Source organism: Rhea pennata, chromosome 17, assembly GCF_028389875.1.
Source record: "Rhea pennata isolate bPtePen1 chromosome 17, bPtePen1.pri, whole genome shotgun sequence".
NCBI lineage: Eukaryota > Metazoa > Chordata > Aves > Rheiformes > Rheidae > Rhea > Rhea pennata.
Window position 1 is genome coordinate 11,464,800 of NC_084679.1, and position 121,896 is coordinate 11,586,695.

Sequence of the window (121,896 nt, forward strand, 5' to 3'; positions counted from 1 at the left end):
TTGTCCACAGTTTCAAAATGTTAGAGCCGGTCCCTGAAGCCACAGATTAGTGGACAGAGGCTAGGAGTAGCAGAGTTGCCTGCAAATGCTGTCCACAATGATTGTGCAATTTAACCCAGCTAACATTAAGATGGATGAATGTAGCGTGCACATGTATTGCTGCCTGCATCAAGCAATGGCTAAAATTGAGCAGAGGGGAAAGATGATATACTGCAATTTGCAAATAATTAGTATGACAGTGGCCTTTCTTCACCTTTCCATCTCCTTATGCATTAGACACAATATTCATGTCCCAGGCAATAAAACCCTTCCCAGTATAGAATTCCTTATCCCACTCTTCTCCTGTCTTTGATTTGCCTATGATTCAGCTTCCCTCACCCATGTACGGTTGACCTATAAATATGTCCTCACATACTTTAATACCACCCCCCCAAAAAAAAAATCTCTAAAATAACTACCATTCTGTCTCTGAACTGTCTGCTCAAAACTCACAGCTTCCATACAGTCTAGATGAACTCAGACACATGATCAGATGAAACTTGAAGGTTTCTTTTATTCTGGGCTTCCTCATCTTATTTCTATATCTGATTTTTTACGTTATATTCTGCTTTGGTTTGTTCAGTGAGTATAGCTGCTAGCAAAGTGAGGGCCAAATTTGCAGCAAAAGAAATATTTAATAAGATTATTTCCCTTTTTATACACAAAGAGCTCAGTTTAACCAGCAGAGAACCTCTCTCTGAAGGTTCAGCATCAACCAGAGACAGCAAGCACCAAGGCTGCTGCTATTCTTGGGTCTTTCCAGAGAACAAGAGCACAATGTTTTCCATTCAGCCTATGGACTGTTCTTCCATATCACCTCACTGTCTGATCCATGACAGATGAGACAAAGGTGTTGAAAACCACCTGAGGCCAGACATCTTAGGGTGATTTGTCCCGTATAACAATAAGCCCTTTGGGTTCATTGAGACTTTGCATCCCATGCATATTGGGACATGTTAGCAGTTAAGTGAAGAAAAATAGCATTTTCATGAGCTGCTGGGCCAGTGAATAGTCAAAGCAAGACAGTCCTTACTCCTGACCAGAAAGTTACTCACCCTTAAGGAGCACCAGGCTGAAATACCTGAACCAAGATTATGTTACAACTGAGAAACATAGAAACATCTTCCCGAGCCCAATTCCAAAGTGTGGTCATGGAGAGAGAAGGAGAAGGGGGAAAAATGGAAAGCAAACAATGGGGAAGACCCTCCAAAAGCAAAAGGAGGCCTCATAAACGTGAAGTAAGAGACCACCCAGGCCTGCCCTAGGCCAAAGAGAGGAATTGCCACTCACGCTGCTATGAGCACTCCGGCAAGGCACTTTTCTGTTCAGCTAGCCAGAATATTGTCCGAGCTACATATAGAACAAATAAGGACCTGAGCTGGGAACCTTCATAAGCCCAAGATTCAGAGTGAAACAGGTCCAATTATTTGGAGACACTTTCATTCTTAAGTTACTTAGTTGCCCCATTCCCTTCCCACTTGACTTCTTAGCAGTTCACCAAGGCACTTAGGCTTGATGCTGAGCCAAGTAGTGTCACTGCAGGAAGGGGCAGTCTGGTTAAGACAACCAAGTCTCTGTTATTGCCTCATTTAAATGTGGGGAAACCTGCCTGAAGTAAATGACTCAAAAAATCAGCAGAAAAAGCACCTAGGCTTTTTACATAAAATTGAGCAGGAGGACCTTACTTCATCCAGCCTCCCACTGGAAGAAATATCACAGCTATCGCCTAGTCAGGATGAACCTCTTGAATGAGTTCCCCCCATCCCAGTGGGGATCCCTCCTCTGCTGCATACCAAAGATGCAACTTCAATGCTTTCCTAATTAGGTGTTTCAGTGGAATCCAAGCCTGAAACCCTGCTCACATACAGGCTGCTGCCACAGTGCCGCTGAAACCAACGGAGCCCGTCCCAGGATGATTTAAGACCCAATGGGTCAAGGCCCTGCATAGCAAAAGAAATAATTGCGTTTCATATGGGTCCTTTAAAATGACATCTATAGGCTGATTGGCTTCCCATGTCATCTCCACCATGGCAAAACATTTAAATCTAGAGCTGAGTTGGACTGCACATTTTCAAAGCTCTGTGCACATTAGATAACTATCAGATCCTTCATTTGCAGTTTTGTTGCCTCGGAAGACACTGTCACTGCTTCACTTACTCCTTTTGATTTGCTTGCAGCTCATGTATTCTGCATTAATGGAAATAGCTGGGAACTTGAAAGCCCACGGACAGCAGAGGGAGCTCTCAGTGCTCTTTGTCCTCCTGCTCAAACATCAGCCTTAAACCTGTAGGAGTTGGCTTCTCCTGCCAACTAAAAATAAGAATAAAAATGATCCTTGGTTGTGATCAAGAGGAACGGAGAGAGGACTATATGCAGTAGCACGAATGCGCTGAATTCTTACACATGATGAGATACACAAACCCAGGGTTAAAAGGGGCTGTATTTAGAAGGTTATTTCCCCCACTATACCAGGAGCACTAAGTATCTCAGACAGAAGGAGGAAACACAGCTATCAAAACACAAGTTTCATCCAGAATATGAACTAAATCTAGAATTTTACTGGCATTGTGGAGACAGGAGGGAGGCCTAGATTGCTCCACTGAAGCCTCCAGTTTTGGTCCCACCATTTCTGCTATGTTCCTGGATAATGCAGACGAAGACTCCTGTCCACCCCTGCCTGGTGACAGTCTCTCCTCCCTTCAATGTCCCCTCTGTTAGTGGGACGTTGAGCTCCTCTATAAAGTGCTCAGAGACCTACTCATGGAAATCACTACAGAAGAGAGAGGTATTCTGTGAGCTGATTCCATTTAAGTTAGTAGTTGAAAAAGTTTTGTAAATACCTAACATTCAGGGACTAACAAGAAAAGAGTCAGGGTGAAATGTCAGTTTATGCTGTTGAAATGCAAGGCAGATGCTTCCTAGTCTGTTTACCATGACATCACCAGTGGTCTGGATGTCTGCAGTTATGGTACTCATGGTTTTCTAGATCTGTGAGGAAGAACCCAAGTATCTAGGCTCCAGAAGATACCTTTTCTCCACCATGTGCAGCGGCCTGCCCAACATGCATGCACAGTGACTACCCGAACTTTGTAAATCCACAGTCTGGCTCAGAAAAAACAAGCCCTTTGGACATCCCTTTTCTTCTCCCAGGCAAGCAGGAGGAAATGCTACACATAAGTGGAAAGGCTCAGGGCTGCTGCTATTTCCTGACTCCAACACCAAATGAGAGCACAGGACCTTGTGATCTAGGAGAATAATCCCAAAGAAAACCATTGTAGCAGTGAAGCCGCAGGCCTTCCCTTTGCTTCAGCAACAATGCTGCCTCCTCCCTTGGCTAAAGAAAGCTGCATGCATAAATGAAAAGTGAGTGTACTGGAGATTTAAGTTGTGGTAGCACCTGGAGATCCTCCAGGACGCAGCCATCTTCTGAGCACTGTGACGGTCAGAGTAACACTTGGGAACAAGAATCAATTGATGCTGGCATGTGCCGATGGGCCAGACACAGCTGCGTCTGCAAACAGCTGGAGGGGAGCACTGAGAGGACAGCTGAAGAGAGTCTGGGGGATGCACGGGAGAAAGGCACCGAGCCGGTGCGGGGATGCCATGGCAAGGGGAACCTGTCAACAAGAGCTGACAAGCACTTTATAGCTGGTAGCTGAGTAGATCTTTTAGGTGTAATTCTTGGGTGAAAGGTAAGAAAGAAAGTGACAAGAAGGCAAAGATTTCAAAGCTTTTACTTCGCTGAAACTGAAAAGTGCAGAAAGAGGAAGGGATGGAATTGAAAGCAGACCTGCCAAAGCAGTGAAAGGAGGCAGAGTGCTGGGAGAGTTCAGGCCCTGGACTGTAGATACCACTGCTGCGATTCCTGCACAAGCATTAGGAGCAAGAAGTTTAGTTCCTCCCCCACCCCTCCACTGGCAGCCTCCATCCCCTCGGCCCCTCCACCATATCAGTGCAAGAGCAGTTATATCTCAGGTTCACGGCATAAGTGCCTACAAAACATGCCACACTTTCTGCATGGAAAACTCCTCTAGTACAAAGAAAAAGACAGTGTCTGAGTTACAAAGTGAGACTACCACAGCAGCACTTAAGAAGTACCAAGCACAAAGAGGCCCTCAAAACCCACCAAAAGAGCAGTCGTCTCCACAGTCAGGCATTCAACAGCCCCTTGGAAATTTCTGATCAAAAAGACCCTGTCTGCCTGCAACATCCCTTTCACCAGCTTCTCATTTCCCTCAGTCTTGGATATAATTTCTTTCTTCTGATGGCTTTATTCTCCTCTCCCTCTTCCCTTGTTGCTCCTATACGGCCCCCTCAAAGGAGCAGCAAGGAATCCACTAGAGATATGGCCAGCAGAGATATGGCAAGCCCCAGGGCCTCTGCCTCACATACCACAGCAAGCTGCGTTCCCGGAAGCAGGAGAATATCGGGGACAGGAAAACAAATCAGTAAAAAGAAGTGAAAAGCAAAAACAAGACAGCAACAGAATTGATATATGAAATGAAATGAAATATTTACCAAAAAAAAAAAAAAAAAAAAAAGTGAGAGGCAATGGAGAGCGCAGCCATCTTGAAGACTCACCACAAATAGAAGGTGAGGAGACAGGAATTGTGGAAAAACACAATAACCTGAAGATTCATGGAAACAAAATTTTTCTTCTTTTCCTCCTATGATCTTTGCTAGCAGTCTTGCCCTGTCTCCCCATCACCCATGCAACTTCACCTTTAATAACCTCAGGAACGTTCATTACAGGAAGATACCCTGAAAGTATCAAATTAGAGCATTATGAAAGCCCATTCAGGAAACATCCACGTGATCCTTGTTCAGTTAGCAAAAGGGGATGGAGTGGGGATGCCAAGAGAGAAGTGGCGGAGGGGACTGTATGCAAGCACATGCATCCAGGACTGACAGGCTGGCAGTGCTTTGCCTCCATACTTCGGAGGGACCACCCTGCCTGCTCTGTGCTAAGCACTGATACAGCCTCATGTTCCTTTTGTGGACCATAATCTTTGTATTTTAAAGTTTAAAATTATTAAGACCACATGGAAAGCACTGGAATGAACAACCGAGCAGGAGGGACTACCCAGAGAGGATATCCCATTTTCATTCCCATGCTGCAGAACAAGTGACTAGGTTCACTCAGCCTCAGATCTCCTTGAAGGCTGCTTAAACCACAGATCTTGACTATGGACATAAGGCACTGGAACAAGCAGGCAAAATCATTTGAAGCAATAGCAAAGATCATCAAACTTCAAACCATTACCCCTGTAGGTGGGGTTGGGGAAAGGTGAGATCTTTACGTGCACTACTTAGCGATCTCAATTGCTGCAAAATGTACTAATCAAGTAGTTGAAAACTACATCTATGATACACTGGATCCATCCTGGCAGCCAGTGTCTTTAGCATATTTCCTTAGGTGCTGTATAGAGCTCTCAACCGGAGGACACAGCTACAAACACCTCTGCTTTTTTAGGCAGGCTAAAGCAGAGTTCAGGAACACAGTGTCTCAGAAATGCACCACTCTCCTGTTTGTGTTGCCCCAGGGAAATAGGACGTAACATGTTCCCAGCAGCTGTGAGCAAACAGTATCGGCCCCACAGCAGCTGTAGGGTGAATAGGACTAAACAGAGAGAAATTCCTATCTCTGACAATAGCTGATGGGCTCCAAGCAGACTAGCAGCTGCAAAGCACCCAGTCCTCTGCTCTGCTTCAGCTGACCAGGCACCTCTGGGACTGTATTTTGAGCCGGTGAAGACAAGGGACAGAACATGTCTGCTTCTATCTATTTTTATATTGCAGATCCATCTGCTCCTCTCCACAGCTGGCAAGGCCTGGAGCTCAACTTATATCCTCACAACAAAAGCCTCTTTATGGGGCATGGGAACCCCCCACAGTTATAAACACCATTTGGTTTGGATTGCCCAGGCAAGGACTATTTTTGGCAGCACAGGTGGCTTCTCCATCTCCTTGCTGAGCAGAAGGATGGAGCCAGCAGATGCCTTGCCACCAGAATACCCAGCCATACTGTCAAGGATAAAGTCTGAGCAATGTAGAGGCTCTGATCCCACAGGATCTAGGGGGACAGGACAGAAAGCAGATGCCAACAGGAGTTCAAGGAATGGGTTTCACGAGTGAGAAAGAATGGAGTTTTCACCTGCACAGAGGACCTCAAAACTGCCTTTGAGACAGAAGTGACATCCATGTAGAGCAGAGCTAAATAGGGAGTCTCTGTCCTGAGGAAGGCACTAACTAACCCTGCACCTAGACCTGAGATCTTCACTCTACAGACCCTCTACCATAGAGAGAAGCTGCTACTTCGTCTGACTAAAGCAGAAACCTTTTCTTTCCCTTCATCTCTGTTACTGTCCAAGCAGTAACCCTGTCCTTCATGTTAAGATTTGACATCTTCTTCCTCCTATTATAGAGAGCTCCAAGCTCTCTGTAACCGCCCCCCCCACCACACACGCAGAGTAGAAAGCTCTCCCAGCCCCTTGTTTCTCTGTTATCTTATTGCATGGATGCTATTTCCTGTGTTTATTTTTCTTGTCTAGCTAGCTAGCCTGGAGGGTCTCACCTGCTGGAAAACTGCCATTACTTTTCCATCTGCAGCACTGACCAAAGCTTAGCGAAAAACAGCCTTAGGTCACTTCTAGCTTCCTTAGGATGCCTGACTACCAGGAGAGGCCAAAGGCCACTGAGAGAGCAGGTTCCTGTGCATCTTACCTGGAAGCTGACAGCAGCAGATGCATCTCTTTAGGAAGCAGAACAGGGACGGGTATTTTACAGCACTGAGATACATCCAGCATAGAGAGAATACAGCCCCCTGGAAAACACCAAATACATTGCTACGTGCACCAGGATCTCCCTTCAGAGGGAGTATAAACGTGTAGTGCACAGCCTCTTCCAAGACCGGATTCACACACAGGCATCAGCAGTCAGTATCATCCACATGTCACTGACATCCTGACTCCAGCACACAGACTCGTGTGTAGATGGGAAGAGAGCATTAAACTCTCACTGGGAGGACTGTGTGTTCAACACAGTGCTTCCAGATCAAATGTTGATTGAGAGATCCTCCTGAGAGGGAATCAAACAGAGACTGCTGTTAGGATGCAGAGAGCACATCCCTCCCGCAAGCTGCACAGTAAAAATTTACAGGAATGTTGTTGGTGTTCTTTTAAAAGACCAGGTGTTGCTGAAACACTGGAAGGGATGGACAGCCTCAGCATCTTGGAAAAACATGTTGTGCTGCCCAGTCTCACGTACCGTAGCAAAGGTGGTGTATGGGATCACTTGCAAATGTAGAATTTCAGACAGGTGGAAACTTGCATGGGAAGCAGGTGGTTATAGCCAGCAAGCAGTAAAGATTTCTGATTAAAACCCTTGATTGCCAAGGGTTGACTCAATCGATAAGGAACAGAGGATCTTGGGTTTAATTTATTTGCAGATGAATGTTACATGGGTTAGTGCTGCAGACTGAAAGGCCTCAGTGCAAGTTAAGGATATTACTGTATGTTTCCTCTGGAAGGAAATCAGAATGCTATTTCTCATGAATTCAGAAAGGACGCAGCTGTGGAACAAACAGCTGACTCTCAGCTTTGGTTATGGCATTGAGTTACCAGTGGTGGGAGAGAAGACTCTTTCTGTTTTTCTAATGCAACCTTTAGCATTTTGATCCTTTTGGAATTAGAGGATGATCCTGAGGAGGGTCTGAGATTTTTTGTCTCCACCCCATTCTGTTAGTGCTTTTGGCCTGACTATAAAGAAAGGCAGAAAACACTTGGAATACTGAATGACTCCCAGATGGCAGACACCTAGAAACTGGCAATCAGTTGTCCTTTCCTTTAAGGTGCTGAGTGTGCATGTGGCCCAGCACCCTGATGCTCATGCTGGGTGCTCCCCTCATGAGGCTTTAAATCAGCCATAATCTTCGTGAACTGACTGCAGCTCCAGCTCTCCTCCTGTGGTCCCTCTGGGTTGGGTTCTCCTCACCTCAGTGTTTTTGGCTCTGCAGAGTAACTTCATAATCTGATGTGTTACCATCACAGAATGGCTTTAATTTAACAGCGCATGATCCCCAGTTGTCTCCGAAGGAGCTCTATTTATCACAGCCCCTGCTACCACAGCTAGCTCAGAAAACTAGAGTGAGATTGCTCTCAGTGATGGTTAACAGAAGAGACGGTGTGGCAAAGATTCACCCAGCAACAGGCAAGTCTCAGAGCTACCATTTCTGTCACCTGCAAAATTGGCCACATCCTCTGGGTCATGGAATTGTTTAATATCACAGGATCCACTGTGCCTGGTAGGGCTGCTTCAAAGACATTATTGCAGGAAGCAATACTGCTCAGTGTTGACTGAAATGCTCGAAGAACGGTTATGCAGTAATATGAGAGAATGGAAGTCCTCCTTGCCCCAAGATTCACACCATTTCAAGCAACATTATCAGCCTGCAAGAGCTTTCTTTTCTTTTTATGGCACAGCTGCAAGAGGTTGTATCAGCATGGATTCAAAGTGACTTTACTCCGGCCTGGATCAGCAGGGTCAGAGACACCAAGTCCAATGCACCTGCCTTACAGAAGGCTTCAGCATCTGCCACTGCTCAGCCCTTCAGCACACCTCCAAAATAGGAACTTGGCAAACAAAGCTAATGGAGTGCATTGCTAAGCAGAACATTCTGCTGAGTCCCGACACCAGGACTGCATGTTATAGGGCACTTGCCAATTCCTGAGTCAACTTTATTTATTATACACTAGAAAGGTCATGACAAATCTCAAAAGATAAAATCTGTGTCTGTCAAGCCGCCTTCCTTATTTTCATTGGCCCAGACCCTCATGTTCCACACCAACAATAACAGGACATGGGTTCAAGAGGCACCATGAGTGCAGCTTACCCTGAGATGGCCCAGCCTTGTTTTGCATTCTTTGTAAAACTGATCCAGGCTGCTCAATTCTCTCTTTATTAGGAGCTTTTGTTTTTGCCCCTGGATAAAATCACCACACTGCTGTTGCACCCCTTGAAACTTCAAATGCAAGACAGTCACAGCCCAGATAACGCCAAATGCCCCAACTGCAGGTTTTCCAGCAACAGGCAGCATTCAACTGAGATATGCCTAACTCCCTTTAGAAGACACATTCTGAATTCATACTAGCCCAGAGACATCCCCCTGCCATCACCAACAGCTGAGGCGGCAAGATACCCCACACACACAGGTTTTCTTCACTATCATTCTGAGCTGTGATCTAATCTCCTTGCCTTAAGGCAAAAAAGGCAGAACTTGCCCATGCCTTTTTTGCCTATGCCTTTACTTGCGTAAGGCAAAAAGGCAGAACTGCCTACGCCTTTGCGTAAATCCTCGGCAACCAGAGCCTGAGCAACTGCAGCCCCTGTGCTGCCCATGTCCAAGCTGTCAGGTTTAAAGCCTGCCCAGGGCTCTGCAGAAGTTGCGGTTACCTATCTGGATTGCAGTTTGGGTGCTTCCAAGAGCCACAGTTCTAGCTATGGAGTTTAGAGCAACCTGCTCCGACCACTCAGTATAGACTGGCACTCCAACTCTTTACACAGTGTATTCTGCACGTGCAGACTGAGAATTCTGTTCCTATTCCTTGCCTTTTATTTGCTGAAAAATCTTGGTATTCTCAGCCCCAAACTTTCCTTAGATCATTTTCTATGATGCGTCGCAAGAACTCCACTTCATGAAATGAATTTCTGATTCTCTGAGATTTGAGTACTTACCTGTCAGTCTGCATGATCTGAGCAGTGACTAGATCTGGTCACCCAGGAGAGAAATGATGCTGCTTGTAAGAACAGTGTGTCATACAGCCAAAGATCCTCTGACAGTCTCATCCACTAGATCATTTTTGAGGCAGCATCTGCACTGCCCAGATGTGCCCCTTTTGTTCTCAGAGCAGAAGAAGAGACTAGGAGGGCAGGGAGAAATACAGTTCCACTCACAGTCCACATACAGACTCCAAATAGCAGGGAATCGCATCATCTAAATTCAATCATTTACCTGAGGGACCAGAGAGGTAGACTCCTCGCAGGATCACTCAGAGCTGACAGGAGTCTCTGTCCTTCTCGCTCTCCTGTGAAAGTATACTCTGAGGTCCAAAGTACCTCAAAAGATACCCGGACCTTTTAATTCCCCCAAATAACTCCTTGAGACTCGTGATGGCTAAGAGCACTGCAGGATAGCACAGCGGTCCCTATTTGGGGGCAGAAGTGGGAAGAAGGACCCTGCTGCTTTAAATGCTCAAAAAAGTTTTTTTTTTAATCGTTAACATTTTTGTTCATCCCTTAGCAGGGAGAATGCCATCCTCCACTGCCCCATCCTACCTCATCATTTAGAAATGTCACCAGTTTCCCAGCACGGCAGTAAATATTACACTACTGAGCTACAGTATCCTCAGGCAGATCTCAGTCTACAGCGAAAGCCCTGCAAAGTCTGGTTTCTCTGGATGACTAAGCCAAGGTGTAGATCTCTTGAGTTGAGATTTCCAGATCAGGCCAATTGTGTTGTTAAACTGGGAGCTCTCTTTGTTCTTTCCAGTCCGGGGCTTTCTTCCTGGGGCCGGCAGGGCCATTGTTCCCGCGCTGCTGCAGACTCCCTTTGTTCCCCCAGCTCCTGGCCTTTGATGCTGTGGAACAAAACGCACAGTGTTTGTGAAAGGAGGGAAAAATAAAAAGCTTTTCAATTACACAGTTGGTTGAACAGTTCAGGCACAGCTGGCCACAGAGTACCAGGGTGCCAGCCTCACCACCACCCGGGGCCTTCCAGTCCTGCTGAAAAGTGCACTGGAGAGGGAACGGCCAGCAGTTGAGGGTTATCTGGAGAACTTGCACTTCCTCACCCCTTCCCACTTCAAAATGCTTCTGGATTATACAGACTCGTGCTAATCTCCCCTGGTTAGCACACCTAGTAGCTGCCACCTGGAAATGATTCCCACTGCATGTTGTTGACACTGCTCAGAATTGGCCTGAGAGGCACCACAGCAGCATCTTAATGCACCATCTCCACTTCCAGACAAATTTGGCTGACCTCAGGCTGGGTTAGCTGAGGTTGAAGGGCACTGGCAGAACCGAACAGAGGGCTGAAACAGCAATGATGTTACAGGGAGCCCTGAGGGGCACCAACAGGGTTGTGTGGAGGGAGAGCCAGGAGGCTGGGATGCTTGTCACAGCTGGCAAGGTTGTGTAGTTGTGTGGGTATCTCCTCCAGGCCTGGCTATGCAATTCTGCTCCTGATGCTGCAGGCCTTTGGGCAATTACTGTGCTCTGCCCTGTGTTCAGGACTCAACTGTAAACATTATTTTCTCTTATTGCCAAGACGACAGATTGCAGGATGTCAGAGATGTGAGGGTGCTTCTAGTATATCTGGGGCTGTCACCTCAGTCCATGTTAACATCCTCAGCAAAAGAACAGGTAGCGCCAGGAACAGAGCTCTCTGGAAGGATTAGCCTATGGAAAAAGCTAATAAAATAAGACATTTGCACAAAAAATGGCCAGCTACTAGATCTTCCAGCCCTGGGACAAAGGCACTCACACTTTCTTTTATAAATATATTTTATTATTTTAATGCTTATTAAGAAATGTAACCAAGACAGACTCAGCAGCACCAGCGGCTCCTCACTGCCCAGCAGTCTGATGACTTCACAGCTATGAAAACTTCACAGATTCAAAAAACAAAAAACAAAAAAACAAAACAAAAACTTTGGTCAATGCACTTTAAATACATTTGCATGCACAGATTCTCCCACCCCCTTCCCCTCCCCTCCCACTGGTAACTGACAGAGGGAAACAACAACTATTTTCATAAAACATTTAAATTAAAAGAGTGTTTTATAGTGACAGCATGTGCAGCAGGGTGTTCATAGTGTCCTGGCTCACAGACGGCTGAGAGAGAACCACTCCACAGAGCAGAGGGAAGGAACACCAGCTCCTTAGACGGGGAAAGCAAAAGATATTCACAGATCAACAGGTTCCAGGCTTGATCTCAACACATGCTTGTGTGAACTTTCCCAGTAAACAAAAAAAAAAAGGGGGGGGGGAGTTATTACACAGAATAGACATCGTCCTAATTTGAGGACTCTCAGTCTGTCTGGTTCAGTTGACTTCTCACCCAAGGGAGGAACTGGTATGATTTTAGTTATTCTTGATGTGTTTTACTGTAAAGAAGGCCAAAAGTTCAGGGCTGGAAAAAGCTCCCTGGTCTGACTCAGTGCAGTTTGATGCCCAAAACAAAAGTGGGGAGAGAGCTGATTATTAGGCAGCCACACTTAAAAAAACACCACTAGAGCGTATCCAGTTTTAATCCATCACAGCACTATTACAGTAAGTTCATCCTTCCCACAAAACATGGCTGGATTGGCTTATTTTTTAGAGAGAACTCATGTTTGTGGTAGAAGGGCTTTTGCTCCACCTGGATATGCTCATGAAATGAGACAAAGCACCCAGAAAGGAGATAACTGAGAAGTCTACTCTTTCTCAGTCACATACAGGCCACATGAAGCCAACCTTCTGCATACACCAGAGCAAGGTTTCCTCTAAGCAACGACCCTAGAAAAGCCATGTCACTCCGTATATATCTCTTCCAGAGTCCCTTCTCAGTGAGTCATACTTCAGTTTCATGCCAGCCCCACTCCCCTGTGCATTCCTGCTCTCCTGAAATCCTCCTGAACACGTACCCTACAAATCGTCCTTCCCTACCACAATTTTCCACCTAACCCAAGCACTCCAATCTACACCTACACCTCAGAGACTTTCTTACATCCTCCAGTATCCCCTAGAGCCTCTTTTCAAATGATCAAAAGGTTCAAACTACTCCTTGAAACCCACAAGTCCATCTGCACCCTAAGTTTGCTATGACTAGCTGGAATCAGTGGCAAACCCTTTCTGTCTACAGTAACCCCAACTGTTCCACCACGCCAGTTCGCTAGCATCCTCTGTCAAACCAGTGTCAGCCTTACGACATTTCTTTCTCCTCTCACTTAGCTCTGAGCAAGAGTTACAGTTCAGGCTAATCTACAAGAAACTCTACAAAGCTGAAGTGCATAGTGACAAACAAAGAGCAGTGCCCTATTGAGGAGAGGGCCCTAAGAAGAACACTTGATAAAATTAATCCTGGCAACTGACCAGAACTTTACTTTCTCCAAAACCCTATAAAGCAAATAAAACCTGGAGCATACGAGTCTCCAGGGAATGGTGAAATTCCTGAAACTCCCTCACCCAAAATGAGGCACTACATCTCTCTGTGGGTCTCAAGTCATTTTTAGTAAGATGTTCTAGTTCAATTAAATGAGTCTCTTCTTACACAGCTCTTACTCTCTGGACCCACTGTGCCTTAGTTCCCAAAGAGATATTGTCCAGCCTCCCCTAATGGTCACCTCATTTTTACCTTCGTCTTGGTACCATCTTTATTTATCTAGAACAGCTATATTTCATCAACTAAACATTCTCCAGCTGGAAAAAAAATGGGGTATGAGTGGGTAGGTTAGGAAAAATTATCTAATTTTCACTTTTTAAATGATCCTCATTCTAGGATCTAGTTTGGAAGATAGGTATTTTTCTCAAGAATGGAGAGCACCAAAAGGAGGAGAAAGGAAGCAAACACTTCATTCATGTGACCCCCAAAGCTTCTTCTTCAAAAAAAAAGGAATGAAGTCTCAGAATCACGATCCCTAGAAAACAAGGTATAAGAAGTCCAAAATTCTGCCCAAAAGAAGCTCATGCTTCCCCCAGCAATCAATTTGGAAACACTTTCTGAAGATCCATCTCAGACGTAAGTTTTCCAGAAGGCACACAGCATATGGTGCAGTTGGCCATCCCTTCCTTCCTGTGACTACAGTCTTCTAATTCCATATAAACCCACTTACACCTACTACACTCCCTCCTATACACATCCCATGGGCTCTTCATCTGGATCACTAATATTGAAAGGGACTGGACAAACTTGGGGGCACTTCAAACAGCCACAGAAAACCTAATTTCAAGACATTCCGAACTCAGCAAACTTGTATGGCAGTCCAGTTGAGTTGAAGAGCTTTTCAGAGGAACTATCCCAAGTTTGTCTCATCAACACAAATCAGTTCTACTCTTGTGGCAGCCAAGCAACAAGCTGCCACAATTGAGCATGAAGCAGCTCAGGAAACAACTGAAAGCAACCAATTCGCATCAACTGTTGAAAATCTGATGCAAAGTAGCATAAAATATCCTCTTATAGTGGCAACTAAAGCTGAGTAAGAGACACTTTTGCAACTTGTGTGTGTTCTAGCACATGAACGATGCTGGTATTTTCCCACACTTCCTTCCCTGCTCTGTTTCTTTGTGGACCTAATTGTTATTGACATGAATACCGGATGTAATCTAGTGTTATTCTTAGAAGCATTTTGGCTTCCAGCTGAGGCCCGATGAGATCAGACTCCATTTTCCTGACTGAAATCTGTTGCTGTTACAGGAGGTCAGAGGAGAGATCCCTCAAACAACCTACGGAAACATTCCATCAAGAAAGATCAAGAGCAACAAGATCCCAACTCATCCTACAGAGGAACTACCTACGACATCAGTTACAGGGAAATGGCTCAGTGTGTGTTAATGGTGCTGGAGTGATAATCCACTCCTCTGACGTTAGACTACGTGGAAGAGTCAAGCCAAGAAAGCAGCAATTCAATTAAACTGTGAAGTCTATTGTTCTATGTTCTTACGTTCCTGCCTCTCTTTCTGCTAAAGATATTGTGGTGGTGACCTCATCTTTTTATCCATCTCAAAATAAGCTCTGCACTAGCCTGGGGCCATTCCATACTTATGCTCAGCAGTTACAAACCACTTCCCACCTTCATGCAGAGATACTGGCAAAAATAAGATTATTTTCATTTTAATAGTTTGCAATATTTAAAATAAATGTGGAAGGAGAACACACAAACCTAATCTTCTGATATTCCTGAAATATTAAAACCCAGTTCCCCTCTTCTTTCTGAAAATGACTCTAATTTGAGTTCTGAAATGTTTAGTGGACACACACCAGGAAGACTCAGTGTTGAGGGCTGATACCTCTGATTTTTTAAGCTAGGGAAGAATCTCCAGTTCTCTGGAACTACTAGACTTCGAGCTTTCCAGTAAGACTATTACTGCCTGTCTCCAGTCCCAGAAGGGTGGTGGTGTTGGACATGATACTGGAATATTTGTCTAGAAAACAAAGATCGAACAGTCTTAAGGTAGAAGATGATAAGCTGGTGTGGCTCTCTGCTGTCCTTGAGTCACCAGGCTTCATAAATGACAGAGCAAAATAGCATCCAAACTGCTGTAAAACCTCCCTACAACAAACCAAATCAGCGCATGCCCTTACTGCAGCACAGATTTGCAGATTTCTCTTACATGGGGAGATTAATGTGATTTCTAAGTGGATTGCTCACTAGTACTGATGCCAAAGTAGGAGCAGCTTCTGATGACACTGACCCAGCCCTGCTGGGCATCAGAAAACCTCTGCACTGCAGGGATACAGAGGACCCCACAGTAAAGCACATCAGGAATCAACCAAAAACATAGGTGTTCATCAAATAGCTCATTGGAATTCCAAAAGGAAGCATTGGGTATGTGTGTGTGTTCTCCCCATCCCCGAGAGAAAAAAAGGAAAAAGAAAAACTACAGCTTTTGGGGTGAGGATGAACATGACTAAAATAAGATGACCATGTCTCTCACACACATAGGGCCATGGAAAGAATTAGCATTCTAGGTGCATAATAGGACAAGCCAGAGAGAGAAGAATAAAGCAGAATCCGTCAGTGCCCACCAGTCTGTAGACACTTCACACACCTGCTGGCTCTCCACAATACCTCAGGGCATTGCTGGATCACTTCTGGGAACAGACCAGAACCTGGCCTGCTCCTCTGCAACCTGCAGCACCAAGCCCTGCTAGCAGCCTTTTTGGCTAAGGGACTCCATACTTGAGGCTCCTTTTTCATTATTTGCTAGACAAAGTGGAGGGCTACGAGGTTATACTCATCTGGTGCATCTGGAACATTGAGCACTCAGGGAATGGATACGAGTTCTTGCCCGGTTTTTATAACTTAAGTAATCTAATCAAGACAGGAAAAAACATCTGAGGAACCTGTTACAGTAAAAGTTTAAAAACACAAACCGAAAACAAAATGCCATGGTTGAAGGTATTCAAAGTTCCCATCAGGTAAATTCCTTCCTTCTCTGAGAAGCTATTGGCATTCTCCCTGACCAACAGATGTTGGAATCCCCCTTCAGTCTGTTGCAGAGCTGAAGTACTAGAAGGCCCCTCCCTGTTGCTCTTTGCAATTAAGTGAATACTTCCAGCCATGCTTTTATTTCTCTCACTAGCGACAGCAAAACCAATATACAACCATGGACACACAGTACAGCAAAATGTCACAACACGCCTTGCATCAACGGAGTTCTCCCAGTGATGAATTTGGAATGCCATCTCTGACCTTGGCACCGCTCTTGGTGACAGGTCTTTGATTGGTGATGTGTCCCTTCCTCCTTTAGTCCATTTCAGTGGTCTCTTGGCTTTTTTCCAGTCTAGTATTTAGGATCTTCCCAATGGTCCTGGGTAGGGACACCTTTCTCCGCAGCAATCTTAATACAAACCTCTCCCCCAGCTCCCAATCTCCCTTTCTGCCACAACTGAGGCCACCAATGGAAAAAAAGTAATTCTACCAGGAAGACTTTGAAAGAGTCATCAGGAAACATCAGCTGCTGCAAAGGCTGTGCTTTCTAGATCTGAGTAAGAGAGATGAGCATCAGTTAGCTCTTCACTATGAAGCTCCCTGTTCACACATGCATCTGAGAGAATCCCATTTTTGCAGGAATGTGGGAGATGCCCGTTTGTCTCTATGTCCAGAGCATTTCCATTCTGGTGCCATTCCAAGCCTGCTTTGCATTTGTTCAAGTCCTGCTTTTCAGGATCCCTGCGGATCTCTCCATTGGTGTATACCTCTAATGCATACTCACCGATTCGTATGCTAGCGTTCTCCCCATCCCCACCATGCGTGGAAGTCCTAGAGCTGGCTGTTCCGGCCTTGAACTGTTCCTTTCGGCCCAGAATATGCTGGCTAATGATTTTACGGAAGGTGTGACGGAACTCCCTGATCCGGTAGGCATAAATCAGAGGATTTACAACTGAGTTGGCATGAGACAGGATAATGGCCAGATACATCAGCCAGAGGGGAGCGCGGGCACAGTTTGGGCAAAAAAGAGTGAAACAGTTAATGATATGTAGTGGAAGCCAGCAGATTGCAAACAACCCAACAATAATGGCTAAAGACTTGGCTGCATGCACTTCCTTCTGCAAAGTGGAGCGTGAGCGTTCCCCATGTACCATCTTGTTCTCCATCTGCTTGAGCTGTCGTCGGGCGGCCATGAAGATTTTCAAGTAGATTCCAAACATAAGGAGGAGAGGCAACAACACACAGGCAAAGAAGTTATAGTAGACCATATATTCCATGGTGACCACAGCCTCAAAGAGGCATGCCACCATACTGTTGCTGCAGTTGATGGGAGAGGACTTATTGGTACCCTGCTCTTCAATTTGCGAGCGTTTGTGCCACCCAAGCATTGGTGTCAGGCCAATGATGAAAGATAATACCCAGCAGATCGCAATGATACCTTTGGCTCGAGAGCCAGTCACCAAGCCATTGTACCTATAAAGCAAAGGAGACCAGAATTACAACAGTATCACTGAATAAGCCCCGACACCTAAGCAATTTCCCAAAGCCCCAACCTCCCAGAAGGCAGAAGAGAGCAAGAAAGGCTCCTTCTTCTTCAGATGAGCCTTTGAACAGCTGTGCAGAACTCGTCCAGCCCAGCAGAGCACAGCAAGGACTTGATGGTGACACTGCGTGCCACCTACTTCCCTTCTCTCTCTGCCTTGGGTGACATGCAGGTGACAGAAAAGCAGGTAAACGATTACAGTTTTATCTGTGTTCCTTCCCTCCATCTTCCTACTTGCTCATAGGCATGAATCCTGGATAACTGACAATCTGCTCTGACCCTGGGCAGTGGATAAGAACACCCCAAAACAACACTCAAAACGTAGCTCTGGTGTCGAAGGCTGAGGCAGCTTCTCCATTCTCCAAGTGAGCAGCCCTGCAGCACAGCATTGCTAGGTCTGTCTCGCAATAAAACTGCAAGCCAAATAGTACTAAGGAACTCAGAGAGAAAGTGCCATCAGCCTGGTGTTTGAGTTTGCGTGGGCTCCAGGGAAAATCTATTGCAGAGGCCAGGCTGGCTTTTCCCCAGACAGCACCTTGCACTGCTCCTCTGCAACACCTTCAAGAAGTCCGGTACCACCATGCTTCCTTTGGCCAGCCCAGCCCAGCAAAGCTGACCCCATGTCTTTCTCAGAAAGGAGAAATTAAGCTGAGGATAGAGCTCTGACTACAGGTATGCTGTGGGCTGCACTGCACACACAAAAGGAGACCTCAATGGTGAAGGTATTGATATGCCCAGCTCAAACCAGTGCTCCTAGCAATAAATCTTCCTAAATATTTTGAAAGAGACAATAAGCAACATGGCAAAAACCTGACAGTGCAGCCAAAGACCTTTGTTTGTTTGAAATATCAGCCAGTTCCCAAGGCCTCACAGGTTACTGCAAGTGCTGAGCTGACTCCACCAGTTCTACTTTCAGAAAATGTAAATCAGGGCAGCAGTTTAACATTTCAATGCAATTTCCTTTCCTTGGTAACACTTAGCATGGAAAATAGATGGCTGTATTCCCACATTGTCCAGCCTGGGTCCCACACTGTACTTGACCCCGTGTGTCTGATCAGACAACGGTAGCTTTGGGCTCCCAGTGTTTACCCGGTGTTCCTTCTCCCTTTGTCCACATCTTGAATTCTTTCAGCAAACATATATATATATATATATATATATATATATATATAAAAAAAAAAAGGAAAGAAAAAGAGTCCAACAAGCCATGGAAGTTTTGCAATTTTCTCCCTCTCTCAATGAAGTATTTAATCTCACAGGCTTATGCTTCTATCCTAATGCAAGCTCAAGATAGGGGAGGAGAGATGCTGCTTTCTCCAGGCACAGAACAGAACAGAGATCCTGCACATGCTTTAAATCCCAGCTGATGGGCCTTGGAAGGAAACCGGCTCTATGTGAGAATTGGTAGGCCTGAGTCTCCCCTCCTGAAATGCATTTTAAAATCAGAAAAGAGGGAGTCAAGTGAGCCAACCACACTGTTCCCAGCACCCAATTCTCTTTCTGAAAATTCTCTTTCTGAAAATTGGGGGAGGAATTCCACTGGCCCTGGGAGATAAAGTGTGTTTTCCAGCAAGTGGTGGATCTTGCTGAAAGCCCTGGGAGGTGGGACGAGGGCACTGTGTGAAGGGTAGAAGGGGAGCAGCGTATATTCAGACCTTATCAACCCAGCAAAATAGTATCTGCACTTTGAAAAGCACACTGAGGAAGCAAGAGTGGCCGAAGGCACTTGAAGCTTGAAAAATCCCCTGAAGCCCTGGAACTGGCTACATCTCTGTCAGAGGAATTTTGAAATTGTACAGCTGTTATCCCACGACTAGAGATGTCCCTTCTATTCCGCTAAAAATATATTCACTACTGCTTCAAGCAAACACCCCCCACTTCTCCCTCCCTTTTGCCCTCTGGGGATTCCCATGCAACAAAACTTTACAAGGCTTTGGAACAGCATTGAACCCAAGCAGTCTCCTGCTTTCCCACTGCAGTATATTTTGCTGGCTGAAGTAATTACAAACCTATTGGTGCATGCATTTCCATAATGCCTTGCTGAGGATTGCCACGGGTTAAAGGTGAAAATTCACAGCATCTTGTGATATCACGTGTGGCATTACATTCACGTTGGCCAAGCACCTACTGAGAAATGTCCATCCACTTGGGAGAACTTCATATTTAGGACCCACATGAGACATTGGCTGACTTGGCTGAGGTAGGGTTACTGACCAAATGGACTTTCCTGGATTTATTCTTTCTTTCCACATAGAAATTTCATCAGGCTGGCACTGAAGGTTTTGTGCACCTATCTAGGTGTATTTTGAAGCTCACAGCAGCCATGTCAAAACTACAGTCTGTATACACAGCACTATACAGCTTTACACAGTAAGTTCAGGGCTTCTAGGAAGCACTGCATTTACTGCGTGTTGATGGCACCTATGCAGGAGACTCAGTGTGCTGAGAAGAGCTGGTCAATCCTAGGCCTATGTTCTGCATAGTTGGCGGGTGACTTTGTCATGCATCTGATGTGTCCAGACAGCACTGGATTGCACGTGCACAAGCAGTTCTTATGCTTCCTGGAAATACTGGACTTGCTACCCAAATATGGACTTTTACTCATAAAAACACAGATATGAATAAAACATCAGTGCAGAGCACTGCCACACATAAGGTGGGGTTGGGTGAGGGGACGTGGGTGCCCGACTCCTCTAGAAAACCAAACACAGTTTTGCAAGCACACAGAAAAGTGGATGTTTTCCCCCAAAATATTTTTTTCAGCATCTTGAGAGCAGATAACAACAGGACTCTGCCTGCCTTGTTGCTCTTCCAATTGTCACACTGGCACTCTGCCCCCAGGAGAACAGCCACCCTCAGTGAATGCACAACTCATCTGTGCTGCCTGTCGTGGTTTGGCTGAGGAGGAGGACGTGACTCTTCTAGATCCTTCGCCTATGCTCTGTGTCATCAAGGTAATGATCCTGCAGAAGGTGTAGTACCTCAGCAGCCTGATTTGCAAGATATGAAGCTGAGTGGAAGGCAGAGCTGATATGAGAACCATAGGTTCCTCGGGTAGAAGTTGAAATCCTTCCATACACTGCATGATCTGTAGCTGACCTAACTCATCCTCATAGGATCCAACCATCCAGGCTGCTTGTATTCCAAACCCACCTCTGGTTGACAGCACTGGACATCTTGGCCAGATGGCTCTGCCATGCTAAGAGCATGGAAAGCCACCTTGACTGCATCACACCAGAAAGCATATGCTCTCTGTTGAGTGCACTTGGCTTTCATCTGCATTTCAGCAGTGCTCAGCGGTTTTTAACAACTCACTATGAAACACTGTTCACAGAACACATCCTCCCAACAGCCCACGCCTCAGAGAGCTGCAGTTGCAGAGGGCAGGACAGAAGGAGGATATAGGATCCCTGTTATATGTATCTGGAAATGAGAGACACTGACAATCTCAGATTATTCAGGAAATCTTGTAGCAGAGCCAGAAATCAAGCCCAGATCTTCTCATGCATCATCTAAACAATGTTTTCCCAAAATTCTCAGTCAAGAAGCCCCCTTTTATCAGGGGCAAACAGATACTAGTGCTTGACTATGCTGTGGAGGCAGAGTAGGGTGGGATCCCACAGATGGACGTGTATCTCTACAAGGCAGACGTAAGGACAGTGGGCAGGGACTGTTCCTTGCACACTGCAAGATCTGCCGTACTAATGTGGTAAATGGACCAACTATCTTCCAGAGTGAAATCATGGTGCAGCAGGCTCCACTGGGACCAGTGAAGCTATAGAGAACTAGCAGTGCTTTCAAAGTCAGGCCTGTGGTTGTTTGAAGGTGGAAGCAAATTATTCTCCTTTCGTATTAGGCTGAATCTGCTCATAATAAATTTGAGACAAAATGAGCACATGTAGATAATGTTTGTCCTAAGGTTAAAAGGTTTATGGCAAACAGGGAAAGAAAGCAGTCTGAAGTGCCAGTAAAACATACTTTGTTCAGAGTTCTCATGCATCTCCTCCATTCTTCTCACCCCAGACTCAGAGAAGCAAATTGTGTCCAGATCCTCTAGACTCTGGCAAAAAAGCAACCTGTCATTCCAGTGCCAATTTAGAGCTGCACTTTTAATCCCCATCAGATGGATAAATCTGGCCCCATGCTCCAAGCATCAGGGAGCTGCATTTTAGTAATGTTTTCCCAGAGGAGCATCCCAACACCTTGGGCAGTCAATCATCTCCGAAGCAACTTTCATCAGAGGAAAAGATCTGCACTTCAGCAAGTTAATGTAGTTGGCACCATAGGACAAGCACAAGGATTCATTCTGCAGGTGAACACCTGAAGCCAGCATGTGGAGCCAGCGGTAACCTGAGGAAACTTTTCTGTTTGGCTGCCGGAAGAAAAACTTCTCTCTTTCCAGTGCATCCGAACTACTTGTCCTTCACTATGGGAATACTTTTACCACAAATGCATGCACAAGAACTCGCGGCTGGGCACTGTGCCCTCAGAGCATTTGTTGGCATCGAAGAGCCTAGAAAGTGGCAATTTTTCTTGGCTCATGACTGGAAGCTCAGACTCCCAGCCAGTTTTATTTAGAACACCCAGGGGGTTTATATCAGTGAGCGCAGGATTTCAGGCACCTGCTATGTTAGACAGACAGTTTACTTTTAGTCCTAGACTGAACAATAGCCGGGGCTCACCTCCTCAGGAATGCTTTATCGCCACTTTCAGCGTTAAAATTGTATAAAGCCAGGCAGAATATGTTGCCAATCCCAAAACTCCAAGCAAAATTCAGCAAAAGGTCTTGCAACCTTTTGGAAAGCTTATCAAATTCTACACGATGTTAGAATCATTTAAAAGGTAGAACCCACAAGACATTCCAAAACAAAATGTATCAAAAGATTAGTTTTACATATTTTTAAATTTTATCTCTATGTGCCTTTTCTTTTTGCAATTTTGGGGGATATGGTCTTGCATGCACAGAAAAATTGTTCCAAAGGTAACTCTAATTATGTACTGAGGTGTTCCAAAAGAAGCAGCATCAGAAATCTCATTCTTCAGCCTCCTTAATACTTACAATTTATTTGTGTGGGAATACACATCCACATGTACAACCATCACACATAGATGGTTACTTCTCTTACAACAAATCAGACATGGAACCATTAACAAGAAAGAGAAGAAGAAGAAGTACATTTAGGCCCCTTTGGGTTTTTCTAGGATACATGAAAGAGGTCTGATCATCTTTTTTCTGATTTTTTTTTTTTTTTTTTTTTTTTTTTGAGAGAGAGACTATCTAACGACTAGCAGGACTGCCTTAGGTGTTACTTTTCTTGCCCTCTGAGGAGAAGAGAAGAGGCTTTTCCAGATATTAAAGGATGAGGTGAAAATGTTGCATCTTTAGTGGTGGAACTTTCCTTCCAACGGTTTGGCACATTTTTGAGGCAACCAGATGTTGAAAGAAAAAAACGAGGAGGTGAACAGTCTGAATCATATCACATTTCTCTCTCTGGCTAATCACCTTTCACCTTCTCAGCAGGTCTGAGATCATATATGTCTATTCATCCATAAATTCTTCTAGGGAAAGCAGAGTTGACAAGTTCTTCGTTCCTACTGTAAAAGGACAAACTGGTAAGGGACAAGGAGGGGGAGGAACCCATGGTTCTACCTGTGAGTTTCTGCATCCAATGAACTCCACTGTTTCTGGGGTGGAAGAGGGTGTGCTTTGTTTTTTCAAAAACAAAATAGTGAAACAGGCACAATACCCAACATTGGTGAACTCAGATTTTTCTGAAAGACTCTTTACTTTGGCTTATTCCAGGAAATTAAATTCTCAAGACAATATAACTACAGTGATACCAAAAAACGGGCAGAAATCCAAATTTTTAAAATCTTTTTCCTTGCAAGTCATCCTCTAACAATGTGAATGCTTAAACTGTCAGCAAAAGTTTTCAGAGTTAACTCATAAGCAATGAATTAAAGACATTAGACGTGTTCAAAATCATTTCAGAGGCAAGCTCCCGAGGGCCACTCTACACGTTTCTCTGTACCATTTATCATTCTGTTGGTTTATGACACTGAAAACATCTGATCTGTAGAACTGTAGAAAAGTGGAGACAGTCCAATTCAGAGGTACTAACACGGAAAGAGGTTTTCTTCCTGCAGTGGAATGGAATGGTTACTCCTTACAACTACATCAAAAGCAGAAGCTGTAACACTTAGGGCTATAGGTTTGGAAACCAATAATTAAGAGTAATGATACAGCAGCACAGGCTTGCCGAAACAAGCCTTCAGGAAAGACTGGGCTGCAGCGGTCTATACGGAAAGGTAATCTCACAGTTCTAGGGAGAAGAACGTTCTCTGGTTTTGAATGTGATGTTTGTGCTAATCAGCTGAAGTGCTGAATGACCAAAATATCCACAAGAGACAAAACTGAGCCGCAGAGATCAGCAAAAGCGATTCAAACTCAGTAGGAGTGAGAATGTCCAAAAACTCAAACTTGAGAGCAAGAATCAGGAATTTGTTCCACTCTTGCAGCCACATTTTGTATGCGGCAGAGCAGGAAGCAAGTCTCTCCCTTCACAAGGGCTCGCGGCATCCTCCTAACAATGGGACAGGACGGAAGGAGACTCCTCTGCCCCACCAGCACTGGCCTTCCGTGGGGCTTCCTCAGCATCTGAAAAGCTTGTGGGATGACTCAGGGAGCACTGTCACAAAGCGTTTTAAACAAGTCCACAACTCACAATGCCACACTGCATCCACAGTTAGACAAATCCCAACCTGAAATGGGCTTCTGGAAGACTGAACTGAGTAGCAATCCTGTGCACGTGGCAAAACTCCCTCTTGACCCACACTAGCCTTCCTGAGCAGCTAGTTGCATCCAGCTTTCAAGCTCTATTATTCAAATAACCTTTTCTTCCTCTGAACGCCAGACTGGAGACCACAGAAAAAACCTTCTGGGCTAAAGCAGGGACAAGTCTCTGCCTTGAGTTAATACACGCTTTGCATCCAGAGGCAGTGCCCAAGTTAGTCCGCATCCTCATAGGCTTGTTCTTTAAAGCATGCTGCTTCTCCTCCTTCTCACATTTAATGGATTCCCAAGGGAAGACACCCATTCCCTTTCCCCACAACCCTGTTCCTACAACGGCTGGGCAAAGTCCCCCGTTCTTCTCAACAGGAAGGAGATCACCTGTGCTCAGCCCCTTTCTTCCACCCTTTGCATATAGCTGTGGCTCAGCTTTCCCACAGCGATCCTCCTGGCGCTGCCTGCATCAGCCCAGAACACAACTTATTGAGGTTACAGCATGATCCTGTTTAAATATGGAACGCCACAGCTCCTAGACAGCATCTGTGCAATGCCCATGGCCACACACTCTATGAGGACAGAGAAGAACTGGAAAAGAAATGACCTGAAGATCCAGCAGCTAAGGCAGCTTTCAAGATCTAAAAAAAAGAATTTTTCAAATTTCAAGGAATTAAGTGCTGCTGCTCATTTATCTTTCCCTCTCTCAGTTCATCTCTAGATCTGTTGCTTTTATTGATGGCCATCGCTCACCAAGATACCTCCCTCCTTCCCCCAGACTGCCCTGTGCTTACCTGAGGGGAATGCGGATCGCAATGATTCTGTCGATGGCGATAGCAAGGAGGCTGAAGATCGAACTCTGAGTCAGGACCAGGACGAAGCAGGCAATGAAGAGGCAGCCATAGAAGAAGGCACAGAAGCCAGTGCTGATGGTGATGGCAAAGGGGATTGCCAGCACACCTACGGCAATGTCAGCAGCAGCCAGGGACACCACAAAGTAGTTGGTGACGTTCTGCAGGTTGCTATTCAAATAAACTGCCCAGCAGACCAGAATGTTCCCCAAGATGGCCAGCACGGCAATGACCAGTTCCAGGATGATGTAAGCTACATCTGAAAGGAAGTCTTCTTTCCCATGTACTAGCATGGTGAGAGCGACCAGGCCAATGTGAGAACGTGCCAGAAAAGCTCAGCGTTCATATCTGCAGAGCACTGAACAGCCAAGACACCTCAAAGCTGCCTGGGGTCCGAAGAGCACTCACTCGGCTGCCAGCTTGCAAGGATAGTTCACACACACCCTTTTTTCCCCATGGCTGTTCAAGATCTTTACAGTAACAGGTGTAAAGAGAAAAAATCAGGGCTTGCCAACTTCAAAGTGGATTAACCAGGCGCAGAATAATTCACCAAACCCAAGCAGATAGGTTCACAGAAGAACAGCTCCCTCAGACGAGCAGTGCTCCCTAGGCCACAGAGTCCAGCTGACGACACGGCACAGCGAGTGCACTGTATGGCACTGTCACATAGGCTCTGAATTTTTGTTTCCTGTTGACAATCACGCTGCTAGTCATGGTTTCCTGTCATTTACATACCTACCAGCAACATCCTCTGGTTCTCTTTTTCGCCTTTTCCTCCCAGGACTTAGGAAATATTCTCTTCAGCTGAAGCAAGCATTCAACTTCTTCACTTGTTATTTCCCTAAAAAAAAAATCCAAAACAAACAAAAACCACACATGCTAAGTAATCAGCTCCATGGAGATGGAAAAAGCAAAATCTCATTAAAGCGGCATATTAAATTGATAACGGATATTAAACAGACCTAGAAGAATACATCACCGGCAAAAATCTCACATTTTGTCTTCTTGAAAGCTGCAGAGCCAAACCAAGGTTGAGGAAGGCAGTATTTCGCAGTGGTGATGAGAAACAAGGGATGTTTTGTTTTTGAGGCTACCAACCAAGCTGGCACTTCGGCAGCTGCTCAATAGTCTGCCCTGAAACACGAGAGCCCCACTAATTACGCCTTGGCAAGCGCTGTGCCTGCGCAGGGGAAAGGTGGAGGAGCCTTTTCACGTACACCTGTCTCCCTCCCATCACAAGCACAAGACTTGAGCCATCACGTGCTTCCCACCCTCATGTACTTGGGTCGTCCTGCTGGACCCACGTGCTGCTCTGCGATGACATGAACATTCATTCACAAGGGGTCTGCGTTGCCGGCATGCGTGCTCACTCTGTTAACATACTTGCTGCTTTGAGTGCACAAACATTGAAACGTGATCAGTGGCAGAGGAAATAGCCCAGGGTATGTTAAACAGTGACATTTTCCAACACTTCCCCGCTGAGAACAAACCCCGCAAGAGTTTGTGCAAGCTCCCATCCTGCAACACTGTCGTTGTTACATAAATCTTCATGCTATTAGCAAGCCATTTTATTCTTTATACCTGCCTTTCTACATCCACAGATTCTGACACACTCTACAGACAAGGTCAGCATCATTCTTCAAGTACAATCAGTCAGAAACACACCCACCAAGTTACCCACCACCACCTCCCTCAAAAAAAAACCCCAAACACTCACAGCAGCACAGTGCCAACGTCACTTCTCAAAGTGAGCGTTCATGCTCCTGCACTATCATATTCACAAACCTGGCACTAGACTTGGTGCTCCTTGCAAGAAGACATGCTCCCTACAGCTGCCACTGCCTATGAACACCTATATATCTTCTACACGCCTACATGCCTCACTGATCTTCACTGGTTACCTCATTTCTCTGATTTCAGATGTGGGTTCATTTTAGCCACAGATTTAGTCAAAAAATGTAGCAATAAAGAATATGATTTCCTGAGCTTCATGCCATACAGTCAAGTGATAATTGCCTGCTGTCCTACTCTGTCACTTCTGTTCTGGGTTTTAAACCTTATTTAGCAAAGTTTTTGTAGCAATATTTTCTCATAAATTTAAGAGAAGAGAACAGCTACTCCAAACAAGCATCAGAGGATTAGCATATTAAGAGAGCCATAGCACTAACTGATAGGTCACCAGAGCTTGGTTTCAGATGCAACATGCACCTCTAAAACAGAAGATCCACTAGTGATCTGCTGTGGTCTAACCCACCAGGGTTTCATGCCTTCGCAATTCACTTTGTGTTTTGAAATCAGAAACCTAATTTCTCAGGACAAAATAAAAGGGTAAAGACAGTGATAATACAAGAAAATATGATTAACTTGTGATTCACGTATGATCTCAGGAATATAATCTGATTGTGGACCTTTCATTGATTTAGAGCTCTACTGCTAATGCTGCATTTGAAAGGAAAGTGAATGGTTCCTGGTGATTTGGATGTGCTTCAAAATCTAGCTTTTCCTCTACCTTCAGAGATCTTGGGTATGCATTTTGTTTCGTTAGTGTGGGAGAAATCAACATGAGAGATTAGTTTTTGATCTATCTATAAAGAGGAAAATAAAGATCATCAATTTAATCTTCTTTCAAAAACCCCAAGAAGTTTCTATATTGCCTATCTTCATTTAGCAAATATCCTGTTTTCCACCAACCTGGCAAAGATTTCTTCTACTTGCTTGTTTCAGTGATGTTAATGTGATGCTCCTGTATCACTTCTCCAACGTTTGATGACCCATTTCAAGTCCTAATGGGTTTGTTTCAAAACAGTGATACTGAACCGTCACCTCTCACAACCACCAGAAAACAGATTAGAATTAATGGCAAATAGAGACAACGAAAACCTGGAGAGAGAGAAAACAGAAAAGGCAAAATGAAAACAGAGCGACAAGGCTCTGCACATGCAAGAAAGGGAAAAAATGTCAGGGAAAAAAAGATGGCAGGGGAAAAAAACCTAGGGGAAGCAGTGGGGTAAAACTGGTCCTAAGAGAAATCGTTTCTGCCTGTCAGGTGTATCACATGGTTATGCCTGAAAGCTCTGAAGTGGGTGCTAAATCTCATGTCCCCTAGTATCACAGCAACACAGACAGCGAGATACTAATACCCTGGCAATGGAGGGGGAACCCTCCACATTTCCCACTTCCTAATACCCCCTCACATTCCCATGCAGGTCAAGCTCATGACCAAATTTCAGCTGTAGAACAAGTTTAGAAAAATTTCAAAAATTATTGGGAAGTACTTGAGACAAAACCAATGCTATATAAAATAATCCAAAAAAAAAAAAAAAAAAAGCGTAAGCTACTCTGTGAGATAAAGCCAAAAGAACTAAGAAACACCCTTTCGAAAGGAATTAACATTAGAACCGGTCAAGCACATCCAGATACCACGACCATTTACTTCAAGTACTACCATGTTGCTCTTACACCTCATACTTCTATGTCTTACACCTCAGCAAAGAGGACTGAAATTAAATTACTGGAATATGCTTTCCCATTTCAGAGCTTCCTTTAGTAGCATTATGTACCATATGAATCCCAGATGCATTTTATTTAGCCTGACTCTTGCAATGGCTGCCTTCTAGCCAACCCCTATTTTCCAGGTGGTCATGGAGTGAAGTAACAAACCTACGCAGCGGAGGTCCCCCAGACATTAACCATTTAGTACAAAGACAAAGCTGGAATTACCTACAGTTCTGCACGTATTTTGGAAAAAAAGATGTGAGAATCTCAAGTTTAACGATGACATCACATACTATTTTCAGACACATTGGAGTTTTTAACCTTCAACTATTTGTTTCCTCGTTTGATTTTAACTTTCTAATTTAGTTTTGAATTTGTCTAGTCCCTTGTTTCTCACCTCCCTTCACAAACGGTGCCCTGATTTTTCAGCTCAATCCCTAGCCATGTAATTCCGAAGCAATCTGTCCAGAAGAGGACAGCATGTCCTCCCATCCCACCCCACTCCGCTCTGCTCCCAGATGGGCTGGGAAGCAATTAGAGAGCGCTGCAGAGCCAGCACACCTCAAAAGAGAAATGACTGGAGCTGAGTAAGGGTCCGAGCCAGGACAAAACAGTATTTTGTGTCCATTTCAGCACTACTGCTACTCCGACATTAGAAAAAGCCGTTATTAGCTGCACGACCCCAGCACGTGAAAGGCCTCACGCTTGCTACATGCAAGAGGTGCCAAAGCCCAGGGGGTTCCCATGTTCCACCTAAACCTACCCCTTGTCTCATTCATCTCCTGCACTATCAGCCTGCAATAGCTGTCATCTAGCATGATACAGAGTCTTTGATTGCAGAAGTATTTCCAGCTTGTTTAAAAACAACTACAGGCCCAGCCTCCCTGTGCACATGGCTAGAAATTTACTGCAGTTACAGGGACAAAATGAAAGACTATGGCGATTTATTACAGATTGTCTACTTCATGCAAGACTCAAAGGCACAGCAACTAGGTCTGACAAGATAAAATTAATTAACAACCTGTTTTACTCACTGGGGAAGTGTATATTAAACATCTCAGGCCCTTAAGGGATCATTATTGCAAGTTTCTCAAAACTTAGGAAGAATAACCTGTATCATACAACCTGCTGGACAGCTACAATTAGTATTTCTTCTCAAGCTCATGTTTTGTTTTGTTAATTGGATCAATTCTTCCTTGATACCCTGGGCTATGTTCCGGCCTTTTCCCCATTATTAAATAAACCTTTCTTGCCACTCACAAACCTGTAAAGCTGTTGCCCTGTTCACTTTTAGTGATTTGGAACACACTGTTCTCGCTCATATTTCAGCCCCAGTGAAAAACTGCTCCTTGAAAATTCAATAAAGCATCTGAACAGCACGTTCCCATGAAGCTATTCACCACTGGAGACTGAGCAAGCTTTTGTTTGGGATCTCCAGTTGGCTTTGGACTAAGGTGTTGCTCCTACAGTCTACTGAGTGCCAGAAGAGCCCAGGTGAGCTCCAGCCAATGTCGGGTTCAAACAACTCTCCTCAAACTTGTTTCCTGCTCTTGTCCCCTTCAGGCTGAGTTTAGTCATCTTGGTTTTGGATGCCCACGCTCCATCACACTAGTACGGAGAGGACTCCCTCCTCTCTCAGCGTGCCGGACTGACGTATTTGACAATGTCTGTGACATTTCAGTTTGACAACTGCTCTTGAGAGACACTTGGGACTTGTCACCCAAGACAACTCTGTGGGCATGTCCACAACAAACAATAGTTTCCCCGGTCTTTCCCCGGGGAGCTGGTTTCTCCTTGTTTGCTTCAGGATGGGGGAAGCAGGGTAGGAACGCAGCAGGCGGCTCCTGCGAGGCCAGCAGGGAAGGGGGAATGGTGGCCCTTTCAGGAGACAATGACAAGGAACAAGACTCATTCCACAGATAACAGCCTCGCATCTCCTTCTGACAACATGACCCTTCCCAGGTACCAGCCACATACAGATTACCTAGTTCCCTTAGGGAAAATCCTTGAATTCACATACGGCAATGAGCAAAAATTGGTGCCACTAAGTCACTCATTTTCTACTTTCCAAAGCCCGGAGGGGGCAGATGCTTATCAGTTTTTATCCTCTCTTTGAAAGCTCTTCAACTCAAATTGAATCTCAGTATTTTTCAAATCAAAGTTTCTAAGAAATTTTGTCTCTCACCATATTTTAAAGAGGATCAAGATGCAATAAATGAGCCAATGTGCACACAAGCTTTACATGCACTCGCAAAAGGTATTTTACAACTACCTCATGCAGAACAGCTTCCCCTTGCCCTCCGTGCTCCACACAGCCGGTGCAGTTGGAGCCATGAGAGCAGCCTCACGGCTTCTCCCCATCCTGTTGAAAGACGCAAAGAGGTGGCTGGGTGGGGCAGGAGAGAGGAGGAAGGGAGGCACCACCATCTCACCAAGACATACTTCTTCTGGCTCCTCTATTTGCTTTATTATTGGCTGCATTTTTAAATGATCTTTTAGGTCATCTGCTTACAGTAATAGGAGGAAATTAAATATTAATAATAGACTATTTCCCTGTAGACTGTTCTTTGTTAACAAAGGGTACAAGTGAAACAAAGCAGGCAAAATCATCAGCATGCCACGCTCTTGGTTTTCAAGTACCTGGAGCACTTGCAGTTACCATCAGTCTTCAGTAGAGCTACAGATGCCCAATCTTCTGCGCCCCTGCCTTCGTGGACACTCCTACAAACACAGAAAATGGTGATGTCTAGAAATTGCTGGTCTATCAAAGGGCTCCACATGGCAGTTGGACCCTTGCAGGGCATCTTGTTTCAAACTTTATCCAAAACATCATCTGGGTCACTAATGTTCTGCCTGAGAAAAAACGCAGGGCTAAGGATCCTCTGAAGCACAGAGCCTGCCCTTCTGTGGGGAGCAAGGTCTCCCTCCAGGGTAAAAACCTACGGCTGGACAACAAGATCCCAGGAACGGCTCTGCGAATTCTCAGAAACACTGAACAAAACGAGGGCTTCAGCTTTTCTAAATTTGGTCTAATCCCTTCTTACAGGAAAGCAGCAGCTCTCCAAGCCATGTACTCGCATAAAGCAAAAGAAGAAAAAAGGCTCTTCAGAAATCTGAGGTGCCTCTGATCTTTTTAAGTTCAGGCATGTGGCACAGGGACAATATTTCTGCTTTACATTTCCATCTCTGCTGCAGTCCAGGTCCAAAAAAGAGTCTCTGTTCACAGTGAGAATGAACAGGGTGAATTTGGGTGCTAAGTCTTTACTGACTAGGGGATTTCTAGGATAACAGACACCTATGCTGCTGTATCAGTAACAGCAATAAAAAGCATAAGCAATCATATCCTTCCAATTTCCCCCATTTCTTTCTTCTCTTCCTGTTTATTTTCAAAATAAAATCACAAATCAAAACAGTCAAAAAAGAGAAACCGCATCAGAAAACAAGCAAAGGTCGTAACACAGATGAGCCAACTAACAGAAATGGCTAATCTAAAACCAATATTTCAGCTCTGCCTCCTCTCCTCCTAGTGCTAGAAGTGGATTAATTTTTTATTGCATTAGTGGAAGAGAAGACTGGAACAGTACACATTTGACCTTTTTTCCCCCTTTCTTTCATCCTAAGTGGATGTTATAAATCCTTAAAATCAAGCAAGAAAAGGAAAAAAAAACTCACAGTAATGATTTCCATTTTAATTATCATAGAAAGCCAGAGAGGGCAAAACTAAGTAAGATTGAATGAGCAGCAGCTGAAGAAGTCAGAGCAAGCAAACAAGCAAAAGGAGAAAGGTTCCCATGTGCCCACTGGAGGAGGTTGGTCTTACTGCCCTGGTCTTACCCGGCAGCGGCTGTCGTGGCCCAATGACAAATGGCACAAAACCACATTGGATTTTGGAACAAGCCATTTGTATCCAGGATTAACGATATCAATTCAGCCATTTCCAAAAATAAAAAATGGAGCATTTGGATGACCTTTCATAACACAGACATGTAAAAAAGCGTAACTAGAACAAAGCGCTCAGGCAACTAAGAAGTTTTACTACTACCAGCATCATCCACAATGTCTCTGAGGACCCAGTTTTCCTGTTCTGCATGAGGGAAGAGCTGAAAGTTAAATTTTGCCTCCCCTCAGCCCTACCAAAGCCAGCTGTGCTCACACATGAGGAACATCTCCTTCAAGAACAAATGAATAGAAATGAGGAAACAGGATTTCAAGATGAGGTGACCCTCTGAGGAATAGAGGCTAGGGAAGAATTTGCTTCAGGAATACTTATCACGCATTAGCAATAGCTAATGCATTCACTCTGGTAAATTTTAAAGCAATGGTGTGGACTTCTCTCCAGATGCAACCTCACCTCTATATGAAGTTTCAAGACATGCAGTTCCAAATTTAGTCTATCTCTTCATTTGTCTGCATTTTTATCCAGTTGTTCCCAAACCCTACTGCCTTCCTGAACTGCAAGTGTGCACTCCACCTGGCCTGCAGAGCTCTGCTGCCTTCCCACTGAGCACCATCGCGCTGCAAGTTGTAACAAGGGTTCAGCTAAGTCCTACCACAGTGAACCAAACCCCCTAGGCTCCAGTGCGGCCGTGCTGCTCAACCAGGGCTGCCAACGTCACATCTTCTACAGGAATATGCTTTTTTTCACCTGTATCCCTCCATCTGGCTTAAGATCTCTCCAGCCCAAAATGTCCTCCTCTGCCCTGGTGAAGGCACTGGACAACATGAACAGAGATGAGCAAATTCTACCTGCCTTGGACCCAAAGTAAAGCTGAATCACTGCTTTATCTCGTCTGCTCGTACACCAGTATCCCTGAGCAATGGTGATTGCTGGGGACTCGCCCTGGGGCTTCCATGTCACCCAGATGTTTGGACTCGTACTCACCCATGAGACAAAAGCAGCCCTCTTGGGCGGCTAGCTCAGCCCATCGCACCCTTCCTTCCCAGCTCGCGCCCTTCTCTGATCGTTCGGAGTGGTGTGATGGCGGCAGCGTCCAGCCCGAGCTCCCCACCCCGTGCCTGCTGCTGGCTCCCTGCGGGCCGCTCGCTGCCGCCTCCGTCTCGGGTGGCGAGCAGGTGCTCCTCGTGCCTCGCAGCGCCCGCTGCCTTGGAGCCCACGGGAGAGCCCCCGACTCCTCCCGTGCCCCCCGGACACACACCACTGTGCTTTACTCAACTCACTTCACCTCAGCTTGTGAACCGGCTGTCAGTGAGTGAGACAGCTTTCAGACAGACTGACAGTGCTGGCGTCATCTGCTCACCCCAGAGGCAGGCAAAAGCCACAAAAACAGTTTTTCTGCTCAGTTCTTCTCCAGCAACTTTCCCTCTTCTACTTCCGTAAGATGCTTATCCTGACTGGCTAATCCTGTGTCACCGCTCATCACCCCATCAGTGTTTCTGCCTCCCAGTCTCAAAGCCATTTACAATGTATTTTGGGGACTCTCCCAGCCTCTGTGCTGGAGGACCTGATGCTCTGATGTCTCAAGGCCACGTGTCCTTACTCAGCCCCCGCTTCTCTTCGCTGTGACTTGCACCATACTTCTGTCACTCTTGCAAAATGACTTGCACTTTCACTATCACGGTCAGCCAAGCCAACGCAAGCCTTTCTAGAGGTACTCAAAGCTTTTCATTTTCCTTAAATAAAGCCCTTGATTATAATCCGATTTACTAAGAACTCTCCAGTGCTGCTGCTTACTGATCCCCAAAGTGTCGACATTTAGCTGATGCCCTGAGGACTCTGATGAGCCGTTCCTTCATTTCCTCAGTCCCTGTGCTGTGGTAAAAGCGCATCCGCTTACATTCAACAGCCAGCTACTTCTGCTCACTTCCTCTGGCTCTGCGCAGGCCAGAGATGTGGATGCTCGGGGTGGAGAGAACACTCACTGCTGGCAAAGGTGATGTTCCCAGAAGCACTTACTTTCCTTCTGCATCAAACTACTGCACTGGAGAGCCAGTAGCCATTCATAAATTGCTTTATAAAACATTTTACTGGACCAAGCATCTTGTCAGTGGTTTATAAGTTGGTGTGCTTGCCTACAGGGAACAGAAATGCCAGACGACCAGCAGCAAGCACACTGCTGTGACAGCAACTCTGCTACCATGCATGGAAAGCGGTCCTGGAGCTCTACGAAAACCTAAGCTATTTTACAGTTTCTGCACAGTAGGACCATAAAAAGCTCCAGCTGTAAAGAAATCTGCAACCGTTTCTCAAATGTATGACAGCCACTATCCTCACAACCAGCAGAGCAAAGATAAACCAAAAAAGATTCCCAAGGCAAACTCCTTGGGGACCGTGGGATTTAACTCCAAGGACGAAAGAAGTTAGTCAGGCGGAGATGGCTCCAAAAGAGGCCCCCAGAACAGACATCCTCAGGCTTTAGGGGTGTTTCTACCCAAAGGGACCGAGTCCATCTCTTGCTTGTTTTAATCATACAGCTAGGTTGCCGTGTGGCTATATGGAGGAAACGGAAGATCTCCCTTCAGGAGAGGGGCTGGAAAAACAACAAAAAATGTCACTGAATCCTCTTTCCAGTCTTCAGCCCAAGAATACAGCTCCTTACCTCCCTATAAGCTGCAGGAGCTGGCACCGCTTGGATGTACCAGAGCAAAACAATCATATAACCACATCAAAATCCCCAGAACTCCATACATCTACCCAGCTTACAATCCCAAACTCCTCTCAGTGGGCAACCAAAATTTGGATCAGCGTCCAAACAAGTCCTAAGATGGTACAAGAGATTAACGTATTTTTACGTGTCTGACAAGGTCAGGTGCCTCATAGATCCAGCTAAAGAGGTCTGATTTCTCAGAGGGCAACACCTTTAGGAATCAAGAGCTTCAAGGGATCGAGTAGGGAGCCATTAGCACAAGTCATTTTTGCCCAAAATGCAGGCCTCACAGCATTTAACTAATCTTTTTAAAAGTCAGTGTCCTTCCTCACACACGCTCTGGGAACCGTAATGGTGCTGGTGGCTGCCCAAGTAAGTCAGATGTTATTTTCCATCATCCTATTGAACCTGGGCACTGATCTGTGCATTAGACGCATGTGGAAACTGTAATTATTCAAATCAATTTCAAACACGGGTCTTTCTTCTGAAGAAAGTATTAAGGAGCCAAACATCTCTTGACTATCTTTTGTCCTGGGAAATTTTTCTTATGGAAAAACTCAGCATGTGCTCAAGGATATGGGTCTCATACTGAAACCAAAGCTGTTATCACCACCCAGGATGATATTTAACAGCCCACCTCCCTTAACTCCTTAATCTCAACACCTGATTCATACCAGGATCTGACAACCCCGTTCTGGGGAAACTTCAACAGTCAGAAGGGCAGGTCAGCTCTTGGAGGACTCTCCCACTATCATATGGGGGTTGCGAGTAATGGACCAACATCACCGGAAAGGCAAAGGTTAGAGGCTCTCCAGGAAAGGGAGTGCAAATACTTATGCTCCTTTAGTAAGAAAAAAGGGAGTACAGAAGTAGGAGACAGCCACGATAGGGGAAAACAAAACCAAACAACCCCAGAGAAGAAAAAACAGGAGAAAAATGGGAGGGACACTGAGGCCAACTACTAAATGAGGAAAGAAACTTCCTTCTAACGGGGAGAGCAGCGCAAGCCTCACCACTTCCAAAGAGATGCCTTGAAAGAGCAGAACGAGACCAAATTCCCTGTGTTCAACAGCATTACTCACTCAAATACAAGGGGCCCGGCCCCACGAGAAATGCAGACGGGACCCCCAGCTGGCGCTGGTTCGGGTTCAGCTCGGCTCCAAATGGCCCCAGCAGCAAACAGTCCTGCCCCTGCCCTCCTGGAAGAGCTGCTGGACAGGGCGCCACGGCCGTCCCTGCGAGCGTCGCCTGGGATAAACACTGGGGCTGCAGACACAGAGGAGGCTCTACCTCAACTAGCAGCAGATAAAAACAGCCTGAATCTGCAAGATACTGGAGGCCTCTGGAGAACGGCCGAGCGCCTTCCACCCTGGCTGCGAGCGCAATCACAAATGCTAATCGACACGCAGATAGCAGCCCAGCATGTCATCCGTCACGTCTCCAAGGCTGCAGGAAAAACCCCCTTTCCTCTCCTTGTGTCGGAGGGACAGGAAGGCTCCCTCATCCTCCGCGTGAGCCGGCCTTGCCCTCCCCCTGCCCGGCTGCTCCTGGCTCAAACTATCCCTGCGAGGAGAGGAGAAGTTTCGCTCCCGCTAACTCCTCCATTGTCTCCGGCGCATTGTTTGTAAATGTTCCCTACAAACGCCGTGTAGAGCGATCTCGATTCCTGCTTCAGATCTTTCCACATCCCCCTGTAACACCTGGCCTTTATCTCATTACCAGTCAGAGAGCGATAAACCTACCGCATGCAACCCCAGACTTATCATTTAAGACAAATACAATCCATCTTGTAGCTGTCATCTCTTTTCAAACCCTGCCCTCCATGGCTGTGTTTGTAGTTATAGCTAATTACTTATTTTGATGGGGGGAGCTTGAATTGTGTAGCTTTTGGAAAAAAATAAATAAATAAAATCAAAAAGCACTAGCAAGAGCCCCAAAACATACAGGAAACTTCAAGTCTGGCCTTCCTGGCACTACGTTTCCTGTTCCTTTGTCAGCAAGGAAATTCCACTACTCCTGCTCTTCTGTATTATCTACAACAGCATTTGCATACCCTTGGAATATCACTCATTGTGTTTTATGTTATCTGCTATTTTTTAATAACCAACCAATAAGCAAAATAATAAAAGCATCCTTTTTTCCAGAACAAGTCCTAAACTAAACCTACAAGATTGAGTGAGTTGCTTAAATATAAGCAGCTAGTGAGTTCCAGACCGCTCTCAACTGCCCCCTGCGCCTCTGCTGTCCCTTCTGAAGGGCAGGCGTCTCCCTCAGGTGCTATCCCCTTCTCTGCCAGCCCCATACAGGGCATGTGGCACCAGAATCAAGTCCATGGTGCCCTGAACAAGAACGGACAAAGTTTGTGCTCAAACACTTGCTGCAGCAGGGTTTTCTCCTTTGCCTAACAGTGATCACGTTGAACATGTCATTTTTGCAGAGGCATCTCATTGCATTTGGCTTTTCTCTGAACTCTCCAATGCCTTCTCTCAGAGGCTCATCAGCTCTTATAACTCTCATATATAGTTAAGCTAGCCATGGGGGTGTTTCCTGCACATCAGGAAAGTAGAGAGTCTCCACTGCACATCTTTAGAGCAGGATGGACAAGTATCTGTTAGGAATAGCACAAAGCATAGCTGATCCTGCCTTTAGGCAGAGGCATGGATTAGATGACCTCGAAGTACCTCCTGAGGATATTTTCCATAATTGAGAGTTGTATGTGCCATCTGGCCATTCTGATCTACAGAGATTTACTTCAGAAAAAAATGTGCAATACAACCAATAATTATTCTTGACACAGATGTAACCTTTGCAAGGAGAGAGGCACCTTCCGATTTTACAGAGGAAACCGAAGCCGTCAGAGGTTAAACGACCTCAAAGCAACAGAGACCAGAGTCTTGTGTGCATTTGCCCAGATGCTCTTGCTTTCCCCAGGCAGAATGCAGCCAGCTGTTCACCCCTCATGGTGAAACTACCATTCAGCTATATGAGCAGCTCATTAAGGTGGCAACTTTCTCCTCCTTTTTAGGATGAGCAGAAAGGCAGGGAACTGGTGCTGTTGTGTTCACACCATTCAAGCGCTGCTTGTTGAAGGTGGTCCATGAGGCACCAACCTACCTGGTCTTAAACAACAGACACCTGAGGAACAGAAGCAACTCTACTGACTAGTGAGAGTCCATCCTATTTCCTTAACATAGAGCTCAAGATCTCTTGTTGTTTTAGCTTAGAGTCCAACAAAAAAGAAAATGCTTCAAAACCGCATCTCTTTTTTTCCAGATGAGAAAATAAAGAAGGACCTAGAGAGTTATTCATCATCCACATGACCTAGAGAGCATGAACGAGAGCTGCCACCTCTTCCACCTGAAGACAAGGCTGAAATCTGCAGGACACCAAAACGCAGAGATGCTAAGGTTGGCCTTAGGATAGAAAAACAACCCCCAAAACTTCACTCTTGCAACTGAGCAGAACTCTTAGGTGGAGAGGGCTTAGCCACACTACGTCTTGCCCCATCTCACATGCAAAAACATGGGTGGAAACATCAGACTGAAGCAAAGAGCTGAAGCATAACGAAAACAACTCTTTTGGTGGAAAATCTGTGAAGTCTTGAACATCCTGTGTAGGTGAGAAATCATACAGCCATCACTCACCCAGGCAAAGCGGAAGTGGTAAAGGAGGAGGTTTTCCCTCTGGTACCAGATGGAAAAGCTGCCAGGCTCAAGACCGAAGGGGGATGTATGCAGCCAACCAGCCCCGGCCCTTCTCAGAAACGCAGCTGAAAGGAAGAGTGAAAATTTAAAACAGCCTCCCCAAAGCCTCCTCCTGGACTGAGCTTTCCCCAGTAGTTCTTAAGAGGGTTAAGCACATGGCTCAACATAAAACCCATTATAGAAGATTAAACAAAAAGATGAATAGCTTTTAAAAGTTGATTACATTCAAATGCAACACTGCCAGCAGCCCTTATGGAAACATCCTATTAAAATATCAGCAAAAATAGAAATGCAAACACAGGAGACCTGGCAAAAGGCTTTTCAGCTCTGATCTTCAGTGCTTTCTGTACCCACTGACAGAAGGGCAGAGGCTAAAAACATCATTACTAGGTTGACATCCCTTGACCTGACACAGGATGAAGCTGATTCTATTTTTTATATATAAATATACATATGGAAAGAGCGATTATATGCATGCAAATTATAAACTTGTCACATGAACATGGGAAAAAAGGAGGCCTATCTTTTTTTTTTTTTTTTAATTACGCTTATGAACCCTGGAGCAGGTCATTTTTATTTTATATACACACATACGTGTTTGTAGTTTGTACCCTTATGTTTTCTCTACAAATTCAGAAGTCCGCAGCTTTCCTGGCTAATTCAGAATTTCATCTGTTTGCCGCGTTAGTCGGGATTTCATTTTCCTAACATTCTTGGACTGTATGATTGCATTTACAGGGACTTCTATAACCAAGATCAGAATAAGGCATTTCTTCCTCAGATCTAATCCAATTGAAACATTGCTCACATCCCGATTGCTCACTTTAGCTAATCTTCCCGTCCTTAGCCCGGCAGCGTGCTCTTCGGAGGCCGGGGAGCCGGCGCGCTTGCTTTCTGCGACATGCCAGAGAACAAATTTATCAATCAATTACAGTCCTTCGGTTACACGGGCCCGAGACTTACGAGCCCGATAAGAAACCTGAAAACAAATACGTCCAAAGATAGAGTTATCTAATAGTCGACCATCTGCTTAGTAAAATAATTTAAAGTAGTTAAGGCAATTCTATTAGCTGCTCTTTACTAAATGAGTCACGTTGTCCTCCGCGTTAACCCTTCCCGCCCCCTCCGCGGCCCCGCGGCGCGGGGAGCGCGAGGAAGGTGCCCGCAGCCCCCCGGGGCGGCGGCCTCGCGTGGGACGTCCCGCGCGCCGCCGAAGGGACCCACCGGGAAGCTCTCCGCGAGGGACGGGAACGGGCTGCCCGCGGGTTACGGCGTTTGTCGGGAGCGGCGCCTCTTCCCCCGCGCTCGGCTGCGACGCGCGTGGGAACCTCCCTCGCTGAGCAGGGCTCGGGAAGCCCGCGGGATGCGGAGCGCTCCCGGGGAAGCACCGTTTTACGATTAGTTGCTCGCAAGCACAAACAGCAGCAGGGCCGGGAGGAGGACGGGGTGCAGGGGGCAAAGTCCGGCTCTCGGCGCTGCACGGCGCCGGGGCGCTCGCAGCCGGGGCGCAGCGAGGAGCGCGGCGGCGCCGGGGCAGCTGCCCCCGACGGCGGCGCCGCAGCCACCGGGCCGGGGCCGGCGGCGCCCGGCGGGCCGAAGCCGCGGAGGGGCGGGAGAGGCGCCGGCGGGGCGCGGGGGCCGGGGGGCAGCGCGGGCAGCCGCGGCCGCCGCAGCGCCCGGCCGAGCCGCGGCACGGGGCTGCCCCGCTCCCGCCCCGCGCCCCCAGCCCTCCCGCCGCCGCCGCCCCTCACCGCGGCGCCCGGCCGCGCCCGCGCGTCACCCACCTGCCCTGGCCGCGCCGGGAGCCGGCGGCGGAGCCGGAGCCGCCAGGGCGCTGCCGGAGCCGCCGGGGCGCTGCCGCCGCGGGACGCGGGACGCCCGGCGGCGCGGAGCCGGCGGCGGCGGCGGCTCCCCCTGGAGGGCGGCGCGGGCGGCGCCGCGGGGGCGGGGGCGGCGCCGCGGCCGGGGCCGGGGCCGGGGCCGGGGCCGGGGCCGGTTCCCCCCGCCCCAGCGGCCGCGGCCCCGGGGCTGTCTCAGGGGCGCGCAGCGGCCCCGGCCCCGACCGCTGCCGGCGGCACCTGCGAGCGGCAGAAAGGGGCTGTTAGTGCCTTCCGCCGCCCCGGGCGGGGGGACGGGACGGGACGGGACGGGACGGGCCGGGCTTCTCGGGGCGCTTCGCTCCAGGCACGTACTTCTTTCGAGAGCGGGGAACTCACCCGGGGACTTTCAGGCTACAGCTGGGGCCGGGTGACGCACGCGGAGCCCACGGGCCGCCCGCGGCAGAAAGCAAGCAGCGCTTCCTCCTCTCCTCTGCTCCGCTTTCGCTGCTGCCCCCCGGCAAGGACGCGCCTGTGCATCGCTGCTGGGAAGGCGCTAAGAGGTCCGACTGAAGATAGTGAGTATTTTACAGCAGACGCCCGTTTCCCCTCGGCGCAGGGCGCCGTGAGCCCAGCAGCGAGAGCGCCGGGGCGGCCGGCCGCGGGGCGCCCCGCGTCCCCCACGGCGGCCCGCGCCCGGGGTGGCCACGGCCGCGTGGAGCAGGGCGAGAACCTCGCCAGAGCCGGAAGCCGCTGCTCCTTGCGGACTTCCTCCAAAGTTTCTTAGCCTTTTCTAAAACATTATTATTTTACGTCTTAGTATATTATCTTCACGTTCCTAGTGGTTGGACGTTACAAGCAGGAAAACGCACCAGCAAGACCCTGCACTTCCCACTGACCCTGCGGCAGACCTCAGCCTATGAAAAAGTTTTTATTTTGATGCCAAAGAGGACAAGCCTCTCCACTTAGAGTCAGCCACACCACGGATGCTTGCGCCATGCAACAAAACTTATTTCAGGACTGGAGTCCAGAGCCGTTTCACCCCGGCTGCATCTGCCAGGGGTATAAGCGCATCACTTGGACCCACAGGCAACTCAAGCAGAGCATTCATGTTGCTGGGCGTTTTCAGGCACACGCTGCGTCAGGGCAGTAGGAAAAAAGTAGCAGAACTGGCAGCAGCCACTTCAGCACCAACCTCCGGACCTGCGAGCCTCTGAGCATTAAAAATTCACCGTCGCCAGCATCATCTGGCACGTGCGTCGCCTGCCTCCGCCCGCTCCCCAGACTGCGGCACTAGCCGCAGAGGCGCACGCTACAGAGCTGAGCGGAGACCAGAACGCGGCTCCGAACACGGCGGAGATCCGGGGGGGGGGGGCATCACTTCCCCAGGAAACTGCAGAAAAAGGCTGGCAAAATCTGCCGCACAGGAGCAGGGAGTGATTTGGTCAGGACTACATACATTGACAGGCCAGTTCAGGAGATGCCACAAGACCAGGAGACTGGGAAAAATTTAGGAACCTCTTCAAAACACCCTGCAAAACTGCTAAGTTTAGAAAGGCTGCTTACCTGCCTGAAACGGGCTGGAGTTTAAGAAATGCTGACGCTGGAACTGAGCAGCGTTCCAGTACCGGGCTCGCTTTTGCCCTGTGCAAGAGATGCTGTTTTCCAGACCCCGTCCGATACTCCGCAAGGTCCTGTGTTGTGGGGTTGCGTCCGAGGCGGTGGTGCGAGTGTCGCGCGTGGCACAGTTGCTGTCTGCCAGGATCTACTGCGTCTGTCTGGCTGCTGCTCTCCAGGGCAGTTTCCAACACCGTGGAGGTGGCCTGACATCTTTGGCCCTGGCCCTCAAAGGCATCTAAATAAGTAACATCTGACCAACAGATCTTTGAAGGACCCTAGACATGCTTCACTGGATGTTTCTTTTCTCAGTTACAATTCTTTTTTTTGCAGATAACTGGTTTTAAGACCATTTAATGTAGACTATGATGATTTTCTTTCAACCTAGCATGTCATACTCCATCTAAAGCAAATGTTTGAGTTATTTCACAGGGTTGGCTGAAAACGGTAACTCAACAAACATTTAATGCTTGTTAGAAATGACCTTTTCTTCCATGAAAGCATGCCGAGTGGCATTATTCAGGCTATCGCTACCAAAACCAGCCCCAAACCACTGGTTGCTTCCATTCCAGTTTGGAAGGAACATCCCATCAGCCCACTGTTGCCTCCTGATCTTCTCTGTGTAGTTTGGAACTCTGCAAGAGTTTCAAGATATACTAAAAATCAATATTACTGGCTCCTGGAGCTCCTCAGATGGTTTTTCCTGTTACTTCGGCATGCCCACTAATTACTTCTGCAGATTTAAAGTGTTTTACAACAAGCAGCTGCCGTTTTATGTCCTATTGAACAACTGCGTAGGGTATTTTTCATTACTACAGTAAGATATAAATAAATCTTTGGCCTTGTTTTTGAGTTAAGTGAACTGCTTTTCTATTATTTTTATGCTATTGTCCCTGTCAAGTATTGTAACTGTACCACTCTCCAGATGATGTTTGTTCTTGGGTATATTCAGTGTGTATTGTCCTTACCATAATGGCTATAGATTTTCTACTTACCTCCTCCCTTACCAGTGGCCAACAGTGACAGTAAATTGATAGTTAAGAAATAGTGTCAGCTTTTGCATTTTTCTGGTTTTGTTCTTCTGATCTATGGAGGACGGGATTGCAAGAGCACACAGCGGGGAGTCATTACTGCTACAGTCAGATACAGTTTGAGAAGGGACTGCACGGACGGGTGAGAAGGTAGGTAGAAATCAGAAACAGAAGAGCTTCCAGCAGCCCAAAGCACCTTGGTGACCGGTACTGACACAAGCCTAGGGCAGGCTGCGAGCTGAAAGAAGTCCAGGACTGCAAGGGAAGAAAGGAAAATTTCTGTTCCTCCTGGGTACAGTACAGCCAAGAAGGGCTTTTGCGTACTTGAGGAGAAGCAGAGTCGTAGTGACATACCAGCCACTACCTCCCTAAATGAACGAGCTGGTAAACTCTTGAATTTTGGCTTGTTGTACAATTGGAAAGTAGCGACGTGAGACTACCTGCACTTCTTGGATTTAGTAATGAAGCTGAAGTAGTAAAATCTAGAAAGAAAGAGCATAGTATAAACCTTGAAAAGTTTCCCTCAAAAAGGGGAGAGCAAAGGCTATACAAAACCCTTCATATTTGAAACATATCATGAGGCTTACCCTTCTCTGCTGAAACTGCACTAGCACCGGTTTGCTTGGGCAAGTCAGTGATGCCACTGTAAACACAAAACAGGCAAATATAATGACTATAAGCACAAGGAACCTGCCACCTTGTAAGGGGGCAAGAGAGCATGAAAAATATACCAAAGTGTTGAGGTTGCTGTGTGGAGGCCTGGCCTGCTCTATCAAAAATGATCATCGATTTGTCTAGAACAGGATCTGGAAGAATATTTTTTTTTATGAAAAAAATTTTTGCTTCCACACAAAATGACTTTTCTTTGACATTAAAGGAAAATACTGCACCTTTTGCATCAACATGTTTTTAGCTATTAGAAAGTGACCTGAAACCACCAGCTCTACTCGTTAAAACACAGACTATCAGTCTGCTATTTGCTATGGCTAGATGTGACAGTTTCTAACTGAATCTCAGAAGACGCACGTAAAAGCACTGAAATGATGCCATTTCACAGCTAACAGGTCAATGACCATAGCAAACTTAGCTCCAGCGTGTTGTTGGTATTAAGATCATAATGCTTTAGAGAAAATTTTTAGCATCAAAACCTGGATTTGTAAGCTAAAACGGAATAACTTTGTTTCCAGTCTTTCCCATCCACACATAGATTACGCTTTACTTGGTTTAGAGTTCTACCTCATCTAGCAACTTTTCCCTTTAACCAGACTGAATTTTCCTATATACAAGAAATTACACTGCAGACATGCACATTTTGTGAAGATGCATCAAAGGGAGCATTGCATTGGCACACACATGTAATGCTGGCACATAGGACACTTAAAACGCACGTGCTCTGGTTTGTACATAATCCCATACCCAAAACTGCTGCCTGAATCTCTTGAAAAAGTCAACTTGTGCTAGTGCAAGAGAAGGGACGGGGGCAGGGTTACTTGAGATTCACTGCAAACACTAACAAATCCTTCAGCGTTACCTACATGGATTACATACGTGCAATGATTTCTCTCACAATGTTTAACATGAAATACTTGTTAGCAATTTTAAATCAACATCAAAGAAAGAGCCTAAATTTTCTGAAGAGGAATTGAGTCCTTTAACAAAGTTTTGTGACGAATTTTGCCCAAAACACCCGTCTCTAACAGCTTAACCAAAGGATACTCTGTGCCACAGACTGAAGCTTCTCGCAAACTGTTTAATTCCAGCACAGAAAAAATACAGCTTTTACATGAACTTAAGAAAAGTGAGCCAAAGTCCAGGTAAGATTCGTATCGACTGCTTCATCTATCTCACTGCTTAAATCCCGCCATATGCACTTAGGTCAGGAACCAACGATGGGTTTTTGGTGATTCCATGTCAAGAGTCAGGCACTCTCCAAAGCCAGATCGTGGCTTCGGTTCTCCAAGTGCTGTTCAGCACGACAGAGGGCAAGATCGAGGTCAGTGTATATTCAGGCACTCTTGGTAGACTATTAACAGAGGGAAAACAGGTAGAGTGGATCATCACGTGGAAGTTACAGAAAATAAATAGCTGTTGCTCTACACTAGCAATGTATAGAAGTTACCTTTACACAAAAAGGAACTGCTGGAGCCACAGGGCCCAGCAGGAGGAAGTCAGATGATTTCTCTTCATTTACAATATTCTTTATTTTCTTCTAAGGAGCAATGAGAGGGCAACACAAACTCAACAAAATCCACGTTGTTTATACCCGAGTTCCTTCCACAATGTGGATAAAGACAAAAAGCAGCTACTGACTCTGCTCCCCACCCTTTGCTGCTAGGGATCGGTAGGACACCGAACTGCTGGAAGCATTGGTGCAAAATGACGGGATTTGAAAGGTTTGTGAAGCAAAGTCAGTGTTTTAGCACCTCGTTCTGATGTTTGCAGCATTCGTACCTCTGTCCGGGAACAAGCCTGCTGCACACCTTCCTTTTACACTCCTTTCTTCTGCTGGGCCACTAGCTCAGCTGCATTATTGCTAGACCACCTGTTTTCAGGAACGATTTTTTGGAAGAAGCGAACACTTTAGCAGCCTCTGAGTGCAGATGCTCAGCACCCCTTAGGATCAGACCCTCCAAAGTTGTGATTTTTATTTATTGTTTTAAGAGCGCGCACTGGTTACGTGCGCCGCGGGCTTCACCTCGGCCCATTGCAATTTGGAGAACGGCATCAAGCAGCGCTGAATAAAGCCCCCGAGACGCACAGCGTTAACTCAGCGCGCTGGCATCTCAGTGCTCTGCGGGTTATTTATTTTTGAAAAATATGATATTGTCAACAGCTCGGTGAAGTTGTCTCCAGACTGTTATGTCTCCTTCTCAAGTTTCTTTCATTTTTAAGAGCTTAACTTCTAGGCTTCTGGCGTGAAGAAAGAACCTAAAATGGTTTAAGAAAAGGCAGCATAAACAAGGGAGTGAGCTACACACAGCACTAGAGAGAAGCACAAATATTTCCTCACACTATATGATCAATGCAAATGTCTAGCTGCAAAAACATTGTGATAAGGAGCTCCACCGTGTTCAACTCTTTTCATCACGAGATTAAGGAGGTCCCAGAAGAACTAAATACCCTCAAGGGGGGAAAAATATCTAAAAAAGCTGACATTTTTCAAAGAGGGTCTTTCATAAACAGAAATGAAGTTCTATAATAAGAGTTAAGTTAAGCCATGGCAATAAAGAGGGCAACTATAGACACAAGGGCTAGTAAAAACCTTAACTTGGACTAGGATTGACAGCATCAGTCACTGTTCATCTACATTTTTTTAAAATCATAGATGATATTTTTTCCTAAGTAAAGACTTGCATTGGAGAAGTTTCAAAGTGAGTTTTCTCATAGAAATGAAGTTAATAGAAACATTTAACAAGATGTAAATGCTCTCCTAATCTTGAGTTACCAGAATTAGAGCCTATAATTACCAAAATCTCCTTTCATAATGTTGGGTTCACACATCAAGCACTAATTAGCATGGAAGGTATCAGCGCTTTCTAAGACATGATCACTTAATTTTCAGCAGATTCAGAGAAAAAATAATTTCACCTTATTCATCCCTTCAAATAAGAGAATGAAAAAAAAAACAGAAAAAATACTTTAAGAGACCAAGAGAACACAAATTTTGAGCTCAAAGAAAGATACTGCTGAAAATAAAAGCTAGACAAAATACTAAGTGAGGGAGCTAAGAGAGGGTAAATGATGTGAAAGGCATCGCAAAGAAAGGCACAGAATTCAACTCGAATTCTTTACAGTAGCTGCCGGCTATTAATAACTCTGCCCATCTGGAGAAAAGACTCAACTTTTTATGATAACTTAGTGTCTCTTCTAAAACGAGTCTTCTGTAGGAAGGAGTTGCATCTTAATGAGCCCTTCCCATTGATGCACTCTGCGCAGCTGCTCACAGCAGTAGGCTTCAGTCCAAAAATTAAAACTCTTCTATCGACAACTTAAATCAAACATTTTCCTTTGATCAATATAATTGTGAAACCCTATTTTGACATGAATTTTAGTATTTTCTGCAATATTAAACTAATTTGATACGTAAGATAACTGCAGAACAGCCATGATTCCAGTATAAGCTTTTTTATTTAAGAGGATGGAATATTATATTCTTGTTTCTTAGATCTTTACTATTCCATATAGTTACAGATCATTCATTACAGTAAGACCTTCAAAAATATTTAACTATTTATTTAAAGATGCTCATGGAGCTAATTTTACGTTTTTCACCTAATTCTCTAATGTCACCATCTTGGAAGAGAATCCATGAAAACCTTTGATTAGGGAATACTATTTGAATAAATACAGGAAAGAAAAGCTGCAGTCCCAAACATCGTACAGACACCACTGTTTTAACATACCTCAGGCGCATTCTGCTTGCTGCTTCTGCCCTGACCTCCCGATTGCCACTTGCATTTGTACAAGCCATTTTCACAACAAGGTTACGCATATGCTACAGAAAAGAATGGGCAACCAAACATCTACTTTTAGACGTGAGTCTACTGCAAGTTTCTAAAACATTTATTCTTAAAGGAGTACGAAAATTGAAGATCCATACTTAAAGATTTAAGTAAATTTCGAGAAGATTTGTTAAACCACTCAAATTCACATTAAAAAAAAAAAACACTCAAGGAAGTAGAAAGCATTTCCTTACAGAATAAAACTGAGTCAAAGGCATTTCTGGCTTGCAAAAAATGATAGGAAACACTAAAAGAATTTTAAAAAATTACACTAGGAATAGGTAGAATTATAGTAGCTGTCTACACTGGCCAGTATGCTCAACAATACTTGAAATAAAGAGAGCCCATCCCAAACATCTGGATCGAGGTTATTCCAAGGCTTTTCAGATTAAAGCTCTATGCTGCTTTATCTGAAAAGGTGTGGAAACAGCTATTGAAAACTAGCTACTATCCATGACAAATGAGATTAAATCAAATTTAAAGTGTTCCAATCTTTGCTTTCATCTGGAACTTTTATTTTCAGGCATCTATCTTAACTATTTTGAACTGTTCTATAGACGAAGATCCACCTTAAGAGGCAGTCCAACCCAAGTAGGGCAACTCCTTTTCTAAGTATCAATTAAATAACTTAATATAATCCTAGATTCTAATACATAGGCTAATCTGATTCCAATTGATATATTAAGGATCAGGACAATCCAAGCTAAATAGATGCCTTAAATACATACCTCTAATCTAGAGTATTCATCAAGATTTCATTTAAAACCCTTTAGGTGCAGTTACTATAGAGTACGTTGGTATACAAAAACAGAGATGACTTCCCAAAAAATCATGAGATTATGCGTATGTAAATCATTCACATGCACTTTTCGCATCCATGGCACATAAGCCTCCAAAAAACTACTTCCTGCAACATCTATTCTTGAAAAAACACGGTGGCAGAAATAAGCGTTAAAATAACCCCTCTTGTAGTAGCCATACTCAAGAAAACATAACACACATTTTGCTATTTGTAATTTTTATTTCATGTATAATTAAGAAGAAAACATGGCAACATTGGCAAATTGAAGGCATACATACTAAATACTCATACAGAATACATTACGGGGAAAGCAAATGCCCAGATCTTTAGTGGTCCTTGCAAACTAAAAGCATATTGGTCCTCCAAAAGGTTTAGCTTAAAAATGTTTGCTGACCCTTTAGGTTCCAATGATGAGCAGGTGGTGCCTTTCAAACCAGCAACAGGGTGAAGTCCCATTTGAACACACTTTCAAGTTTTCCTCAAACCATTTTTCTCAGATGCAACTAGGAGTGAATGTTCTTTTCCTCCTTACATTTTAAAGGTGTAAGCTGTTAGACCACCCTAAGTTTTCAAGACTCAAACGTTTCTTGAATCATTTTCACTTTTATTAAGAACCTACATACACACACACGTTTAAATAAATGTACATTTGTGTGTGCGTGCGTATAAACTATTCGAAGGGGTTCTGTAGGAAAGGAAAAGTGCTTCTCATATAGAAAAAGAGCTATTAGATCCATACAAGCACTGCTAGGTGAGTCTAACAGTCATGTTTCAAATGAGTATAAAACCAAAACAAGCCAGAAAAGCTGGCTAGATAGGAAGAGCCATGGAAAATGAGCTTTAAATGAGCTATTTCGAAAGATATTATTACTGGCTGTGGTGTCATTTGAAATAAGGTTAGTCTTTATCCAATAAAATGCTGTGATGCTAGATTGAGAGACATCCATAAAATCCTGTTCTTTCACGGAAGTCCAAAATTCACCACGCTGTTCTGTCAATTCTGCCTCACACCTGAACTGAAAGTACCCTCGTCCAAGAGTTAGAGGGTACCACTTAATGCCCTTCTGACTCTGATGTAGAGAGTTATCCAATGTTAAGTGGGATCACTGATTTATTTCATACACATCGAACAACTCTCAATTATTACTGACCTAAACTGAACTGATGGTCCGGAGGTGTCTACCCCATATTCTGCTTAGTAGGTTTATATTTTCTTTCTATTAGATGACATACAGTAACGACTTTTTTCCAAAAAACCCTTCAGATGATAAATACAAAAGTGCTACTTAAAAATAGTAAATTTGACCTTACTACACATGTAAAAACAAAGGATTCTAACAGACAGAAATGTTGTAACTTAAAAATTCATTACTTGAGTGTATTATGTATACTTGTGCCCTCGTTACTGAATTGATTCCCAAGTAATCATCCTAACTGAACATGCGCAATAACTGGGAACCAGTAAAAGCCTCCAGAGAAATTTCAACAATGGGGCAGAGCAGAGGAACCTTTCTCTCCCCGCTTGCTGAAACAGAATTCAGGAAAAAAACAAAAACACTATTCCATTATTGCAAACGCAGTCTACTCTTAAAACAAGTCTGTGAACAAAATGTTCCATGAACTGTGGAACCAAGACTGCCAATGGCTCCTCTGCAGCAGGAAATGTCCACTGGGCTTTCAAACTACCATATAAATACACTACTAACATGCAATTAAAATAATACATTTCACTAGAATGAAAATACACATAATACATTGCGATGCTGGGGCAGAGTACATTTGAAACCTCAGCTTCCCCAAACAACTCGTTCATACTCTAGAACTCTATGCAAAATACAAAAGCCTTAGAAAAGTGCAACAAAACTAGCTTCATGACATTTTTCTTTTAGTTTTCATAAATACAATCTTTTAAAAGTATTATTAAACAGAAGCATACTTCCCAGTGGAGAATGGATGTGTCACATTTCAATTTCTCAGTAAGTGATTTTGGCTAGACTAAACCCCCTTGAAAATAGGGGATTAAAATGAAAACCACCGTAATCACATCAGGCTGCTGTAGTATCCCACAAGAAATTTACACCCTGGCGTTTTGCATACACAAATCTTGCTGGAAGTGATGGGAATTTTATGTGCAGTTCTGTGGCAGGCATTGGCCTCAGGGTAAAGAAAATTCCAAGTATAAGATAAATGTCAGTTGGAAAAAGTCATCTGGTATTCATAGTTATTACTAAAATTTCAGCATGGGGAAATAATTTCTATTAGAGAGAGCAGTCACTTAACTTGGGGAGCCCAAGAGAGCGGTCTTGTCAAACTGAGATCAAGGGTGTTCTGTTACAAAAAAGCTGGCAAGCATTAATACATAAGGAAAAAAAAGGCATTCATACCAACACTCAGGAAATCAGAACTATACAAAACTTAAAAGATCAAGTTATTTAGTATTCATTATCAAAAACTTACTTGCTGCATATTCCAGATGCTTAGCATACTGACTTGACAATTACAAAGTGTAGTCAAACACCAAATATTGAAATCATAGGGAATATAATAGAGGAAGCTTAAATGAATGCATGATCGGAAATGTTCAGCAAGCCAGAGAGCAGTTCAAAACCCACCCAGCCTCTCTCCTTTGAGAGCAGTAACACTATCAGAGATACCTTTCTGAACAGGGACGATCACATGCAGTAAGAGCTGTCTAGCATCCTTAACCTACTAGTGAGTAGAGGACTCTAGGGCAAGAACAGCGGATGGATATCCTGCGGCGGCACAGGCTCTGCAGCGGTCATGGGACAGTCAGGAAGTTCTAACATATTTTGCCAATCCCTCTGTACTAAAACTTGAGAAAAGCGTGGTTAGACTCCTGCATTGCTACCTTGCTTTAACAGTGCTTCCTGCCAAACTGTTCAACTGCACTTCTCAAACTAGTTAATATTACTCAATATTCGTATATTAATGCTAGCTTAAGGAAAGGAATTGCAGAAATAGGGCTTCATAAAACAGAAAAAATACTTATCTATTACATCAAATCAAGGCAAGGATCATAAAACAAACTGTAGTTAAATCACTTTGTACATGAATGCTACTATTTTAAAATTCTATTTCTCAGGCCATCTAGAGAACAGTATTTCTCACAATAGGCAAAAAATGGCGTAAATGCATATAAACTGCACTCCCCTCCAGAGGGATTCTGCCCTCCGATAGCTCCTGCTCAGGATACAGCCCGCAGTTCAGCTGTGACTCTATTAGCAGGAATAGGCAATAAGTAGTAAAAATCACGAGTGATGCAGCCACAGCTTTAAAGGCTTAGCTTGAGCCCATGCTTAACTTCAGGCCAGCCACCTAGAGGGGCTGGCTTTGGAAGGAATTGTCACAGATCACCCGAAAACCAGGCAGCACGGCAAGATGGTCACGAGCAGGACGTGGAAAGTAAGAAACAATCCAGAAGTTCTCCATACCTCCTTTAAAACTGGGCCATAATTATAAAACATGAACCGTGGGTCAAAACTGTACAGAAACTGAGAAAAATGAGTAACAGTAGAATTTTCGTTACGCAAAAGATGCAACAGAATTCAAATGGCCGATTTTCTACTGCCTGAAGAGCAGAATGAGCGAGCTGACAAATAGATAAATATTTAACACTGAGGTTGTTAACTGAAACGAGACACCAATGAGAACTTTTTTGTTTTTAAAGGCACATCTTCAGCAGTTTAAACCACTGTACCAGTGTGCATCAATGTAGCAAGGGCCAAATTCATTCCTGTTTATGCATATAAAACCAGAGTCTGACTGGGGTCAGTGCTATCGATCTGAGTTTATACCAACACAGCAAAGCTGAGTTTATTTTGCTCAGGCAAGTTAAGGGACCCTTTAAGCACGACAGTGGACTTTTCAGAAAAACACACTAACAGTGGAAATATTTTAGAAAACTGGAGACAAAAATTTATCAGAAATGATCTGATAAAACTTCAGCAACATATTTCATTGAAAAGAGGCAAAAAGCCTACTTTTAAAATCAGAATATACTGTAATTATTAAGTGTGGTATTCTGGATAGCTTATCTACAAGTGCAATTTCAAAAGGGAAAATTTCGCTCACAACTCTTCAGAGGCATGAGTGTGAGAGGTCTTTACAAGTGCCACTGAGATTCACCGCTGCTACTGAATTAGTGTTTCCACTTAGACACACAAGATGACTAAAAAACAAGATGTAATTCAGTTGGAGTCACTTCACTTCTGTTGTTACTGTTAAATATTCCATACCAAAACTTCCAATAGAATTTTCCTGAATAATCAAAATTAAATTATTCCTCCCATCCCTTCTTGTTGGTAAAGAAAATCCCACAATTGTTCATTCAGTTCATTGCTGATGATCTCTCATCAGGGTGACAACTAGCCAAACCTAATAAACGCTTGGCTCTAAATTGACATCTGTGTACTCTGCGGAATGTGCTTCAATTAACATGATTCAGAACATCACACAGTTATATCAGCATCAGTATGTTTGACACCTACGTTTTGTTCCTCCACCAATTACAGTTGGCAATGAATAACCCTGATAAACTATAGCACAAGCACTTGCAAGGCACATATTAAAACACAATAATAAAACTTGATGACAAAATATTTGGCCTTTGTTAGTACATTCAAAAATATTTGCTGGATTAAAAGAAAAAAAAAGAAAATCAGCAGAAATCAGAAGAAACTTGCACTTCATAAGCACAAAGTGACAGGCTCTTTCAGGATTAAGTAAGAGCAGGAACAGAGTAGAGCAGTATCCTACAGATTCAGAAAGGCTAGAGCTATTCTTCCACTTGAAAAAAGAAATATTGTTTGAACTTTCAGGAACACTGTGTTGTTGAGTGCAGCAGGGCATTATGTTTGCTTTAGATCTTCCACTGCTTCACTGCTTTCATTCTGAGAGCAGTGCAGCATCTGATTTGTACAGGCTCAGATATGCCACTATAAAAAAAATCCTTCTTACGGAGCCTGATAATCCTTTACAGATATGACTTCAGTAAAAGGTTATCAGACAGGTCACATCAAAAAACAAAATCCAGAGCTCCAGAGTTCAAATTAAGGTGCTCCCCCTGCTGCAATATATAATTACTAATAGCTTCTCTCTTTCTGCAGACAAAAAGTTCGACTTTTTAAACTGAAAATAGTTGGTAAAGCCTTTTAAAAGTGGTATATCATTAGTGTTACTTCAATTAAGTATTCATACAAGACTCTACATAGATGCAGTTGAACATTGCACCCCCTTCCCCAAGAAATCTACCCCCCCAAACAACTTTAACCTCAAATTACATTAACAAAATAGGTCATGCGTAAATTTAGACCAAGAATTGCTGTCTTTTTCATTAGAAAAATATTTTCTTCAGTGCCAAGGCAGTAAGACAATCATAGAGAAGGATGATAGGGATGTCTGTCCAAAGGAAGAGCAGAGGTTTTAAGCACAAGTGTGCAAAAATGGGAATTAAGTAATTAAATCTGAGACAGCAATAATTTATATATGTTCAACAGGATTCTTCTTTTTTTGCCTTTATTTGAAAAATGTGGTAAACAAAATTATTAGAAAAAAATGTAATTGAAATTTATTTCAGACTTTTATTAAAATCTGATGATGAAGATTTTTCACTTTAAGCCTTTAGACTATGCTGGCTCCTCCAATGTACCAATTAATCTGAGGGTATGTAACTTTTAGGAATGTTCAGCCTAAAGAATAGTAACAGTATTTGAGACACTGTTGCTCTGAAAACTTCTCCAAAGGCTCTCAGAATGGATTAAATAGTTATTTAGCAATTTTTCATAATTCTCACGGGTACATTTTTACTGTATTCTCTCCATTATAGACACATCAATGTAAGCATTATAATCCATAACTCTGTATAATGCTAGTTGCTAGAAACACACTGAATTTTTACTCTTCACATGGTCCATGTTCTTCAGATTCTAGCTTTTTGGATTTGGCAATAATGACTTAAATCTGTGCTTTTATACCATGATGAAGTCTTGGAGATGCCAAGCACAGCTGCATTCACTGGGTTAACATCTATGACATTCAAACAGGTCCTTAACAGTCATAAAAGCATCAAAGAAATGGCAGATGCATTTCGTTTATAACAGGGTTACTGTGTTGAAAGAGCATGTGCTTATACATAGCAGTTGTCACAGAACTCGCTTCTGAAGTAGGCTTCTGCTTAATATTAATGAGGGATGTTCAACTGTGGCTGAAATGTTAATGAGTATTCAGGAAAATAAGAGGCAGAAGCAATGGTAGAGTGAAGCCTTCCCTTGATTTGACAAACAAGATTACAATAAACATTTTAACAGCTTATGACAAATTGATAAAGGAAATCATTTGGAGCTGTTAACATTCTGCACAAGGCCCTGAAGTGCCAGGATGCATCAAATCAATGATAGCTAAGGCACTTGCACGAACTCTTCTGCCCAAGAGTTGTTACATGAATTCAGGTGCATTCTAGGAAAACAAAAGTTGACCAGACTAAAGTTTCTCAATTCCTTCCTTGTGACAATGACTCTTTTCCACACAATATTGCAGGCTACTAGGTGTATACCTCCACAATTCTTGTCTGAAAACATCTCACCTTCTGTCAACCAGATGAAGATGTGCAAGATCAGTAAAAAATACACAGGAAATACTGCAAAGCTAGATTTTGAGACAAGCTACTTCATTATTACATCTTATTGAAACTATCTTCTTTGAAGAGGAAATGCTATTCCAGTTCCAAAATTCTACCACAGAAATTCATGACGTATGCTCGTATTGCTGTAAAGTAAAGCCGGCGGTGGTTGTGTGCGCTACGCTACACAGGCAAAGGAGGAAGAGGGGAAAGAACAAGCAATACAAGGGCAGATTATTGATTAATCTCTGCTATAATGGAAGCACAGGGAGGTTTTATGATGGATTCCTTTAAGCATACCGTACCCTGAAAAACAGGAGTTGTATGAGCTAGTCCTTACAATCCATAAGATAAGGTTGGAAGCCACATCACTGTGACAGAGGTAGGCTTATAATGAAGCTTTGTAATGAAGAGTTCTTCTGTGCCAAATTCTTCGAGGTATCAAGAGCACTTTTCAGTCAAGTTGACATTATGGAATAAAAGCTTGTTCTCCTAGAATATTGTGCACATTTTAAAGGAAGGAAAATATAGCTATAAAGGCAGTAACTAAATTACCACTAAGAATTCTACTGCATTTGGAGTGCCATAAGTTGTGGGTAGAATATTCAGACTCTGTGGTATCAGGACATTACAGAAAGTTCAGTATTATGATGCCGTATTATTCTTTTCCTTCTCAAAGCTTTAGCTGCACATTTAGTCTCCTGCACACTAGACAATGCGTTCATCTCACTCTCTTAGGAAAGAAAGCTTCAGAAAGTCTGTCTGGAAAGGCAGCATGTAAGTAGTCCAGGCTTTTTAACTACATAGTTAATCCAGATAGCTTAATAACTTGGGTTATTCCAAGCAGTGTGGCAACAAGTTCTTGCTTTCAAACAGGTGTTTCCAGGCCTAGGAACTGAAGCAACTTGAGGCAATCCAGGATCATGTCACGGAAGTTTGAGGACTCAAAACGTTGCCAGTTTTCAGTGAAATGGAGATTAGCATTTCAGTAAGATTTCCATCTGGTAGCTAATGTCGGTTCTATCCCACAAGTCTGTTGAATTTCTAGGATTTCAGGTTTCAAAGTATTTGTAAATTGCTGTAACATACAGCATGACATTCTGCCAGTCTGGACGCTCAGTTCGCACCATTTCATTGATGTCCTGTCACATAAAACACATTGGTAAAAATCAGAAATAACAGTCTTGAAAATAATAAGGTAATGTTCTTGCAAATTCATGGTGATGATATATCTAAAGTTTCCATAGTTGAAAGTATTAAGGAAAGAAAGATCTCTTTTCCTCCATACATCTTTACATTATTTGCAAAATGCAAAGAGCCGTTTCTGGGATGTCTGTGTACAATTATTCTGCTGACCTGACACCGACATGTCTAATATTAGTACATGCTTGCTTACAAGTACATACCCCATTTAGTACAATTAGCAGTCAAGACCTTACTGTTTACATACCATGACACCAGTCTTGCAAGTCAATGAAATCTGCCTAGAAACTAAGAATGGCAGAATCAAGGCCTAAATACTAATCGAATGAAAAGTTGTAAATTTATATCAGGATAATGGTCAAACATCAATAAATGGTTGAATCTCATTTTACAGTAGACTACTGAACTTGAGATTGCTTTAGTAAGTATTTTTCAGTAAAAGGACAAGGAGAACGGTTGCTAGCTTTACTACTCGTTTGGGTATAATCAAGAGAAGAAGTGATCAGTTTAGATGTATTTCATACAGATACACCAGAGTATTTGTGGATAAGCAGGATAGACATATCATGATCTACAGATTTCAGCATATGTACAAATGAAAAAAAGAACAATGGAGTTTCCAAACATTTTTGTTTACTTTTGGAGTCTCTCTCTTAAGCTTACAAGAGCCTCCAGAGGACTCAAAAAAAATAAAGTAATCTGCTGGAGATCTCCACATGAAAGCAGCTGAACACCTTCTTATTTAGGGAAGAAATAGCTTCCTATATTGCCACAACTGCAATACAGTAGTTCTCACACCCTTATTCACCCTTCAGAGCTTGCCCTCCACCCCTGCAATACAGACAAGGAAAAAACACAAACAACAAACTTACTATATGCACCGTGTATGTACCTATGTAGTATGCACATAGGTTTTAAGTCCTTAAGATGGATACAATTTCCACATAGAAGATTTAATTCCATTCAATTTGCCCTTGAGAATGTCTGTAATGAGGTATCTTGCAAATTCAAAAGATAGACAGCAACCATTTAGACTACAGTTAACTTATCTAAGAATCACTGGTGCTGTTCTCCACAATCCAGCTCTTACATCAGAGCTTGGTAAGAAACTTCCACGTTTCAAGTCACTGACCAAGTCAATGCAAAATGCTCAACCGTTGCACTGCCATTGTGAACAAACACAATGAAGGAGTAAAGGCTCTGATAAGGATCAAGAAAAGTGTTATTTTTAGAAATGCCCAACTTTGCTGCATTATTAGATGCTAACTACTGTGGCTTTGTTAGAATTTAGGTTACACAAACGTTACTTAAACATCCTTTCTGATATTGGCAACATTAGCAGAATTTCTGCAGTTATTCACAAGGGCTTGGAATACTCCCAATTCCAGTTGTCTTCCTTTCCCAGTAAATACTGTCATACTGAAAACTCCTATTTCCTTTAAGCTGAAATTTGTGTAAGAAAGCTTAATAAATAACTTTAAAATGTCTTTCAATTATTTGCAACAAGGACAAATTGGAAGTTTACTCTCTTATTACTCTGGAAAAGAGAATGATTTATACAGTTCTGTAATTTGCACCTCAAGAATTCCAATGAAACTAAGAATTGGAAGTAGGTCAGAGACAGGATACAATTCATCTGTCCTCCTGAAGACAGGATCATTAACTGTTTCTCAAATTATTCTCAGGCAAATATATTGCCTTTATCAATTTTCTTACGATACTGAGAGATGAGTTTTAGTGAATTTTCCTGTTGAAGAATTTATCTGCCATAGGTTATAAGCTGCTGCGAAAAAAGCAACAGCATGGAGTGCAAGTCTGTATCTCAGTCACCATTTTTAGTGCAAAAAACAGCGGGCTTACATTAGATTGACAGAGGTTAAGCATAGCAGCTGGGGGATTGGAGTATCTTATCCTTTTCACTGAAGTCTGATAGAAGCGCAATAGCCTCTAGATGAGCTCATCTGCCACTATTTTTAAGCATAAAGCATCAAAGCCTTTCAGTGGTACAAAATAGAATAATTTGATTTTTATAAATGGGGCATAATTTGTTCAATATGCATTTAAAACTTACCAGAGTAGATTTGATGCCAACACTTTCAGCTGCCTGAAAAGCCAAAGTGAAATTTCTTCTCTGCATGAGATGTAAAAACATGTTAGAATCAAAGAAAATATTACTTCAAACAAAAAAGAGGTGTTAAGAATCTTTAAAGTTGCTACTTTCACTTCAAATCGAGTGTGTAATTTAGCCATACTCATTTAGATGAGCAACATGAATCAGTGTCCCAACAATGTCTAAAAGCTTATGGAAAACGTTTATTAACTCTTCAATCAGGAGATAATATTGGGGTGGGGGTGGGGAAATCAGTATTAATGAAGAACACTGATTTTTTTTAAATTGCTACAACATAAATAATTTATTCTTAAAACCAGTCTGAAGTAATAAATAAATAAAAAGCTTCCTGTATATGTTCATTAAATACTTATATTTTTTAGAAGTGACCATTAATAAAGCATCTCCAGAGAACATACTAGTAGGTATTAATTACAGTACACTGGAACACAGAGATTATTCTTCAGTCTTGATAGCTTCTAATTTATTTTTACACATATCACTTGGTAAAATGCTCACTGAATAATGAGAAAACATAATCAAAGAACATCTTTGTAATATTGAAAGAGATGAACAAAATGTCACAAGATACATTTGATGGATTCCAAGTCTTCTAATTTAAATACTACTTCGTCTAAAGCTTTAACTAAAAACCCTTCCCAACTCTTTGTGTTACAGAAAACTCCTCAGGCTTAAGTTTATGTCTTCCTGATCATTTTTTCTTATATCTGTTCCAAGGTTCTGGTTAGCCTAGTGATCTTACAGTAAAAAGTTATAATAAGAATAGCACCAAGGTACTTTGCTAGGAGTTGTAATTGTACTGCTATAAAATTTAAATCAAAGCCCCCAACTTAAATACATAAATTTGGTCATTCTTCTTTACCAATCTATATTATATAGTGTGGGGATTTTTAATACTGTACCTTGTCCTGGCTGTTTAGTTCTTGATATGGAATATGGGCTGGGAGGTAAGTATGGAGCACTGCACAGAAAGCCAAGCCATCGTTCCAGCTACTGCTGAAGTTTGTTATGTCGATATTCTTGAAGGAAAAAAAAAGTTATTATAGTTTACTGATCTGTCAGTGCTTGTTTTTCCTTTGCTGAAGAAATCAGAAAAAGCAAACAGTCTAACACTAAAACTCTGCAGTAAGAAACCAAAATCCATTACTACTGAGATGAAAAAAACAGGCCAAGCCAGTCAATCTTGTGTGTTTATCATGCAGGTAGCTACTATTAAGCCCAAAAGACGTACAGAGCACATAGATTTATAAAAGCACGCGTGCGGGGGTATGTAAAAGATGTACGAAGCTGTACTAGGGAGGATGTTAAAAGTACCAACTTGGCACAACTGTATACACAAAGATATAAAAGCGTACACAGCCTGCCGAGCTGTGCTCCTTCTGGAGCCCCTGCGATAGCCTAAGTGCTAATACCTTTGCTAGCGTAAGCTTTTACTTTTCTGCTTCTACTGCATTAATATCCACGCAAAATTTCCAACTGATGTGGACAAGCGTATTCTCCTCTGCACAGCCCATTTCTGTACAGAAACTTAAGCAAACAAGATCACAAACAAAACCCAAGTTTCAGTCGCAGGTAAAGACGTTCCAACGGACTCAACACCGACAGCGGCAGGGAATCAAGACTGCAGGATGCAAGCGGAGCATGAAAGCCACTCTTGGTCGTTCAGTTCCAGCCGGATACTCGGTGGCAGCGGTAAACGCATTTCCTTACTCCCCAAGGCTGCATATGAAGTTACAGTACAAAGTCAGCCTTGTCCAAGAGCTATGAACGAGACTCCTTGGTAACCTGTTTAATTACTGCACGCTTGGCTGTTGGCTGTCAAACAACGCTAGAGAGGCTAATAACGCGTCCAAGCGGTGAGCAGTCAGCCTAAACTTTAATTAAGCACCGACCAGGAACAGCTTATCCTTCGAGACCTCTACGGAGAAATAGAAACATGCTTTATACATAACCTTCTCCACTAGGCTTAAGTAGAAACTAATAGTCACCTCTACTCGGCTCGTTCGGTTTTCACGCAACAAGAACTGTGGCCTCTGGTCAGGCAGTCCCACAACCCAGGCTTCCCCCTGATAACACCCGTCTTTGACAAAATACCAAACCCGGTCATTGCTCCGGCACAAAAACCCGCACGGAAGCCACGGGCCAAGCAGGCCGAGAACGAAGGCAGTTATTTCTTGTCACGCCAACGACTTGGATTACAAATGGAAAACAACTGCAAACCCTTCCAACCAGAGGAAAAGAACAAAACTGAGCACGGTCTCGAGAAGAATGCGAGGGAAATCTCCATTTCCTGCTCGGCTTTAGCGCTTTTTAGACAAAGTCCACAGAAGCGCAGGTTCGAGCTGCGGCGACGTAAGCGTACGTGCTCAGCCTCACAGCGACCGCCCCGGGCAGCGCTCGGCACCTTGCCTGCGGGCCGGGGCCGGCGGCGAGCGGAAGCGTCCTCGCTGGAGACCCCCGGGCTGTGGGAACGTGGTCCTCGCACACTCGCACAGCTTCCTCAGGCCACAGGGGTGGGAAAGAAAAAAAGGAAGAAAAAAAAAAAAAGGAAGAGAGAAAAAAAAAAAGCAGCTCTCCCTCATTTCTCGTCAAAAAGGCAGGAAATTGGATTTAAACTAACGCTTGGTTAAAACTTTTTCAATGTTACTTAAATTAGACAAACAAATACAACACACAGTATCAGACTTTAGGGGAAAAAGCAGGGGGAGGGGAAAGCTGAGATTGTTAAAACCAATAAATTCCTGTTACTTGTATCTCATTTACCAAGCTGCTTTTTAAAAAGTTCTTTTTCCTTTCCCGGTAATGGGCAATGCCCTGGACTCTGCTTCCTGATCACATCTGTACCAGTAAGATGGATAAACACAGGGAGAGGGGCTCTTCCCTGTTACAGTCTGTGGCAGCTTAGCTATAAAAATCAAATACAAATGATTAGATTTCCTTTGCCATACAATCTACTGAGGGAGAAAATCTCTGTCCTGGTTTTCACCTTTTGGCTGAAATGTTCTCCCTACTTCCAAGAGAGCCAAGTGGTAGAGCTGGGATGCAGAACACACTGTATTTACTACAGACCTGGAGTCACTGTACAAATAAAATAAAGTTTTGTAAGCTCCGTAAGGCAAGGTACCATAAGTTCTTTTTTTTTTTTCTTTTTTTTTTTTTAATACTGATGATCATTAAACAAAGAAAATATAGAGTAAATGAGTAAATATTTGCATGACAGATACTAGTCATAGCTCATCAACTGATGTTGTACCCACCTTAGGCGCTACAGCAAGAAAATGTGATGAAGACTGAAGGAAAATAAGGTTTTGTGGTGGGCTACAGGGAAAAACTTGTCCAGGCTGCTCCACGTATTTCAAAGGAAGCACAGGAGTATTTATTTGAAAATTTAAGAACTTTGAGCTTGAACACCAGCAACACAAACACAGACGATATCTCAGTACTGAATGAGGGCAATTAAATAGTAATGATAGGCTGTACACAGCCTTTTAAGTGAGAACAGCAAGCAGCTTATATTGGAAATGAAGGTACACAAAGAAAGAAGAAGCAGAAGAATACACAATACAGTTAAATCAAACTAAAGAAGTGATCTCTACAGCGGTATTCAGCATAGGTATCAACAGGCAAGAACACATTCATCAAAATTAGAAAACACAACACTACAACGATGGGTATGAGAGTGCGAGAACCCACACCTGAGGCTTAACCTCAAGGATGAAGGACGTCACCTCCAAATTCCAGCGACAGTTTTTGTAGCTGTATACGAATATTCCCTCACCCCACCATGCGAATGGAAGGAAAACAGATATGACAAAGACCCTCTGAAAATTAAAATTGAAACTAAAACAAGAGAAAAATAATCTTCCCTTAAATATTATAGCTTTGTAAATGCAAAACATCACTTTAAACATTAGCAGAATATTGGCTTTTGACTATAAAATAAGCGTTAGTAAAAGGACTATTTAAAACATGCTTAAAACACATTTTAGTTTGGTTCTCAAAAAAACCTTGGAATACTTCTTTCCCCTAAACCTTTCTGTAGGGTCTAGCTTTTAGTACTAAGACAACAAGCAGAAAACAAACCCATCATCCAAGAATCTTAATGCACCCAGAGAAGGCAAATTAAATACAACGGAAGGAAACAATTAAAAGGGACTAGTTTCTGTTTCCAATTGCTCTCTAAGCATTATGAATGATGATTACCTCTCAGACTAAAAAAAGTATAATATTGCTCAGACACTAAAAAACAAGCCTAAAAGCTGGACAGTTTGTCATTTAAATTGAAAATTTAATTTTTTATGCAGGGCTTAGAGCACATAACTGGCACATTTAAATACAGCACTATTTTATTTCCCAAATGCTTTTAACTACTTGTGGCTTTTGAAAAATCTCGGTCAGTATAATGAAATCAATCTTGCATTAAGCTCTTATTTCTCAAAGAACTGACGGTAAACAGGACATCAGCCTAAAATCTCTGACATAATTTCTTCTTTGTTACTGTTCCTATTAAGTAATTGGCTCTATTAAGATAATTTTTCTCCTGGAATCTAATCCAGAATTTTTCTACAAGCCATTTCAGACCACAAATTACCTAAGCATTTGAAGGTCATAGGCCATACTTTCAGATAAATTGTCAATCGCCTTTCTAGACATAGGTAAACTAGAAGGGAATTTATCATTTCTTGCCTATTCACATTCAATACTGACGATAGGAATGATATCACCTCTAGCGTTTGGGAGAGATTTTCACAAAAAAAAAAAAAAAAAAAAAAAAGAGAGAAGAAAAAAACAGTTCTAACAAAAGAAGTTAAGAGATAGGTTGTTGTTATAAAAAGCTCTGTGAAAAATGCTTACCAAGTGGGAATGAAAAAGCAGAGTTACGAATTTTAAGTCTTTTCTACAGATAGGACATGAGAGAATAACATTTTTTATACGAAACAGACCAAATTCAATAGTTCCTGACATTTAAGAGGTGGGGGGACAATGTAGGGGAACACACTGGAGAATCCACACCCAGTTAAATTTCAAGCATGACTCAAGTTCCTGTTAAACTGCGAAAGAGTTGAGTAGCAGCAGTCACGTTAAAATGAGCACTGCCTTGTGCCCACACACACACAAAAAAGGAGCAACAAAATTCTTCCTGAAAAAAGGGTTGAAATGCTATAGGCATAAAATGATCCATTAGCTTAGGGTGAAACTCTACAGTGGATAAATTGCAAATGATCTGGATTTGAACACGAGTCAGCTACACATCCTCGCAGCGGCAAAAGCAAGACATATCCTGCAAGCTATTTACTACAGCAGTAAAGTGAGCAGATCAAGGGATGGGATTGCCACTCTGCTGGGCTCTTGTTAGGCCACACCTAAAATGCTGTATGCAGCTCTGTCCCTCTCCAGTTCAAGATAGCTACTGAAAAACTAAGACAGTCCAGCAGAGAGTTACCAAGATGATTAGAGGATTGGAGAACTTGACAAATGAAAGTTTAAAGAACTGGGTTTGTCTACTCTAAAGATGGCTCTGGAGAGATCTAATCAGAGTCTTCCAATATTTAAAAGGCAATTATGGAGAAGACTCTTCACAAGAATGCACTGCTTTCAACATGAGGTTGGACTAGATGGTCTTCAGAGGTCCCTTCCAACCTAGACTTTTCTACAACTCTACAGTTCTAAAATATTTTTAGCAGTGTAATGCTAATTCTGAAGCAGCTTCCCATTGCTTCTTGCATTCTAGATTAATACAGGATCCTCTATAATCAGTAAAAATACTGCTTTTTTAAAAAAAAAAATACAAGAGACTGATCTTAACTATTAGAGTCAGTGATTCTTTTCCAGAAAAATTCACAGCTAAAAAACTATATAAACCATGGTTTGTAACTTGCAGTTACAAACTAAGAACAAAATTAGCTTAACTATTCTACCAGTGGACATATTCACAGCTGTCTTCAATCTCCCTGAGTTATGTATGTTAGAGTTTGAGCAGAGGAACATACCACATAGCACACCAGGGGCTATTTCTCTAGCCCCTGCTCTGCACAAGCAGGAAAGGTTCCCACATCCTAACTGAACTTGGCTCACAAATGACTTAGGACATGGAGAAAATAAAACAAAAACATGTGTCTATGTCTCTGTTTTATTAGTTAATGATAAATGGGCTGAGAAAGCAAAAGCATTAGTAAGATCCTGTACTATACAGCATTCAACTGTTAAAAAAGACTTGAGGTTTAAGTTTTGAGACTTCAGAAAAAATATTGTTAGAGAGATTTTTAAAGCTTCTAAAGACATTAAAAAAAAATAAAGAGCCTTTAAAAATTAGAAAGGTAAACTGAAAAATAGCTCTTCACTTTTGGTTTTGGAGAGATTTTTTGCGGTATGTTTACCCTACAGTCTTTCTACTGTATTACAGCCAGCATCAGCAATCCTCCTCTAGGTAAAGGGGAACAATATCACTTGAGACTGACAAGTGATATAACCTAGTCCTGCTATCTTAAAGAGGAAAAAGATAGAAGGAACAAAAAAGGGAATGCTGATTCTGTTCCTGGTAACATCTTCCAATTACAAAACTTGCTACTGGGGACAGACAGACATCAGTCATGTCTTAAATCACTGAGATCTAGCAAAACTGCACTATTGCACATCTCGACTTACAGGCTCAGAGCAGTGCTTCAAGTGCTGCAGCCTTGCTCAGCTAAATGTTCCAGGTACGGTATGAGACAAGACTTGATGGAGTCTGTGATGGTATCATCCAAGTTCTGCCTTCTCTTTTATTTTGATCTAAGTCTCTCTCAGACAGGGTTGACTCTTCCACTGGGGAAACTGGGGTCTTTTCTCATCCACATTTTACCACAGGTCACTTCAGGAAAGTCTTTCTAACTTATGCCTGATGAACTAAAGCATGTGCTAATACTAGAATTTTCCTTTGAGCTGTATTTATATTGGGAGATCATCATGCCTTACGGTGTAAGGCTCAGTCCATGCGTAAAGTCAGGGTTAGGCATATATTGGGGACAGCTGGGTCCATCCCCACTGGATGGCTTCTTGTAAAGTACACAGATCAACTCATATTGGAGGAAAGGCAGCAATGCCCTAACTCAGCGGTCTGACCAGTCAATTATTCTTCTCTGTGCTTCATTGGTACCTTCCGCAGATGGTACAACACAGCACACTATCCATCTTCTGGAAACCAAATCCTCAGGACTTTTCCTCCTCCTTTTACACGGTGTTATTCAAAATGTTACTTGCTTCTAATACTAGCACTAGATTCAGCTTGTTACCTAGCCTATTTGAGACCCAAGACAGCAAAAGCCTAATACTGAATCTTGAGGAAAGGATTAGGACATGCAAATTACTGACAACTCCCTGAATCTGTATGCTGAACGTAGCACCATGTTCTGACAAGCGTGACACTCTTGCAAGCAATGTAAACTGCTATTCACTCCCCACTGAATCAGGATGCACCAGTTCCCAAAGCCTGGATGAAAGTTAACTCTGTGAGATTTCTGGCAGTAGGTGAGAAAGTAAAAGCATTTCTAGAATAGATTAAACAGCAATCCCAGCTACTGCCTCCTCATTCCCAGCTGCTGAGAAGGCAATAAATAGCAAATATAAACTACCTAAGTCCTAAATATCAACTCTTCATGTTTTATTCCATACTAAAGTAATATTATTTTTCAGTTTTAACCAAAATAAAAACACACATAAAAGGAGCAGCTATTCTCAAAAAAAAAACTTCAGACATTAAGATTGGAAGCCCTTACAGAGATACAGAGTTTCACAATTGTGACAAAATTTATAAGAGATTAAGTCTAACAAGTTGACATTACTCTTGTATCAGAATCCAATCCAAACAGAAAAAGGAAGTATGTCCTTCCTTAACTCAACGATTTTTGGCTACAGCACCACAGCTTGAAACAAGGAGAAGTGTTTTGGCAGCCTGACTGCTTTGATGAATCAGCCAGACAGCACCAGGGAAAGCATGCACACCCTGCAATCTCTGTTTGAGCACAGGCTGAAGCAAGCACACAGTCTTGCCTTCCTCTTCTGTGCTTCTTCAAAGTCTGTATAATACATAGAGTAAAATATAACAGTAGAATATCTTGTACTTTTAGCTTTGTTATTCTACACTTACGATTTGATTATAAATGAAAGCATTTCTTGACTTAAAGGTGCATTCAGTCTAACATTAGATACACATATATTCATACTCAACGAGGCTGCAATCTATGTAATTATACAAAAGTATACAGAATAAAACTTGTATTTATATCATATATTTGAACAACAAAATAAGTGTTCTGACATTTAAGAACTTAGCTTCTTAGGAACGCCAACTTAATTAAGGCCAGAAAGGGAGGCAGTTTTCTAAAAGCTCAGTGAGAACAACTAGTATTGTAAATGAAGGACACCAGAACCACACAGCACCTCTACCTGAAGATCATCTGCATGGCTGTCCTCATTTGCACGTTAATCCGAATGAAAGTATAAATATTTAAACTAAAATTAGTCTGCCCAATCTCACAGGCTTGGGTAGCATTCTAAGCCTTTATTTTCTTGAATGAAATGGGGGATAAATTAAAAGTAAAGAAAAAAAGAAAGAGGGAAGGGCACTTAAGGAAAGGTAAAATTATTGTCTTTTGATTGATGCATATAAAATAGTTGATGTTTTGACATACTGAGTTTATCTGTTAGATTTGTTTTTTTCTTCTTTAAGGCAGAGAGAGGGAATATATTTTAATTAAAGTCAATTTCAATTCTCAAAAATATCCTTTCTCCACCCTGCCATACCAGACACTTCTCCAGGTTTATGGAGACGGTGCTCTTTCCAAGGCAAATATAGAGCTCCTTCTAAAAAAGAAATTTCCATTTCAAAAACAAAGAACAGTTGCAGCCGCATATACATATTAGCAATTTTATATTACCCACTGCAGTAACAGTAATAAAAATCCAGTATCAATTTAAATCACTATTTCTAACATGGTTCATGCAAAGTAACTCTGTCTTCATAGCAATTCTGTGTTAAAAGTCAAATTCTTACTAGACAGTTTCATTTTACAGGAGAGCACAGTCACCATGTTAATCTGAACATGCTGACCAAACATAACTCACAGACTTCTTTATAGTTTGAGCCCATAACAAATTTTATAGTTTCCTGATCAAACATTCATTTCAAAAGTTTTAATTAGGGCTCAGAGCAGCTGTACCCATATCACATAATCAATTCAAAGGTAATTATCCTATTGTCAAGAGAGTACCGTACTGTCACCAAATTCTGTGTTCGGTGGAATATTTAAACAAGCACTGGAGTATTTATACAAAAACTAAAGGTTAATAAAACACTAAATCCTCTTTTTGTTTGTTTCGGCTATGTAGTTAATAAGTTCTGATTTGATTTTATGAAAAGATACAGCTTTGATCTGTACAGGAGATAAAACTTAGGCAGTCGTTCCAGAAAAGGCAGTATTCTGCTAATTAGAAAGGCTAACTCATAGACGTCTTTCAATGTATCTGCTATTAGGAATAAGGTGTGGAAAGTTTAAAGAAGAGTAAAAAAAATAGTCTATCCTTGCAGCTACCTTGTGACAATTGTTGTTTTGTGTTGTAGATTTCTGGAAGCGAACTATCTCTTAGAACACTGACAAATAATGGAAAATAAATTGAAATATTGCTGTAGATAAGAATGGGTAAAGGATATGCATATCCTGTTTATTGGTCCCCTTCTTAACATGAAACATGCATGCTCACATCCTTTTTTGGACTTTTATTAGTTGTCTACTCAAAATGAAAGTAGCTGTGTTCCAGCTAGGGTAAATGCTCTGTAACAGCTGGACGGGATTGCTTTATGCTTTGAAGATATCTGGAATTTATGACAGTTTTATGACACTGCACATATTTTAGAGGAGCCATGAGGATTCTCTTCTTTCTGGAAAATGCAGCACTTGGCTCTGAACGCTGCATCAGTATGTCAGATCCTGAGCAAAGCCAGCATATGATCGAATTTCAGGTGTTTCATGCCTGCTCATGTGAAAATTAATGGGAATTTGCTCCTAGTTTATCTAAGTACTTAAGAACAACTGTGCTTTTTCAAGGCTTAGGGATCTGTTCAATACTGAATACAATTAAACTCCCTGGCTTTTTGTTAATACGTAATACTTCCTAGACTGTAGAGTCTAGCTGAAAGTTGATAGAGAATCTGCCTGCTGTTAGTTCTGCAAACCACCATTTTCCAATGCTAGATTTAGAAATACATTTAAGTAGTTTCATGACTACAATATTTTGAGAAATCTGTTCACTGATTTCCTTTCACATTTGCTTGAATGCCCAATGAAGTAATTTGTTACAGTTTTTAAACAATGTCAGGTATTTTGTTTATCATAACACATTCACAAAAGGGAAAGACTTGAGGCTGTAATGACAGCTACACAGCAAACTTATTTCATTTTATACCTTGAAGGTCCTTCTACAGCTTTTATGTTTCTATCTTCATAAAACCACAGAAAAAAAAAGAAATTCTGCTGTGTGGAACTGTGTGTTTGTCACAGGCAAAAAGTGCAGTTTAGTATAAACTTCTGTCAGCATGTGTGTGTGAAGAGCTTTAAAAAAAAATCCTTCAACTACAATGGGTTGAAATTAGAGATCACCATGCTAAATTCATTAAATTATTCAGCATTTACAAAATTTCAAGTCTCTAGAATGAAGATGCTTAGTCAACAGCTTGGAAGTAATTTCCGGGGGGGGGGGGGGGGGGGGGGCAGAAGTTATTCTTTTTCCATTTCACTTGAGCAGACAAAAAGAACTTTTTAAAAATAAATATTTTATGTAAAAATATGCATAAAAACTATGAATATATACACGTATCTCCAGTCAGTGGAAGAAAACTAGACCACAGAAACAGATTTTTATTGGGAAGTGGTGAAGAAGTAAACATGTCTATATTGACAAAGCCATACTCAACAGATGCTGGCTTATAGGATTAAGTTTTACTTATATATTAGTAGTTTGTTTAGAATTTGTATTAGAAAAATTGATATAACATTATTATGAAAAAAATTAACAAATGAACATACTGAAACAAAAGCCTTCTAGGACCTCCTCCCCACTTTTTTTTTTTTTTTTTTTTTTTACCTCTTAAGATCATGGTATTATTCTTCCAGGATGTTAGAACCTGCCACAGATTTTATTTGCAAGTACTGTTCCCTTAACCTATGATGCTTATAAATAAATAAATAATAGCTAACAAAATTAAAATTGATGACTGCACAGAAAGTGCTCCTATTACTATTCAGGCAGGGAAGTTTAGGACTCATCTGTTTTGTCTGGCCCACGCAGCAGCTCAGAGGTGGAAGACAGCTGCAGTTAGCTCTGAAAAGCATGTGCTGGCTCTGGCTGATGACAAATAAAACAAAAGCAGGCAGTGGTACAGGAGAAAAGTAGAAGTTATCATGATGGGAGATGCTGGGGATAAAAGGGAGAAATACAAGGACACTAGGAGAAGCTGGAAGTAAGAAAAGGTAACCTAGTAATATTTTGGGGAGAGAAAAATGAAAGAGCACTGCAGTTCTTGGAACAGGTTTCAGAAGGAGGGAGAGTTCACTATTTGATGCTTGTTTACTGTATGTCACTTTTGATTACACATAGAATTAGTAAAAATAAATCTCAGTGAAGCTTCTATTTCCAAAGAGAGATGCTCATCAGGTATTGATAGATAGTGGTGTTGAAATCCCCAAAATCTGGACAAACACTGTGCATAATGAATACAATATTAGTTCTATTTATAACATTAGAAAACCATTAACATGGTGTTCAACCAGAACTAAGTTTCAGGTTATGTTGAAAGAAATTAAGTTCTGTACAGAGAAATGAAAAATGAGGATATCTAAAGCAAAAAAAACAAACAAACCAAAAAACAACCCTTTTTCCAGAAGCTGACTTCACATAACTTCCTACCATTAGCCTTGTCTTTGAAAAGGCAGGTGGCAGGCATGCATTGGTTCTAGAGATGATGTACGCTACGCTTGTGCTGTTACTGCAAAGCCAGAGAACCCTATCACAGTTACTGGAGAAGCAGCCACCTACTCTTCTATTAATGTTTATAAAAATCAAGAAGAGTAATTATAAGAAGCAACTAATATAAACAAAAGAATGACTTTGTCCCTCTACACAGCTATAGAATGAAAGATTTGGAATATTTTCTGTTATTTTTCCTAACCAGTTAAGGAAGCTGTCAAGTTCATCTTTCATTTCAAGATAACAGGGGGAAAATATTTTTGAACTCAGATTTAGAGAATTTATAAAGAAATATAACATCCTGCCTTTTTAAGAAGGTGGGGGAGGAGAAAGGCTCTCTCCACAAAGCAGCTTATTCTCAGAAATAGCACAATTTAGTACTAGACGTGCCACAGGAAGGGGGGGGGGAGGGCTTATACCACAAGTCTGTCCATTGTACTGAAAGACTGCTTTTCCTATGGATGGGTGATCATCCTGTTATGCGGCTCTGAACTTCCTCCTGCATTGTGAGTCTCAAGTCATGGAAAGAGTAAAGTTCTTAAGCTAAGGACTGTGCTGTGAATTCCAAACACTTTCAATACAAGTTAACCAAACAAGTACATCACGGTCAGACCATTAACATCCTGGTTTAGTTTGCCGAAGCCACTATTCTTTTGAAAATAATGCAATCAGGAGAATTCTGGACAGTTATCTTGTTAGTTCTTTCACCTTCTGGTAACATTTGGACTAAATGAAAAAAATCTGTAACTGCCTTAGAAAGCCAAGTACAAAATGCAAGACAATGCAAAACAGACTGTCCCCAAATAGAGACTAAATGGGATCACACTGAAAGATCCAAATAAAACTGGCCTAATTAGCTAAAAAAACTCTCACATTCAAGTAGTGTTACAACTGCATTTGAAAGACAAATACATACATTGCTAATCTTACATTATAGTTTCAAACGAGCAATCTCTAAAAATTGCTGTTTTAAAGTGTCTCAATGGAGGTCAGCTTCCCCTTAGGAAAAGAAAGGGGGAAAAAAAAAAGACATTTACAACATGCAGCAAAGTGACTAAGTAGCTATGAATGTTAGGTTAGGACTCGTAGCGTATGTTCCAAGAAGAGAGTACAGTACATACCAGTTCCATTGCAATCTATGCAGTGAACTGTGGAGCAGCCTGCTTTATGCCATTGGCAGATTCTAATGTGTTGCAGCTAAAAGTATGCTATGTTAAACAGCTCTGCAGTTACCTGATATCCTTCTGTTTTTTTCTGGCACCACTTCAGTAAGGCATTTCTCTTGGATCCTCCATATTCTCTTGCTAGGGCGGACAAGGGATCTTTCCTTTCTTCCCTAGGAACAAGGAGAGAAGAGTAACTTGCAGTTAGCAAAAAAAATTTGTGATAAAAATACTATTGCAAAGGCTTAAAAAAAATTATCACCTCAAAGAAAGAAAAAAGATGCAGCACTACTGACTGAAAAATAAAATACATCCAAATACCTGGAGAAGCTTCAGCAATTTAGGTTATTTTGGAGAATTTCTTTCATTAGTAAACCATCTTTTATTTCCCTTCAAATTAAACTTTCTTTCTAGGTCTTTTAATCCCAATGATATTTTTTCTAAGAGTTTAAATTCAACTCAGAACACGGTAAGTTCCAGCTTAAACCATTAAGCTAACTCAAGTGACTTTATTTAGTATTTAGAAAAAGAATAAACTGATGGTATCTCTCTTGCATCTCATGGCTGATTACAAGTGTCACCTTGAAACAGCAACAAGTTTGAATATTAGCTGCATGCACTTGCTACAGAACATTTGCCTGAGAGCTGGAGTTCTCAAAGAGGAGAGAGAAAACTAGTTTGATTTACTATTTGATATACTGGCAGTAATGATTTTTTTTGCAACAAGAATGTTCAGTTCCCAATAAAAGCAATTTAATCTCCTGTGTATCAAACTATTTTAAGTCATTTTTATGTATTTAAAAAATAAAACAAAACAAAACAAGAAACCTTATCAAATTTATATTCAATCATCCCAAAGAAGCTGGGATTTCTGTGGGTTGGTGGGGGGGAGGGATTTTAATTGCCTGAGAAAGGATCATTACTCTCTTCCCCGATCTTATGTGGGCTGGCCAGTTTGTCACTGTAGTCTTATATTATAAGCATCTCTTTACCAGGCTTCAGAAACAAACATTTAGATTAAAAACCTATATTAAATAGAGAGCTTATAACTTTTGTGGGGGCCTAGTTATACAATTCAGTGCATATTTCTGGAGATACTATAGTGAACAGTCTCTGAATAAAAGACTAGGTATTATACCTTCATGGAGCTTAATTACTGGATATCAAGTTACTTCTAATAGGTTCCCATTGGAAAATTAAAATAAGAGAGCTATCAAAGAATCTGTACTACAAAGATTTCCTCATCTGCCATTTATGAAATAATTCTATACAGATTCTAACAATATCCACAACTGTATTACTGTAAGTTAAATCTTTGGGATACTTCCAATCCGAAACACATTTTTTTATACAATCATTCCTAAATCTTTAACTCTTTGTTGTCTGCAATCCATTTAGTGACAGAAGGAGGGGGGGAAGAAGGGATGGTATTTCCGTGGATCATCTGCTACGGACTTAGGGGTATCAAATCTGTAGGTCTTGCTAAGGGGAAAAAAGAGCATCCATGGAAAGTGAAATTCCTTCATGTATATGTCCTATCAGTGCAATAACAGTAACTGTTCTGGACAGCAGCATCTGTTGTTCATCACAAACAAAAGCAATCACGTGCCAACATGCAGTGAAATATACTTAAGATTAGTGTCTTAGAACACATATTGCAGTTTGTTTTGCCAGTTTTCACTGTACTACAGATCAAAAGCTCCTTACACCTACATCTCAAAACTCCTTGGAAAGAAATATGTGGCAGTATTTGATAGATGTCAATAGGCAGCATTTGAACCACCCATAAAAAAATGCACAGCAGGACAATAAACAGTAAACAGTATCTTTTAGTTTGAAAGCCAGCAATGTGAATCCTCAAACTCAACTGCTAATTTCAGAGAATTTTAACACTACATGGAAGCTGCTAATTAGATATTTTTGATATGAAAGAAGTGATCAAAATAGGTTACTGCATCATAAAGTTTACAGGTACCACAAGGCCAGAATGGTCCCTCAAGAAATTCTGTACTTTGGTCCTCAAATCCGTAAAGACTTCAGCAACCCAAACCGCTGTATTAGCTTAAGGGTGACCTAAATGAATGAGAATAGGATTGCATATTCACTCTACAATGAAGATTATGCAATGCTATAAGAATTTCAAAACAAAGAGCAGAGACAACCTGCAAAGATTTGTGACAACATACAAGAACTCAAATTAAAATCTCCCCCTTCACGATAAACATACGGCTTAGCCATAAGAGAGCTGTACAGCCTGTTCTCAAATTCCAGTAAAAGCGCATGGTTTGTATCAAGTTCTCAGTTATGAAAACACTACCAAAGGAAACTAATTAAAGTAAGCTGTATAGAGAAAATGAGGAACGGTTTGACTTATATAAATCTTATAAGTAAGTATATTAGGTCAACTGCATTTCAAATCAAAGAGCCAAAGTTTCAGCTAGAACAGGGCACAAACCGCAAGTACTTCTTTTAGTGAAATTTAAAAATAACTGTTCATTTTACAGCAACTTTCAGGAAAAAGTAGCAAAAGAGAGAAACCCAATCATATAAAATAAAGTCCATCAGCGACATTGTGAGGACAACTCCAAAGCAGCCATTCATCACCTCAAATCACTGCTGCAGATTCTACTGCCCCACTGGCAACAATTTTTCTTCTTACAGTGCTTAGCATTTTGGTCAATGCTCTGGCAGCTCAATTATGATACCATAATTACAACTATTTACAACTAATTACAACTAAATTTGTGCGCTAATACACACAATATCCGCTGCTGCTTGTGAAGCACCTGCAGATCCACGCTCAATTAACTTTCCGCACAGTGAAAGGACAGCAGCAGAGAGGTATGCCTCAACAGATTTCAGGGAGACCATTGTTTTCAATGGCATTCACACCTAAAAATAATTCTACAATTTCAAAATGTAATTATTACATATCGCAATGTATCAGTATATTAAGAGTTTAATATTTTTCATGTACAAAAGTCTGTCAGGAAGTTCAATGTTAAATGGTCTTGAGAAAGTCATTTAACCACTGTCTACCAGTTTCCCAATCTTACGAAGTAAGGCTGAGTACATATATAAGTACATACATAAGTAAATACACTTGTATAACATGAGATTCAAATACTTTGAAGTCCTTTGGCTGAAAACATTACAGATAGGAAAAGTTTTAAATTTATCACAGACTTATCTTTTCATCTTACTAATGAGATGGGAGTGTCTGGCCTTTGTCACAGACACTGTCATTATGGTTTCATCTGAAGGACACATGGCCCAGGCCCTTTCACTCATGGCTATTTAGGAGACTTAGCCATGTCCAGAATTAAGACCTAGTCATGCTGCTTTTTGTCTCCCGCTGTGAACATTAAAGTTAAAGTTCACTGTGTCTTCTCCATGGGGCCAAGCCATTCTGAAACAAAGGCATATTCACTATGCTGTAACTCATTTCTTAGTTTTGGATTCATGGTATTTTGAGCTGATGTGATGCTATTATTTAGTGACATATTTTAGCTTGATTTTCTGGTGAAGCATAAAGTTTTGGTATCGACCCAATGAACTCTAAAAAGCCTTCTGTCTAATTTCTAAAATGCATACTGAGTTGCAGAAAACACTTTCTCAAGCTCTTAAAAGACTACTAAACATCAGTGTTGCATGGAGGGCAGTAACATCTGCAAGCTTAGTGCTATATACTAGAAACATGCAAGTAGACAGCTATGAAATTAACACATTATAGGGTACCAAAAAAAAAGTTACCTTATTCGACTTCTGGTGGTAGGGGTGACTGATGCTGTAGGAGAAGATGAGAGTGAGAGCTGTGGTGAGGTGGTACCCATTGCCATGAGAGAGGCTGGAGATGTTCCATCAGGTGCACTGATATCCCTTTTGATTTCTTCACTACTTCTTCGAGAAACTAAGTGAAAAAAATGCCCATATGTTATCATTTGGGAACAGAAAACCTTTTAAACTCATTCCTGTTTTCTGACAACCATTTAATTCACAAATCAAGCATAGAAACCCATATATAATACCAAGCTTCAATGTTATTCTTGATATTTGCACTTTGCACAGACTTAAACTACCCCACCACGTTAATGATAAAGCCTGTATCTTGAAGGAAAGAAAATTTGATGAATGCATTTTAATGGAATACACTACCTCCACCTGAGAGATTTCATGAATAGGAAGGAATTTTAACACCAAATCATTTATTTTTCCTCCAATCCAAGCTCTTATGTTGCTAAGGCACAGGTAGTTAAGAAGAAAGTAATTTAGAAACGACAGTTGCTTTATCCGCTTAATCATAATCAAGGACTGACATCTAAGTGATGTTCTGGATATTAATTAAATGTTTTCAGCAGGCAAATTTAAAGACTGACCTGAAACCATTCAGCTACATTCCACAGAAAAACGCTTGCTTCAACTTAATAAAGGACAAACAGGATTTTTTTTTTTTTGAATGAATGACAGCACAATAATCATTTTCTGTATATCAAAATTCAGAATGGCTATATTTCCTCTATACAGAAGAGTTTTGAGTTAAAAGTACAAAGTTTGCCTTTACACCTACATAGTTACTATAATTTACATTTGTGCAAATCAAACATATAACTCTCCAAATATTTCAGATAATTATTTCCCAGCAGCTTCAGGGAAGTGTGTTATTTTATAAACACCAGACACAAGAAGTTGGGAAAACACTTCTGGGTGGATGTTTGTAAGACATAAATCAAAATAATCTAAAACACATTTTCTTCTTGAAACTGAAATATAGACTTGTTTTTTGATATTTGTCTCAAATTGGTTTTGCCCAGTTTATGGCAAGTACCATTTTCAGCATCATACCAATTGTGATATAAGTCTTAAAGATTTGTTTTTAGAAACCATGGCTGACCCTGAGACATAAGCTTGATAATAAACTAATACTCTATATAAACTTGCATTTATCAATTCTAATTTTTAAAAATCCACTATTAACATCAAAAGTACAGTAAACACTAAATAAAAGTAACACTTGTAAATACTTACAGGTTCTGCCAGTCACAACAATTATTTTAAAATGATTTAGTGCAAATATTCTTTTGTCCTACAGAATAGGTAGCAATTTTGCTATGGAACATGCATTAGTTAACGTATAATTATTCATTTGTTACATAAAATAAACAATCTTCCTCTCACTTTAGAAGATGTAGTGATTTTTTTCCACTACTGAAAAAAAAATCACAAATAAAAATGAAATAGAAAACAGAAGGAGAATATATTTCTCTGGTTCCCTTCCTGCTTAAAAAAAAAAAAAAAAAAAAAAAAAAAAAAAAAAAAAAAGAAATCCTACATTCAAGTAGTAATAGGTAATAGCAAGGAATAGTTTCTTCCTTCGTATATACCTCACCTACCAAAATTATTTTTAATACAGGAAAAGATGACACAGAAATAATCTATTACATGTGTGATAAACATCTGGTATCTTGGTGCAAGACTGCAACAGCAGACAGGACACTAGAAAAGCAATTAAAAAAATCTGTTGATGAGATAAAACAATATTGTTTTACCACTGGGCATAAGTATCTTCTCTCAAATATTCCAATAGAAAATTCATAGACTAAAAAAATAAAGACATTCAAAACATCCAAAGTTCTAGACAACAGCTTGGTGATTTGATGACTGAAGTTCTCTCTTGAAAAAGATCCACAGCAGCGAAATGAAGAGTCGCTATTTTTATTAGCTTTTTAGATAACGTGATATTACCCGAAATAGACTTGGCACTTTCCATAGCAGGTACTCTCGGCAAAGATGCTGGCCTGCTGGTAGAAGATGTTCTCAACAAGTGTTCTGGACAAAGAAAAAGAAAATGTCACTATCAAAGATTTCAGTTAAATCTCTAAGAGATTCAGGTACAAGCCATGAATGTTATCCACCAGTTACTGAATGAATTTGTCTGACAAGAAATGTTTTTATCTGCATGGAAGAAGGCCTAAAATTTGCTTGTCACCAATACATCAGGACCTTCTCAATCCATTTTCCCTAAAGCCTCTTTTACTAACACACTTGCCCTGGTCTGTTAAAAATGAATTGTTAAACCAAAAGGCTAAGCAAGGATTCCCATTTAGCATACTGCCAAAAATATTGCTTTCGCATGTGTGTTTTTTTTTTTTTTTTTTTTGACTTTTTTTGTTTTGCCTATGCAGTAGTGGCAAAATGTTTTTACATTCTGTAGCAAATGATCAGTTCTGCCTACTGCCAATGATTAACATCTGACTACAAAACTCCATCTTCTACAACATTAAATCAAAATTAGCTTTTTTCAGTTAACAGATGTCAACTTTTAAAATAAATATTCCTTCAAATAAAACATTTAAACTGTATACAAAAGGTTTGAATACTATACTGCTGTAAAAATACTTAGAAGATAGTAACCTGAATACAAAAAGTACGAAAATGAACAATGACGTTTAAAAAAAATGTGAGATCCAATTCATTAATTAGAACATGACAGATAGGAAACATACTCTGCTAAAAATATGCTTTAAAAATGTGAACAGTTGTAAACAGGAATTGTCTGGCATGCTTTATGCCATAATTCAGTCCTGCTCTTGCATTAACTGCATATAATGAAAATCCAAAAACAATATAAAGCATACCACTTCTTTTTGTGTTTAAGGCTTGTCTCTACCCACAAACTCTGTAACAATTAGAGAAATCTAAACTATCTTCTTGGAAAGGCATTTCAATGTTCCTAAAAATATCAAAGTATTCTAAAATTAAAACTCCACTCCAGCTGCATTCAACAAATAACCTCAATATGCATTCAACAAAAGCAAGAAGGAAATCTGGCACATACAAACTATTATGAAGTGCTACAAAAAACTTTAGAAAGCCTCAGACCTCAGGAATATCAAACAGAGGAAATATATAGGCTGGAGTCGTATGGGGATTATCTTGAGAAACATCTACCAAAAAAAAAAAAAAAACCCTAAACCAGGCATAGATCAGAGAGCTACGCCCAACATACGATAGCCATTCATTCTTACAGGAAGAGCACATTTGTGAACAATGTTTTCAGAGACAAAACAAAGTTCACAGAATGGAGAAATACTGGAAAACAGATAAATCAACACTCAATCACATTCCATGCAATTTTTCATTAAGCATGAAATCTTCAGGAGACAGATAAGTTCATATTTTTTTATTGATATACAATGTTATCCATCATCATCATTTCAGCTGGGGGGAGAAGGGGTGCAAAAAAACACAAACAAGAAACCCACCACATACCACAACCTAACCTCAGATGTTTGCTTTTTAAGATCTGGAAAACAGTAGCGGAACACATCCCCAACATCATCTTGCATTGATTTTACAAGTGATCTCAGTTTATGCAAACATTAAAAACTGACAAAACGCCCAGGCAGCAGGATGTAATTGTGGCTTCACTGAAAATCCAAAAAGAATCCTTCTGCTAAGCCACCATATGTGACAAAACAAATAATTAAAATTTGTTTTGCATTTTCTATTTAAAGTATAATAAAGTTAAAATATTCTGCTTTAGAAGTTTATTACATGGTGATGCTTTGGATACAAAAAGATATCAAATACAAAAATTATATTTTTACTAGAAAGGTTTAAATGAATTGGAATGAATACCTTGAACAGGGATTTCAGCATAGCTTGGTCTCTTGTCCGTCAAGGTGGCAAGGGGTTTTGAAGTTGAGATGGGTCCACTTATAGAATGCCTCTGAAACAGAAAAGCAGTTATATCACTTAATTGAAAGGTAAAAACAGTAAAACAGTGAATTACAGAATAATTTTTATAAATTCTAATGTAAGACGTCATTATTGATTTTAAAAAGTTAAAAATAAAGGAACTTTAAAACATACATAGTGAAATAGTTAGTGAAATGTGTCCTTTTTACTTGTTGCTTTTCATAATCTGAATATATATATACACATGTACATATCTATTATATACAGATACACACTCCTGTATAAATTGATGTAACATTTATTTCTTTAAACTGAAGCCTGTTTCACAAACCATGTTGCAAATTAACATTGTGAAGTTACATGCCTTTAACTGAAATCAGATGCAGTTTTTGTGTTAATTTTCATCTTCATTTATGTTGTTTGTACAAACCTGTTCTAGTTAAAACATGATACGTTTATTTAATCCTATACACGCATAGCCAAAATTTTACTGCTTGTTCTATATCACTAACATGTGCCTTTACAACTTAATGTCTTTCCCTGGAAAGTTAGGATAAGAGGATATTGGGGGCTGGTGACACCACTACTCTTCATTAAGAAAAACCCAAATTAAAGTGTTCTTTATTCACAATGTCAACAACTTGAGATTCTTTATCAACAACTGAAAAAAAATTTGTTGTTAAGTATTTGTCAAATACATAACAAAATACAAATGCAATCTTTTTCTTTTTATAAAGTCAATGTAATTTATAAAGTCAACTGTCCTACTTTAAAACAAATTACGAACTCCTTTCATGTTCATAACTGCAAAAGGAATTATGAACTGGCATCAACTCTGCAGATTTGAAACCAACATATGTTATTTGAATGATAAAAACAAGTTTTCCATTGTATTTTGTTCCTGTCTCTGAAGAACTTGCAAAATAGCAGCTAAGCGGATCTTTCCTTACTATTTCCAACAGAATTGTTTAGTAAACTGAAGGCAGTCAGGCCTACATGAATGAAGTGGAACAGAATAAAACCTGATTATTTCAGACTTGCCTTACCTTTAAAGTTCACTTCACCCACTTACAAAAAAGCCTGGGGTTTTTTTGTTTGTTTTTGTTTGTTTATTTGATTGTTTGTTTAAATAAAGGACCATATCCCTGTCTAACATGCTCTAGGTGACCGTGCTTGAGCAGGGAGGTTGGACTAGATGAGCTCCAGAGGTCCCTTCCAACCTTACTGATTCTATGATTCTATGATCAAAGTGAGTCTTTGTTTAAAAACAATTAAAAAAAATACACACGAAGAAAAAGGAAACAGGACTACAATAGAGGAAGATAATGAAGTTAAAACAAAAACATTTCATTTTGGCTAGCTCTGTGATTGTCATTACAAAGATAGAATTTCAGTCAGGAAACAAAGGTAGATAAAAAGCAGGCACAGCGTGCATAACCATTTAGCTTTATCACTTTCTTAACTTCCACGTATCATTTAAAAACAAACATCCTTTACAGATATTGTCAGAAAGTGATGGTATTACTCAACTGGCAACTTGCTGCGTATCTGTCTTGTCTCCTCGTTATAAAGCAAAGTGTTTGCTTTTCTGAGTTTTGCTCCTGTTGGAGCTGGACAGGGCTCAACCTTGCTGTTGCTAGTTCTTATTAAACTACCCTACTACTTCAACTACGAGGATTCATGTAGTGATTAATACTCAGAAAATTAGAGGAAAACAAACAAGCTAATATGTTGATGAAGTTCCAATTGGCAACATCTTCCCAGCAGCACTGCACAAATCTCTTTTGGGGAATAATTTTTCCTGAAGCATTTTTTAAAGTGTTAGAAACGTTTCTGCTTCATTGAGTTTTTGACGAATTTGCAGGTTTTACTTACAAAACAAGATGCATGTGACGTGGAATCAAATATGTACACATCCTACCAATCCTTTTTTAAGTAGTTTTTTTTCCCCTCCAACTGGAAATACATTCTAAAATAGGCTTAAATGCTACACACCAGTTCTGTCCTCCATACCAACGTTCAAATCCCTGATAACAAGATCAAAAGTCCTTGGGAGTCAAATGCTTTTGATGGAGGCTATTAATGAGACAGAAATCAGTAAGGATACTTTGCAATCTGTGCTCCTGGTCTTATATTCATCGCTTTCCAGTCTACAGGGATGTCTAGCAGAAAAAAAGAGCTAGAAACCTTAAGGACTTCTTTTAGATGAGATTTATAGTGAACATAGTTCAGACTTAAGTTAAATGGTCTGTATGTTTACAGCTGATCCTCAAGAGTATATGCATACTTTACCTTAAAAACCCTCTGAATTATACATATATGCCTTAAATTATACACAAAGCAGAAGACATGGCAGAACAATATTTTACAGCAAAGACGCATTGTAAAATTAGAACACCTTAAAACAAAACTAAAAATCTAAAAATATTAATACTGGAGAAGAACCATTATTTTTAATTATGAAGAACAGACCAATTTTATCTTTGGACAGAGACTAATCTGACTACATTGAAGAAGGACAGAATAGTCTCTTTATAATGTAATTACAGTAATAGATAAAATTAAAGATGCTAAGACCATCATCTGTTTCTTTCTTACAGTCATTTCTATTCTGAAGACAAAGTTTCTGCCAGCTGAATGGCAGAAACTTTTTTCTGAATGGTTTCTTTTGTAATATGAGTTATCAGATAAATGTCAAAATACTGGAATATTACTGGGCTCCAGAGGAGAAACAGGCACACAGGTAAGACAAAAAAGTGAAGGGGGAGAAACACCTGACACTTCAAATTTAAGGCAAAACTGTGGTAGGATGAACCAATCCTATAAGGTCTGAATATTTTGCTTCTGACTCTCAATGCTTGTGCCTGTTCTTGGCTATGAAAGGAAACATGAGCTTCATCCACCACCCAGCTATCTATTGCTGATCACTTTGCACCAAGTACTTCAGCAAGACATTTACATCAGCAGTTTGCATTACAGACCACACTTTTAAAGCAAACAGGTGGACACAGTTCTTCACACATTAGTAGATAAGACCTGGAAGTCTTTGACACTCAACTGTTTGGAGCCTAAAGTCTATATATGTTCAAAGGGAGTCTGGACTGGCGAGCAATGAGTCTGAAAACACTTCTAGCTCAGAAAGTTCTCCTACCACAAAAACAGGAACAGCAAGTGCTCAAGGAAAGTAGCAGATACGGTTGCTTGTCCTTCTATTCCTCAACAGGCATCTGCTTTGGGCCACTCATAGTGAAACTAAGCTAATAGACTAGCTAGACTTTTGGGTTGACCAAGCAGGTTTGGTTTTAAATTCTGGAAAGTATTCTCTTCATAACTCCTTTCCTAAATCATTGCCGTATTGGTAAGCTAAATTAAACAACTGCTCTGTTCCAGTATTGACTTGAACCTGATGCCAGAAGGGAGGTTTTTTTGCTTGATATTTTCAGTTAAAAAAAAATGCATCTCCTTGTTCCATATTACAAAAAAATAAATAAAAGTACAGACTCTTAAGACTGAGGAAATTAATGTCACAGCCCAACACAGAAATGAAGCAACATGCCTAATTCAGTGAGGGCACATGCTGAAGCATCTGTACTTGAAGCAAGCCTCTTCACTTGAGCAACCAACCTATCTCATCAGAATGCCAAAATTGTGCCAGTTTCTTACTAAGTGCCCACTTAAATACTCCCTCTGAGATAGAGTAACATTTAACATTACATTTAAGAGTAACTAAAATTCATGATAGTAAGCACTGCTACACTCCTACAGAGATTGACTCTTTCACTTTTACCCAAGGTCTTAGACCAGGAATGACATCCACAAGGCAGGAGACTATACATCACTTCACATGGTGAATTTTTACACCTTGTTTTGATTGCAAGAGTGCAAAAAGCATGGAAAAAGAAAACAAAACAAAGATTGAGTAGAAGAGTATAGTAGAAATCAAAGTAGCAATGTGAAAATGAAGATGATGAAAATTGGTTTTAAATGTGAATCCCTTCTCTCTTGAAAAATATTCTTTAAATGCAATTTATATAACAGAAGTCACAAAGCTGCCTCCTGAATAATTACAAGAAAATCACCTATCTTCAGGAAGACAACAGAAGCAGTTTTCATTTACATGCCCTCGCCTTTGCTTTTCAGACAACGTTTCCCACTAATAAGCATCCAGCTATTAGTGATTTGGTTCTATACCTGAAATAGAACTCAAAATTCAAATTGTGATAGATTAAAAAAAAAAAAAAAAAAAAAAAAACATTAAAAGAAAACCTGTAAACTTTCTGAATGGGCTTGCAATACTGCAAGATGTTACTTTGGTTACCAAAAAAAAGGAAGAGAAGTTTATGGTTAATTTTTAAGTACATAATGTGAAATAAACCTTAGGTTTCATTGAAAAGTCTTTCTGCCAAAGCACTAGTCTAACCCTTTAGAATATGAAATTAAGTGTGCCTTTTCCTACAAGAACACAGCAATAAAGACAGATCAATAGAAACAAAACATCTAACTGCTTTAGAAAACTGCTGCCATGAAGGACTGAACCCCAGAAAACAGCAGAAGCTTTCACAAAAACATTTAACTCTTCCATACTGCTCTTAAGTTTTGTGTTTGCTTTATAAAATTTATTCCCAAGTGAATAAATCTATACTAGTTGAGTGCAACAGAATGTTCAGTTTGTTTCAGGTATTGATCCTACAGCACTAAAAACCAACACTGATACAGATTCTTCAGTTCACATGGAGAAGATTTGTTACTAAAACATCATGCTGACTTATGATAAAAATCAAATTTTGACTCTTCTGATTAGCAGCAACCTCTTGAAGTTAATAGAAGAATTACTGGTATTATAAAGCAAAAAAACATCCATTATTTGATTTTTCTTTGCAAACAAATAGAACCTGGTCCCATCTACTTTGTCCTTAAACTTGTTGGCTTTTGCCCAAATCCAGCTTGCACATAGATGGTGAGATAATATACAAACAGCAATAATCTAAAAACTAGAGCATCAGTGTACTGATGATGCAATCCTAGTGTTCCCAGACTTCTGTAGCAGATGAACAAATGAGACAAAGCTACAGAGGAGACAGGACAAAATACGTGGTACAATCAACAACTGGCTAAAACTCTCTCAAGTCAGTACAAAATGCATTAAGATAATCAGTTTACAGTGACTTCACCCCTCACTAGTCAGGACTGAGACCAAAAGCCCACGCAACATGGGATACATTTATACTGATGATTGCTCACAGATTCTGCATAAATCTTAGTCCGCTGCCCAGAGCGTTACTGCCATTTCCGTGCCAGGCACAGGACTAAGGACTGACAAACAGCAATTCTAAAACTAAGGAATGCAGATAAAGCATTCTTCACATACTTCTCAGTAGCACAGGAATAGTAAGGATGGGAATAATTATCAAGAACTTCCAAATCACATCAACTTATGAATCCCAGTGAAGGACTAGGAAAGCACATATTAAGATATCTGATAACTTTTCCTTTGGCTGCAATGCGTAAAGAGACATTACGCTAACAGAGCGTGCAATAATGTACACCTAAATAACAATAATCCCTCAAAAGAAAGTAAATGTTTTAAGGAGATATCTTTATATGGAGCAGAGATAGGAGGACTGGGAAGGAAAAGACACAGGCTGTGTCCGTATAAAGGATTTTGACATTTCTCTAACAAAGCTGTCCAAATGTCCTACTCTTTAAAGTGTCGTTAGGAAAACATCCTTTTGTTAGACTGAAAATCTTTAGTAACTACTTACTTGAGGCTATTTTATTGCTGTTTCCCACAAAGCCAGTCACTGTTTGTGTTTGTATATCACCCGTAGTTTCACATTCTCTTCTTCACAAAGAAGGATTAAGTGCAATTACAAAACACCTACCTGCATAGGGGACACAGCAGCAGCTGGGGGAGTTTTCATGGGGCTTGGACTCAGGGGAGTGCGAGGAATTGTGGCAGCAGCAGGACTTGGAACTAGCAGAAACAAAGAGAAAGCCATCACAAGCACTGCACTGTTTTACAGTGAAATGGAAGACTTGTACACAACAAACTGTCTCCTTGTAATTTACATTACTAGTTTTCCCAGAACACAACTGTAAAAGTTTCAATTAGTAACTGACCACAGAGTCTGAGCATTTCAAAGTGTGCCTACACATCCACTCCTCTGTAATTACATTCATCTTCTGTCTTGCCTATTTATATATAAAATCTCATCCACAGTAAAAAGAAATTTGAAGTTTACTGGGGGTGTGGACAAGATACAATTATCTTAAAAGATATAAACAATGACTTTATTGGTTCTCTGAACTCCAGACCATTAAAGACATGGGTGACAGGCTACTGGGTCCACAAGTAAGATGAGAAGGATATCCCGTATCACCAGCGGCTCCTTTCTTTTTTCCAAAGTCCATAGATCCTTATGGACTACTGTTACATAGACACTACAGGCCTATTGTTGTATAAGACAATCCCAAAGATTTTGGAACTAAAAAGGATGCTATGTTTTAAAAAAAAGTATGATAGCAGCCAAAGTAGTACTGAGTTGTTCAGTCAGCCATCTGATTATTTAATAGCAAGATTAGACATGAATGCTGGGGAAGGAGACAGATATCAGCTTACAGTAAAGGTAGAAAAAGAAGGCAGAGTGAGCTTGTCATTTTACCAAACAAGTGAGCTCCTTTATCCAAGGACAGATTATTAAAAAAAAAAAAAAAAAAAAAAAAAAAAAAAAACACTTCTAAATTAATACTGGGAACACAATGTCGGGTTATAAGCAGTTAAAAAAGAAATATGTGCAATGCACAGTATAGGTACTGTAAAACTCGTTTTTCTCTCCCACACATAGAGAGGGACTTACAATGACATTACTGTAAATGAATTGCAAAGGCAAAAGGCTTGGGGAGGAAAATGATTCAATTCGTACAAGCCATCATATACAGTCAAAAATAAAACCTAAATGTTTCCCATTTCAGGTAATTATTTGGATTCCTTATTCAATTCAACTTTAGCAAAAGCACCTATTTCCACAAATAGATAATTAAAGTCCATTGTTTTAACAGTGAGATTTTTTATATTTTAGAAAATATTCCTTATTTCTTTTAACAGGCAACACTGGTTGGGCCTCATTTAACTTTTCATTAGCATTGCATTCTTGAGAACGCAAGCTATTAAAAGAAGCAAACTTGGCTCTAGGTATTATACGGCTTCTAAAATACTTAATTAAGCACACCAAGTTCAGCATCTTAATAGGAAGACTGAAGTCAGCTGTGCTTCCAGGTACTATTATGTGTATAATTTGTGTCTATGTATTTCTAAAATATGGAAACACCGAATCACTGTCTGGCATATGAGTCATTGGCAATGTGGTAGTGAAGGCGAGGGGAAAAAAGATAAAAAAGATGTTTGCACTTAACCATAGAGAACGATCTGTTGCGCAATCTAGTTTGGGTTGCTTTGTTTCAGCCATCACTTAGATCACAACAGTACAATAAAGCAACTGACCTTGGAATGAGATAAGCCGTCAGAAGCATACATCTCAACATACGCAAATCCCTAACTCTGTGCAGCTACTTCACTGGTTAAAAATAATTACCTTGGGAGGCACTGTCAAATGACTTGATGAGTGTTTTTACAGTAGGAGTTGGCTCTGAGGAAGTAGACGATCTGCGACTCAGCCCCATTCCCTGTCTCAGGGCTGCCAAATCTCTTTCTACAGCATTCATGTAATTGTACACTCGACCACGTTCTTCTTCCTGCCTGAAATCAATATACAGTCCATTTAAATCATTTGAGATGCACTTTAACCTGGAAGGTGTTATAAGCTTGAACACAAATCTGAAGCCAACCTGAAAATCTATGGTCTAATTGATTCATTATATTAACCTAGTTTTCCTACCATTTTACTTTAGCAAAAATTATCAGCCTATATTATCACTGTAAACTCCTACAATTTACCAGCAAGAGACCTTAAGCACAGCTGAAAAGTCTATCAACTCAATACTCAAACTAAAGCTTAATTTCTGCCCATCTCTCTAATCTATACACACACACACTCACACACGTATGCATGTATGTTATTGTTCGGAAAATTTGAGGAGGAAGGACATTGCCACTTCATTTGAAAACAATCAACTTATTAAGACTTGTCTTCCCTGCCTGCACAAATAGAAAACAGTATTATGGAGGTAAGAATATGTTTCTGAAATACCTCTTTAGGTAGAGTCTAAACCATAGCTTCCAAACAAAAAAATCTGGAATATTAGAGCACAGTATTTATACTGTTTGTTGTATTCAGCGTCACTCACAAGATAAGAACTGTTGGGAAAACCTATTTTCTACAGTCTATATTAATTAATCGTTGCCTTATTTTTGCTTCAGACACTACAGCATGATTTTCCCCAGAACAGTAGCTATACTACTCCTTAGGAGTTTATTTCAGTTGTCTTTTAGTGCTTCACCTACAGCAAATCAAATGTCTAAAGATGCTGGTGGATTGAGAAATAATGAATACACTGATTGGAATCAGCAAGCCAATTCTACCTTCAAAAGTACAACTGTAACCTCAAAGGTTTTCAAGCAGTTACTAAACAATTACAAATCTGGCTGAAATGTATTACTAATAGCTGTTCATACTGCTCAGTTTGGCGACCTTACTTCAGCTAGTATGCCTTATCCCACCACCATCTAGCCAGCTCATTTTCTATTTTCTGTGCAACTTATCTGCTCTTCTCATCTCTTATCTCTCTACCATTAGGTTTTTCCCAAACTAGTAGCCTGCATAATCTCATATCCAATTGGTCTCTAGGTTAAGTCTGACCTATCCTACAAGATGGCCATCTATGTGACACACAAGATTGTTTAATATAGACATCACAAACACCATTGCTGTAGTTGTTGGAAGCTGAAAATCTACTCAGTACCTAGGGACAAAACAGGATTCAAATGCTGATGTCCAGAATGTCCTTAATCTATGGACTGAAAACTTTAATATTTCTGAAGGATGTATGACTCAGTTTCTAATACCTGTGTCACCTAGCTCTAGTAACAATACATTATAATTTGAAATGATTTTGTTAAAAAGTTAATTTGTATACAAGGCATGTCTAATTATTCCTAGAAAAAAATTCTCAGTGGAAATAAAACAGTAAAATACATATGCAGAATTAGAGAAGGTTTCTTCCGATGCAAAGAAAAGCAACTGTATTTTTAACCACACCAAAAGCCCTGGCAGCAAATGGTACTTGTTACGGTACAGGAAAACTATGCTGCTCGTTTTTCATACTGAGGGAAACTACATCATGTTCAGCTGTTAATTGGGAAAAATCCTCCCCTTCAATCTGGTCTTGTAAAAGTGCCAAACTGGATATACGTTGAGAGATAGCACACAGCACAAAGAAAAAAACCATTCATATATACATATATACTATTCCAAAATACCTATTATTTATTTTAAACACAAGTTTAACTATTTCTCTCCAGTTCATTCCTCAAAGCCTATATAAAGCAGCTAGTGGAAATATGGATCCTCACTGTGAGGATTTATGACCTTCCAGGGTCTCAGTAATAGCTACAATACTGAATTTCCAAAACTGTACCCTTCTAGAAAAGAGATTAATTCCCATTGTCTTGCATACTTGCGTGACTTTATTTCCTCCAACTCTTTAGTGAGCTTCTCATTTTTCTCCTGAGCTTCATGCAATCTACGCTTTAGGTCTCCTATCTCTTCCTGGGCCTCAGATTTTATATCATTTGCTATAACCACTGCAGTCTGTAGATCAGCTTGGAACTGACGCCATTCTGCTGACTCCTCCTACAAGCAAACAAAACTTTCAATTGAAAGCAGCAACAACTTTGAAGCTTAAAAAATAAGTTATCCCTATTATTCATAGTTTTCCTACACTGTTACAGGATATAACTTACAGGAGTGATAAAGGTACTGATCTCTGGCATTAAGTACAATCTAACTTGCAAGTTACATTGTTGAAGCCTGATTTTTATTTTTTTTTTCCGTTTCTAGAAATTCAGAAAACTTTTATAGTGGGGGAGGGGGGAAACATATACATGAACTCATGCATCAGAAGACACATGAGCAATTTCTCCCAAGCCCAACGACATTTTCTGGGACACGGTGAATTTTTCAAAAATTAACTCTTTAGTCTCTGTAGTTTGTAAACATATTGCAGCATAATGCCACTCTCTCAGAATGCTTTGAATGCTATTACGGCTAACAATTTTACACAATTCCACATGAAGGTCTTAAGACATTCCAACATACTGCATATTGATACTTCGGGATTTCAGGTTTTAACCTACCCGGAGTCTCCTGTGAAGATTCTTTATTTCTCTTTCCATGTCATGCTTTTGGTCCTGAAGCTTTTTAACGGTATCTGGAAAGAAAGTCAAATTCCAGGCAAGATCTTAGTCAGGCATCTATTTACTTAAGAAACAGTAACGGAAAGAACAGGTATGCAGTTTTAAAAACTTACTCAGAGAATACATTACTTTTTATAATCCAAAGCCATCTGGGGAAAAAAAATTGACCAGAAATTACCTAACAAAAAATGTCAATACATATATACTTCTATACAGAGAGGGGAAAACTGGCATAAGCTAACTCAATTCTGATACAAATCCCAGTCTCTTCTCACCCCTTCAGAGTATTAGCATAACAAAGTAACAAAAAATAAAAGCAAATAAAAATAGCGTACACAGGTAAAGTAACATGAAAGAATCCTAAAAACATGGGTGTTTGGAGCATTTTCCTCTTCAAACATCAGACCACTGTTTGAGGTTGAAATATGCTATGCTTAAAGCAAAGGGACAAACAGTCCATAAGATCATGGATCATGTCATGAAATAGAGAGGGTCCCCTAAATCCATCAACAGCTATGCAAAAGAGTACGTAGCTCGATCGCTCCCAGCTCCTAATCTGGCATCTGACCGGCTGGCCGCTGCGATTACTAGTCGTTACTCTACTCGGTACATGGGGCAGCGTGATCGATTACTCCATTCATAACTGAGCAACTGATGAAAAAGAAATACAGAATGAATTTCTGTTAGTGTATCACCTCATTGATCCTTGGATCTTCGGGAAGTTTCATTTCTCTAGCATTGTGTAGCTATGTCAAAACAGTAAAAACTATGTACCTGCTCATAGAGAGAGCCAATTGTGATTAATTATGTTTTTCAGTTCAGGTTCATTATTTCAAGAATTGTTGAGGAAAAAAAGTTTATATTTACAATGCTTTTATCACAAGATTGCAGGTACCTAATATATTTAGGCTGTTAAAAATGCAAAATCTTGCAAAAATCTACGAAATTGTATAATAAATATTTGAATAGTTAAAAGATACAGACGTACACTAGCATAAACAGACAGTATAAACAGACTGATAAGGTCAAGTTTTAGGGCTCTCATTCTGTAACAGGCAAAACTTTCCAAGAGCTTTGATTTGGCTATCAGGTCTCAGGAAAACCATCAAACCGAGATTCATTCAAAGCCCTTCCTCAGCCTATACCTTTGTCTCTGCAAGCTAGCCAAAAACTTCAATATTCTTGTAAAGATAACAATTAACAATTTAACAATTAAACAATTAATAATATAAATGAGACTATGATAGGTTAAATGGAAAACACTAAGCATTTCAGAAAGTTTAAGTCAGATGCAAAGACTGATACGTGCTGATTTAAACTGATACGTGCTGATGTGTACATTCAGTCAACTCTATTACGCTCATAAGTGCTTGAAAGTTTCCAGTTTTTCACTGTGGAATTCCTTTCAGTTTTTTCTTCTGAAGAAATTCTTGAGTTTTGCCTCAACAGTCCAGCTGCAGAGGCTTTTAATGCCACAGCTAGTTTCTTTTCAAGAATGATATAAACCTCAGTTGGCCTGAAAACATGATAACCTTCCAGGCTTGGAAAAGTTGAAACACTACAGCTAAACAGATATGTCTATTTTTACTGCCTTCTTACCAGGCCGCACATTTTATAAGACACATCCAACTGATCTTTAAGCCTTGAAGATAAGCCTAGCAGTGTGGGCCACTCAAATCACAGGCTACAACGATACTCAAGCAAAGCCTTCCACTTCGTAGCTTGTCTCAGCACGCACAACTTGATTGAGCAAAGCACACGGGGATGCTTTAGGTTAAAGGTATACAAGTCCTTCACCCTCATCACCCTTTTTTTCTTTAAACACATGCTAAAAACCTCCACTGCAAAATAGATAACTTTCAACACTGACAGCAACTCAACGTATCCAAAGGAGCTCCCAGTAGCAGCTGGAAATAAACTGTAGCAGATTTTTTCTTTTAAAAGAAAATGTTGCTTTTAAAAATGCCAATTTCTTTTACTAGTCCAAGCAAGCTACGGCTCATCTAAAAATAACCACAAATCAGAAACTCAAAATGCAGAGTTAAAGCTTGTGTAATGCCATTGTTTTGAGCTTTGTGAGATATGAAACGCACCATTAAGTTTTAGTGTATTTATGCTTTGAAGTAAAACACAATGGCCTGAATATTTTGCAGTTACTATAAACAATACCGAGCATTTTACAGCCAGTTTTGAAACGGTCTTCCCTTCACCCCCAATTCACAGAGGAGATTAAAAAAAAGACATCCAACCAAGCAGCAACTGAAAGAACTTGAAACCCAAACGAAGACTACATCAGTGACTTCATCTCGTACAGCTTGAACTCCGTTCCTCGCGTTGTCTCCCAAGTACCCCCTGAAAACGCAAGCAGATAAAACACGTACCCAGGCGGCAGCTCTCTACACGCCAACATTGTGGTATCTGTCCTTCCTCCTCCTCCTCCTCACACTCCCCTCCGCACGCAGCAGCCCATTTCACCTGCGTATACTGCTGCCTGCCCCAATTTTCAGCAAGGTGGGAAAGTTATCCAGCCTCTTGTTTTTAAGGATGTCAGATAAGAAAAAAGGAGAAGATAGAAGGGAAGGTGACTATTGTTCAGGGGCAACTGAAGAACAAGGGAGCCGTTCGGACCGATGGATAAGATAATCAAAGCTGGCAAGTACACAAATCAGCAAGCTGCTTTTTTTGCAGTTTGTTTTACTGCAAGATTCAATTATGTCTGTATTTTACAAAACAGTATTAATTGAAATCACAGCCTGATAACTTGCTTTTTAAAAGGTCACAAAATAAGTTACCAAAAATTCAAACTTCAACTGCGGGAGGGTACAGGGGACAATTTAACAGGGTATCATCCGAGTTTCATAAGGCTTCTGGTCAATTCTGTATCTGTAACATCTTCCAATTAGAATTAGCAGATAAAATCTATCACTACAAGACAAAAATTGATGTCAACATGCAATTATTTAATTTCAATACAGTATTTGTTTTTTTAAAAAGTTACAATATTCAGACACGCACGGTCATTTTGTAGCACAAGACATTACGATCTCTAATAAACGCCACTGAAGCAGTTCACCCTGACACAGGGAAACCATAACGGGCATTTTCAGGTTTTGTACCAGTTACACTGTTTTGCCTTGTTCTGCGATAGTGTTTCTACATTTAGTATAGGAATCGCTATCCTAGGATAAGCACATCTATATAAATAGAGCTGTGCCCGCATAACAGCTTCCTTGTATAGGAAGAAGCACTGGTCAAATATCCCAAGGCACAGGCAGTTTCCTTATCAATTTTGCTTTTGAGCTTATCGGCGTCAGACAGTTGGTCTATACAGCAGGACAGCTGAACGTTTTAAGTGTCCAACATCAGCAGAAAGGCCTCATTAAAAAAATTGTTAAGTTCTACTAACAATTAGGAAACTAACATTCAGCTGAGCTTTCTAAATTTATGCTAGAAAAGGCCTACACACAGTATGTAAAAATTTAGTCTCATAAATATCACGGCCATTACAATTATGAGATATAGCAGATTTAAAACTAATGTCTATAAATGTTTATTCACTGAATATTAAGTGCATCAACCTTTTTACTCAGCAGTCCAAAAAAAGTGGGCATAAATACCGAAAAAATGCAACTTTATTAAAGATTAGGATAACCGACACGTTCCGCATACATAGCTCACGCTAAACAAACACGCAAAATAACTTTCAGACTAAGAAGAAAGGTCTGACAGCTGGTAAGTTAACTTACAACCGTCTGTTTTCCGCAAGTCACAAGACAAAGCGCGCTGAAAAATTTCCGCTCCGCCGTGCGCTCGGCCGCTTGAGGACGCGGCCTCCCGCACGCCGCCGCGGAGGGCCAGGAGGGCGGCCGGGCTCAGCAGCAGCGCCGCCACCTCGAGCGCGCACGTCCCCCGAACGGCTCTCGGCCACGCTCTGCTTAGAGGTCACCCTTTTCGTGTTTTAAGGGCAGATTAAAACAGCAAAGCTGCAGGCGTTACGGGTGGTTTTAGGAACCGTGTTACCTGCAGCTCCTTTCCCTGCCTCTGTGCCGGCAGCACAAACTGACCGGGTGGCTTCCAGTCACTGCTATTTATATTCTGCTGTCCACCCCAAAGCGACCACAATTTTCGCAGGTGCCTACATATTAACAGCTAAAATGTGGTAATTCAACTTGTGTATCACCGCGAAAGACGTGTTTCATTATACGTTCTGCCGGGCAGCTTTCTCCCGTTTGGAAAGCCCGCAGAGACGTGCCCCCCAACTCCTAGTGCCGGGGCATTTCATGGTACCACAGTACTAACTAATGTTGACTGCCTAGGAAATTACATAAATGCTCACCACTTCATCTGGGAAGCATCTTTCCTCTAATTGCCGACTCTGGTTTCTGTGAATTCTTTGGCTGATCCTTTTCCATCATTTATCAGCAGAATTATCGCTGCCTTCATTCACTCAGCAACTTTGCTGTTAGGCAAATTCTCTCCCCAAGGTTAAGTTAAGAGTTCCACATATTCTAAAATCTAAGCCTAAAGAAAAGCTTTCATTGCTCTTTTCAGTTGATTATTTCAGCTGAAAAAAGCTCACCATTCTCCTAAGTAACATTTTATAATACATGAACTTGCAATTAAATTCTCCATATTTAAAAGCTTGGACATCAAATGTTTGACAGACTGATGACCAGAAACAACCATCTAAGTCTGCTGAGCATAAGAGAGCTTACTACTAAGATGCTGTTACTACTTACTACTAAAATGCTCTGTTCTGTCACTTCAATACAAGACACAAAAGACAAAGAACTTGCCAGCCTGCACCTACTAGCTCCAAGGTCCAGATTTTTTCAAGCAGCTGTTCTTTGTGTCACTACGGAAAAGGCTACCACCAGGAAACTCCCATACGACTTTTAGTTTAGGAATACATAACGAACCAAGTGTTTTAAAGCAGTCATTCAGAGACAAATATTTTTACAAGTCTGGATCATACTACTCTTTGGCTGCCTTTCTTTCTTATGGCCACTAGATGCTACTCTGCTTCCAGCTTGTAGCCAAAGCAATTGCATCAAACCATCAGCGAGCAGAGCTGAATTTTCTAAACTATTTATTGAGTAGCAAAGACTACTACAATTTTTCTTGAAAATTCCAGCCCAGGCAGAGGTGTGCCCAACTGAATTTTTTTTAACCAGTCTGAAATGTCAGATATAGCTATTCTGTAAGACTGCAGAAACATTCTTGCAAGGTATCCGTCAAAACTATTTGGTCTACCCCTAAAGCAGGTATGTCAAAAAATTAGAGTTGCTCTGTAGTTAGGGATCAATACCTAATTACTGAACATTTAAGTGTTTACTTGACTAAGGTGCTATTCCCTATGTGAATGTAGTTAAGTTAATATACAAAAATATGCAAGTGGAAAAGTGCTCAAAATTTTAAGTACTTGCTAAGAAACAACATCAGGAACAACATTAGAGCCACTGACTCCATACCTGAACTCCTGCTCCTAAGCCGCTGTCTGTCTTTGGTTAGGTACAGAAAGAGTGGCGGGGGGAAAGGAAAAGTAAGAACTTACACCTATTTTAGAAAGGCAAATACTGTTTCTCTTTTAAAATAAGGAAGTGTTGCTTAGGCAAAATAAAATGACAGACACATATCCGAAGATACTGGGCTTAAGTTATGTTAATAGTTTGCCTAAGACATTACCTTTTCCTGATAACAGACTAATTTACAGTATTTGCTATGAACACTGCCCCCACTGTTAAAACTAATAATACTTTGGCTTTAACTATCTTGTTTGGCTTCTGTATACCATGGAAGAATGGCAGGTATTTGAACTCTATAAAAAACATTCTGCCAAAACAGCTCCACGGGGTACAGTAGTCCAAGTAGGAACACTTGAGCAGGTCTCAGAGAGGGCACTAAAGCACAGACAACTAGGCAAATATACATGAATTTCATTATAAACCCCAACCATTTCTGGTGCAGTGGCAACACTGAACACAAAGTTAGACTCTAACTTTCTTGAGGTGTGTCAAATTCATTCTCACGTTCACAGATCGATATTGTAACATGAGAAGATCTACACAGAAAGAAATACTTGACATGACAATATAGATGTCTTATGTATGACACCTGTAGGTTTTTACAATCTCCATCCACCCATTTTTCCACCAAAACCAGCTTTCTTCAGGTGGAAGAAATCATCAGTTACACAGATTCTCAAGCTACCTAGTAACTTCCGGTATTTTGGCACTTGAAAAAGAGATCATTCTTAAAAGCTTACATCAATCATTCAGCCTTCAAAATGCACAGAGAGCATACTATTATTACGTCTGTAATTATATGTTCTACTTTGAAAAACAACTTGAAAAAAGCATTATCAGATTTCATATTTATTCTCAATTCACAGGTTTTTGTACCCACACCAACTGGAAATGGAAAAGCAAACTCAGGCTGACTTTTCTTTCTATAGTTATAAGGGTTCTGCAAAGCCAGTCTAACCAGAAATCAGATACATGAAAGTCAAATGAAAATATTTTCACTATTTCAGCATTCTATTTTAGCTATTTTAAGTATCATCTCCCTCACAAGAGAAAACTCTTAACACTTACTCTCCAGATCAGATATGATGAGATTGTCATGAAGTTTCACAGCACGATGCTGCTCTACTTCATCTTCCAGCTCAAAAATAGTTTCTTTCATGTCACTTCTCTCAGTCTCTTTTTCGTCCAGCTCTGTCCGAAGTTTTTCTAGAGTTACATTGAGATCCTCAATTTGTTTCTTGGCTTCTTCTTGGAACACTCTGTATTCATCTTCAACCTGAAGAAAAATGCCATATCATAACACCATAACTAAATTGACAGCATTATAAACATGATTTATAATGTTTATATTTGGTTTCTTTTAGTTTCATAACTGCCACACAAAGTATATTTCCACAACCATAAAAAAAGTATGGGCCAGAAAGTTAAATATAAGCCTTTAAAAATGTATTGCTATAGTGCAACTGTTTTCCTGAGCCTGCATAAAACATTTTTATTCCCCAGCTGACTATATGTGGTATCCTACAATAGTGGTATCCTACATTCAGGCAAAACAATACCGCCATAGTACCAAGGCTGTTGTTTCATGAGCAGCTGATCCAATTTAACATCTAGCTGCTGTGGAAATTGGAAGTTCTCTTTACCCTTTCTTTCCTGTGCCAAAAAAGTCTGCGCTCTTCCTTGCATCAGTTTTAGTGCTTGCTGAGAGATGATTAATTTCCTTAACAAAGTAAGAAGCTTCATATTCGGGTGTGATGAGTTAGTGAGCTGAAGTAGTTCCCAGAAGAGCCTTATTGAACTGCCTCAATAAAAACAAGGAAAGAAAGAGGTAGCAGACCTCTCTCTTTTGGGAGCAGTGAGACTGTTTTATCCTACCACATGAAACCGCAACTTAAATAATGAGCCGAGATCAGAGGCACAACATTAACCCCCACGCCCAACAGCAAGAAAAAGCGGGGGGGGATGTCAGAAAAACCAACAGAAATTAGGTCATGGCTTAGGGTGGGTCACCACAGTCAGGCACCAATTTTAATCAATAAAATGTCCTGCTTTAAGTCATCTGTTTCAATTAAATTAAAACATCATTAGCACTACTCAATATTAATTATTAAAATTTTAATATTTTTTTCAGATTTAGGTTGTTTCTAACTGGTCAACAACCAAATATGTTGTTTTGCAACTAACATACAGATCAGACATTAAATTTGGCATAAATTTTCTCATCAGGAAGATAGATATTTAAATACATATTTAAAGTTACTAAAATACATTTAACCACATTCTTATTTTCCTACAATATTAAATTATGGTAAGCATTTTTACTAGACACTTACTAAACAAATTAGTTTTAAGTTAAAATAGCTGCTGTAGAAGTATATATTCCAATCCAAAACCCAATTAACACACAAGCTGTCCCTGGATGAACCACTACTGAAAACTATATGGATTCTCCAAATTTAATAATTACTTTTAAAAAGCTTGAAGTGATTTTTTTTTTATTTTAAACTAAAATTTATACTTGGTAAATTAACTGCTGCCACTATCTCCCTCATAATTTGTAATTTCTTGATTGGAAATCAGTCCTGCTCTCTTAATCATTAGTTTATTGAAAATTAATTGAATCAACCTGAATATCCTGAAACTTGAAAATATTTCTTCTACCTCTACAAGAGGTCCTACAAGTCATCAGCAGCTGGGTTATTGCCTTAACACACTTTGATTCCAGGTCATTCCTCCGTGACATCTCTCTTACACCAGTTTGGCACTATCCCCCTGAAATTCTTGCAGAACGTACAAAATATAAGCACAAAATCCAAACAGTATTTAACATACTGTGCAAGTTCAGCCCTCAGCGTAATTTGCTGAATTTCAATAAGGGTATTTTTAAAAATAAAAAACATTTACCCTGCAGCTGAATATATCTGCTTAGTTTTTTTAAAAAGACCTACATCATTTTCGTAACAAAGGATGAGAAAACAATCCTAATGTTACCCCAATCTCATAAACCTCATAACTATTTTTTTTCCTCTAGAAGAACTGCAGTGATCAACAGCAAGAGCCATGATATACACATGATGTTACAACACAATAGCTTGTTTTAAACAGTACCTTAGCAATGGAATCCTGCAATCGATTGGCATCATTGCGAGTGTGTGCCAGCTCTTCTTGCAGACTACTGGCCAATGTCTCTGCTTTTTCTTTATCCAGTCTGACACTCTCTAGCAAGTCTTGTATATCTGATTTATCTCCAGAGTTGTGTATAGAATACAACTCAGCCACTTTCTGCTTTTCATGCTCTAACTGAGCTTTCAACCTGTTCATTTCAATTTGGTCACTGGCTACTGTGGCTTTGTACTCCTCTAAGGTAGATGCTATTGCTGTCTTGCTCTTCTGCTCTGATTCAATAATCCGTTCCATGTGGTGATTCCGTTCTTTTAAAGCCCCTATCATTTCTTGGGCCTCCTTGTTGTCTTGTTCTGCCATCTTCAAAGTGTTACTCAAGTGTTGCTGAACACCTAACAACTGCTCTCGCTCAAAGCGAGCATTTTCTGCAAGATCCATGTAACGTTGCTCTAACTCCATATAGCGACCACTTTTCATATCTTCATCAATTACATATGAGATATGGTGTTCATCTAAAAGGGACCGAAAATACTCAATCTGCCGGCTGAAGTGCTCTAATTTGTCACTTTGCTGGCACAAAGATTCCATAAGGATTACCTTCTCCTCTCCAAGTCTTTCATTTTCACTGTTCAGCTCTTGTGTTATTTGTTGTAAATCTGCAAGCTCTTGAAGCGTTGCCTGGAGTTCTTCCGCTGTACTGTGTTGGTTCTCTTCCATCTGGTGTATCCGTTCTGTAAGACAAGCTACAGACACCTCACTGGCATTGCCACTGCTTCCTTTCCTAGATCTTTCTATACTTGGTACACCTTCAGACTCTGAAGATGACGGAGCATCTAAGGCATCATCACTTGATGTCAGTGGCTGATAAACTTCACTGCACTCACTGTCTAAATTATCCATTGAATTACTATGTTGATTGTCCATCAAAGTATTTTCATCTTGACTTAACAGATCTTCCATTGATCCCGGGGCAGAACCTTCCACTGAAGATGTCAGAGTACCACCACCATCACTGTGGTTGCCAGCTGTAATCTCTGGACTCAAAGATTGATAGCCAAAGAGCTTTTCAGAGTTGTCCAGCCTCTGTTCCAAAGAAAAGCCTAATGCATTTAACCTGTCTTTTAGCATTCGATTCTCATTTTTCAACTGGTTGAGCTCTTCTCGGATGGCAGTGTTTTGCTCCTGTAACTGTAGCAAAGTGGACTCTACATCAGTGGGCTGATGGACAACAATGGCCTCCTTTTCTTCAGATTTTTCATCACCTTCAAGTTGATCTTCATTAAGTCCCAGTTGAGCACGCATATCCCTTAGTTCATTCCTCAGATGCAAGATTTCCACATCTTTAGTTTTTGCTAATGTCAGAAGATCATTCACTTTTGCTTCCAAAGCAGCTTTGTCACTGATCTGATTATCTGATTTGGACTTGCTCATTCGAATATCCGATTCTGGATTGGTACGACTACGAGAACGTTTTGCCAGTACCATATCATTGGTCCCCTGCCCAGCCAAAGGTAGCTTTTTGCTCTGGCTCAAACGGGAACGGTCACGTATTCTCTCCCTAGAAGAACTTGACTCTTTATTTCCAGATGAAGTGCTACGCTTAGTTGTGGAACTTGTACCTATATGTTTTTTGAAAGTTAGAAACATTCATTCAGCAAAACCAATATCTGTAATACAAGACTGTATATTTTATATTGACTACAGAATGGTTAATATTCCAAACCACACTGGCAAATATACTCCATAAGATACATTTACAGCGAATATTCAAACAATTTTGAGCTGTCTGAATGCTCACGAATCAGTGCAGTTGTATTTTAATTGATACAGATATGCTTCACCAGTACTTTGAAAATGAGTTAAGTTTAAGACTGTAACATTTCCAACACTTTTTTTCCTGTCTTAAACAACTTCTGATAAATTGTACCTACTCCCAAAAAGTGCTATTCTTGCAAATTCAAATTTGTCTATTTTCAGTAGATTAGAATGTAAGCTTTCAAGTGATGAGTTCTGTATTATTATTTCCCCAAAAGTTAAGTTTTAAATATTTTCATCGTATTTGAGAAAGATTCTTTATAGCTTTGCTAGCAATACTGAATCAAAAATACAGCAACGGAAGGCCGGAAGTATTTCCATTCATATTGATAAAACACTAAATACTACCACTTTCCTGAACAGTTTGAAAGGTTGTCTTGCTTCATTCTTATAAAATAATGCACAATACTAAAAATGTTGAGAGCAAGAAGTTATCACATCCTGCAGATTTAATGCTTGTGGCATGGATCTTTTTAGACAAATTGCAATTCTCTATATTAATACTGCCTATTACTATATGTTAGTTATACTACTGGTGTTGAAAAAATAAAAGGAATTGCCTCCAAAGCTACAAAACTTATAGGTAAAGGTAACTGCATTATTACAAAATAGGAGAAGGAGATCATGGCCAAAGCACAGGAGGTACTCGATTTGAGCATGGCGTTACTGACCACTTCATTAGGCAGTTTGGACCCTCACTACATAGCAGCTAAATATAAAGTCACCCAACTACCCTCTTTTAGGGTCAATATATCCTTTTACCTGCAACAGTTTTTGGTTTATTTTCCAGACTGTTCATGGTGGTCCCTGAAGCTGAAGATCCTGTTGATACACAAGTGCTCTTCTTTGCCTTGACACCATTGGTCATTGTCACTCCACCACCACCAGCCATCCCCGCTAAGAGGTCATCATTACTCTTAGTCTGAAAGAAAGATAAGTAGCAGCTTTAACACAGCTGGCTGAGAAGTCTTGATAGCCAACATTTCTTATCTTAAAGATTCTGAGAGTACAACTGCATTGAACAGGGTACATGAGCTGAAACTGAACTCTAGCTTCCTGTGACTGACCACAGAAATTGAATTTTTTCTCTTCTAGATAGAAGCAAATGATTTATTTTTCAATAACAAGGGAGAAAAAAGATTAATGGAAGTACAGTAATATAATGCAGTGTAATACTTCTCAATTTCAACTGAAAGCTTCCTCAAGTGTAAGTATGAATATTATTCTTAGATAATTAAATCAGCAAATATTAGGAAGTTTGCGTAAATGTCCTTCAAAATTATACAAGAATATCAAGCGTTTTCTGTTGGGCAAACTCAGCTAAATGAAGCAAATAAACAAAAACAACAACCAAAGATTAATGAAATATTATTTCTAGGTCAGAATGCTAAGCCATAAATCACTAGATACCAGGACAGTATTCTCCTGGTTGGAAGGGTAAGGAGGGAAAGACCTCACTATAAATCCTTGCCTTGTTTTCATGCTCTGTACTAGGCACCCTCAGAGACAGGATATTTGTTAGATAACTTTTTCCATGATCATTCCCAAATCTACAGTTAGCCAGGAAAGCTCTCTAGAATGTGACAAGATAGTAAGCCACAGGCGTCTCAAGAACCTAGGTTCCCAAATCAAGAACACACTTTTCAGAGCAGGGCAAACTCTGGAAATACTAAGTATTCTTTGTTACATTTTAGAACTCTTAAAAAATGCACTTTGTCAAATGGATAATCAAAATATGTTAAATATGCTTCCTGTTTATAAGGACAAGCAAAAAAATGAAAAGAAAACATCTCTACTAGCAGTGTTCTTTGAGTAACTATGTTATTTAGCTAGTTAACTCATCTGAAGTCTCAAACAGCAATCCACCTAAAAGATAGTGCTTAGGACCTAAGCAGTTGCTTTAAATCATGACTTCCAATTTCTGTAGGTTTATAGTAACTTTGGTAACTTCTAACTTTCTTATATATTAGTTTTTAAAACTATCTGCTAGACATTATGACCCTCTCCATTAAGAATGAAGTTACACTTGTTTAATTAAAAAAAAATTTGTATTTCCATTCTATATGGTAAATTTTTGCAACTGGTTATTTCAGAACAGTTAGGTGCATTGATCACAATATCGTGGAGAAAGCTCAGAGCCATGGATGTGACTTGTGCCACTTACAAATGAGAGCAGCTGCAAAACAAGAGGCAGCTTAGAAAAAGAACGTATTTGATCTGCATGCAGATGTTGGAAATGCACATAACTGACAGATAAAATCCGGTATTATGTTGGGGGTAAAATCCTCTAGGACAAGAATGTTTCTTACTGAATCATGTAAGAAATGGTATAGCCTTCTAAAAAGGACTTTAAGTTTGGAGGAAAATACATTAGTCTCAAGTTGCAGTTAGATGTGCATTTAAACTGGCTCTTGCTGCTCAGAAAAAGCTGCTCCCCACCCTGCTCTTCTCCAAGTGCTCTTATTCCCACGGTTCTCCCTATGCATTGTGCTCTGTAAACTGAAGCCATTTCAAAGGGCTCCGTCCTCCCAGGAGCCAGATCGGTTCCTTGATCTGCTGCCTCACACAGCTGTACAAAACAGCAGAAGCAACTTAAGTACCAAGAGGAGAACAACAACACTGGGGGCTACCGAATCAAAGTTACAGACTATTTTTTTGGGGGGAAAAAAAAGTGCAGCTAAGCACAAACTATTACTGTATGAAAATCCTAAATTCTCTGCTAACTGGTGCCATTTTCTTAATACCTAATCTAATTAGACTTCATATCTACTGTAAAAAGAAAAGAATTGCAGGCATGAGTGGTGGGTGTCCGGAGGGGGGACCATCCTTGTGAGGCAATTACTCATACCACCTAAAAACCACCGATTACAAAAGACCTAGAACAGTGCTTTTCTATCACTGCTGAATCTCACAGCCACTAAACAGGTGATAGTTCAAACAGACTATGAGCTGTCAGCATTTTTACCTCATTAATAGAAAGGGAAATTAGATTAAGCTTTGAGGCACTTCTAGCACAACTATATGTTATCAAGCCAAATAGGTCAAATGTGATTCAGCTTGAAGAAAAAAACTACATAAAATACACACATTCTGACATGAGTCATCCCCAATCCTTGCTGCACAAAGGAATGCAAGACTGCCATTCTTTTTCCGACTTACCCATAAACTATTTCTGGTCTAGGTTGGAAGGCACTGCCTCCTCTGCAGCCAATTAGCAGTTTGAGAAACTGTAACACTAGACTTCTGGCATACAGAGCTATTTAGCAAAGTGGTGGAAAAGCTTACAAACCAGAAGCTCTCTTTTCTTAAGGCTGCATAATAGCAACCATTCTCGACTTGTATAAGTATGGAACACTCAAAGACAGAAAGTTGTCATTATGTTATGCCAACTACGCTTAATGAAATAATAACTTCAAAAGTAAAAGACATCAAACTATATGAGTAAGCCTGACTATAACATAAAATTGCAAGAAGCCTCAGTAATTGAGGAAGAAATTTTCATTGCGTCTCAAACACATTTAATTGCCAAATTCTAATTTGACACTCAAAGACAGCCAGAAGTGCAGCTAATATTAAGGCTAACATACTACGTCAAATTTCTTTAATGGCAGTTCACTCTCCTCCACCTTTCTGGGAGTTATGACATGAGAAATCCGATAAGAAAACTACGAGAAACTTTTGCTTCTGTATTCTTTGAGAAGTTTTTGGGAAGGCAAAACCAGTAGTGTCAGCAAGCCTCAAAAGATTATTTTGAGGTAAAGAAGAATGCAAGATTCAAACATTTGGGGTTTTGGCAGTCTAGCTGAAACCTTGCTTGCAAGTTCTTAAGCAAAAGTACTATCGTTCCTCCATAACAGAGAAGCTAGAGAAAGGAGAGAAAGGGAACAACCTTCTGGTTTTGGTGACACTGTGTATCTATTACGGAGAAACCCAGCCACATCTTTAATTTTTAGATCTTTATTTGCTAGTTATCTGAAAAGTCTATCTGACTTCCTGTAGGTGACAGTAGCTCAGGTCCCCACTGCAGCCCCCAGTCCTTTTCCTTGCCCTGGGTCTTCGCTGCACAGCAGCAGTGTCGCAGCACTGGGCGTTGGGCTGCAGAAGGCAAAGGCAGCGGGTCCAGCCATGCTGCTGCTCAATCAGCCAGACCATGCCGCGACCAGAAGAAGGAGGCATATACACAGCCTCATAGCATCAGTCCAACCCAGAAGCGTTTGCTAGCAGGGAAGAACTCTGCAACAGCATGCTTTAGCATGCATTGCTTTTCTTGGTTGTTGAAAACTATATACTCCTAAATCTACCACCCTACTTTGCTAATACTAAGAGAAAACCTCTACCTTTCAAATTCAATCTAGGAGCAAGAATCAACTTGTGAAAATTCAGTTCAAGTAGTACTTTAAACAAAGCAAAGGCCAGAACAGCTACAAGAACACAGCTGCACTGACCTGACATATCACCAATGCCAAGTTTCTCATGATAGATAACTCATTAATTCTTTTTTCAGAAATAGTACATAGCTCTTATCAAACTCCATTAGTCACCAACACATCATTCAAGTGTAACATGACACTACTAACAACACTCTTCAGAATGCTACTTCTACCCTGCTCCTTTTGCAGAATGGCCAAGTTCTACAAGGTATATTGCTTTCCATCACATTATGTATTACAGTATGAAAAATACTGCATGAATGTCACAGAAGATCCTATCACTCTGACCAGAGCTATATAACTACTCAAATTCTCTTCAGTTACCTGTATAACAAGTTTCCAGTCTAAGCTGCTTTAAAGATGTCTTAAATTCTAGTCTTTTTAATGCCTCATTGTCAAAACTATAAATAATCATAACATTGTATTAGTTACCTTCAAAAGGGATGCTGATGTCCCAGTTTTTGAGAGTTTTGTTACCGCAGACACCGAGGAGCCGTTTTCTAGTTTGTTTTTTTCAGTTGTTTGAGTTTTATTTACTCCAGGCACTTTGGGCACTGAGCCAACACTCCTGCTTGCTTTCTTCATTCTGGGCTGTCTGTTTATGATGCATTTACAAACAAATCTAAAACAGAGAGACATTTTTAATATAAAATACAAATGAAATACAATATATATTTCTAATGCTTTGTTTAAAACTAGGTGTCCAGAATAGCAGTAACCACCACAAACTGGAGTTAAACAGGATACATGTGACTGACCAACATTTTTAAAACAGGATTTTTATTTTTTTTTAAACAAAGAAGTGCTCCCTACAGACAAATTCCAAATTACAGAATGCATTTTTTCCAGGTCTCTTTCCACATATGCCACTGAACTGAGGATATTTTACAAGCAACCCTTGTTACTCAGTTCCTTTATCAGCAAAAGAAGGCTTATGCCTTCATTGTTCTATATTAATCTATAATAAATTTATCTATAATAAATTTTCTTTATTTCTATCTGTAGGAGGGAAAATATTGTAGGCGTTTTCAGTGAGCTGACAGATTATCAACAATACTGTATCTCAGAAAAGACTATTACCAGTTTGGTAACTAGACTAGAATACTGAGAAAGATACAGCAGTTGCAGAGAAAAAGATACTTAAGAGTTGAGAAATCCACATTCACAAAAACCAGTTGTTATTAAAAGTCACATTTACAAACACATGGAATTTCACACATCTTGAATTCAAAATTTAATACTAAAGAAATTGTTTTTCTAGTCATATCATTGCGAGCAGTATCTCTGAAAAGAAAGCAGAAGTGAATCAATGCATTCCCAGGTCTGCAATCAGAACACTTTAGCATCTTTGCCTTGGCTTCAAGTTTTCTCAAGCAGCATACAGTTGTCAATACTGCCATTCGAACCATGACAAAATAAAGTCAGCTTTATTTTCCATGGCTTAATTTACCAAAATTATGAGCAGCTGCAACAGAAAGAAACACTGCAGTTATCACAAGAACTGCGAATTCAGCAAAACAGCCAAGGAAACGCTAGAATAGCTGACAGCCACAGCTTGACACATGGACTAGGAGGAGGACTGGATACCTATGCATCTTCTTTCTTCTTGCGAGAGGGAGACAGCTGGCAGCTATTTTATTCATTTCCTCTGAGTCAGAGGATATGGGACAGAAGAACAAGAGGAGGAAACTTCCACTCCCCTCATTTTCAGTTTTATGGATTCTGGATGGAAGTAAGTGATCAGATTTAGCTAAGCCCACTATCTTGTGGCTGATAAGAAACATGAAACATACCTGGTTGTTTCCATTTCTAAAACTCCAAACACTTCAAAGGCACAAAAAGCAGACTGATGACTGAGTGCATGAGAAGTGCTACACAAAAATACAGTGATCAAGACTACCAATGCATTTTGGCTAACTAAATTAAAACCATCCCCTCTAACACACACTCCTTTCTCCCCATCACCACCTCAGCTGCACAGAAGTACATTAAGTACAATTTTTTTAAAAAAAGTTAGCAAAACACAAAAAGTTTTGTATCTTCAGACTGCTGAGTACTCTTAGCACCAGGAACAGAAAGTCTTATTTTAAGTCACTGAAAATAATCGCTTATAGCTTCAAGATCCCTTCTGTCTCTGAAAACTGGCATGAACAGACTCAGAAAACGTTGCTGCTGCAATTTTATCATCAGAATGCCAAAAATGCACTAGTCCTGCTATATTTCTACTAATAATCAGGATGCCTTTACAGAAGATTAAACTGAGAGATAGCTTGAAAAGATGAACCAAAAAAAAAAAAATCCCATGAATTTACAGGTAGTATGTTTGTTATGCACAGATATTTAAATGGTACAATGGCCTACTAGATTCCGAAAATAAACTAGTATTTAGAGGCAGTGTCAAGCTGCCACACTTACATTGCTTGACCTTTTATGTTTATGATATTCAGCACTTATGTGACTTTAGTTTTATTCAATATCAAACTAGATTTGGAAGAACCAAAGAGGATAAACATTTTAATAATACCGGCATCATTATTAACTATTGTACAATATGTTTAATGTTCTGTAGACTACATTAAACAAGTTGTCCATGGCATGCTTAACAAATATTCAAATAAATTCTCAATGCATAGCTCTTGCATATCTGACTCCACACAGAAAAACTACTTAAAAAAAAAAAAAAAAAAAAGTATCCCTGCAACAGATCTAACAAATCTGAACCATAGCTTTCTGACAGCTTATAGAGCCAGTAAGCTGGTGCCATAACGAAGTTTAAGGTGTCAGGAACAATAAGCCTGTCATACATTTGGGCAAAACTTGACAACCTTGACCAATGTCCAGATGTCCCATAGGTCTGGCAACCTAGATCAAGCGGTGGCTCCAACTGGTCTGCCCGGCGTCCAGCAGAGGCCATTTGCAATACACAGGCACCGAGCCTACAGAGCATGTTCATCAAGACTGACGCTTCCTACAGCGTGCCAGATCCACGCTGCACACGTGGGTCCTGGATGCACAGTAAAAGACAAGTGTTCGGGACAGCCGAACCTACTATAGCAATATAGTAATACAGTCCAGTCTGTGTGTATTCTGAAAAGCAAATGCAGACCAGAGTCATTACTTTTACTGTAAAAACACTTACACTTATGATTGTTTCACAAAGCTCATCGGTGATAAGACCGTGCTCTTTTATTTCTCAATTATAATAGATTTCAGAAAAAGTATGCTTTAGAAGTGTTCCTTAAAACACAACAATACTTGCAACAATGGCAACTGCATAGCAAAGTGACAGAAATAAGTGAAACTAAACACAGCAAATATAATGCTCACACTTCAACACAGCATTAACTTTAAAATATCCATGAATTTGTCATTCAGCATATTTATTCTTTTTGTGATATTGTATTAAGTATTACTGAAACTCAACGGGAGAACTATCCTTTTCCAGAAACTTTGAAGATGCTTGGTGAATGGGGAGGAAAGAAGGTTAGGTACCACTGTTTCAGTTTTCTCAGAGAAACTAACCTCCAGTCATTACTTTCTCATTAAATTCTACTTTGTAATTGGAGCTTAAAAACTGGGGGGGGGGGGGGGGGGAAGACATAAATGAGTCCAAAACCTTTAATGGAAGTAATGACAAGACATAATTTCACATTCTAAAAGCAGCCCACTAAAGCTGCTTACGTGAATTTATGACACATTGATGCAAATTTCTCTTATCCCTCCTACTCCAAAAAGGAAAAAAAAGAGGAAGGGGTTTCAATGCTGAAAACAGAAGACATCAATATTGTTGACTACGTGTAAAAAAAAGAAAGAAAAATCTCTACTTCATGCAGTTTCTCAAAAGCACTAAGCACTAACACAGATAAAGATGACCTTTATGCTTCTGAAGAAAAAGAACATGCTCTTTAGAAAGCTATGGTATTAAGGATCAAAAATAAATTAAGCTATCAGTATACAGCAGTTGTCTCTATCCAACCCCAAATTATCTTATTATAAGAAATAAAGTTCTCACTAGCCAAATGAAGCTTTATGAAGATTAACACACAACCCTAATAATTTAAAGTCTAAAAAGTGTCACTATTCTTTTCAAGAGAGAAAATCACATATATAACTGTATTTTATATTTTACCTTATGCCTCTAGTTTCCCAGCCTCTAGGGAAAAGTGAATTACTGAAGACTTCCTTTCCCTTTACACACACTCCCCTCCCCTTCCAAAAACAAACAGTGAAGTAGAAGCTTAACAGTAACAAGTTACAGTGAAAACTCTATTGCAGGTTCTCAGCCCTGCCGGGATCAAGGCTTGTGACTCCAGGAGAGAATCAAGAGACACTGCTGGGAGGCCAGCACACCTCGCTACTAAACCAAACTCTGGTCTGCCAACAGACACAAAACATTACAGTAACACATCTGATTACTGATAGCATTACAGAATTATTTATAGAACTAATCAGGATTAAATAAAAGGCAAAACATGCACAAAACATCATGTAGAAAGACTTAAGAATGGCAGAACTAAAACGTAGCAATTAATTCTAACCTGTACCCTTTCCCAGACTTCTCTCTTTCAGCAGTGCACATAGCACAGGAAACAAAGCACACTTGTTCAGGAACGCGCTCTCATCGCTCTGGCGGACGACAGGCGCGAAGCTAGTCTTTATACTCCACACCAAACGCAAGCACAACTCCATAAATAATAATTTAAAAGTGTTTTGCCCAATAGCATGGCTCTACTCTTTACTGGAAACTGATATGATACATTCTGCAAGGCAAGATGAAATTCTTGCAGGGTTACTGTTCCATACTGCTAGGATTTTAGAAGTCTGAAAACAAAAATAAACAAACAAAAAGTGGAAGGGGGCATTTTAATGACAAGCACAACCCAGGAATTTAACAGATATTTCTTACTGTGATCATTTTGATCTCATCTGTTATTTAACAAGCTTACTTATGCTACTATTGCTGTTACAAAAGTGTGATTCAATTACAGCAGTTAGGGGAAAAAAAAAAAGTTTCCTGTGCCCACAAAGTGAGAGAGTGCTAACCAACCAGCAAACAAGGTGGTACCCTTTTGCCACGAGTTGAAAACAGATAAGCAAGAAATATTAGCAGTACTATGTATTAAAATGTTAGTTAATTATTTTTAAAGGTAGAATTATCTTAAAATTACCTTTTAAGAGTTCTATATTATATACAGAGGAGCAAGCCCTCAAATTTGAGGATATCAAGTATTTTCTGAAGAATCAAAGAACAAATTATCCAAAATACAGAGGAAAAAAGGATTCTTCAAATCTAAGAGCAATGAACTCTCTACACTGTCGCTCATTATTCATACAAGTTCTTTGGGCAAAGGTTGTCAGCCTGAATATATCTAAACCAAATAATTAAGGAATGACATTTTTAGGCCACTGACACAGTCCCAAAAGTCAGAAAAGTGAAAAAAATATTACGCAATACAGCCTCTTCACCGCTCCTGTAAAACACATTCAGTTTTCCTCCAATTCTCTACAGTCAAGACAACATAACCATCAACAATTTGATGGCCAGCAGACAAAATAAGCTACATACTAAGAGACAGAGTTCATGGCATTTCCAATGCCCACAGCTCCGACTTTCAACCTGCAAGTTGCACAAACACTTTAAATGATACCTCTTACTCAATATTTCCAAAAACATAATCCATTAACCACTGGATTCCACAAGCCCAGAGCAAACAGTGCATATGTTTTATTACTTAAAATGGACTCAAGAAATTATTTTTAAAGAGATGAAAGCCTGCTGATGCTATAAAGTTATTTAAGCTACCAAGAATAACAGCAAATCACAGAAGGCCCTTTGGAGACCAACTGGGAAATAAAAATGGCACACAAAATTAAGTGTGGGCAAACACAAAGCAATCTATCTCACAGGAAAAAAACAACCTCAGCTTCATATATAAATGTGCTCTGAACTGATCACTACTACTCAGTAAGTCCTCAGTGTTTTGATACACAGCTTCATAAAGTAGCAGCATAGAGTCTGGGATAAGTCAGAAAAGCAAAGCACTTTCAGAAATTACAAAAGAATAGAGAACAAACCATAAAACCTAAGTAGGCCACTCAACAAATTCACTTTTGCCCGTCTACCCACACTTTAATTAGTGTGTACAGTTCTGGTCCCCTAACCTCAAAAAATGGATTTCTTATAGAGACCTGAAAAAGGTTCAGCAAAGGGCCAAAAGAAGATGAAAAGGACGTAACGGCTCCCATGAGATATCTCATGGGGAAGAGACGATAAAGGCCTATCAGGCCTTGAATGGCATGGAGAGGGCAGACTGGGACTGGCTACCTCTTCCGATACTTCATTTGATGGCCTTTAGTTCTTGTAAATAAAAGCCAGGTTCAACATTTTAAAAGGTGCACTTTTTCATTCAATAGGCAGCATATTTCAGTGAAAGCGTCGTGGATGCAAGAAGCATGGGTGAAAGGGGAGACTGGACAAGCACAAGGAAGAGGAAGCAGTCAAGGTGGGAGCATTTTTGTTTTTCCTCCAGATATTTGTTCACAGCCAGGGCTAGGAACAGAGTATCAGGTGAGATGGATCCTGGTCCAACGAGAGCAGTTTTTGTTACATTATCCATACACCTCATCATCTTCAAACTGCATTTACTTTTTCTACTTCTCTTTTAAAGAGAGCAGAGGAAAGAACAGAACTTTGGGCAAGAACTGGCCATTACACCCCTAAATTCTCTACTCCTTGTTTGGAGAAAACTTTAGAGCTTTAACTGCCGTGAACAGTGTTTAACCGTTGTAATACTTAACATTCCAGACAAGTGACAGGAGCATTTACAGAACTCCTAAACTTATGAACTGTGCTCTAAAAGCCTTTTCATAACAAAATTAAATAATGAAGTCTTGTTTTCAAGCTCCTGCTTTCAATGATTGTTATTTCAAACCACCGCAGAGAAAAAAAACACAGCAGCTCACCGACTAAATTCAACTGCTCTTTCTTACCATTTGGGATCTTTTCTACAAGCAAGTAGAGTACTGTTCAAAACTAAATCTCAGCACTAACTTTTATACTGACTGCACCTTCATGAGGCTTCCTTTACGAATTGCAGCTTTGGAGAACAGGACAAAATACCAGGTTTATTTATATCTCATTGGTATTCATCCTAGATTTGATTTTAAAAGTTTGAAGTGAGCTAATTATCCTGCAGCATGCCGATTAACTCAAGCTGCTTACACTACAGCTTAGAATACCATCAACATCGCTATTACACTGGTTATTTCATTGATGTTAATAATTCGTGGGATTAAAAAGTATCATTGTATCTGAACACAGTCTGTGCGTCCCCTATAATGCAACCTGAGATAAAACTCAACTGTCAGAACACGACAAAGGGAAACAGACTGAAGGGAACATTATACATAGAATATTAGTAGAATAAGCATGCAAGGAGGGACACCGAGATTTGGGTTGTCCGTGTTGTCATTTTCACTCCTTTTGGCAAACTTCACACTCGCATTCAAACTGTAGCCACACTCGAACAGATGACGCAATACACCAACTTCCTGGATACTTCACTATACATCCATATTAGATTTTAAAAACTAAACAGATGTAACAAATGTTAACCTTCTCCTTAAAACCTTAGATTGATTTTTCATTAGAACGGAACCAACTTTTATTTTGGCACGGTAGGTTTTCTAGGAAAAACAAAACAAAACGTAAATGTTTTAACACAATGAATTTCCTGGTCAAATGACCAACCATACCATATAAACAGGTTAACCATAAAAAAAAAAAGAATAAAAATAAAAACAGTTAGTCTACAAAGTAGCATGGTTAACTGACCAAGTGCTAACTGGAAGTGTTGTTACCTGTTATCATTATAAGTATGCTCTAAAGTCAGTGATATTACAAAAGTTAGATACTTTCCAGTTACAAAGGTACATCTATTATCACATATAATTGAGCACGTATTGTATTCCTTCACCAACAACCGGATTCCCCAGCACACATGGAAATTCCCTCTTCCACAGTAAGGGAAGTACTTTTAAAAATAGCATTGTGCAATTTTAAGAGTACAGAATTTAGCAGAACAGCAAAACAAAAGGTGCATGACTTAACACAAGTTTTACCTTTTTTTTTTTAATGACTAGTTCAGTGGCTAATATTTCATTGTAACGTAGTTTGTCTCTACCAGAGCTACTCCCAAAAAGTAAAGGCCAGAGTAAGCCATCAGTGCTGACCTTTTCCCCTTTCCTCTATTTAAAAAATTCATCAACTAAACTCTTGTATCAACAACTGCAGCGAAGTCTTTAGCAGCATTAAGTCCACTAAGAGGAGAATGAAATGCAGTACCCTAAACTCCTATCAGGAAAAAAAAAAAAAAGAAAGGGTACAGAGAAAAATAAAGACCGTGCAATATGTTGCTTCAAAAGCCAGGCCAGTGGTTCCCAGTCAGAAAAGCATAAACACGTTAGCCATAAAACTTGTAAGCTAAGTGGATAAATTCTACCAGATCATAAGTTCATTCAAACATCCTATTAGACCTTCAGTTCATGCGAAAAAATTACATGAGAAAACCATGCTAGCTCAGACTAAGAGCCCCAAACCCTGTTTCCAGCTTGGCTACAAAGACAGACCCCTTCTTACCAGCTGATGGCTAATGGTAGGTCAGGTCAGGTCTTTCTACAGGGTGGGAGACGGGCTGAGCGCTTGCTATGTCCACTTTGTCACGAGCTGGTCTGGCAACATTCCTGAAGGCATTGCACCAAAGAAAGAGAAAAGGACAAGCATACAGAGATGCCCCAGCCTCCCAAGCCCTCCCCAGCCCCCAGGTGCTTAGAGCTCTGGGATTCCTCGCCCCAGAAGTATTGTAGGGGGTTTTAGCATAACTTTGGGAATAGTGCCCATGGGAAGGGACGCTCCCATAAGTCAGCCCTGCTATCAAGGCCGGGCATGTGCAGTGCCTTCCAGGGACTGCTCAAGCTAGTTGTGAAATGAACTTAATTGTGGCCTGCCACCAGAAGAGGCAGTCCCATCCCTTTCCCAACTCTCTCCCTTATTTCAGTTCTAGGCATCATAGCTCATTTTTTGATGAGTTAGATCAATCCTGATCTGACTGAAAAACTAACTCACCGTATAATTGCCAGATGTTACGGAAGCAGCCAGACTGTGGTACTGAGAACAAGAAGCAAGGCTCACCCACTGCTGTGTACCAGTGTAGCCTCAAATTTGTTTGAATCTTCAGTTTCAGATTACTGTTTGATACTCAGCAACAATCACAATTTAAGCAAACCTCTTACCCAGCTGCCAGTTCCCAGACTGCATTGCTGCCCAACCACCGCTTCCCCAAATCACACTATTTCATGGTGTAAACCAGACAAGGGAATGGGTGAACCGTTACTTTTAAACTATCAAAAAAAAAAAAAAAAAAAAAAAAAAAAAAAAAAGTGGTATTCTGACTGTTGCAGAGGATCTCAAGGTTGGCTATTGGTTTGAATTTTTGCTCCCTAACTACTGCTTCTTGTTTTTTCCTACAAGACCCATCATCAGTGCACTCAGCACTGTTGAAATCCTTTAGACTTGCTAGGCAGGAGAGACAGAAGTGCATACAAAGTTTTACTAAATGCCCTGGTATTACTAAGAGAGGAGTATTTACCAGCTTCAGAGTGGCACCCTGGAGATACACATTTGAGCCATATGAGAAAAGGGCCAGGGACAGAACAGAGAGCTTTTATCTCTCTTCCTGGATGTGTGTGTGGGGAGGAAAAAGAAAAAGGGGGAAAAAAAAAAGCCACTGTTCCACCTTCTTATTCTAAGCTTTCTGGATAAGGGTCTCCTATGTCCTCTGACAGTTACATTTGTCAGAAAAACATGGGATTCTAGATGGGAACAGTAACTTCAGATTAGGAAAACACTAGGGGACTGCTGACAGCAGTCTAGAAAAGGAGGAAGAAAAGGCTATTGGCTAGGGAAGTACCTCAGAATAGTTTTCACATAATTAACCAAAATAATTTTAATAATCAAATACAATGAGATCAGCTAGAAATATCCTGAGCAGAGACTTTTCAGTCAGAAAGACAATAATCTTTATTTAAATAATTCTGTACAAGAATGTTTCTGTTGCCTTCAGTAGCAACTGAAGGTTTCTGTCTTTGAAGAGGTAAAATTAAACTAAACTTAACTAAAAAAAATCTGTACTGAGGTCTTCACACTTTTTTCCCCTCACCGTACTCCTAACTTACAATACCATTAACATCTACAAGTTACAAGCTTCATGGAATTCTCTCCTGCAGATAGCTACTGTTTATCATTTACAGGTATATATCAGAAGCAGTTTCAGAAAACTCTGACAGAGTTCTGCTAAAACTTATTTTTACAATTATAGATTCTTATTTGCTGTTGAATTTACATTCAATTTACTATTGAAGATGCAATGCAAATACACTCAAAGCTCTTGCTGCACACTTAGAACTAAATTCTTTAAAATGTTTTTATTATTTTTTCCTGAATAAGTTTTCATAAACAGAATTTCTACCTGCTTATTATTAAAGTGTTGAGTATCTTTCTAATCATACAAACAGCCAAAATTTAAAAAGAAATAAGTATAAAGCCTGGAATATCACCACGTAAAAGAAGAATCTTTGAACACATAATATTTACACCATGTGCTCCCCAAATTACAGTTCCTTCTATTAATAGTAAGCTTTTAGTGCTGAAAATGTAATTGGAAAAAAAGGGAAGCTGAAGGAGAGTCACCCAAGATTTATGAAGACTTAGTGGTCCAAAGCTAAATGTGACGAAGCTGTGGTATTTTGAGTTCAAAAAAATACCTTTCTGACAGCACAGCAGAATAGTGCAAGCCATTTGTACTTTCAGCAACTTAACAGACTAATCCTTGTGAAAAGGAGAGTGATTTACACTACTGCATCGGTAAGCTGACAACCACCAAAGACAAGAGCACTGAAGAGGGACCAGTCATCCTTAAGAATCATAACATTCACTTAATTAAGTAGACCTGAAGCGGCAAAAGATGCTATCTACTATGAAACATGGATATTTTACCATTATACCAGGATTCTGCTTTCTATTTCTAGATCTGACTATTTTCTTCTATGGCCTAGAGACAACCAACCCTCTGTCCTTGAGCTTGGCTGTAGATCACAGTAACACCTACCATAGCATTAAAATCTTTGGAGAATATGGCAAGGGCATAACACTGCCCTCCAACTTTTTCAGAGTCATAGGGATGCCCATACATTCAGGTGGAGGAAATTCTCTCCTCTAGTTTTGTATAAAGTTAGAAAGAATAGCAACAGTTGCGGGGAAAAAAAAGTTATAAACTGTTAATTTTAACATTTTAATTTTTGATGAGAACTCTCAGTTAAAGTCAAATCCAGCAGCACTGCTGCCTCCCCCTTCCGATATGCATCTTGCTTTTACAAATCTTAAATCAAGAATAAATCGATTACAACAACTTCCAACAGCTATTTTGATATAAGTAGTTCATGACTTCCAACAGCGATATGCAATTGTCCATTTCATACAGGCGAGTGAAAATAAAAAAGCAATGCTGTACAATTCTGTTGTTACTGCGAGAGAAAGATCTTTTTGGTCTTAGGAAAAAAATAAAACAAAACAGAACATCAGGGAAGCAACGTTACTCAGCCAAATCTGTAGTAGGAGTCATGTCTACAAAGAAAAGTTTTAATATTTTTTCCGAAAAGCCCTTATTTCTTCAGAGACCGCACACAAAAGATATTCATCAGCCATTTGCTTTGCTGGCCATAATGTCAGCCACTGCTCAGGGAAAAGCAAACTGAAAGACAGTAGATTGCTGTTTGCAAAGAAAGGAAGGAGAAAGATTTTTAACTGTGCAACAGATGTTACTTTAAATGCATACTCGTTATCAAATCTCATTTAGCTTGCTAAATAAAAGAAACCTTAAGCTCAGTACAACTTGGCAACTCAATAAAAAGTTTTTTTTTAAAAAAAAAAAAAAAAAGCTATGCTGGAACTGAGAAAGTCAAACTCTAACAGATCATTTCTATAAACTTGTCCGTGTCAGTTAAGACTTGTCAATATGCAAACTGCCAACATTTTAGCAATGAACACTGAAATACACTGAAGGATTCTCTCCAGCATCAAGTCGCATGGAATAAGAAAATTCTGTAGCAGAACTTTCAAGAAGGCTCCTTCTGCCAAAACCAATATGACTGCTTTTAATTAAGAATGTATACAGGAATGTATCAAGACGAATACAGAAAGTTTCGAGAAGTGCTAAGAATTTCAAGCTCTTGGTCAAGCTTTCCATTCCCACTCCCAAATGCATACCCCTACTGGAAATCACCATTACTCACTGTAACATAAACATGTATCAAACATTGGCTAAATGACCCAAATCAAGAAAACTGTTTCAGCACTGGAAAAATACCAATACTTTTAGACTGATGTCATCAAATACATTACTCGAGTGCTTTAATATTATTTTATTCATTTTTAATACTAAGTACTAGACAGTAGATGCTACAGTTTACTTTCCTAAATACAAGTGTACATATAGCAGTTAGTTGCAGGCTATCATTAGTTCAGCTTTGTTTTGGCCAACAGTACTGAAAAATAACATTAATCCAAGATACTGTAAGTCTCATCTTTCAAAAGTGTCAAGTCAAGTCTTGAAGCATGTAAAAATGAGTATTTTCTACCTTGATTCTCTCTTAAGTGGCTTTAAAATCCTTTAATACGTAAGATTGTTCTAAACTACAATAAAACTTTTTAAGTAGTGAAACCCTAGAAGTTGAGCCCCTTAAAAAGTCTCTTTTTAATTTAACTTTTATGATTTATTCTTGCATTATTATTCTTCTTTCCTCGTTATATTGGAAGTTACTAGCTCTGCTATTTATTTGCAACACAGTATCAGTTCATCAGCAAAATTAAAAAGGTATCCTGAGACATTTGCCTACAAAGATAAAGATCAAAAGTAGTAATTCCATTCCATTAGAAAAAGGTTACTACACTGTCTTCGCTCTTTCCCAAGGAAAACCATGCAAATATGTGTGAAAGCAATAACAATAAATTATTTATAAGTTAAAAGATAATATCCTATGACTACTTGCAAGCTGTATTAAACTAAGTGCTCCAAATGTTGGCTTTTCTGATCATTTTAGCAGAAACAAATAATATGTAGGAATATATTGTGACTAACCATTTAGAGGCTATGACTAAGTGTGTAACTCAGCACACTACACATTTTCTCTCCTCTTGTAATAAATACCACTAAAAATAAGATTAAATGGGATGATATTTGAAGCCAGGAAGTACAAACATAACATTTCTTACGCTGTTTTTCCCACTGAGCAATAGAGATTTGTTCATATTAGTAGCATTACATGTTTCCAGAACTGGATACTAGCTAGCAATGCAGGCTTCAATTTGCAAGATCAAAACAGGAAAAAAAAAAAGATTAAGTACTTCAGTGAAAGATATCTTAAGAAATTGCAAACTTATGCCTCCATCTTCTGAAAATACTCTCCTCTTTCACACTAACATTAAGGACACAAACTTTTTCTGTTTTCTTTCTATTGTTATTTTAAACCTAAAATGAAACGTTAGCTGTACATCACCTACTCTATTATTCAGTACAACAGAATCTTTGCAGCATAAGAATAACTATGCCAACATAGACTTACCCAGAAACTTATAAAACTCGTTGGCTACATCTGCCTTTGTAAACGACACAGGCCGGAGGCTGTTCTCCAGTCCAGAGGCAAGCCTGCATTGCATGGTTTTGGCCACAGAGCTAAAGCTCCTTTCCCTCGCCCCCACCCAGAAAAGGGCAGCCAATGTTCCACATGTCTTTTGGGAGAAGCCCTGGGTTATGCCACATTGGAACGACGCCCAGGCATGGTTGAGGAAAGTGCTGTGTGGCCCTGGCTCAGCCATGCCCGCGGCCACGCTCACCGTTTACCAGGGTAAGCAACTGCATGCCTCACCTCAGGCTGAGGCCCAAGTTCTCCTTAGTTTGCCAGTCCTCGTGAAGGTAACATGCACTTAACCCTCTCCTCGAGCCTGATGCGAAAGAAGCCTTTGGTAGCATGCTTGGACAGTCACATAATTCAGACTGTCTTAGAAAACGGAGGGAAAGGGGAAAAAACGTGGAGCTGGTAGTTTACAAACTGCAACAACTACAATCCATGAGAAAAAAAAAAGATTCTGGTGCACAGGTTTGCCCATTGTAATGTTGACAGAATGAGATACATGAATAAGCATTACATGCACACGAAGGTACATTTCGACCATCAAATTTTAATAAGATAACACTTTTTTCTCCTAAAGTAGGGAGAAGTCAGATCTTTATCAGTGCTCACACCAAAACTCATGTCAGCAAATTATTCTTTGTTTTGAGCAGATATAACAACTGGGAAGTGTGGACTGCAGAGTTTGTCCAGATGGCATTTGAAAGAAATGGTACAACATAACAGAAAGCTTTGAGGCATTTTGTTCCCAAGATTCAGATATTTAATCCTATAAAGAAAAAAATGGATGAGAGTTTTGGGACATATAAAGAGACCTGAAAATGAAGTTTTCTTTTCTCTTTTTTCACACAATCCACGAGCCTACAACCTGATTTCTCCATTAACTAAAAATTAAGTGGCAATTTTACAAGGTCAAGAGAATATTCTTAGTTTCAGCTTCTCAATGTTAAGTCTAGACTCTTTAAATGACCTGTCTTTTTTGGTTTTGTTAACTAACACCTAACCACAACAAACCAGGATAAAACAGGGCAGAAAAAACTCTACTTCTAAGTTGATGAAGGACTATATTATGATCTACACATCTTTAAAAAGAGCTAGTAACTTTGTCTACATTTCAGCAGCCAAGCCCCTACCACTGACGAAGCAGGAACCAGCAACAGAAGGTTTACGTTTGTTTTGGGGGGAGAGTGGAGTTTGCACAGTCTATATCCGCTGACAGAATCTGTGCTTCTTCAGAACAGTTTCACCCAGTGGGGTCATTCACAACGCAATTTTCCTGCTCCAAAAGCACAGTGTTTCCCAGACCCTAGCACAGACGGACACTTCACACGACCACAGAGGCCAGGACGCTGCTGGGGAGAGAAGGGGGCAGTTCGCTGGGCAAAAGCAAGAGCAGCAGCACTTTCCCCCCCCCTCCTCTGAGGGCACGGAATACGGAAGACTCACAGAACAGGCTGTCACATCCGTAGGGCAACGCTCCGGTTTCTGCCCGGCTGCAGGAACTTTGCTTCCTCCCTCTGCCGGACCACGCAGCAGTACGGGGACGCCCGGGGAGGCAGGCAGCGCGGACAAGGCCAGCACCGGCAGCTCGCCCAGCTGCGCGGGCACAGCAGCGCGGCCCTCCGCGCGCGCGCAGGCGATCGCGCGGCAGACAAAGCTCCTGCCGACCCCCGCGGCCCCCCGCCGGGCGCAGGCGCTCCGCCTCCCGCGCAGGACGCTCCTGCGCGCACCTCGCCGCCGCCGCTCGCTCCGCAGGGGCCGCCCAGGCGCCGCCGGAGCCCCCGGCGCGGCAGGCAGGGCCGGGGCCGCCCGCCGCTGCCCCCGCGGACGGGCCACAGCCCGCGGCGGGGCCCTGTGGGGAGGCGGCGGCGGCGGCGGCGGCGGCGGCGGCGGGAGCGGCCCCCCCTCCCCCTTTCCCTCAGGCGGCGGGGGTCGGGGCCGGGCGGCTCGCCGGAGCTCGGGGCTTACCGGGCAGCGCCGCCTCCTTCCCGCGTCGTCGCCGCGCGGCCCGAGCCTGCGGGGAGCCGCGCCGGGCCCGGCCGCGAGCGCCGCCGGCGGGGGCGGCGGGGGCAGGGGGCAGCGGGGCGGGGGCGCGCGCGGGGCGGGGTGGGGGGGGCGCGCGCGGCCGCGGCAGGGCCCCTCCGCCAGCCTCCGCCCCGCCCCTCGCGGGCGGCGCCGCCGCACTGCGCACGCGCCAACCTCCTCCGGCTGCTGACCCAGCGCCTAAGGGGCGGGGGGGTGTTGTGCGCGGCCAGCGGCCACGCATGCGCGCTCGCGCCCCCCCCCCCCCCCCCCCCCCGCCACCGGCGGCTGCACGGCTCTGGGTCTGGCGCGCCCGTGCGGGCGGGCTGCGCGCGCTCCCCTCACGGAGAGGCGCGAGGCCTAAGGGCGCCACGGCTGCGGCGCGGGGCGCGGCGGCAACCGGTCGGGGCTGCCTCGCGCCGCCCGCGGCCGGGGCGGCGCCCGGGAAACGGCCGGCGACGCGGCGCGGGGGCTTCGCCCGCCCCGGCGGCGGCGGCGGCTCCCGCGGCCTGTGGGGGCGGCGGCGTGGCGGTGGTCCCGCGCCGCGGCCTGGGCCTCCCTTCTGGAAGAGAAAGGGAAAAACGCCGCCGTAGATTCTAAACTTAAATATATATATATATATTGAGGAGAGAACTTACAAATCTATCGAAAAGCTTGAGGGTGAGCGCGGCATCGCGATGCCCTCATGTTGCCGCCACAGCCGAGCTGCAGGGGTGTCCGGTCACCACAGGGACTTCACAGAGCCCTGTGAAAGCTGTGAGCGTTCGCTGCAAACGTGGAGCTGCGGCTCCGCACGCTCCACCTCACCCGGCTGAGGCTGCGTGGATTTCCGAGCCGTGCAGTATAACGTTGAATTAATTACAGCTTTTCACTGGAGCATTCAAGAAGTAAAGACGGTTAAAAAGCGGGAGAGAACAGCTTAAGTCTTCGTGCGCAGGGAAGTCACAGGAATGCTGTGTGGTCCCGCGCTTTCAGACGTAGCTCGCTCTGGAACAGCCTGCTGGACTCGCTTACCTGTGTTACGGAGGACATCCGACTGTGTCAGGAATAACGAGGG

The 121,896-nt window shown here is 41.0% G+C and overlaps 2 protein-coding genes and 1 long non-coding RNA gene across 14 annotated transcripts; 1 reads left to right on the forward strand and 2 right to left on the reverse strand.

Annotated features, from left to right (window-relative positions):
- Positions 1-10,280: 10,280 nt before the first annotated feature.
- On the reverse strand, positions 10,281-41,068 carry ADORA2A (adenosine A2a receptor). Of its 10 annotated transcripts, none has more exons than XM_062589950.1 (8): positions 40,993-41,064; positions 40,032-40,187; positions 39,149-39,273; positions 31,540-31,620; positions 28,096-28,284; positions 25,348-26,245; positions 17,011-17,699; positions 10,281-10,673 (listed from the first exon to the last, which is right to left on the reverse strand). In XM_062589950.1, exons 6-8 carry the CDS (start codon positions 25,695-25,697, stop codon positions 10,555-10,557), a joined length of 1,158 nt encoding a protein of 385 aa, XP_062445934.1. In that variant the 5' UTR covers positions 25,698-26,245; positions 28,096-28,284; positions 31,540-31,620; positions 39,149-39,273; positions 40,032-40,187; positions 40,993-41,064; the 3' UTR covers positions 10,281-10,554. The 10 variants fall into 10 exon arrangements, 9 of the variants coding, with proteins under 9 accessions (XP_062445934.1, XP_062445935.1, XP_062445926.1 ...); XM_062589951.1 differs by lacking the exon at positions 10,281-10,673 and adding an exon at positions 11,587-11,700; XR_009960144.1 differs by lacking the exon at positions 10,281-10,673 and adding an exon at positions 11,645-11,700 and having other exon boundaries at positions 16,169-17,699.
- A 225-nt stretch (positions 41,069-41,293) lies between these two features.
- Positions 41,294-43,687, forward strand: LOC134148247 (uncharacterized). The gene is made up of 2 exons (XR_009960175.1): positions 41,294-41,603; positions 41,868-43,687. It is a non-coding gene; the product is annotated as an uncharacterized LOC134148247 (long non-coding RNA).
- Positions 43,688-49,176: 5,489 nt separating this feature from the next.
- On the reverse strand, positions 49,177-120,804 carry SPECC1L (sperm antigen with calponin homology and coiled-coil domains 1 like). Of its 3 annotated transcripts, none has more exons than XM_062589770.1 (16): positions 120,786-120,804; positions 105,507-105,696; positions 101,407-101,566; positions 98,815-100,448; positions 96,775-96,982; positions 90,122-90,195; positions 89,443-89,618; positions 87,402-87,565; positions 85,692-85,783; positions 79,750-79,840; positions 77,854-77,937; positions 75,865-76,021; positions 72,182-72,284; positions 59,851-59,967; positions 58,889-58,948; positions 49,177-56,756 (listed from the first exon to the last, which is right to left on the reverse strand). In XM_062589770.1, exons 2-16 carry the CDS (start codon positions 105,657-105,659, stop codon positions 56,667-56,669), a joined length of 3,363 nt encoding a protein of 1,120 aa, XP_062445754.1. In that variant the 5' UTR covers positions 105,660-105,696; positions 120,786-120,804; the 3' UTR covers positions 49,177-56,666. The 3 variants fall into 3 exon arrangements, with proteins under 3 accessions (XP_062445754.1, XP_062445752.1, XP_062445753.1); XM_062589768.1 differs by lacking the exon at positions 120,786-120,804 and adding an exon at positions 120,264-120,469; XM_062589769.1 differs by lacking the exon at positions 120,786-120,804 and adding an exon at positions 113,713-113,742.
- Between the last annotated feature and the right edge of the window lie 1,092 nt (positions 120,805-121,896).

Bases quoted from the DNA above. Each gene is read 5' to 3' on its own strand.
- ADORA2A (XM_062589947.1), bottom strand. From the start codon at position 25,697: ATGCTAGTACATGGGAAAGAAGACTTCCTTTCAGATGTAGCTTACATC. The intron at 17,700-25,347 runs GTAAGCACAGGG...TTTGCTTTATAG, and splicing joins GCGATCCGCATTCCCCTCAG to GTACAATGGCTTGGTGACTG.
- SPECC1L (XM_062589770.1), bottom strand. From the start codon at position 105,659: ATGAAGAAAGCAAGCAGGAGTGTTGGCTCAGTGCCCAAAGTGCCTGGA. The intron at 89,619-90,121 runs GTAGGTTAAAAC...GTTTGCTTGTAG, and splicing joins ATCTTCACAGGAGACTCCGG to GAGGAGTCAGCAGAATGGCG. The intron at 72,285-75,864 runs GTAACTTTTTTT...CCTTGTTCCTAG, and splicing joins ACCACCAGAAGTCGAATAAG to GGAAGAAAGGAAAGATCCCT.